This window comes from Coregonus clupeaformis, chromosome 1 (assembly GCF_020615455.1).
Source record: "Coregonus clupeaformis isolate EN_2021a chromosome 1, ASM2061545v1, whole genome shotgun sequence".
In the NCBI taxonomy this organism is placed as follows: Eukaryota; Metazoa; Chordata; class Actinopteri; order Salmoniformes; family Salmonidae; genus Coregonus; species Coregonus clupeaformis.
The window spans coordinates 54,520,428-54,641,153 of NC_059192.1; the positions used below are offsets into that span (position 1 = coordinate 54,520,428).

Here is a 120,726-nt window from a genome sequence, read left to right on the forward strand (position 1 = left end):
CAGCTCTAGGAAGAGTCTTGGTGGTTCCAAACTTCTTCCATTTAAGAATGATGGAGGTCACTGTGTTCTTGGGGACCTTCAATGCTGTATAAATGTTTTGGTACCCTTCCCCAGATCTGTGCCTTGACACAATCCTGTCTCGGAGCTCTACGGACAATTTCTTCGACCTCATGGCTTGGTTTTTGCTCTGACATGCACTGTCAACTGTGGGAACTTATATAAACAGGTGTGTGCCTTTCCAAATCATGTCCAATCAATTGAATTTAACACAGGTGGACTCCAATCAAGTTGTAGAAACATCAAGGATAATCAATGGAAACAGGATGCACCTGAGCTCAATTTCAAGTCTCATAGCAAAGGGTCTGAATGCTTATGTAAATAAGGTATATATTTATTATTTCTAATAAATGTGCAAACATTTCTAAAAACCTGTTTTCGCTTTGTTATTATGGGGTATTGTGTGTAGAGTGATGAGGGGGGAAAAAAACAATTTAATCCATTTTAGAATAAGGCTGTAATGTAACAAAATTTGGAAAAGTCAAGGGGTCTGAATACTTTCCGAATGCACTGTACCACACCCCTTTGGGCATTATTGCTTAAATATATCCCCTTTGCGCATGTGCATACCTATAGATAAATCAGAAAGGAGAGTTTTAGTCATGAAAGTTGGACAGCGGATCTCGAACTCTCTGAGCAAGAAACACCTGAACGAACATAAAAAAAACGAATGTTCGGCTATTTTCTGGCAATTGTGCTGTTATGTGCCAGATGTTAAGACTACAAACCGTTTTAAATGGCCCATTTGCGAGATTGACTTGCCATTTCAATAGGCATAGGCTACAGACTAAAATCTGGGTTTATTATTGTAATTCAATTTTGCCATGGTTTGCTGGATAAAGGCAGGTAGCCTATAGCCCCTGATAGGCCTATATCTAATTTCAAATAGTCTAATGTAGCCTAGACAAGATGCAGGCAAGATGTAAACTGAACGATTTAGCAGGTTGCTTAGTTCAAATTAACAGACATTTATTCAACAAGAATAGCAAGGCAATTTAGAGGTAAGAAGTGCTTGTGTTTCCCAATAACCTGCCGGAATAGGCTATTGAGAATGGGGTCATAATTTCAATCACTGAATTAAAAATGAATAATATGTACAGTACCAGTCAAAAGTTTGGACACACCTACTCATTCAAGGTTTTTTCTTTACATTGTAGAATAATAGTGAAGACATCAAAATGATGAAATAACACATTTGGAATCATGTAGTCCCAAACAACAGTTAAACAAATCAAAATATATTTTATATTTGAGATTCTTCAAATAGCCACCCTTTGCCTTGATGACAGCTTTGCACACTCCTGGCATTCTCTCAACCAGCTTCACCTGGAATGCTTTTCCAACAGTCTTGAAGGAGTTCCCACATATGCTGAGGACTTGTTGGCTGCTTTTCCTTCACTCTGCCGTCCAACTAATCCCAAACCATCTCAATTGGGTTGAGGTCGGGGGATTGTGGAGGTCAGGTCATCTGATGCAGCACTCCATCACTCTCCTTCTTGGTAAAATAGCCCCTACGCAGCCTGGAGGTGTGTTGGGTCATTGTCCTGTTGAAAAACAAATGATAGTCCCACTAAGCCCAAACCAGATGGGATGGCATATCGCTGCAGAATTATGTGGTAGCCATGTTGGTTAAATGTGTCTTGAATACTAAATAAATCACAGACAGTGTCACCAGCAAAGCACCCCCACATCATAACACCTCCATGCTTTATGGTGGGAACTACACATGCAGAGATCATCCGTTCGCCCACACCGCGTCTCACAAAGACACGACGGTTGAAACCAAACATCTCCAATTTGGACTCCAGACCAAAGGACAAATTCCTGTGGCAGTCCTCATGAGAGCCAGTTTCATCATAGCGCTTGATGGTTTTTGCGACTGCACTTGAAGAAACTTTCAAAGTTCTTGATATTTTCTGTATTGACTGACCTTCATGTCTTAAAGTAATGATGGACTGTCGTTTCTCTTTGCTTATTTGAGCTGTCCCTGCCATAAAATTGACTTGGTCTTTTACCAAATAGGGCTATCTTCTGTATATCCCCCCTACATTGTCACAACACAACTTATTGGCTCAAATGCATTAAGAAGGAAAGAAATTCCACAAATTAACTTTTAAGAAGGCACACCTGTTAATTGAAATTCATTCCAGGTGACTACCTCATGAAGCTGGTTGAGAAACTGCCAAGAGTGTGCAAAGCTGTCATCAAGGCAAAGGGTGGCTATTTGAAGAATCTCAAATATAAAATATATTTTGATTTGTTTAACACTTTTTTGGTTACTACATGATTCCATATGTGTTATGTCTTCACTATTATTCTACAATGTAAAAAATAGTAAAAAATAAAGAAAAACCCTTGAATGAGTAGGTGTGTCCAAACTTTGGACTGGTAGTGTATATGAAGTGAATATGCTTGTCAACAACAGCCAGTGTTTATTTGTTGTATTTTTACCTGTAGCCTAATCTGACTACTGTTACTGTCAATCTAATGCTTTCTAACAACTGATCAGCAATTGCGAAAGAGCTTTGATAACTTCAAATGTAATTAACTAAACATGTCCATTAATAATTGCATACTAACATAAGGCTACAACAACAATAAACTGAAGTTATAAGCTATTTATTAAATTGGTTTGCCAGCTTCAGGTAAGCTACAGAAGCGGCACAAATTGATTTGTAATGACTCCAGTGATATCGTTATTTCAACATATTTATTGTATCAAATGGTAGCCTACAATGACATATACATTAATAGGCTACTTGATGACCAACAGAGGCTAAATGTATCATTCTCCACATTTAATGTCAGTTTCATTGAGGACATTTCCCCATAAAAAGAACCACGTGAGGGAGTTCCATAACTTCCATTTCAAATTTCCACTCGGTCAGCCCCCGAGACCCAAGAACTGAGCATCCATAAACACTTCGCTTGATACCGTTTTCTTTAAGCAAAGTCAACATTCGGATACAGTTTAAACCACCTCTAAGATAATTTTTGTAATGCGCTCTAGTGCGCCCAAAGTTGTTTTCCAGTGCTTTGTCTCCATTAGTTATTGATGTGCATCAGTTCTAGCGTATTAATAATTTGTTTAATGGAAAAAGGGTTGGAAATAGGTTTCTCCATTATGACAATTTAAATAGCCTACCTACAAATGGTAAAACGTTGTCACTACCTGCGCGCGTGCTGCTTCCTCTCCTTTCGCTCACGTGACTCAGCCACTGGCTGTAGTGCTGTCTCAACACACACACCTCCGGACCTCTCAACCACTCACTCAGCAACAGCCTGCCTTACAGTTAGCAGCAGGCCACAGTGAAATATATATTTATTCAGAGAAATGACATGGCAGCCGCGATGCAACTCAGAAATAGCCCAAAAACGCGAACATGGCAACACTGCCCGTGACGTCTTCTTTCTTCGTCTATGGGTATTATGGCGGTCCGCAAACAAGCGTTAGAGGTGCATGCTGTCTCCTACTGTATGGGTGGTAAACGATTAGTTACCGGAGTGTAACTCCAGTTCTATGAGTGGAGCGGAGCCCCATAGGTGAGCTCTGCTCCTAGTGGTTTACCCTCTGCCCTAAGGCAGCAACAGCCTGAAGCAAAATTATGCACACACCTGCAGCCAATGGGAGCACAGGTGTCCCTATAAGAGGGGACGCTTCCTGTTAGAAATTGCGTAATTCAAATCTGGTATTGGAATAAGAATCAAGAGATCTTCAATCCAAGCTTAATTTATTATATGCAAAATGTATGTATGATAAGTATGAAGGTTCGTATATACGGGTCCACTGAAATACCACGCAGGGCACTCAGTTAACTAAAATTATTGTTTACAGATTCTTTCTCAAATACTCTGACAGAAAGCCTCCACCTCTTCTGTTGGCCAACCAGAGCAAAGGACTGAGTGTGGTCCAGACTCCATTTCAGCCAATCCGTTGGCGCGGGGGTTGGTCTCAACTCCTTGGCACTCCATTTGTTGCCAGGCATAGTTGCCATGATAACAACCTGCGGAGTCAGCACCCATAGACACTGTTCCACTGTACTCTATGTACCTACGTTCAAGGACGGTTCACAGATCACAAAGAGGCAGTGTAGTCTAGTATTTTGAGACACAAGTTCTTATCTCCCCCTACTCCCTAAAACAGCTCCTCACATTAATCACAGCTTGTTAGGTGAAACAATTTATATCAGTACAGTACAAACCCTTCATGCTTAATCATCAATGCATTCCTTCCAAGGCAGTAATCTCATCCAGCTATGAGAAAACAAATCCCCACAATCCCCCTTTTCACACCCACTGGGTGTGAACCCAAAATAAGAAAACACAGGGTGTTACTCATTAAAATACAATACAAACAAAAATAATCACACTTTTATTAATAGGCAATAATGATAATACAAAATAAAAACCCTCAGTCCTTCCATCTACACCCAACTTGTAAACGGTTGGCTACCAGTCACCCAGGAACTTCAAACCTTCACATAAGGAAAGACAAACATTCACAATGGTTAACTTGATTAATAAAGCATAAAACACGGGATTAATAGAACACAAAACACAAGATTATTAAAACATAAAACACAAACAGGGAAGTAAATTTTGGCCCCCTTTAGACACCCTCTAGAGCAGGGTTCTTCAATCCTGGTCCTGGAGGGCCGAAACACCTCTGTTTTTCATCCTCTCCTTCTAATCAGGGGCTAATTCAGACCTGGGAAAACCAGGTGAGTGCAATTAACTACCAGGTAGAAATAAAAAACAGAAGTGTTTCGGCCCTCCAGGACCAGGATTGAAGAACCCTGCTCTAGAGTGTCACTCCACCAAGCCTGGTAGGTCATATCCTTCATTCCTTAGGTCGGAGTCCGGGATTGGGCCGTATCTCACCATCTGTTTGGAAACCACCTTCTCCTTTTCTCACCAAACCTCAGACACAGGAAATAAGACAACATCCACAAAGAACAAGTATACCCATAGAAGCTATAACTTCACCCAGAATAGTCACAACAATAGTTTTCCATTTTACCAAATATGTTATCAAACCAACCGTTTATGGAGCTATCAATACCAGAGTTCTCAACCAGTTCGTTCGCCAGCGTGGTGATGGTCACTCAAGCGCTTTGGTCACGGGCCCGTCCGGTGCTATATTGTTGGAGATGAAAGTACAGCACATATATCCAAACAGAACACAAACCCCGTCCCGCTCAGCCAAAAGCATATCTAAAGCTATTCTATTCTGCCATGTCATTAAGCTAGTTGCCGCTGTCTGCTCAGCTAATCCCTTTATTGCATCACGAGTGTGGTTTATAAATCTTTTGCTGGTTATATGAAATATAATTTATCCAATCTACATTTTTATTAATTGTTGACCACCAGAAAATACTTGATTCAAACCCAGCTGCGATCTGATTGTGGATCCCATCAATATATATCCTTTCATCAAAGGATCCCGGGAGGAGGTCCTACTTTCTACGTGACAACTCACCAGTCTCTGACACGTTTGATTGTTTACATATGTAGGTGAGTTCACAATCAGTTATCACCACACAACCATCAGATGTCAGCACGGGTCTGGTTTTGGTTCCTAAAATCCTCAGGCTGCAACAAAGAGGAGAGATTAGTCATGGTCTCTTTTAGTTGTGATATTCTCTGTGTGGGAGCAGGAGCTAAGAGGCCCTACCCTGTATCCTATCTTATTAGTCCTAGAAAAACAATAAGAATCCCCTGTGACTTCAAACTGAGGCAACCCAGGTTGGGATGACTTTGTTATCGGGGGAAACAGATAGTGCAAGTTACCATAAGACTCTTTCACCACATCCCCAGGTGGCTTGCATGGAGGATAAACCTGACAGAGAGTCAAAGCCTGTCAAGGGGAACGGAGTAGTTGTTAACCTTGGTTTGGCTGTCCTACAGGCATAACAGTCCTCTTTAGACCGTATACTGAATCCATTCCAACCACAGGTTAAAATCTATTTTCTCCGTCTCCATCTGTACTACTTCCTTCAGGTCTATAGTTTGCACTGTCTCACTACCTCCCTCAGAGAGGTTTACTCTATAGGGTGCCCCAGTTGAAGAGGATATCTCACCTGTCAGGTCTGTAATCTGTTTTAGCATAATTCAGACTTTCAGACAGTACCTACCCTCATATGGGTCGCACTGCCATTTCTGATAATTCCCTACTTTCACAACCCTAAACTGTGTATGGAGATTGGTGATGTCCTTCCCTAAAGTCCCTAGTATTTCCCCTTTCCCTACGTCTAGCTGTCTCCTATGCCTTTTCAACTTGTGTTAGGTTAACTACCACTTCTGGCTGAAACAGGAGGGTTTGAGTGTGTTAGGAATATGGCCCCCACAATCAGACAGCTACCTACCGTCGGGAGACCTGTGAATCCCCACCCTCGCCCTGAAAACATGTCAGACGCCAGAGGCCAACCCATTGCTTTACCTTCTATCGAACTCACACAGGGATGATCAGACAGGGTAAGGGAATCTTCGTTAAGGAGCCAACCCCCGAGCCCTAGTGGTGATCGGATCTTTCTCCTAACTCTGTGTTTGTTCGTCAGGTGTAGCTGGGTTTACCTTTTTGCAGTGAGTGACATGCACCCAGATGGATCTCTCAGCTATTCTGCTGGCAAAGGCAGTACTTGGTAGGGCCCTTCCCGCCAGGCCTGCTTCAGTCTCCTGGTTAGATAGAGTGGGTCACCTTCTCCTTTAGTTCACCTGTGGGGCACAAAACCTCTGACATACAGGTGTGGTTAATAAACTATCATACATGTTTTTTTTTTGTTTTTTTTAAGTATTTTGTCCTCTCCTTCGTATATATTTAATATTTAATCCAACCATCCCCTTTTTTGACACATGATTTGGCCATGTGTCAATATTACCACCTACCTAAACAATCACTTTAGTTAATATTGGTAATTCATTATCCAATTGCCATTCCTCCACTCTCTCTTCTGTTATTTTATGGTTCAAATCAAATATACTATTACTAAACTATAATCTTCTTCACAATTTGCACAGTATTACAAATTACCCTCAACTTAGTAAAATAAACTATCTTAAAGTCCTCCTCTCATGCCTTTAGAATTTACTAGTGTGGATGATTAAAATAACACCAGAATGTTAAAACAGAGTTCAGAGGCAATTGAAATAATTTAACGAACTGTTTAATCCCATAGTATACTAAACATTACCATTATTCTAAATATTTCATAAATGTTAGTTATCCCAAGTGTTTATTAAGTCCTCATGACATTCATTCTCATAAGAAATCATATATACCCCAAACTCAGCCAAAAGCTAAAAAAAACTCCATAAAATTCACTGTGTGCTCCTCTAAGACCTATCACCCTTGACCTGCTGACCCCCCAAAATTGAAACAACAAGGCTTTATAAACATCATACTAGGTGTGTTGTTTTTTGTTTGAAAAACCCAATTTGAAAAACTACCACAAATAGCCAGGCCTTAATTTGGTAGCTCACTTTTATGACCTAAATACTGTCTAACTCCACTACTGCTCCCCTAGCCCTTGGCAACATTCCAACGAGATGAGCTAATCTCTTTCTCCTGGTTATCCCCAGTCTTAACCCATCAATAATTGTTTGTATCAATCTAATTCCTCATTTCCCGCTAAACCATTTCAGTTCGCTATTCAATTTATTTAACTGTTCTCTCTGATTATGCCCTAATTAATAAAACAACTACTTGCTATCGTTGATTAGCATACATTTAATGATGTTTCTACCATCTGAACTGTACTGTCTCTCACCCTCCCCTTGCTCCTTCGGGGAGAGCGCATGGTAACCTTATAACATATTTTCATAGACTTTTCTAGAATACTTCTATTTAAGCTATCTAATTCAACCTTTCACATTTCTCAATCCACATAGTAATTTAGGTATATAGCCCCACTGCGAAAGCTTTGTCTACTGTCCCTACCTGTGTTCGAACCAGGGACATCGCCAGTCATTCCACACCATCTACGATTCTCTCAAAGTAAATACTTTCACGTCGCACATCCAGCCACGTCATCACCCCCGTCTAGCCAGCCCTTCCGTCTCAAACACCCTAGTAGCCATAATAAAACACACTCTAACAGCGTTCTGCATTTTCCTCTATCATCGGGTTTAAGAACTAACGTAACAACATTAACTATTCTCTATTGCTGTAGTAACGTCTTGTTTGGTTCAGTTTATTTATTACGGAGTGTCCATAATACTATAATAATACATAATCGAATTCCCCTCATGCATACAGATTTCACCTTATGCCATTGAAATGCCAAATAAACCATAATAGTTCAATGGAGCCCCCTATTGGCTCTCCCCTACCGATTAGCAATTAAACCTTATCACATGATCAAACAACGCCACAACCTTAAACTCATATGGGGCGGCAGGCAGCTTAGTGATCAGTAGCGCCGCGCCAACAACCGAGAGGTCGCCGGTTCCAATCCCCGAGCCGACCAGGCGAAAAATCTGCCGATGTGCCCTCGAGCAAGGCACTCAACCCCAATCGCTCCTGCAAGTCGCTCTGGACAAGAGCATCTGCCAAATCACCAAAAATGCAAATGTAAATATTCTCTACTTTCTCACCCATCTCATCCCTCGTCAGAAACCCACAGGCACCTCTCAAATAATCACCCCGTGGTGTTCCCAGCCAACTCCCAGTCTTTCCTCGCTCCAAAAGCCACAGTTTCGCTCTCTCCAGCCCCTCCCCTCGCAACTCTCTCTTCAGCTTTTGAGGAGAACAGGCTCTTTTGAAGAGCTGTTTTTCGTTTTAGTGTTCCAAATATTCTGCCGTTATTTTAAGTATTTTAATCTATTTATTTAAATCAAATCATTCCCACCTAATTAGTTAAAGTTGGTGCATGTTTATATTGAAACGATAAACCAAATTATTTCAGTCTAATTGTTTAACCAGTATTTTGCAGGGTCAAACATCAAACGTTAAATCAAATAATAAACCGAATTGCTTCAACACAACTATTCAAAACCAGTATTATGCTATGTCAAACATCAATAACAGGTTATACGGTTTTAAGCAACCACAAACCCAACAGTTATCCCCAAATTTATACAGTTTGGACAGGCACAGACGTCTTTGATTCCCAATTAGTTTTCTATCAAGGTATACAGGTTTATCATTCACACTCTCATGCATACGACAATACCCGCACTGTCTAACTTTTAAAGTACCAACAATAGGTACGTTGCCACGCCCTTACCCCTTTCGTTTAACCTACTCTATTTCTTATGTTCCCATTTACACCCTATTGGTGCAAAGACAATAAGTTTATACTCTCTACTAATTTGCAGTATCTCACTTATGTTCCCATTTGTACCCTATTGGTGCAAAGACAATAAGTTTATACTCTCTACTAATTTACAGTATCTCACTTATGTTCCCATTTGTACCCTATTGGTGCAAAGACAATAAGTTTATACTCTCTACTAATTTGCAGTATCTACCCATGTTCCCAGTTGTCCCGGCCAATACCTAAGTACAACGACAAATGGCGATTTATACTGTCTTCTAAGTTTTTAGGAGTGCTGTCCTATGATCCCAACTATATTCAAACTATGTTCCCAATTATATCCATCCCAGACCGATACAATGACAATAGATTTTTATAGAATATAGTGACAAATAGCGTACACACTCGAGTGCTGTCCTATGATCCTAACTATATCCAGACTATGTTCCCAATTATATCCAGCCCAGACTGATACAATGACAATAGATTCATTAGTCTATGTTCCCAATTATATTCAGCCTAGACTGATACAATGACAATAGCTTTTTATGGAATATAGTGACAAATAGCGTACACACTTTAATCCAATAATTCCCTATATCCCCAGCCCACCCCTGGTGGTACCTAGTCTGGGGATTTCAGTATTTTTCCAGAACCGCTCTTCTGTGGAACAATACTCAATATACCATGGCTTTTAACCCTCACATTTATCAAACATTTGCATAGTATATTATGAAATCGAAATAGTATACTGTAATCGTTATTTATAGTAGAATAGGGTTCACTTACATCAAACAGGTGCTTCACAAAATTAATTTGGATAAAGCCAATGTGCAAAACTTCAGTTATATTACAATAGGTGTTTTGCTTACCTTTATAGAAGCCCGGGCAATTTGTGAAACACGGTTCGATGACAGTGATGTCCAATAGGCTGGGTGAATTCCAGCGAAGTTCCGCCACCAGATCACAGTCGGAGGTCACCAATTGTTAGAAATTGCGTAATTCAAATCTGGTATTGGAATAAGAATCAAGAGATCTTCAATCCAAGCTTAATTTATTATATGCAAAATGTATGTATGATAAGTATGAAGGTTCGTATATACGGGTCCACTGAAATACCACGCAGGGCACTCAGTTAACTAGAATTATTGTTTACAGATTCTTTCTCAAATACTCTGACAGAAAGCCTCCACCTCTTCTGTTGGCCAACCAGAGCAAAGGACTGAGTGTGGTCCAGACTCCATTTCAGCCAATCCGTTGGCGCGGGGGTTGGTCTCAACTCCTTGGCACTCCATTTGTTGCCAGGCATAGTTGCCATGATAACAACCTGCGGAGTCAGCACCCATAGACACTGTTCCACTGTACTCTATGTACCTACGTTCAAGGACGGTTCACAGATCACAAAGAGGCAGTGTAGTCTAGTATTTTGAGACACAAGTTCTTATCTCCCCCTACTCCCTAAAACAGCTCCTCACATTAATCACAGCTTGTTAGGTGAAACAATTTATATCAGTACAGTACAAACCCTTCATGCTTAATCATCAATGCATTCCTTCCAAGGTAGTCATCTCATCCAGCTATGAGAAAACAAATCCCCACATTCCCCTCAATCAGCCTCCCGAGATATTATCTTCAGCGAGACTAGAGAGGGTCGGCAGGGCCTTAAGTCCTATGGGGCTCCGCTCCACTCATAGAACTGGAGTTACACTCCGGTAACTATCTAAATCGTTCTATATCGTGGAGCTCCGCCCCATAGGGGAGCTCTGCTCCTAGTGGTTTAAGGCGGAGCGTAGCGCTCCAAAATGTACTCCCTGCCGAGCCTAACACTTCCCATTAAAAAATGAAAAGGTCAAGCCTAGCAATGGCCGCAACCAATTCCCGCAGTACTGCAACTAAAAATCCCTCCGGGCGTCACAATATACCGCGTCATCGGTTAAAGACCCGCCCCACCTAGTTCAATGGCAATGCCAATGACTAGTGGGCAGATCACCAGAATAGAAGCTACACTAATCTGTACTAGCAGATAGATGTACCTCAATATCCTGTGAAAACACTACCGACCACTAATGGAATGACACCAAGTGTCACTCTACATTATGTACACAGTAGACCACCTCACTCACTCAATGGAATCCCAGAGATTAGTAGGCAGGAACAAAATATAAGTCATACTAAACTGAACACTCAGATAGATGACCTCACATTCTGTCAATTCAATACATGTCTCTACTATACTGACCCTGTCAATCAAGAGACATGCCACAAGATATGCTTTCCATCCAAAGCGGACCTGATAGAAACCTGTGTCCATCGTCCTGCTCTTCTCTCTTCTAGCTCAAGATTCCCCTTCAGCTATGCTGAGTACAATCGAGCCATAGAGATAGAAAGCCTATCTATCAAAAAACATGTTTTCCTAACCAAAGCGGACCTGATGGGAACCTGCCCATAGTCCTGCTTTATCCTCTCTTCCTGGCTCAAAATCCCCTTTCAGCTTTGCTGAGTACAGACCGAGCCAAAGAGTTAGAAAACATATCTATCCAGAATATGTCTTCCTAACCAAAGCGGACCTGATGAACACCCATGTCCACAGTCCTGCTTCTTTCCTCTCTTTCTTGCTCAAGATCTCCTTTCAGCCACGCTGAGTACAGATCGAGCCAAAGAGTTAGAAGGCATATCTCATAGATAGAAACAGAATATGTCTTCCTGACCAAAGCGGACCTGATGGACACCCATGTCCACAGTCCTGCTTTTTTTTCCCTCTTTCTTGCTCAAGATCTCCCTTCAGCCACGCTGAGTACAGATCGAGCCAAAGAGTTAGAAGACATATCTAATAGATAGAAACGGATAAATGGAGATGGTGTCGACCATGACGCTGCTCTACAAATATCCTCTACCCCTGTTCCTCTGAAGAGGGCAGTAGAAGCTGCTACTCCACGAGTGGAGTGAGCTCTGATACCCTCAGGCAGTTGTCGCCCCGCTGCCTCGTAAGCTGTCTCAATACCTTCACAAAGCCAATGAGACAATCGCTGTTTTGAAAGTGGTCTACCTAATGCAGCCGCACCGTGACACACAAACAGCTGAGTCGATGACCTAATCGCTGCTGTGCGCTCAACGTAACACGCCAAAGCGCGCACTGGGCACAGACAATGAAGCTTTTCCTCACTCCTCTCCCCATGAGGAGGGGGAGAAAAAGCCCACAACTCCATGGTCTGTGATCTATATGCACTGTTAATAACCTTCGGCACAAACGCCGGGTTAGGACGTAACACCGCTCTGCTCAGATCGCCATTAATGGTAAGGCAGTCGGGTCTCGTCGACAGGTCACACAAATCACTGACACGCTTAGCGGTAGTCAAGGCGAGCAACAGCGCCGTCTTGATAGACAGCATCTTGAGGGGTATTTGATTCAATGGCTCGAACGGCGACTTACATAGCGCTTCGAGTACCAAGGCCAAATCCCACTGGGGCAGCGTGGCTCTAGGCATTGGCCTAAGCCGCCGCGTTCCCAGTAAGAAACGTTTCACTAAAGGATGGCTGAACACGTTCGTTCCGCCAAACCCCTCATGACCAGCTGAAATTGCCGCTGCAAACACTTTAATGGTGGAGGGCGATTTCTGCTTATCAAACATAAACTGCAGAAAAGAGAGCACACTCTCAACCTGACAGTTCATGGGGTCCACACCTTGTGTGTCACACCATCGTGAAAAAACGTTCCATCTGCTGGTATACATCCTAGAAGTGGAACCGGCTCGTGTACCTTGTATGGTTCTGATCACTGCATCAGATAACCCACGGCGCCTCAACCTGTCCCATTCAGGAACCAAGCCTTCAGTGGTTGGCCGATTATGGGCCACTGCCCTATCGAGCCTCCCGCCTGGGTCAACGCGTCCCGTCGATTTGGAATTGGCCAAGGTGGCGCAATCAACATCTGACTCATCTCCGCAAACCACGGAGCCCCTGGGCGATCGGGCGCTATCAGTATCAATGACAGCCCCTCTGACCTCACCCTGGCTAGCAGTGGGAGAATGCAAGACAGCGGAGGGAATGCATACAGGAGAACTTTCGGCCATGGGTAGTGCGCAAATGCGTCTCTTCCCAGTGGTGGCTCGTCCTGTTCCCTCAGAGAAAACCATAGGGGACATTGCGCGTTCACGCGTGACGCGAACAGATCCACCTCGGCTCTCCCGAACTGTTCCCAAATTTGGAGAACAATGTCCGGATGCAGACACCACTCGTCGTCTCGAGGACCCCCTCTTGACATGAGGTCTGCTCCTACGTTCAAGTAGCCCGGAATGTGTGCTGCTCTCAACGAGCGAAGGTGCTTGTGAGCCCACAGCCACAATTCCTCTGCCGCCCTGTGGAGGGCAGGTGACCTGACCCCCCCCTGGCGATTTATGTGAGCTACTGTGGTCCGGTTGTCTGACCAGACCAGCACATCGCGACCCCGAAGGGTAGGCGCGAAGTGGGTCAGAACCAGTCGAACCGTTTCCAACTCCAAGAGGTTTATGTGACGACCTGATTGAGGCCATGCACCTCCTATCGCTTGAGTCTGACATGTCCCTCCCCATCCAGTCAGAGAAGCATCTGTAAATACTGGAATGTAGGATGACACCTTGCCCATTGGGACTCCGTGCGTGAGGACGCTCAGATTCCTCCAATAGTCCAGGTCTGCTCTTAGCGAGAGAGGAACCACCACCAACCGATGATGTTGACGCACTGGGTCTAGTCTTAGTTGGGCGAACCATCGCTGTATTCTGCGCATGTGCAGAAGTCCCAGCGGGACCACAGAGTGGGCTGACGACATGAGACCCAAAAGTGACATGATCGACAGCGCCGTCACTGTGTGATTCGGACGACACTTCCTCAGGGCTAGCAACAATGCTACCCTTCGAGGGTCCAAAATTCGAGCCCTCATCATTACAGTGTCTAGCTGTAGCCCCAGGTAGACAATCTGATGACTGGGCCAGGGTGCGCTCTTTTTCCAATTCACAGCGAACCCCAGACGCGTGAGATGAATCACTGTCTGTGTTGTGTGAGTGAACGCCAGCTCTGCTGATGGGGCGAGAACCAGCAGGTCGTCTAGGTAGGCTAATAGCCTTATCCCTTGACGACGCAGCGGCTCCAATGCCGCCTCCACACATTTGGAAAACGTTCGAGGTGCCAGGGCGTACCCGAATGGCATCCTCGTGAACTCGTACGCCACCCCTTGAAAGGCGAACCGCAGAAACTTCCTGTGACGCGATTGTATCGGCACATGGAAGTACGCGTCCTTTAGGTCTATGCTTGTACAAAAGTCTCCTTTCTGGACACATTCCAGTAGACGTTTTGTCGTCAGCATTCGGAAGGGTCGTTTGGTTATGCTCTCGTTGAGAGTGCGTAAATCCAAAATCGGCCTCACTCCTCCCGTCTTTTTGGGCACTTGGAAATAAGGCGAATATAGCCCTTTGTTCCTTTGCTCCCGGGGAACTACTGTGACCGCCTCCTTCGCCAAAAGTTCCGTAATCTCTGACATCAGAGCGGCCACTTTGTCCGGCGTTTTCATCACCGTCTCCACCACTCCCCTGAACGGGGGTGGGGTTCGATGGAATTGGAGGGCATAACCCTTCTGCAACGTCTGTTCTAGCCAGCGTGAGAGGGTACAGCTTCGTTGCCACTGCCAGCAATGCAGAGAAAGCGGGCGCGCATGAAGCTGTGGTGCATCCAGTAGGAAGGACCTGTATTCCTCTATGGCCCTCGCCGCCGCTATTCCCCAGCACTGGGTTGGTGGAATAGCCCAAGGCGGGCCCCCCTCGAAAGGGAGAGGAAACATCAGCTCGTTCTGAGAGAATCGGAGGCCTTGTTACGTCAGTTACGTCTGTAACTCTAGTATTCCGGCCCTCCGTGAACGCAGCACGGTTTTGAGCTGCACTGACTGAGGTATTAACCTGAGACAGAGCGCCCTCCCCGGATAGCAATTGCGTCATCATGTCATTGTCTGACTGAGACTGCTGCTTGCCATGAGATCCGTCCACTGCAGTACTCAACAGAGTCTGGAAAGTGTGGTCTCTAACTGGTACCACAAGGTGGCGCCACAATACCTCTTTTTTACTGGTCTCATGAGGCTGCTCAACAGCACACTCTGGGTGTGGTGAGCTGCACTCAGAGTAGTGGGCATTGTTACGCTCTGAATTAACCGGGGGCGCCCATACATTGGTTACACCTGTAACTCTAGTATTCCGGCCCTCCGTGAACGTCGCACGGGTCTGAACTGCGCTGGCTGAGGCGTTAGCCTGAAGCAAGGCATCATTCCCAGTTAGCGGCTGCGTCTTCATGTCATATTTAGACTGAGACAGCTGCCTGCTATGTGAGACCTTTACTACAGAGCTCCTAGGAGTCTGTAGTAAAAGATCTTTATTAGGTGAGCTAAGGCAACGCCTTGCTACCTTTTTCTCTTTCCTCTCCTGAGTGTATTCAACTACGCACCCTTGGTGGGTTGAGCTACACTCATGATGGTGAGAGAAATTCATAGGACGTGAAGTACTCTGCAATGTGTCATGGAAGACAGGCCCTTTTGTGACAATGTCAGTGAGAGCCAGCTCTTTATTCACACAACAACAATAAACATTTCCCTCCATGCCCTGAACAGTAGGGTGGGGGGGAACAGTGGGCTCTGTCGCGTCTTGCGCCGAGCCGTCATCCGTCCTCTCCCCCTCGTCCCGTCATTGACGCCGTCGTTTCTGGCTGACCTTCTGGTGTTGCCAGGACGGTTTTGTGACGACCTCTCTCGCCGGCGGAATCGTCGCCACCACCGTCGTCGCTGGAGGGGCCGAGCCCGCTCGCCTGCTGTCGGTGGTAGGCGCCTGTCGCCTGGCCCGTCGCCTCCCTGTAGTTCTACTGGGGGCGTTGGAGGTTGACGGGTTAGTTGAGGCCCTGCTAAACTTGCCTGCCAATGGCAGGTGTTTAGCCAGGTGCTTTCTCTCCTCGTCCAGCTTACCAAAGCGTTCCGTCGCCTCCTTAACGGCGACCCCAAAGAGGCCCTCGCTAGAGACGGGAGCGTTTAGTAGCGAGGCTCTGTCCGTCTCCTTCATGGCTGTCATTGACAGCCAGAGGTGACGTTGGACCGGCCTGCGCATATCGCTGACGCCTGTGTCAAATGAAGAATAGCGCCAGAAATCCTGGACGCCTCTTCAATCTCCTCGCTGGTCAACTCAGACCTACCCGTTGTTAGACGGGATAGGGAGGCCGCGAGTAGGGCAATGTTGTTAGCCGCTGACACAGCCTGGGCTCCCAGCGTAAAAGACTTCTCAGCCAGCTGTGCTGTGAGTCTGTCTTTTTGTGCTGGCAAGGTGGCTTTCTTGGAGGCCGCCCAGGGACTCGAACCCGGCACTAGATACGCCGCCATGGCGCTCTCGAGCCTAGGGATTCCCTTAGCAGCCCACTCACGTCCAGCCACTCTCGTGAATGGGGTGTACACCTTGGCCGGCGAACGCGCCGCCAGGGGTGTATCCCACGAGCCCTCGACATATTTCCAGAGGGAAGGCATAGCAGGGGCCATCGGCTCAGCTGCCTTCCTCGGTCTAGAGTAGGGGCCGCCCTCCATCATGTCGACCTCCACAGGGGGGGGGAGCAGGGGGCAGCGCTATCTCTAGTCGGTTGGCGGCTCTCTCAATGAGTTCGGGGAAGTCCGAACGCAGAGAGGCCGCTGCGAAGGACAGGGCTGCTGACGTAACAGAGCCCGTGTCGTCATCGCACAAGGAGCCTTCAGATCTCACACTCTCCATAGGGAAGGGGGTCTTGAAGGTTGGCGCCAGAGGGTCGGATTGTTCCATTGGAACATCCATCTCTGCGTCTCTCTCCTTGTCCTCCCCTGAGTCAGCACTGTCCGTCGACACCTCTGAAGCAGAGGCGAGAAGAGACAGTACATCCTCTAGGGGGATATCCTCCCTAAAAAACGCCCAACGCTGCTTCCTCTCCTTCATAGGAAGGAGGGCGCAGGAGGCGCAATTAGGGGGATTGCCGGTCCCTTCCTTGGCATGCTGCGGCCCCAAACACACGAAACAAAGGTCGTGGGGGTCCACAGATGCCATGGAGGAGCATCGGCACTGAGCCCTGAAAAGGGCTTTTGGGGGTGGAAAATTTCCTGGCGTGCTCATTTAGAAGATGTCGATGGCTGGCTCATCGACGGCGATTTCTTCCTGAGTCTTCTTACTTCTTGGCTTCTTCAGTCTAGTCGTCCAGTCGCTGAAGATAATGGGAGGCTGATTGAGGGGAAGCGTCCCCTCTTATAGGGACACCTGTGCTCCCATTGGCTGCAGGTGTGTGCATAATTTTGCTTCAGGCTGTTGCTGCCTTAGGGCAGAGGGTAAACCACTAGGAGCAGAGCTCCCCTATGGGGCGGAGCTCCACGATATAGAACTATAGAAAAAAGATCCATTGTAGAAAAAAAGGGGGAAACCGATATCATACAAAATACAAAGACACGTTAAAAAAATAAGCATCCCACTCCTTCAGTCACATTCCAATTCAAGTCACATCCCTACACAGGCTCAGGGGCCTGTGAGGGCAGAACATCCTTTGACCGGATTTCTTGCAATGCCTCGGCTGTAAACTACCAACAAATGTTCTCTGATTTCTTCTTTGTTGGTGCTGTGCAGTTTATGACCATTGCAATAAATGCTTCAAAGTCCATACTTTGGTCATCGCTCAGCGTTCGCTGCAGGTGATTTACATAAAGTTAGTGATTTCTTAATTTTTTCTCCGCCTTCTACGCCACACGCCGCCCAATGGTCCCCCACACACTCTGCTTCTACAGGAAGCTGTGTTGCCCCCTAGTGTAGAAGTTAACATATTTTGTCTTTTATCTATTATTTAGATACCAGTTTTGGTTAGTGCTGATTTGTAGGGTCCCACTGGGCAAAAACTGGTTGAAACAACGTTGTTTCCAAATAATGTAAAAAAAAATATATATATATATATCTATGTGATGACGTCAATGTGGAAAACTGATTGGATTTGCAAAAAGTCATCAACGTAAGGGCATTTGGTATTGTTTTCACCCAACCTTTAACCTAAATCCAATGACATGGTGACTTTTTTTGTTGATTTCACATTGAATTCACAGTAGTTGACTACTCAATTTGTACCTAGATGTTTCAAATGAAACAGGCCCCAGGAAGCCCATATTCACTGATTCAATGTCCCTTAAGAGCATTTTGTCAAATGGTAGGTCTACTGAGAGCACTCTCTCTGAGGTGAATTACCTCAGACCGCTGAAGTGACCTCAAAACGAGAGCTCTCAGTCTATAAACCAAAATATATTGTAAGGTTTTTCATTATATTCAGTCCAATGTGATGACAGGTCATAAATCCTAGACCAGGGTTTCCCAAACTCGGTCCTGCCCCCCCCCCTGGGTGCACGTTTTGGTTTTTGCCCTAGCACTACACAGCTGATTAAAATAACCAACTCATCATCAAGCTTTGACTATTTTAATCAGCTCTATAGTACTAGGGAAAAAACCAAAACATGCACCCAGGGGGGGCCCCAGGACCGAGTTTGGGAAACCCTGTCCTAGACAATCACATTTTCTAACTATTCCAACTATTTTCAACTGTCACTGAAACTTCACCCACCTCTCGCTCCAGTAAGTTTCTTCTCACACAAGTCTTGCGGAAGAGCGGAAGACACAGGGGCAGCTGATTGGCAGATAATATGTAATTCATGGGTAACACGTTTTTTCAGTGCGTTTAGAAAGTATTCATAACCCTTGACTTATTCCACATTCTGTTTGATTCAAAATTGATTACATTGATTAGTGCCTTGTTGCAAACAGGATGCATGTTTTGGAAATATTTTTATTCTTTACAGGCTTTCTTCTTTTCATTCTGTCAATTAGGTTAGTATTGTGGAGTAACTACAATGTTGTTGATCCATCCTCAGTTTTCTGCTATCACAGCCATTAAACTGTAACTGTTTTAAAGTCACCATTGGCCTCATGGTGAAATCCCTGAGCGGTTTCATTCCTCTCCCGGCAACTGAGTTAGGAATGACAGTTTTACTGTCACTTCCGTTTTGAATGCGTCACTTGTCTCCGTGCTGCGCTGTTTGTTGCTGCTTGGCTACCTGCTAAACTTGACGGTTTTTACTTTTAAAAAAATAATTTGTTTAATCAATCTTCATGTAACACATTTTACCAATGTCTTAGGCATTTTTTACATATTTTCTTTACTCGCTCGACTTTTTTCATTCTACTTTTTCACCCTGGACGCTTTATCTGGACATGGTTCTATAGGACCTCCACCAGCCGAAGCTAAGTAGTAATATTAACACTATGCCATTTAATTGCAGTCGATGTACTCATAATATACTGGAAAACTATCACCTTATGGTGAGGATAGCCGTGCTGTAAGCCCAGCTTCAGATGCAATCGTTAGGCAAGGGCAATTTAAGTGTAGGAAAGGATGAAACAGCATCTGTGCCACCAGTAAGTACAGATAGTAGTATAAATCCCCTCGCACAGTCCCCGCAGCCGGACAATTTTCTCAAAGCTTCTGGAAAGAAATGCTGTTGGCATGCTCAACTGGTGTCGCTCATTCAGCCGACAGAAACTTTCAACCGGTTCTCCCCATTAAGCAACGAGTCAGAGTCAGAGGCCGAGACTTCTCAGGTCTCTCCTCCACCCGTTATGGGGTCTGAGCCACCGAAGCCTCCCACCATTACCTCTGACAAATTGAAAATCCTAGTCATTGGCGACTCCATTACCCACAATATTAGACTTAAAAATAATAATCCAGCGATCATACACTGTTTTACCAGGGGCAGGGCTACCGACGTAAAGGCTAATCTGAAGATGGTGCTGGCTAAGGCTAAAACTGGCGAGTGTAGAAAGTATAGGGATATTGTTATCCACGTTGGCACCAACGATGTTAGGATGAAACAGTCAGAGGTCACCAAGAGCAATATAGCTTCAGCGTGTAAATTAGCTAGAAAGATGTGTCGGCATCGAGTAATTGTCGCTGGCCCCCTACCAGTTAGGGCGAGTGATGAGCTCTACAGCAGAGTCTCACAACTCAATCACTGGTTGAAAACGGTTTTCTGCCCCTCCCAAAATATAGAATTTTAAGATAATTGGCCCTCTTTCTGGGACTCACCCACAAACAAGACCAAGCCTGGCCTGCTGAGGAGTGACAGACTCCATCCTAGCTGGAGGGGTGCTCTCATCTTATCTACCAACATAGACAGGGCTCTAACTCCTCTAGCTCCACAATGAGATCAGGTGCAGGCCAGGCAGCAGGCTGTTAGCCAGCCTGCCAACTTAGTGGAGTCTGCCATTAGCACAGTCAGTGTAGTCAGCTAAGCTATCCCCATTGAGACCGTGTCTGTGCCTCAATCTAGGTTGAGCAAAACTAAACAAGGCAGTGTTCGCCTTAGCAATCTCACTTGAATAAAGACCTCCTCCATTCCTGTCATTCTTGAAAGAGATTGTGATATCTCACATCTCAAAATAGGACTACTTAATGTTAGACCCCTCACTTCCAAGGCAGTTATGGTCAATTAACTAATCACTGATCATAATCTTGATGTGATTGGCCTGACTGAAACATGGCTTAAGCCTGATGAATTTACTGTGTTAAATGAGGCCTCTCCTCCTGGTTACACTAGTGACCATATTCCCTGCGCATCCCGCAAAGGCGGAGGTGTTGCTAACATTTACGATAGCAAATGTCAATTTACCCCCCAAAAAATTATGACTGCATTTTCGTCTTTTGAGCTTCTAGTCATGAAATCTATGCAGCCTACTCAATCACTTTTTATAGCTGCTGTTTACAGGCCTGCTGGGCCATATACAGAGTTCCTCACTGAGTTCCCTGAATTCCTATCGGACCTTGTAGTCATGGCAGATAATATTCTAATTTTTGGTGACTTTAATATTCACATGGAAAAGTCCACAGACCCACTCCAAAAGTATTTCGGCGCCATCATCAACTCAGTGGGTTTTGTCCAACATGTCTCCGGACCTACTCATTGCCACAGTCATACCCTGGATCTAGTTTTGTCCCATGGAATAAATATTGTGGATCTAAATGTTTTTCCTCATAACCCTGGACTATCGGACCACCATCTTATTACGTTGGCAATCGCAACAAATAATCTGCTCAGACCCCAAACAAGGACCATCAAAAGTTGTGCAAAAAATTCTCGGACAACCCAAAGATTCCTAGAGGCCCTTCCAGACTCCCTCCACCTACACAAGGATGTCGGAGTACAAAAATCAGTTAACAACCTAACTGAGGATCTACATTTAACCTTGCGTAATACCCTAGATGCAGTGGCACCCCTAAAAACAAAAAACATTTGTCACAAGAAACTAGCTCCCTGGTATACAGAAAATACCAGAGCCCTGAAGCAAGCCTCCAGAAAATTGGAACGGAAATGGTGCTCCACCAAACTGGAAGTCTTCCTACTAGCTTGGAAAGAAAGTACAGTGCAATATCGAAGAGCCCTCACTGCTGCTCGATTATTCTATTTATCCAACCTAATTGAGGAGAATAAGAACAATCCAAAATGTCTATTTGATACTGTCGCAAAGCTAACTAAAAAGCAACATTCTCCAAGAGAGGCTCTTTCAAATCAAATCAAATTGTATTTGCCACATGCGCCGAATACAACAGGTGTAGACATTACCGTGAAATGCTTACTTACAGCCCTTAACCAACTGCATTTATTTTTTTATAAAAAAGTAAAATAAAACAACAACAACAAAAAAGTGTTGAGAAAAAAAGAGCAGAAGTAAAATAAAATAACAGTAGGGAGGCTATATACAGGGGGGTACCGGTGCAGAGACAATGTGCAGGGGCACCGGCTAGTTGAGGTAGTTGAGGTAATATGTACATGTGGGTAGAGTTAAAGTGACTATACATAAATAATTAACAGAGTAGCAGCAGCGTAAAAAGATGGGGTGGGGTGGGGGGGGGCAGTGCAAGTAGTCCATGTAGGCATGATTAGCTGTTCAGGAGTCTTATGGCTTGGGGGTAGAAGCAGTTGAGAAGCCTTTTGGACCTAGACTTGGCGCTCCAGTACCGCTTGCCGTGTGGTAGCAAAGAGAACAGTCTATGACTAGGGTGGTTGGAGTCTTTGACAATTTTGAGGGCCTTCCTCTGACACCGCCTGGTATAGAGGTCCTGGATGGCAGGAAGCTTGGCCCCAGTGATGTACTGGGCTGTACGCACTACCCTCTGTAGTTGCCATACCAGGCGGTGATGCAACCAGTCAGGATGCTCTCGATGGTGCAGCTGTATAACTTTTTGAGGATCTGAGGACCCATGCCAAATCTTTTCAGTCTCCTGAGGGGGAATAGGCTTTGTCATGCCCTCTTCACAACTGTCTTGGTATGTTTGGACCATGATAGTTCGTTGGTGATGTGGACACCAAGGAACTTGAAGCTCTCAACCTGTTCCACTACAGCCCCGTCGATGAGAATGGGGTCGTGCTCAGTCCTCTTTTTTTCCCCTGTAGTCCACAATCATCTCCTTTGTCTTGGTCGCGTTGAGAGAGAGGTTGTTATCCTGGCACCACACGGCCAGGTCTCTGACCTCCTCCCTATAGGCTGTCTCATCGTTGTCGGTGATCAGGCCTACCACTGTTGTGTCGTCGGCAAACTTAATGATGGTGTTGGAGTCGTGCCTGGCCATGCAGTCATGGGTAAACAGGGAGTACAGGAGGGGACTGAGCACGCACCCCTGAGGGGCCCCAGTGTTGAGGATCAGCATGGCATATGTGTTGTTACCTACCCTTACCACCTGGGGGCGGACCATCAGGAAGACCTGGATCCAGTTGCAGAGGGAGGTGTTTAGTTCATGAACTTCTTCGATGAAAAGATCATGATCATTAGAAAGCAAATTACGGACTCTTCTTTGAATCTGCATATTTCTCCAAAGCTCAGCTGTCCTGGGACTGCACAAAACTGCCAGGACCTAGGATCAATGGAAACACTCAAGTTTTTTAATCCTATATCTCTTGACACATTCACGAAAATAGTCATGGCCTCTAAACCTTCAAGCTATATACTGGACTCTATTCCAACTAAACTACTGAAAGAGCTACTTCCTGTGGTTGTTTCTCCTATGTTGAATATAATTAATGGCTCCCTATCCACTGGATGTGTACCAAACTCACTAAAAGTGTCAGTAATAAAGCCTCTCTTGAAAAAGCCAAACTATCTGCTTATATCGAATCTCCCATTCCTCTCAAAGATTTGAGAAAAAGCTGTTGTGCAGCAACTCACTGCCTTCCTGAAGACAAAAAATGTATACGAAACGCTTCAGTCTGGGTTTAGACCTCATCATAGCACTGAGACTGCACTCGTGAAGGTGGTAAATTACCTTTTAATAGCGTCAGACCAAGGCTCTGCATCTGTCCTCGTTCTCATAGACCTTAGTGCTGCTTTTGACACCATCAATCACCACATTCTTTTGGAGAGATTGGAAACCTTAATTGGTCTACATGGACAAGTTCTTGCCTGGTTTAGATCTTATCTGTCGGAAAGATATCAGTTTGTCTCTGTGATGGTTTGTCATCTGACAAATCAATTGTAAGTTTCGGTGTTCCTCAAGGTTCTGTTTTAGGACAACTATTGTTTTCACTATATATTTTACCTCTTGGTGATGTCATTCGAAAACACAATGTTAACTTTCATTGCTATGCGGACGACACACAGCTCTACATTTCGATGAAACATGGTGAAGCCCCAAAATTGCCTACCCTGGAGGCCTGTGTTTCAGACATAAGGAAGTGGAGGCTGCAAATGTTTTACTTTTAAACTCGGCCAAAACAGAGATGCTAGTTCTAAGTCCAAAGAAACAAAGAGATCTTCTGTTGGATCTGACAATTAATTTGGAGGTGAAAGAAATGCACACCTATTTAGGCGAGGTGCTGGCTAACGGAGTAAAACACTTGAAAAAGAAAAGGAGCGCTGCGCACTCTAGGAGCTCAGATGCAATAATTTAATAACCGAATAACCAACGTTTCGACAGACAAGCTGTCTTCATCAGGGAATAGTGACAAACACTGCGGGTCACAAGTTTATATAGTGTCAAAGGGCACACACAGGTGTCTGTAATCATGGCCGGGTGTGGCCTGATATCATTGGTTAATTCACAGATAAACAGAACATACAAAAAATACAAAAAACATGAATGGATAGTATAATTTGGCTACATAGGCCTTCAAACATTTACAATAAATAGCAAAATCACAATAATCACAATAATGGCTTCAGATCAAAGTCTACGTTGAGACCGAAGGGAGCAAGGGTATTTAAATTAAAGATCCAGGCAGCCTCTCGTTTTAACAATAAGTTGTCGAGTTCACTCCTTCTCCTAGGGAGGGTGACATGTTCGATGCCGATATAACATAGGGACAAAATCGAGTGGTTCGCTTCTAAAAAGTGGGCTGCTACTGGGTCTGACAATTTATGTTGATGGTTGTACAGTCGTCAAATAAAAAACTGTGAAGATCCTCAGCGTTACTCTGGACCCTGATCTCTCTTTTGACGAACATATCAAGAATATGTCGACAGCTTTTTTCCATCTTCGTAATATTGAAAAAAATCTGAAACGTTTTGTCCAAAAATTATGCAGAAAAACTAATCCATGCTTTTGTCACTTCTAGATTAGACTACTGCAATGCTCTACTCTCCGGCTACCCGGATAAAGCACTAAATAAACTTCAGTTAGTGCTAAACACGGCTGCTAGAATCTTGACTAGAACCCAAAAATATGATCATATTACTCCAGTGCTAGCCTCTCTACACTGGCTTGCTGTTAAGGGTAGGGTTGATATAAAGATTTTACTGCTAACCTACAAAGCATTACATGGGCTTGCTCCTATCTATCTCTCCGATTTGGTCCTTCCGTACATACCTACACGTACGCTACTGTCACAAGACGCAGGCCTCCTTATTGTCCCTAGAATTTCTAAGCAAACAGCTGGAGGCAGGGCTTTCTCCTATAGAGCTCAATTTTTATGGAATGGTCTGCCTATCCATGTCTTTACTGAAGATTCATCTCTTCAGTAGGTCCTATGATTGAGTGTAGTCTGGCCCAGGGGTGCGAAGGTGAACGGAAAGGCACTGGAGCGACAAACTGCCCTTGCTGTCCCTAGGAGGGGTGCATCACTTGAGTGGGTTGAGTCACTGACGTGATCTTCCTGTCCGGTTTGTTGCTCCCTCGGGCTCGTGCAGTGTAGGAGATCTTTGTGGGCTATACTCAGCCTTGTCTCAGGGTAGTAGGTTGGTGGTCTGTTGATATCCCTCTGGTGGTGTGGGTGCTGTGCTTTGGCAAAGTGGGTGGGGTTATATCCTGCCTGGTTGGCCCTGTCCGGGGCTATCGTCGGACGGGGCCACAGATATGAAAAGCCAAGTGACATTTACTCCTGATGTACTGACCTGTTGCAACCTCTACAACCACTGTAATTATTATGTGACCCTGCTGGTCATCTATGAACGTTTGAACATCTTGGAGAAAAATCTGGCCTTAATGGCCATGTACTGTTATAATCTCCACCCGGCACAGCCAGAAGGGGACTGGCCACCCCTCAGAGCCTGGTTCCTCTCTAGGTTTCTTCCTAGGTTTCTGCCTTTCTAGGGAGTTTTTCCTAGCCACCGTGCTTCTACATCTGCATTGCTTGCTGTTTGGGGTTTTAGGCTGGGTTTCTGTATAGCACTTTGTGACATCTGCTGATGCAATTTGATTGATTGATTTACACTTGTAGTGACTGGGTGTATTGATACACCATACAACGTGTAATTCATAATTTCACCATGCTCAAATGAATATTCAATGTCTGCTTTTTTATTTTTACCCATCTACCAATAGGTGCCCTTCTTTGTGAGCCATTGGAAAAATCTAACTTTAATTCATTTTAAATTCAGGCTGTAACAACTAAATCTGGAAAAAGGGGTGTGAATACTTTCTGAAGGCACTGTACAGACAGAGAGAGAGAGGGAGGGAGAGAGATCTAGTCCATCAGCATCATGACTGTAGTTTTTGTATGTGAAAACCTGTAATTCTACTCTTAATCCTATCTAATTCGTTAGCGATATGTAAACCTGAGCAAGTTACCTATCTGTCAATCAATCACAGCTGGCTGAATTTCTTCCTAATCCTGTTATGCTGACGGTACCTAGCTAGCCTAGGTAGCCAATAGTGGCCGCTAGATCTGCACCATCGTCTAGGACTGATGGGCATTCCCGGTAATACACTCGTGTCCCCCGTGGACTGGCTCGTACATACAGTTGTAGTCGGAAGTTTACATACACTTAGGTTGGAGTCATTAAAACTCGTTTTTCAACCACTCCACACATTTCTTGTTAACAAACTATAGTTTTGGCAAGTCGGTTAGGACATCTACTTTGTGCATGACACAAGTAATTTTTTCAACAATTGTTTACAGACAGATTATTTCACTTCTAATTCACTGTATCACAATTCCAGTGGGTCAGAAGTTTACATACACTAAGTTGACTGTAACTTTAAACAGCTTGGAAAATTCCAGAAAATGATGTCATGGTTTTAGAAGCTTCTGATTGTCACGAGTTGCTAAGCCAGAACCAGACCAGGACAAGGTAAGTTGAAACGAAGGTGAGTGTTTATTTACAAGTTCAAGAGTGATGCTGAATAATCCAGGGAACAGAGCGGGCGGCGTTGATTAGTTGTTGGGGGTGCAGTGGTTGATCCCATCCTGGGTCGGCAGCCGCCGACCACCAGGCAGAGGTTGGATGAAGGTTCCGGACGGGTGACTGCAGATGGAACAAAACGGGGGTAAGTAAGCAACAAACCAACAAGGTGCAAAAACAACAAAACTAACGCTAGGCTCTAAGACTGATACTCTGGTAAACCTACTGTTCATGGCTAACGATCCGGCAGGGGATGGATGTTAGGCCAGAGCCTAAGAAGGGTGATGATCAGGACCAGGTGTGCAGATTGCTGATGGGATGCAGGTGCGGAAATCAAGAGAGCTCCCCGGAGCGTTCCAGAACCCTCGGGAAACTGGAGATCACGAACATAACAACTAGTCCACAGACAGGACCCGACTCAGACTGCCGGGATCGTTACAGTACCCCCCTCCGACGAACGCCACCGGGCGGACTCCCCGGAGCGCCAGGATGGAGGCGGTAGAAGTCACTGATGAGGTCAGCATCTAGGACCTGTCGCCGCGGAATCCAACTCCTCTCTTCAGGACCATACCCCTCCCAGTCCACGAGATACTGGAAACCCCGGCCCCGCCGTCTGGAATCCATGATGCGACGCACCGTGTAGGCAGGACCACCTCCGATCATCCGAGGAGGAGGAGGAGGAGGCGGAGGAGGCAACAGAGGACTGAGGAAAACAGGCTTGAGGCAGGAGACATGAAAGGTGGGATGGACTCTGAGCGTCCTCGGGAGTTTGAGTCGAACTGCCACCGGATTGATCACCTTCTCCACCACAAACGGACCAATGAACTTCGGTAACAACTTCCTAGACTCAGTCCGTAAAGGAAGATCCCGTGTGGCCAACCAGACCCTATCTCCGATGGTGTAGGTGGGAGCGGGGATCCGGCGACGATTCGCCTGGAGCTGATACCGGTCCGAAACTCTAAGGAGTGCTTTTCTGGCCCGATGCCAGGTCCGGTGGCAACGACGAATATGGACCTGAACAGGAGGCACTGAGAGCTCCTTCTCCTGAGAAGGGAACAAGGGAGGTTGGTAGCCATACAGGCACTGGAAGGGAGACATCCCAGTGGCAGATGTAGGGAGAGTATTGTGGGCATACTCAACCCAAGGCAACTGAGAGACCCAGGAGGTGGGGTTGGAAGAGGCCAGGCAGCGTAGCGTGGATTCCATCTTCTGGTTGGCTCTCTCCGCCTGACCATTAGATTGGGGGTGAAAACCAGATGTGAGACTGACTGTAGCTCCAATGGCCAAACAGAAGGACTTCCAGACAGCAGAGGTAAACTGAGGGCCACGGTCGGAAACGATATCACTGGGCAACCCGTGGACCCTGAAAACCTCCCCTAACCAGGATCTCGGACGTCTCCGAGGCAGAGGGAAGCTTGGCAATAGGCACAAAGTGGGCGAACTTGCTGAATCTGTCCACGATAGTCAGAACGACCGTGTTCCCCTCAGAAGCGGGCAACCCAGTGACAAAGTCCAGGGCCAGATGCGACCATGGTCGCGGGGAATAGGAAGGGGGTGAAGTAGTCCAGAGCTGGGCCGATTGGTACTCTTATTCTGCGCACACACTGGACAGGCAGCAACATAACCCCGAGTATCCTCGGCCATGGCAGGCCACCAAAAACGTCTGCGAAGAAACGCCATTGTCCGAGCCACGCCAGGGTGACAAGCCATCTTGCTGGCGTGGGACCATTTGAGGACAGCAGGACGAACCGACTCAGGCACAAACAACCGACCGGGTGGACCGTTACCGGGACCGGGCTGAGTCCGAAGGGCCGCCAGCACCTCCTCCTCAATCTTCCACATAACTGCTCCCACGACGCAGTTCCGGGGAGAATTGTCTCGGTCTTGGACCCACTCTCCTCCGTCTTGGAGAACATCCGGGACAAGGCGTCCGCCTTGCCGTTCTTAGATCCAGGTCGGAACGTCAGGGAAAACTTGAATCGTCCGAAAAACAACGCCCACCTGGCCTGACGGGAGTTGAGACGTTTAGCCGATTGCACGTAAGCAAGATTCTTGTGGTCAGTCCAGACAATAAACGGTTGCTCCGCCCTCCAACCAGTGGCGCCACTCCTCCAAGGCAAGTTTCACCGCGAGAAGCTCCCGGTTACCCACATCGTAATTCCTCTCCGCAGGCGAAAGGCGACGAGTAGTAGGCGCAGGGATGGAGTTTACTGTCCGTGGAGCATCGCTGCGACAGGATGGCGCCAACTCCCCACATCAGACGCGTCCACTTCAACGACGAACTGACGGGCCGTGTCCGGTTGAGAGAGAATCGGTGCGTTGGTGAATCGCCTCTTCAAATCCAGAAACGCTCGATCCGCCTCCGGATTCCACTTGAAGGTCCTGATACTGGAAGTCAAGGCAGTTAACGGAGCGGCCACACGGCTGTAATCCCGGATGAATCTGCGGTAGAAATTCGCAAACCCCAAAAATCTCTGGAGCTGCAATCTCGTACCGGGCTGGGCCCATTCCAGAACCGCTCTAACCTTCTCCTGGTCCATCCTAATCTCTCCCCTGGAGATGATGTACCCGAGAAAGGATGTCGTGTGGGCGTGAAACTCGCACTTCTCGGCCTTCACGAACAGGCGATTCTCCAACAATCGCTGCAGAACCTGCCGGACATGCTGGACGTGGTCGGAAGGTTCCTTCGAGAAGATCAGAATGTCATCCAGGTAAACAAACACAAAGAGACCGATCATATCTCTCAGGACGTCGTTCACCATACTCTGGAATACCGCTGGAGCATTGGTCAGTCCAAACGGCATCACCTGATACTCGAAGTGACCCATCGGGTGTATTGAAACCCGTCAACCACTCGTCCCCCTCTCTGATCCGGACCATGTGATACGCATTGCGTAGGTCTAGCTTGGTGAACACCGTAGCACCCTGTAAGGAGTCGAAGGCAGAACTCATCAAGGGCAGGGGATACTTGTTCTTGACCGTGATGTCATTCAACCCCCGATAATCAATACACGGTCGAAGAGAGCCATCCTTCTTACCCACAAAGAAGAATCCTGCCCCCAGGGGTGATGACGAGGGACGAACGAGACCAGCAGCTAGGGACTCCTTGATGTAGGTCTCCAAAGCCTCACGTTCAGGTCGGGAGATACTGTATAACCTTCCCTTGGGGTAGACAGCTCCAGGGAACAGGTTGATGGCACAATCATATGGTCGGTGGGGAGGGAGTGACAGAGCCTTCTGCTTACTGAAAACTTCCCCAAATCGTGATATGTCTCGGGAACCAGGGACAAATCTGGGGGGTTTAGCCTCAATCACCTGACTGGGAACCGAATGGGGGCAGGCAGTCTTGAGACAGTTAGCATGACAATCAAGGCTCCAACTCGTTACCTTGCCCGTCACCCAATCGAACGTGGGATTGTGTTCCTTCAGCCAGGGGTATCCAAGGACCAGAGGAACCTGGGAAGACGGCAGAATGAAGAATGAAATCATCTCAGAATGATTCCCCGACAACCGCATCTTAACCGGTTCAGTCCTCATCGTGATACGTGCCAGACTACTGCCGTCCAGAGTGGTAGCTTCAATGGCTTCCGGCAATTGCTCCTTGGAAAGCCCCAGCTGTTCCACCAACTCGGCATCTAGAAAGCTTCCATCGGCACCTGAATCGATAAAAGCGTTAATCGCTAAGCTCTGATTCCTGTTCATAAGGGTAGCCGGGAAACGGGGTCTGACAGAGGTATTGAGAGGTCGAAACTGGCTCGCTAAAAGTCCTCCCAACTTTAGCGAGCCGCGCAGTTTGACGACCCAACTGGAACCTGAGAAGCTGATCGGTTGGACGGAACCCATTGCTTCTCCCTCCTTCGCTCTCGGACTCGATTATCCACCCGAATAGACAAGGCTACCAAGCTGTCCAGGTCACTAGGCTCCGGATAGGAGATCAACTCATCCTTGAGCTGCTCCGACAGACCCTGGTAAAAGGCCGCTTGCAGAGCCTCCTCATTCCACCCACTCTCCACAGCCAACGTCTTGAACTCGATCACGAAGTCGGCCACGCTGCGAAGTTCCTTGGCGAAGCGAAAACAGGCGCCTAGCTGCGTCCCTCCCTCGGACGGAATGGTCGAAGAGCTTCCTCATCTCGGCCGTGAACCCCTGGTATGAAGCCATGCAGGGATCCTGTCGTTCCCAAACGGCTGAAGCCCACTCCAGCGCTCGACCACGCAGCAACTCAATCATAAAGGCTATCCTAGCCTTGTCTGTGGCATAAGAGTAGGGCTGTAGATCGAACACTAATCCACACTGCATAAGGAAGGAACGGCATCTTCCCAGCTCCCCCTCATATTTATCCGGCGTCGGAACCTTGGGCTCACGGAAGGACACAGCTTCAGAAGCGGCAGGCGAGATGGGTGAAACCGGTAGTGGATCTTCCACCGGACACTTGCGTTGGTTCTGGACCTCCGTCAGACCGGTAGAAAGGTTCCGAACTGACAACGCGATCTCCTGTAGTACCGTGCTATGATGGCCCAACATCTTCTCCTGCTGGGTAATGGCATGGCGAACAGAGTCCAGGTCCGCTGGGTTCATTACTGGCCGGATCGTTCTGTCACGAGTTGCTAAGCCAGAACCCAGAAGCAGACCAGGACAAGGTAAGTTGAAACGAAGGTGAGTGTTTATTTACAAGTTCAAGAGTGATGCTGAATAATCCAGGGAACAGAGCGGGCGGCGTTGATTAGTTGTTGGGGGTGCAGTGGTTGATCCCATCCTGGGTCGGCAGCCGCCGACCACCAGGCAGAGGTTGGATGAAGGTTCCGGACGGGTGACTGCAGATGGAACAAAACGGGGATAAGTAAGCAACAAACCAACAAGGTGCAAAAACAACAAAACTAACGCTAGGCTCTAAGACTGATACTCTGGTAAACCTACTGTTCATGGCTAACGATCCGGCAGGGGATGGATGTTAGGCCAGAGCCTAAGAAGGGTGATGATCAGGACCAGGTGTGCAGATTGCTGATGGGATGCAGGTGCGGAAATCAAGAGAGCTCCCCGGAGCGTTCCAGAACCCTCGGGAAACTGGAGATCACGAACATAACAACTAGTCCACAGACAGGACCCGACTCAGACTGCCGGGATCGTTACACTGATAGGCTAATTGACATCATTTGAGTCAATTGGAGGTGTACCTGTGGATGTATTTCAAGGCCTACCTTCAAACTCAGTGCCACTTTGCTTGACATCATGGGAAAATCAAAAGAAATCAGCCAAGACCTCAGAAAGAAATGGTAGACCTCCACAAGTCTGGTTCATCCTTGGGAGCAATTTCCTAACGCCTGTAGGTACCACGTTCATCTGTACAAACAATAGTACGCAAGTATGAACACCATGGGACCACGCAGCCGTCATACCGCTCAGGAAGGAGACGCGTTCTGTCTCCTAGAGATGAACATACCTTGGTGCGAAAAGTGCAAATCAATCCCAGAACAGCAAAGGACCTTGTGAAGATGCTGGAGGAAACAGGTACAAAGTATCTATATCCACAGTAAAACAAGTCCTATATCAACATAACCTGAAAGGCCGCTCAGCAAGGAAGAAGCCACTGCTCCAAAACCGCCATAAAAAAGCCAGACTACGGTTTGCAACTGCACATGGGGACAAAGATCGTACTTCTTGGAGAAATGTCCTCTCCAAATATCCTCTCCAAGAATAGAACTGTTTGGCCATAATGACCATCATTATGTTTGGAGGAAAAAGGGGGTACTTGCAAGCCGAAGAACAACATCCCAACTGTGAAGCATGGGGGTGGCAGCATCATGCTGTGGGGGTGCTTTGCTGCAGGAGGGACTGGTGCACTTCAGAAAATAGATGGCATCATGAGACTCCTGAGTGGCGCAGTGGTCTAAGGCACTGCATCGCAGTGCTAACTGTGCCACTAGAGATCCTGGTTCGAATCCAGGCTCTGTCGCAGCCGGCCGCGACCGGGAGACTCATGGGCGGCGCGCAATTGGCCCAGCGTCGTCCAGGGTAGGGGAGGGAATGGCCGGCAGGGATGTAGCTCAGTTGATAGAGCATGGCGTTTGCAACGCCAGGGTTGTGGGTTCGATTACCACGGGGGGCCAGTATTAAAAAAAAATGTATTCACTAACTGTAAGTCGCTCTGGATAAGAGCGTCTGCTAAATGACTAAAAATGTAAATGTAAAAAAATGAGGAAGGAAAATTATATGGATATATTGAAGCAACATCTCAAGACATCAGTCAGGAAGTTAAAGTTTGGTCGCAAATGGGTCTTCAAAATGGGGCGGCAGGTAGCTTAGTGGGTAAGAGCGTTGTGCCAGTAACCGAAAGGTCGCTGGTTCTAATCCCCGAGCCGACTAGGTGAAAAATCTGTCGATGTGCCCTTAAGCAAGGCACTTAACCCTAATTGCTCCTGTAAGTTGCTCTGAATAAGAGCGTCTGCTAAATGACTAAAATGTAAAAGTGTAAATGGACAATGACCCCAAGCATACTTCCAAAGTTGTGGCAAAATGGCTTAAGGACAACAAAGTCAAGGTATTGAAGTAGCCATCACAAAGCCCTGACCTCAATCCTATAGAAAATGTGTGGGCAGAACTGAAAAAGCGTGTGTGAGCAAGGAGGCCTACAAACCTGACTCAGTTACACCAGCTCTGTCAGGAGGAATGGGCCAAAATTCACCCAACTTATTGTGGGAAGCTTGTGGAAGGCTACCCGAAACGTTTGACCCAAGTTAAACAATTTAAAGGCAATGCTACCAAATACTAATTGAGTGTATGTAAACTTCTGACCCACTGGGAATGTGATGAAAGTAATAAAAGCTGAAATAACTCATTCTCTCTACTATTATTCTGACATTTCACAATCTTAAAATAAAGTGGTGATCCTAACTGACCTAAGATAGGGAATTTGTACTAGGATTAAATGTCAGGAATTGTGGAAAACTGAGTTTTTAAATGTATTTGGCTAAGGTGTATGTAAACTTCCGACTTCAACTGTAAAGCATCCTCCATTTAGGGTGGCATAATTCTCCTCCTTAACTAGCTTTAAAGTGGCACTGCAGTCTCCTTTTCATCTCATTTAACACCTGATTTACTTAACAAAAGGCAGATCTCAATAGGTGTGTGTGTGGGGGGGGTTCTCTATTGCTCCTCTATTGTTCCTCTAGCAAGGGGGAAGACATCACAACTTCCCATCAAACCAACTATTTTGCTCAAAACATATATTTGTTACCCTTTAGTGTGTGTACTGTACTGTATTTATACTTCTTGAGATATCGCTTTTCAACCGGAAAAGTTAAAAAATAACTGCAGGACGTCTTTAATGGCGAGCAGCAAAAAAAAGGGGGAGAATGTGTACCGTCTCAATAAAACACAATTTGTGTCACCACACTGCTTTACCAACTGATTGGTTTGCTGTCTTTTTGTTTTCTGACAATTTTCTGACACCTTCGGATGTTGTACACCGTGTTCAGCCAAGGGTGTGCAAAATCCTGAATTGTCAGAACATTTTTGGAAAACAAAAAAAAACTGCGAACGAATCAGGTGGTAAAGCAGCGTGGCGACATAAATCCAAGAAGCCATGGCTTCCCCCAGAGGAAAAGACAAGGAGCAACTTGGAGATGGAAACAGGAGTAATGAACAGCCAAAGGATATCCAGGAAAACATAGCTAAAATGCTCTCAATGCTCACCAAAACAAACAAACAAACTGCTAAAAAAGTAGATTCACTCAAAAAGAAAGTAGAGTCTATCATGTCAGACATGCACATACAAGGCGTGCGCATGAATGAACAAGACAACAAAATTTGCCTTCTGGAAACAAAGTTGCTAACTTTATTAAGATGAAGTGGACCAGCAAGAAAACAGAATGAGACAAAACAACATGAGAATATTGTCCTTCACGGAAGACGAGAAAAAGGGGACCTTTCCTGCTACGTGGTCAAGCTGATATCAGAGGAATTTGATGTGAATATATTACCAAAGGATCTGTAATGATGCCATAGGATTGGCGTGAAACAGAAGAATGCTACATTCCAGCAATCTTCAAGCTGTGGAACTATCAGACCAAAGTCAACATTCTGAAGGCACAGGGGGGAAAGGAGATCAAAATCCATGGCCAGTCCATTCGATTCATCCAGGACCTGTCTGCTAGGCTGAGAAAAAAATGCAAGCAATACATTCCGATCAGACGGTCACTGGAGGAAAAAGGAATCAAATCTCAACTCCAGTGACTGCATCCAAATGCTTCCTGTAGTTGTTGATCAGTCTCTCACTTTGCTGTGGGGGAATTTTGGCCCACTCTTGCATGCAGAACTGCTTTAACTCAGTGACATTTGTGGGTTTTCAAGCATGAACTGCTCGTTTCAAGTCCTGCCACAACATCTCAATTGGAATTAGGTCTGGACTTTGACTAGGCTATTACAAAACCTCAAATGCTTTTTAACAATTTTCATGTAGACTTGATTGTGTGTTTTGGACCATTGTCTCGCTGCATAATCCAGCTGCGCTTCAGCTTCAGCTCACAGACGGATGGCCTGACATTCTCCTATAGAATTATCTTATACAGAGCAGAATTCACGGTTCCTTCTATTAGGGCAAGTTGCCCAGGTCCTGAGGCATGGGTCCAATTTAGCCTGGCGAAAACCAAAAACTGCATTCCACAGTAAGAACCTTATACCAACGGTCAAGCATGGTGAAGGTAGTGAGGGTTTAGGGATGCTTTGCTGACTCAGGACCTGGACGACTTACACTATATATACAAAAGTATGTGGACACCCCTTCAAATTAATGGATTCGGCTATTTCAGCCACACACCGTTGCTGACAGGTGTATAAAATCGAGCACACAGCCATGCAATCACCATAGACAAACATTGGCAGTAGAATGGCCTTACTGAAGAGCTCAGTGACTTTCAAAGTGGCACCGTCATAGGATGCCACCTTTCCAACAAGTCAGTTCATCAAATTTTTTCCCTGCTCGAGCTGCCCCGGTCAACTGTAAGTGCTGTTATTGTGAAGTGGAAACGTCTAGGAGCAACAACGGCTCAGCCGCGAATTGGTAAGCCACACAAGCTTACAGAACGGGACCGCCGAGTGCTGAAGCCTTGGAGCGTAAAAATCGTCTGTCCTTGGTTGCAACACTCACTACCGAGTTCCAAACTGCCTCTGGAAGCAACATCAGCACAATAACTGTTCGTCGGGAGCTTCATGAAATGCCTAAGATCACTATGCGCAATGCCAAGCATCAGCTGTAGTGGTGTAAAGCTCGCCGCCATTGGAATCTGGAGCACTGGAAACGCGTTCTCTGGAGTGATGAATCATGCTTCACCATCTGGCAGTCGGATGAATGAATCTGGGTTTGGCGGATACCAGGAAAACGTAAGTAAGTCGCTCTGGATAAGAGCGTCTGCTAAATGACTCAAATGTAAATGTTCGGGCTATCTTAACGCTTCAGAATATAATGACATTCTAGACGATTCTGTGCTTCCAACTTTGTGGCAACAGTTTGGGGAAGGCCCTTTCCTGTTTCAGCATGACAATTCCACCGTGCACAATGCGAGGTCCATACAGAAATGGTTTGTCGAGATCGGTGTGGAAGAAGTTGACTGGCCTGCACAGAGCCCTGACCTCAACCCCATCGAACACCTTTGGGATGAATAGGAATGCCGACTGTGAGCCAGTATATATTTAAACACCGGAATCTGACATTGCTCATCCTAATATTTCTATATTTCTTAATTTCATTCCTTTACTTTTTTTAGATTTGTATGTATTGTTGTGCATTGTTAGATATTACTGCACTGTTGGCGCTAGGAACACAAGCATTTCGCTACACACGCCATAACATCTGATAAATATGTGCATGCCACCAATAAAATTTGATTTTCATGCATTTGATTTGAATTATAAACAACGCTATTAATGACAATTTTAAAGGCTTCTATGAACATCTATATAAATAAGAATTAAACAAGAGTTGGACTAATCCTAAAGCCTTCTTAGACTCAACAACCCTGAAGCAATTATCAGCAGGCGAAAAATAATCACTAAAAATAAATACCAGGAATGGACGGCTTTCCAATTTAATTATATTGAACATTTTGGGACAAAGTAGCGCCTATATTTACACAAATGACAACACATACACTACCAGTCAAAAGTTGGGACACACCTACTCATTCAAGGGTTTTTCTTTATTTTGTTTATGTTTTTACATTGTAGAATAATAGTGAAGATATCAAAACTATGAAATAACACATATGGAATCATGTAGTAACCAAAAAAGTGTTAAACAAATCAAAATATATTTTATATTTGAGATTCTTCAAAAAGCCACCCTTTGCCTTGAAGACAGCTTTGCACTCTATTGGCATTCTCTCAACCAGCAACATGAGGTAGTCACCTGGAATGCATTTCAATTAATAGGTGTGCCTTCTTAAAAGTTACTTTGTGGAATTTATTTATTTCTTAATGCGTTTGAGCCAATCAGTTGTGTTGTGACAAAGTAGGGGGGGTATACAGAAGATAGCCCTATTTGGTAAAAGATCAAGTCCATTTTATGGCAATAACAGCTCAAATAAGCAAAGAGAAACAACAGTCCATCATTACTTTAAGACATGAAGGTCAGTCAATATGGAAAATGTCAAGAACTTTGAAATGTTCTTCAAGTGCAGTCGCAAAAACCATCAAGCGCTATGATGAAACTGGCTCTCACGTGGACCGCCACAGGAATGGAAGACCCAGAGTTACCTCTGCTGCAGAGGATAAGTTCATTAGATTTACCAGCCCCAGAAATTGCAGCCCAAATAAATGCTTCATAGAGTTCAAGTAACAGACACATCTCAACATCAACTGTTCAGATGAGACTGTGTGAATCAGGCCTTCATGGTCGAATTTCTGCAAAGAAACCACTACTAAAGGCCACCAATAATAAGAAGAGACTTGATTGGGCCAAGAAACACGAGCAATGGACATTAGACCGGTGGAAATGTGTCCTTTGGTCTGGTGTCCAAATTGGAGATTTTTGGTTCCAACCGCCGTGTCTTTGTGAGACGCGGTGTGTGTGAACGGATGACCTCTGCATATGTATTTCCCACCGTACAGCATGGAGGAGGAGGTGTTATGGTGTGGGGGTGCTTTGCTGGTGACACTGTCTGTGATTTATTTCGAATTCAAGGCACACTTAACCAGCATGGCTACGATAACATTCTGCAGAGATACGCCATCCATCTGGTTTGGGCTTAATGGAACTATCATTCGTTTTTCAACAGGACAATGACCCAACACAACTCCAGGCTGTGTAAGGGCTATTTGACCAAGAAGGAGAGTGATGGAATGCTGCATCAGATGACCTGGCCTCCACAATTGTCACGGATTCTGCCGAGGCTGCTCCTCCTCCTTGCTCGGGCAGGCTTCGGCGTTCGTCGTCCCCGGAGTACTAGCTGCTGCCGATCGATGTTTCGGTGTTTGTCTTGTTTAGTCTTGAGTGTTTACACCTGTTTGCTATTATGTTTGATTGTAGTCCCTATATTTACCCCTGTCTCTCGTTTGGTAAATTGTGTGTTATTGTTTTGTTTCCCGTGAGGTCGGCATTGCTGTTTCGTATGCTTGTCTTTGTTTCCTCCCTGTTAGGAGGTTTTGTTTTGTATGTTATTTTACTGGTTAGTAAAGTACGTCTGCCAGTAGCTCTGTGTCCTGCGCTTGACTTCGCTCACCGCAAACACGTCGTCTTTGACAGAATAACACACCACACATGGAGTCAGCAGGATCAGCGGTGCCAACGGGATCACTGGAGGAGCGCGTTATCCAACAAGCGGCCATGATCCAGAATCTTGGCACCGCCATGGAAGGGGTGATGGACACCTTGAGGCGATGGGAAGAGGAGGTTTGCACACACCTCCTCCAACGATACCACCACCATCAGCCATACCCGTCGTTTCACCTCCGGAGTCCAGTGGGATTCGGCTCTCGCTCCCGAGGGCTTATGATGGCACCGCGGCCGGGTGTCAGGGTTTCCTGCTCCAAGTGGAACTCTACCTGGCAACCATCCACCCGGCGCCCTCGGGATACGAGAGCGTTTCCGCCCTCATCTTCTGTCTGTCCGGCAAGGCACTGGAGTGGGCCAACACCGAGTGGAGGGGAATAGACGCCGCTACAGTCAGCTATGCGGAGTTCTCCCGCCGCTTCAGGGCGGTTTTCGATCATCCCCCAGAGGGGAAAGCGGCGAGTGAGCGTCTGCTCTACCTCAGACAGGGGAAGAGGAGCGCGCAGGAGTTCGCACTGGACTTCCGGACTCTGGCTGCCAATGCGGGATGGAATGAGAGGGCCCTCATCGACCACTACAGGTGCAGCCTAAGGGAGGACGTTCGCCGAGAGTTGGCCTGCAGGGACACCAACCTAAGTTTCGATCAGCTGGTGGACATGTCAATTCGTCTAGATACCCTGTTGGCTACCCGCGGACATCCGGAGTTGGGGCCGTCCATTCCATCCTCCAGCACCTCCGAGCCGAGCCCTATGGAGCTCGGGGTTGCTGGTGCTAGAGAGAAGAGGAGAGAGACCAGGAGAGAGGCCGTCCCCTGCACCAACTGTGGCCGCAGAGGACACACTGCGGTTCAGTGCTGGGGAGGGTCTCCTAGGGATCGAGGCGGTAGGCCACGCACTGATGAGTCATTCCAGGTGAGTAAGCATCCAACTCACCCAGAGCTCTCTGTTGTACATATGTGTATTAAAGTTGTGTTTCCCGAGGTTTCTTCTCACTCCCAGCATAAGGCGCTAGTCGATTCAGGTGCAGCTGGGAATTTTATCGATCGCTGTTTCTCGTATAAGTTAGGGATTCCTCTTATACCAGTTGATGTGCCCTTCCCCATCCATGCCCTAGACAGCCGCCCTTTGGGGTCGGGATTGATTAGGGAGGTCACAGCGCCACTTAAGATGAAGACACAGGGGGGTCATGAGGAGATTATACAGTTGTATTTGATTGACTCTCCTGCGTTTCCCGTGGTGTTGGGGCTTCCCTGGTTAATATCTCATGACCCCAACATTTCATGGCAACAGAGGGCTCTCAAGGGATGGTCTGATCAGTGTGTCGGGCGGTGTATAGGGGTTTCCGTAGGGGCAACGACGGTGGAAAGTCCGAACCAAATGCCCGCAATGCACATTCCTCCTGAGTATGCAGAGGCGACTCAATTACCACCTCATAGACAGGGGGATTGTGCGATAGACCTCCAGGTAGGCGCTGCACTTCCTCGTAGTCATGTGTATCCTCTGTCTCAGGAGGAGACGGCAGCTATGGAGACATACGTCACCGAATCTCTGAGACAGGGATACATACGGCCGTCCACTTCCCCTGCGTCCTCAAGTTTCTTTTTTGTTAAGAAGAAGGATGGGGGTTTACGCCCGTGTATTGATTACCGTGGTCTCAATCAGATTACCATTAAATACAGCTATCCTCTCCCTCTGATTGCTAGTATGACGGAGTCATTACACGGGGCGCGATTCTTCACAAAATTGGATCTCATGAGCGCTTACAACCTGGTGTGCATTAGGGAAGGAGATGAATGGAAGACAGCATTCAGTACCACCTCAGGTCACTATGAGTATCTCGTCATGACATACGGTTTAATGAATGCTCCTTCAGTCTTCCAATCATTTGTGGACGAGATTTTCCGGGATTTGTATGGCCAGGGTGTAGTGGTGTATATTGATGACATTCTAATATACTCCGCTACATGAGCCGAGCATGTGTCCCTGGTGCATCGGGTGCTGGGTAGACTGTTGGAGCATGACCTGTATGTGAAGGCGGAGAAATTGCTGTTTTTCCAGGAGTCCATCTCCTTCCTGGGACATCGGTTGTCCGCGTCAGGGGTGGAGATGGAGATTGACCGCATTTCAGCCGTGTGTAATTGGCAGACTCCCACCACGTTTAAGGAGGTGCAGCGGTTTTGGGGTTTTGCCAATTACTACCGGAGGTTTATCCGGGGTTTTGGACAGGTAGCAGCTCCCATCACCTCCCTGCTAAAGGGGGGCCTGGTGCGTTTGCAGTGGTCGGCTGAGGCGGACAGGGCGTTTAGACATCTGAAGGACCTGTTCACCTCGGTTCCGGTGCTGGCACATCCGGACCCCTCTTTGGCGTTCCAAGTTGAGGTGGATGCATCCGAGGCGGGGATCGGTGCTGTACTGTCTCAACGCTCGGGCACGCCTCCAAAACTCCGCCCCTGTACTTTTTATTCCAAGAAGCTCAGTCCGGCGGAACGCAATTATGACGTGGGGGACAGGGAGCTGCTAGCGGTGGTTCAAGCCCTGAAGGTGTGGAGGCATTGGCTTGAGGGGGCTAAACACCCTATCCTCATTCTGACTGACCATCGTAACCTGGAGTACATCCGGGCAGCGAGGAGACTGAACCCTCGTCAGGCTAGATGGGCCATGTTTCTTGCCCGGTTTGTATTTAAGCTCACGTATATACCAGGGTCACAGAACGCTAAGGCAGACGCCCTGTCCCGGCGATATGACACAGAGGAGAGGTCCATTGAGCCCACTCCCATACTTCCGGAGTCTTGTCTTGTGGCACCGGTGGTGTGGGAGGTCGATGCGGAAATCGAGCGGGCGTTACGTACCGACCCTACTCCCCCAGAGTGTCCAGAGAGGCGGAGGTACGTGCCGCTCGAGGTCCGTGATCGACTGATATATTGGGCTCACACGTCACCCTCCTCTGGTCATCCGGGTATTGGTCGAAGGTGCACTGCCTTAGCGAGAAGTACTGGTGGCCCACCTTGGCTAAGGACGTGAGGGTTTACGTTTCTTCCTGCTCGGTGGGCGCTCAGTGTAAGGCACCTAGACACCTGCCCAGAGGAAAGTTACAACTTCTACCCGTTCCACAACGGCCGTGGTCTCACCTATCGGTGGATTTTGTCGCGGACCTTCCCCCCTCCCAGGGGAATACCACGATCTTGGTCGTTGTGGATCGGTTTTCTAAGGCCTGCCGTCTCATTCCGATGCCAGGTCTCCCTACAGCCCTACAAACGGCCAACGCCCTGTTTACTCACGTCTTCCGGCACTACGGGGTGCCTGAGGATATAGTGTCTGATCGGGGTCCCCAGTTCACCTCTAGAGTCTGGAGGGCGTTTATGGAACGTTTGGGGGTCTCGATTAGCCTTACCTCGGGTTTTCACCCTGAGAGTAATGGGCAGGTGGAGAGAGTAAACCAGGATGTGGGTAGGTTTCTGAGGTCCTAATGCCAGGACCGGCAGGAGGAGTGGTCGGGTTATATCCCCTGGGCAGAGACAGCCCAAAACTCACTTCGCCACTCCTCCACTAATCTTACGCCTTTTCAGTGTGTGTTGGGTTATCAGCCGGTCCTGGCACCCTGGCATCAGAGCCAGATCGAAGCTCCTGCGGTGGATGAGTGGTTTCGGCGCTCGGAGGAAACATGGAACGCTGTGCATGTCCATCTGCAGCGGGCTATCAGAAGGCAAAAGGCGAGCGCCGATCGCCACCGCAGTGAGGGTCCGGTTTATGCACCGGGAGATCGGGTCTGGCTCTCGACCCGAAACCTGCCCCTTCGCCTGCCCTGCCGGAAGCTGGGTCGGCGGTTTGTGGGGCCATTTAAAGTCCTGAGGAGATTGAACGAGCTATGTTATAGGTTACAACTGCCCATAAATTACCGCATTAACCCCTCGTTCCATGTGTCTCTCCTCAGGCCGATGGTAGCTGGTCCACTCCAGGAGAATGAGATACGAGAGGCGCCTCCGCACCCACTAGACATCGAAGGGGCTCCGGCGTACTCAGTCCGTTCCATCGTGGATTCGAGGCGTCGGATGGGAGGTCTGCAGTATCTCGTGGAGTGGGAGGGGTACGGTCCGGAGGAACAGTGCTGGGTCCCTAGGAGGGACATCCTAGATCCCTCCCTATTGAGGGATTTCCACCGGAGTCATCCGACTCGCCCTGCTCCGTGTCCTCCTGGCCATCCCAGAGGCCAGGGTCGGCGCACGGCTGGAGCCGCGCGTCAAGGGGGGGGGTACTGTCACGGATTCTGCCGAGGTTGCTCCTCCTCCTTGCTCGGGCAGGCTTCGGCGTTCGTCGTCCCCGGACTACTAGCTGCTGCCGATCCATGTTTCGGTGTTTGTCTTGTTTAGTCTTGAGTGTTTACACCTGTTCGCTATTATGTTTGATTGTAGTCCCTATATTTACCCCTGTCTCTCGTTTGGTAAATTGTGTGTTATTGTTTTGTTTCCCGTGAGGTCGGCATTGCTGTGTCGTATGCGTGTCTTTGTTTCCTCCCTTTTAGGAGGTTTTGTTTTGTATGTTATTTTACTGGTTAGTAAAGTACGTCTGCCAGTAGCTCTGTATCCTGCGCTTGACTTCGCTCACTGCATACACGTCGTCTTTGACAACAATCCCCTGACTTCAACCCAATTGAGATGGTTTGGGATGAGTTGGACCGCAGAGTGAAGGAAAAGCATCCAACAAGTGCTCAGCATATGTGGGAACTCCTTCAAGACTGTTGGAAAAGCATTCCAGGTGAAGCTGGTTGAGAGAATGTCAAGAGTGTGCAAAGCTGTGATCATGTCAAAGGGTGGCTATTTGAAGATCTCAAATATACAATATATTTAGATTTGTTTAACACTTTTTTGGTTACTACATGATTCCATAAGTGTTATTTCATAGTTTTGATGTCTTCACTATTATTCTACAATGTAGAAAATAGTAAAACAAATAAAGAATAACCCTTGAATGAGTAGGTGTGTCCAAACTTTTGACTGGTACTGTACATTAGAAAAAACATTGTTAATCATAATATTGAACAAAATAGGACTGATAGCACTGCCTTAAGGAATACCATTGTCAAGTCCAAAGGCATCAGATAAAATGGATCCTATTTTAACTCAACAAGAGCGATTAAATAAGAAGGCCAAAATCCAGTTATAAAATCTCCCACCAATACCAAATCTTTCCATCTTAATCAGTAGGCCTTCTCTCAACATAGTGTCGCATGCCTTTTCAATGTAAAAAAAAAAAAGACAGTAGCCATTACTTCTTTCATGACCAATGTTTTTCCAACTTCATTGATCACCTTTACTAATGCATCAAGATCTACCTTTACGGAATCCACTTTGACATTGACTCAAACTTCCATGTTCCAGGAAATATGACAATCTGTTGACTATCATCTATTCCATCAGTTTACACAAGTTAGAGGTCAATGCTATTGGTCTATAACTATCAGCACATGAAGGGTCCTTACCAGGCTTTACAAAAGGTAATATTACCGCACGTTTTCCAACCAGAAGGTATAACCCCCACACTCCAAATCTTATTAAATAATCCCAGGAGAACATGTATGACCTCATCAGGTAGATGCTTAAACATTACATAGCACAACTGATCATGACCTGGGGCTGTATATCCACAGCCTATTAAGGCTGAATGTATCTCATGTATGGTAAAAACAGCATCCAAAGAAGAGTCAACAGTATCCCTTTTCTTATACACATTAAGAGGAGCATTTAAAAATCTCACACCTGCGTTGCTTATATACTTAAATCAAAATAACCCCACTATGTACCCTACCAAATGTCTTCCCCAACAAGTCTGCTTTTTCTTGATCAGTTATGGACATTTTTTGACCCACAACCAAAACTTTTGAGTGGACTTGCTTCTTCCAGGCATATTCTTCAATATAGACCACACATCCCCCAGCGCAGTACCACTGCCTGTTGTAGAGCAAAACTGTCTCCATGCATTTCTCTTGATAGACTTAATGACCCTACGTACTAAAGTTCTCTTCCTTTGGAAATCAAGTAGCTTCGTAGGAGTCATATTCCTACACAACACTCTGTAAGTACTATTTTTTTTTTGAATAGAAACCACCTTCCTTTTCTCACACACACTTCACTCACTCAATATCATAGAGGTCACAGAGGCAGCACATACATCAACCAGCCTATCTAAAGATAACTCTCCAACAGACTTTAAGCAATGATCACCAAACTTTTCCCAGTCTGTTTTATGAAAGCATCATCTTCTGAATGGTACCCTATCTGGAATAGTAACATCAAAGTTCATGGTATACATGATCACTTCCAACAGTAGAATCATTCATTACATTCATAAACAGATACAACAGAGTTAGAAGCCAGTGTGAGGTCCAGGCAGGATGTAACCCCTCTAACAACATAAACTATTGTACATTTTACATCTGTATGTGTGCTTCCCATAAACTATTATGTGCATTAAAGGCGCCGCACCATATTGCTCTATAGCCCAATTCTCCTGATATTTCATCAAACATCACTACAGATAGTTGATGACAAGGGTTGTAAAAATGTTGTAACTTAATATTACTACCTGCACTGTAGATTTCCAACATCACACATTCATATTCAGATGGGACAGGTATATTATGATATACAAGACATTCCCTTATGAGCGTAGCACAACCAACACCCTGTCCAATTGGTCTATCAGATCTGATTGAACAATAACCAGGAATAATCAGGTTATACTAATAATCAGGTTTGATCTCTAAGTCAATTACATATATCTGAACGATAACAAAAACCATAACTCTAATTATCATCATACTGAGACAATCCATCATTAGTATTGTTAGGAGTCAACATATCAACAATCATGGCGACAGTAACATCTGTTACTCACAAAAACTCTGTTGCTGCTTAGCAGTACTTGGCAGTTCTTCTTTCCACAAATGCAGTCAGGTTGATAACCTTTCCAATGAAGGCTATAAAGTCAATCTGATTAACTATCAAGGTGTCATTTGACACAACACATGTGAGAGCAAGATTTCTGAACAGGTCTCGTAACCGTGTCAGGACTAGTGTAAGCAACATTTCCTACAGTAGGTCTACCTATTCCAGGAGTAACCCTATTATCTCCATCATTCTGCCTATTAGTTCCACCAATCTGCCTTGCAGCCTCTGCATAAGAGACATTATGGGTGATTTTACTTATTTGGGCCTCTCTAGTCTCTTTCTGCACCTGGCATCCACCAAATGCTGCACTGTATCCCCACCCCCACCCACCCACACATTTACAACAGTTAACCTTGACATTGTTCCCACATCCACCATAATCATGTTCCCCTCCACACATATTTTATACCCTTTGGACAGAGCCCATTCTTTGGCATTTAAAATACCTTAATGGAGGTGGGACAAACTCTCTAACAGTGAAAGCCAGGAAGCCCATCTGTACTTTCTTAAGCAAAACCTTCTCAAACATGAATAGCACTGACAGGCTTTCACATTTTCTTTTAAATCATCTATGGACAAAGATAGTAGAACCTCAGAAATGCCCCCCTCAGCTTAGCCAAAGCTCCAGGGACATGACTTGTGATTTTCAGAATCTTCCCTTGCTGAACATGGTCAAATAATATTAACAGTCTACATTTACGAATGAACCGGGCTAATGTGACTTCACCTATTTCTTTCTTAAAGACATTGGTTAATCAAATAGAATGTAGATGAGACCCCGTGGTCACATCAAACACGATTACAACTTTCCACTTGTTTTTCACTACCTTCACCCTCTCAACACTAGAAGAGCCACTGCTGTCAGCAGCGCTTATAACAGGGCCATTATTTTTCCTTTTCACCACAGACCATCCAGGTCCTTCACTTTCATCATCCCCACCCATACCATCAGAACTATCATCTACGTCGACTACAGTCCAGCACAGCTGTTGCTATAGAAGGTTATACAATGGGTGGGTCAAATCCTGAATGCTGACAAGGAAAACAATCGCCCTCGTGTGGGCATGGCCACTGGCAGGAGATCGATAGCACAGTCATATGGCCTCTGAGGAGGTAGGCCCTTAGCACGCCTCTTACTAAACACCTTCCCCAGATCTCAATACTCCCGGGGAACGCCTGACAGGTCTGGGCCGGTGACAGACTCTGTATCACTGTCCTCCCGGTTTCAACCGCCGCTAGGGCGGTTTGGAGTGCGGGACCTGGGGAAGAGGTGAGAACTGGTAGGTGGTCTGGGACGGTGGTTTTGGCTGATGAGTGGTAGGTGGAGACCGGAACAGGATGGAGGTGGAGCCTCCCTCCAGGATGAGCCGCCCCATGGACCAGTCTATCCGGGGTTTGTTGGCGACCAGCCAGGGGTGCCTGAGGATGAGGAGACACTCCAGAGAGTCCACAATGAAAAACTGGATATCCTCCCATAGCACCCCAACCACCTGGACACGCACGGGGACAGTGCGCCGGGTGATGAAGCCCGACCCCAACGGCCGGCCGTCCAGGCCCATGACCGGAACGGAGAGGGAGAGTAACGGAACGCTCCACCCTTGGGCCAGACCCGCGTCCATCAGGTTTCCCGCGGCCCCCGAATCCACCAGTGCATGCGCCCGACACGCAGTGCGGGCCCACTGAACCCTGACGGGGAGAAAAGTCTGTGAGTCTCTGGAGTTGGAGTTTCGGTTCCGGCTCGCTGGCACTCCTCCCGATATTAGCGAGCCCTCCCGTTTCCCGGCTTCTCCGGGCATGAGTCGCAGTGGTGACATTCCTGGCCGCAGTACAGGCAACGTCCCTGGTGCAGACGCCTCTGCTTCTCCATCCTGGACAAGCTCGCCGCACCCAGCTGCATAGCCTCCTCCTGAGGCGTCTCCTCCCTGAAACGGCGGAAAGTCTCCGGGCTGATAGGGGGATGCGGAGGCGTGCCTTGCGTCATCCCTCTCTCGTGCGCCCTCTCATGACGACGATTGTCTACCCGCACCGAGAGGTCGACGAGGCCGTCCAGTCGCTCAGACAGCTCCCTGAAGGAGAGTTCGTCCTTCATCCCCTCCGATAGCCCCTGCGCGTAGGGCGACCAGGGCAGCCTCCTCCCATCCTGCCCCTCGAGCCCGGGTCTGGAACTCCACGGAGTAGTCCGCCACCAAACGGTCACCCTGCCGACAGGCCGTGAGCCGCCTCCCGGCCTCGTGCCCTGACACCACCTGAGAGGTGTCGAACACCTTGCGTAGCTCCCAGGTGAATTGGTAGGAGTCGGAGTTTGGCTCTCCCATTCCACGGTAGCTCAGGAAAGGGCCCGATCCGTCAACAGAGTGATAATGTAGGCCACCAAGACCTGCTCCGTCGGGAAGGAGGAGGGTTGTAGGCTGAATACCAGGGAACACTGGGTGAGGAATTCCCTGCAGCCCTCTGGATGTCCGTTGTACCTCTCCGGATGTGGTAGGCAGGGTTCCCGCGATGTCGCAGGTGAGACTGGAGACGCTGCTGCTGCGGCTTCCGCTCTGCCGGCTGCCGGGGCTGGTCGGGTGTCCACCCAGCTCTGCACGGCGATCGTAAGCTGGCGGAGATTCTCGGTGATCTGCTGCAGGCTGCAGTCATGCTGGTTCAGCATAGCTCCCTGCGTTGCCAATGCGCTACGATACTGTTCTGCATCCGTGTGACCCAGGTGCGGTGCAGGATAGACAGTAGGCAGTAGGCAGAGATGGTGAAAAAATGATTTTTACTGGTGGTCCCAAAGCCAGGATTCAAAATAACGGACTTGTCACGATAAAATAAAGGAGGAGCAAATTGGTCTCCTAAAACAGGCTGACAGCAAAAACACGAAATACTAACTATGACTGAAACAACAATGAAACAGGGAGACAACTTCTCAAGTACCTGTACATACGTCTCACGATCAGACACTGATTCGTACTGCTTGGATCGACAAACTAGCCGAGAAAACTGAGCAAGGGAACACAGGGAAGTGAGGGCATAAATACACAGGTGAACAGGTAGACACAGGTGACACCAATAGGATCATGATTAGTCCAGGCTGTGAGTGAAGAGGTGCCTAAGGTTGTCGGAGAAGGACACCTAGTGGGTCGCTCCGGAACTGCGACCCCCTCCTGTAACAATTATAGACTGGTTTTATGCACAACTTTCTATCCAAGCTATGTCATGCAGGTTCAGGAAGCCTATACAGGACAGTTGTATATATATATATATAAAAATATCAATTGGTAGCTAATTAGTATGTCATTGCATCAAATATTTATTTTACAATCTGCAATGTTTGAATTTCCAACTTTAATTACTGAACATGTAATTACATTATTCCCACCAGCCAGCAGTCTAAAAATGGCAGCATTGCTACACCGTGTATAGCAGGGGTGTCAAACTCATTTTAGCTCAGGGGCCACATGGAGGAAAATCTATTCCCAAGTGGGCCGGACTGGAAAAATCATGGTATATATAACTTAAAAACAACAACTTTAGATTGTTTTCTTTGTTTTAATACGATCAACATACAACATAAAGCTGGAGCCTGAGGACAGTGTGTCCAAAATAGTACAAGCACAACATCACTATTAATCATAAAACATGTCAAGTTTATTTGAAAATTCTAAAGAAAAAGAACACACAAACACACAATGCCTCAGTGATTAACAGAACTGTTTCACAGATCACAGAACTATATCAGGGTGTCATTTCTCAGGCAGAAATGTAGATAAAAATAATGAAATCCTGTTCCCCAAACAAGTGCAAGAACCACAGAGTCAAGAATAGGTTAAATATACAAATAAAATCAATTAAAAACAATAGCACATCAACATAAAAACATAAACATAAATCTGAAAGCGTTGCTCAAACTCCCGTAACAGTCCCGTTATTTTATCTTTGAACCGCTTCATGTCTGCCACATGTTGGGTCGCGCACACATTTTCAGACAGGGGAAGTGAGCTGCATCACCACCCGGCAAGTTGCGTCTCCCACAATGACAGCTTCAACTTGAAAGAACGTATGCTGTCATAATACTGCATGACAACTTTGTTGCGCCCTTGCAGCTGTTTGTTCAAGTTATTCAGGTGCTCTGTAACATCCACCATAAATGCAAGGTCCTCCATCCATTCTGCGGAATGAAATTCTAACACTGGTTTGCCATTTTCTTCCATGAACTGTTCAATTTCTTCTCGTAAATCAAAGAAACGCCTCAGCACAGCACCTCGGCTTAACCATCTTACCTCAGTGTGGTATGGCAGGCCATAGATGTGGTCTTTCTCTCTGAGAAGGCTGTCAAACTGACGGTGATTCAGGCTTCTGGATCGGATGAAATTAACAGTTTGGATGACCACCTTCATGACGTTATCCATCTTTAATGACTTGCAACACAAAGCCTCCTGGTGCAAAATACAGTGAAAAGTAAAAAAATCACATCCTCCATTTGCAGATTGCACTTTTCTCTGAACTTTGTCACAACGCCTGCTTTTTTCCCGATCATTGAGGGCGCACCATCTGTAGCCAGGCTGACAGCGCGGGACCAGTCCACTCCGACCCTGTCCAGCGCGCCGACGAGTGCGGTAAAAATATCAGCTGCTGTCGTTGTATCTGTCATCGGCACCAACTCCACGAACTCCTCGGTGACGGTCAATGTGTCATCAACTCCGCGGATGAAAATGGCCAGTTGTGCAACATCTGTAATGTCCGTGCTTTCATCAATTGCAACCGAAAACGCAATAAATGACTTTACTTTTTGCTTCAACTGGCTGTCCAAATCCACTGAAAGATTGGAAATCCTGTCTGCAACTGTGTTTCTTGTCAGGCTGATATTTGCAAAAGCCTGCCGCTTTCCAGGGCACACAATCTCCGCTGCCTTCATCATGCATGTTTTTACAAATTCACCCTCACTAAATGGTTTTGAAGCCACTGCGATTTCATTAGCAATGAGGTAGCTAGCTTTCACTGCAGCGTCATTGATGTCTCGGCTGTGAGTAAACACAGACTGCTGTTTCTTCAGACCCGCCAACAGTTCATTCACCTTCTCTCATCTCCGCTGTCCTTGAAAGTTGTCATATTTGTCGGCATGAAGACTCACATAGTGGCGACCGAAGGTTATATTCTTTCAGCACTGCAACATGCTCTGAACACACCAAACATACAGCTTTCCCATTCAATTCCGTGAATAAATAGGATGACCATTTTTCTTGGAACACTCTGCACTCTGCGTCCACTTTTCTCTTTTTTGACAGAGACATATTGGGGCAATGAGGGTGCCAAAGCACATAATGTTAAAAGTAGAAGCCGTAATAAATATCGCGGGCAAAACAAAGTAGCTCATTGGCTGCACATGCTTGACCTACTTGCTCTGCCCCGGTATAAACAATTTGCTTGCTTAACACAATTGCTATTGCGCCATCCAGTGGACGCAATTGGAACAGCAGTTTATTTTATTGAAAAATTGCAGCGCATTTTTATACTTTACAAAAAAATAAAAAATAAAAATAATATTATTATTATTATTATTTATTTTTTTAATCATCTCGCGGGCCGGATTAAACCCGTTTGCGGGCCTGATCCGGCCCGCGGGCCGTACGTTTGACACCCCTGGTGTATAGCTTTGTGAAATGTTAGGCTTAATATGAGAAAATGACGACCAAATAGGCCTACAAATAAACATTTATCCATTAGCTAAAGCAAAGCTCCACAGAAAGCCTATCATAGATATGTCGCGATTTCAATACCATGGACAGCGATCGGTAGTCTATACTTCAATGTATTCATTTTTTTAGGGAGGGGAGGGCGAATCCCGGAGTCGAATCCGACTCTCGGTGGTCAAAGAATCGACTCTTTTGGAGTCGGCTCTCCACCACTAACGCCAGGATATACAGTGCATTTGGAAAGTATTCAGACCCCTTCCCTTTTTCCACATTTTGCTACATTACAGCCTTATTCTAAAACAGAATTTTGTAAAAATTTCCTCATCAATCTACACACAATACCCCATAACGACAAAGCAAAAAAAATAATAAGAAAAAAGAAATACCTTATTTACATAAGTATTCAAACCCTTTGCTATGAGACTCGAAATTGAGCTCAGGTGCATCCTGTTTTCATTGATCATCCTTGAGATGTTGCTACAACTTGATTCGAGTCCACCTGTGGTAAATGCAATTGATTGGACATGATTAGGAAAGGCACACACCTGTCTATATAAGGCCCCACAGCTGACAGTGAATGTCAGAGCAAAAACCAAGCCATGAGGTTTAAGGAATTTTCCGTAAAGCTCAGAGACAGGATTGTGTCGAGAAACAGATCTTGGGAAGGGTACTCAAACATTTCTGCAGCATTGAAGGTCCCGAGAACACAGTGTACTCCATCATTCTTAGATGGAAGAAGTTTGGAACCACCAAGACTCTTCCTAGAGCTGGCCGCCCGGCCAAACTGAACAATCGGGGGAGAAGGGTCATGGTCAGGGAGGTGACCAAGAACCCGATGGTCACTCTGACAGAGCTCCAGAGTTCCTCTGTGGAGATAGGAGAACCTTCCAGAAGGACAATCATCTCTGCAGCACTCCACCAATCAGGCCTTTATGGTAGAGTGGCCAGGCGGAAGTCACTCCTCAGTAAAAGGCACATGACAGCCCGCTTGGAGTTTGCCAAAAGGCACCTAAAGGACTCAGACCAGGAGAAACAAGATTCTCTGGTCTGATGAAACCAAGATTGAACTCTTTGGCCTGATTGCCAAGCGACACGTCTGGAGGAAACCTGACACCATCCATTTGGTGAAGCATGGTTCTGACAGCATCATGCTATGGGAACTGGGAGACTAGTCAGGATCGAGGGAAAGATGAACGGAGCAAAGTACAGAGAGATCCTTGATGAGAACCTGCTCCAGAGCGCTCAAGACATCTGACTGGGGAAAAGGTTCACCTTCCAATAGGACAACGACCCTAAGCACACAGCCAAGACAACGTGGAAGTGGCTTCGGGACAAGTCTCTGAATGTCCTTGAGTGGCCCAGCCAGAGCCCAGACTTGAACCCGATCGAACATCTCTGGAGAGACCTGAAAATAGCTGTGCAGCGACGCTCCCCATCCAACCTGACAGAGCTTGAGAGAATCTCTGGAGAATAATGGGAGAAACTCCCCAAATACAGGTTTGCCAAGCTTGTAGCGTCCTACCCAAGAAGACTTGAGGCTCTAATCGCTGCCAAAGGTGCTTCAACAAAATACTGAGTAAAGGGTCTGAATACTTATGTAAATAGCAATGGATTTATCTGTAGTGCTCAAAGAATGACACATGCAGTTAAACACACACACACGCACACGCACCTGCACACACACACACACACAGAAAATGCACAAAGCCAGTTTGAAAAGTATTATTTAATCACAGAGGGTATACATTGAAACTGACACTCTATATACTACATATTCAATTCATGTTTTAAAATAATAATGTATTTTTTTGTACACTTTGCAAAATTCATTTCTTGTGGTATTAACAAAAACACCTTCTCAGTCAAAAAGACACAGTTTACATGTGGACAGTATTCTGGATAGTAGCTCATATCCCGCTTAAGGTCTTATTTGGGACAAGCTGTTTACCTGCACCTTTTGATATCCAGTTCACGAGTATCCCTGTATCCATGAATAAACAAAATATTCCTAATTGAAGTTCATGTGGGTTAAATGGAATAGTAACTGAAATATGGACGCTGACTGTAGGCCTATAAACGCTCACATGTAGCGTAATATAATATCCTGCAGAATTATGCATTTCTTGCAGTAAAATGATACAATAAATTTACATTTTGTCTCGGGAACAGGAGTGGAGAAATATGATTTATTTCTTTCAACATCTCTTGAGAAAATGTGAAGGCGCATGTAATGTGTTATCTTTGACACTGTTATGCAAGCAGACAGTATTTCAACCACATACAATATGTGCCCAAGATGATTTTAAGTCTTATTTAATCGTTTTCTCAGCTTTTCATTTCCTTAATTAAAACCGGTCAAATTGATGACATTGGACATTTTGCACAGGACCAATCTTTCCATTGTTTTGGAGTTATTGCGTTTTCTCCCGGTCCCTAAACGAAACAGACAAGTTTATATATGTTAACTAGATTAATGCATTCATTCTATTGATGTAAGACATTCTGGTGAGCACTACTTTATTTAGTCTTCGGGGGCAACAAGTTATGTCAGAAGATAAGCTGCATGTATCTAACTATAGTTGACAAACAAATGGCCTACCAAATGTCCAAAATTATAATATGGCCTACCAAATGTCAGGAATTATAAGCAGAAACTTGTCTAAATTAGGGGTGAAAGTAGCCAGTATGCTATATGGTCCAGTACGGATTATCAGCAAATAAATTACACTTAGGCCAATGTTCTCTCTGCTTTCCCTCTCACTTGACAATTGTTTATTAGTTTTGAAATGGATTTAGAGGACCTCAGAGTCTCAATAGAAGGGAGAACTGGCCCCGAAAAGAAAGGAGGCAGAAAACGAGTGTGCTAAAGAGAGAGAGAGACAGAATACTGTTTATGGCTTTTTATCAGGGTTTATATAATAGAGTATGCTTTGTGGAGAGGTATGGTGATGTGAAAGGAATGGGAGAGGGAGAAAGGCAAGGGAGAGAAAAGAGGGAAAGAGAGACCACCCAGGTGTCCAGCTCCTCATTCTGCTTAGATTTATGGTAGGTGGCTGGTCCACTGGTCCAGTCTGAGAGACAAGTCTTCATAGCCCTAGAACTTTGATCCTCTGACTCAGCAGACCAGAACAGAGAAATGTAATAAATTATTATGGAATTATTATGGTGGATCGAACTGCACAGGTAGCCTACTTTTTGAATTGATTTGTTTGACAATCAGATGAAAACAACATCACACAACATCATAGACTGCACAACACCCATTATATGCACAAGAGGATAAGATGTTTACATGCCACAGTATCCCCACGAAGATCAGCATATTCCAGACATCTTCTCCTGGTTTCTCATAACAGCGATACAAGCTTTTTCGGGTTATTGTAAATGAGACATGATGTTTATATGCGTCAACTCAAAAACAGAATATTTGAGTATCTCGAATAATTAAGTGATAATGCCCGAGAAGCAGGTGTTTGGAGGATATTTTGGCATGGGTGTTGTTAGGCCCGAGAGGAAATCGAGGGCCGGCAAACTGTGCCAATTGATCCTCCAAACACCGGCTTCGAGGGCATTATCACTTTTATACAACCGGTTACCAACATATTCAAATAATGATTGACATACACAACCGGTCAAAAGTTTTAAAACACCTACTCATTCAAGGGAATTTCTTTATTTTTACTATTTTCTACATTGTAGAATAATAGTGAAGACATCAAAACTATGAAATAACACATATGGAATCATGTAGAAACCAAAATAAGTGTTAAACAAATCAAAATATATTTTATATTTGAGATTCTTCAAATAGCCACCCTTTGCCTTGATGACAGCTTTGCACACTGTTGGCATTCTCTCAACCAGCCTCACCTGGAATGCTTTTCCAACAGTCTTGAAGGAGTTCACACATATGCTGAGCAGTTGTTGGCTGCTTTTCCTTCACTCTGCAGTCCGACTCATCCCAAACCATCTCAATTTGGTTGAGGTCGGGGGATTGTGGAGGCCAGGTCATCTGATGCAGCACTCCATCACTCTCCTTCTTGGTAAAATAGCCCTTACACAGCCTGGATGTGTGTTGGGTCATTGTCCTATTGAAGAACAAATTATAGTCCCACTTAGCCCAAACCAGATGGGATGGCGTATCGCTGCAGAATGCTGTAGTAGCCATGCTGGTTATGTGTGCCTTGAATTCTAAATAAATCACAGGCAGTGTCACCAGCAAAGCTGCAAACTCCTACACCATAACACCTCCTCCTCCATGCTTTACGGTGGGAAATACACATGCAGAGATCATCCATTCACTCACACCGCATCTCACAAAGACACGGCGGTTGGAACCAAAAATCTCCAATTTGGACTCCAGACTAAAGGACAAATTTCCACCGGTCTAATGTCCATTGCTCGTGTTTCTTGGCCCAAGCAAGTCTCTTCTTCTTATTGGTGTCCTTTAGTAGTGGTTTCTTTGCAGCAATTCTACCATGAAGGCCTGATTCACACAGTCTCCTCTGAACAGTTGATGTTGATATGTGTCTGTTACTTGAACTCTGTGAAGCATTTATTTGGGCTGCAATTTCTGAGGCTGGTCACTCGAACCTATCCTCTGCAGCAGAGGTAACTCTGGGTCTTCCATTCCTGTGGCGGTCCTCATGAGAGCCAGTTTCATCATAGCGCTTGATGGTTTTTGCGACTGCACTTGAAGAAACTTTCAAAGTTCTTGAAAAGGACTTGGTCTTTTACCAAATAAGTACTGAGTAAAGGGTCTGAATACTTATAAACGTTTCTAAAAACCTGTTCTTGCTTTGTCATTATGGGGTATTGTGTGTAGATTCATGAGTAAAAAAAAAACTGATTTAATCCATTTTAGAATAAGGCTGTAACATAACAAAATGTGGAAAAAATGGAGTCTGAATACTTTCCGAATGCATTGTATTTGGATACATCCTTAACAATCTTGCTAATGAGGCGCGATTTCGCCTGGCATAGAAAATGTGCTCACTCGTCAGGACACTGTTGTTCAGAAATGATGCCAGCTGATTCATGATTTTGAGTGGCTGAGAAACGCTGCCTGGCTGTCTGTCTCGTCCCGACCCCTACACGTTCATTACTATGGGACAGCTGGAGATCCAATTAGAATATTTAAACAATGTTGCAAATGTCGGAGAGACAGACAGCAAGGTTTATACAAATCTCCGCTGTTGAAAACAAAATGTTAGTCTAAAGGAAATGTGAGATAATGTCTAGATGCTTTTTATAGTGGAGATGAAGTTTATAAATTGCTTTGCTGGGCTGATGAGACAGTGGATTGCGCAGTCAGATGGAACAGAGTAAATAGGCATTTTAACGTCATAGATTTAGCCGGTGGTAACTTGTGGACTAGATATCGGTTTGAATGCGGTTTTAACCAATCAGCATTCAGGATTAGAACCACCTGTTGAATAATAACGGGATATTGGCGTGCATGTAAACGGGGTCACTGTGTTCTCTCATGTGATGTAATATATTTAGCTACACACTGGGAGCAGTGGTAAGGCATTTTCCCGGTGTGCATTACCTCTTGATCTTTTCAGGTGCCCTAACTGGGTAAAGATCATTCCACACTGGGAGCATTGATAACGTTTCTCTCAGGTGTGTATTCTTTCATGGTCTTTCAGTTGCCTTAACCAGGTAAATTTCAGTCCACAGTGGGAACAGTGGTACGGCTTCTCCCCTGTGTGCGTCCTCTCATGTGATTTCAGGTTTCCTGGATGGGTAAAACTATTTCCACACTTGGAGCAGTGATGAGGTTTCTCTCCTGTGTGTGTCCTCTTATGTCTTTTCAGGTCCCCTAACTGGGTAAAACACTTTCCACACAGGGAACAGTGGAAAGGCTTATCTCCTGTATGTGTCCTCTCATGTGTTTTCAGGTTCCCTAACTGGGTAAAACTCTTTCCACAATGGGCGCAGTGGTGAGGTTTCTCTCCTTTGTGTATTCTCTTATGACTTTTCAGGTTCCCTAACTTGGTAAAACTCTTTCCACACATGTAGCAGTGGAAAGGCTTCTCTCCTGTGTGTGTCCTCTCATGTGTTTTCAGGTTTCCTAGATGGGTAAAACTCTTTCCACACTGGGAGCAGTGGTGAGGCTTATTTCCTGTGTGTATTCTCTCATGCATTTTCAAGCTCTGTAAGTGGCTAAAACTATTTTCACACTGGGAGCATCGGTAAGGCTTAACTCCTGTGTGTGTCTTCTCATGTCTTTTCAGGTCCCCTAACTGAGTAAAACTCTTTCCACACTGGGAGCAGTGATGATTCTTCTTTCCTGTGTGTATTCTCTCATGTGATTTTAGGTTTTCTAGATTGGCAAAACTCTTTTCGCACAGGGAGCAGTGGTGAGGCTTCTCTCCTGTGTGTATTCTGTCATGCATTTTCAGGCTCCGTAAGTGGCTGAAACTCTTTTCACACTGGGAGCATTTGTAAGGCTTCTCTCCAGAATGTATTCTCTCGTGTATTTTTAGGTTCCCTAACTGGGTAAAACTCTTCCCACACTGGCAGCAGTGGTAAGGCTTCTCTCCAGAGTGTATTCTCTTATGAATTTTTAGGTTCCCTAACTGGGTAAAACTCTTGCCACACTGGGAGCAGTGGTAAGGTTTCTCTTCAGAGTGTATTTTCTTATGAATTTTTAGGTTCCCTAACTTGGTAAAACTCTTTCCGCAGTGTGAGCAGTGGTGTCGTCTTGCTGGTTTGGACGTCTCTGGCTCTGGTTCCTCCATGTCTCGTCTTTCTCCTGCCAAAAACAAACATTGTTTATTTAAACAGAGAGACCTGAATGAAACCTCCACATGATAAAACTGTCTTCCTGTGAGGTTTAATCTAGACTAGATCCCTCAATAAAAGAGCAGAGTGCATCATCACGGAGTAGCTGTAGTGCTTTGTAGGCTAATAAAAACACTTGGCTGCTATGCATTTATTAGACCTAATAGATAAATAACCTAGGATACATTTTAAAGGCTAAGTGATTTTCCTGTGTTTTATGTATATTTCCACAAGATGAGGTTGGAATAATACTGTAAAATTGTGAAAATTATGATAATGCCCTTTTAGTGTAAGAGCTGTTTGAAATGACCGCCTGAAATTTCAGCCTGTTTTGGTGGGATGGGGTTTTGGCCTGCCTGGTGACATCACCAGGTGGTAAATCAGTTAATAGATCAATAAGAAAGAGTTCCTAACCTCTCTCCCAATAACAGTTATCCCATCCCCAGTCAGACCACTCCCAGACAGTCCTATCAACATTCTTGCTTGAGAAATTGCGCTTTGCTTAGAAGCTAATTATTTGATATTGAGATAAAAACGGTTGCATTGAATCTTTAAGTTTGGCTCAGTTGGTAGAGCATGGCGCTTAAAACGCCAGGGTTGTGGGTTCGATTCCCACTGGAGACCAGTACGAAAATGTATGCACTCACTACTTACTGTAAGTCGCTCTGGATAAGAGTGTCTGGTAAATGTAATGTGTACATTGTTACTTTGTAGGCTATAAGACATTAAAGCCCTTTACCATTTAAACTAACAGCACATATACGGTATGAAAATGGCACATTTAGTTACAGATAAGTGCCTAAATTGGAACACAGTGGCTGTACAGTAACATGCTATACATTACATCTCACGGTGCCCGCTTTACAGCGATGTATAGGATTTAACTGACAGAAGTTCTAAAGTGATCATAATGCGCAACAAGAAGATGCCATCATCCCACCCGATAAATTGACTACTTTTGCATATTTTTGGTTGTCTGAGAGAGGGGAATGCTGTAAATCAAGAGGATTCTTTGTTTTGAAAGATTAGACGTTGAGGATTATAATAAATACTGCTTTGATGTCAAGCAAGCAAACCACAAACCCGTGAGTCCAAATGTGCACTTCACATTTCCATATTATAAAACTCAAGTAATTTACAGTATCAATGTTATTCTGAACAGAATAAGCCCGTTTGCCATAGTGTGAAGAAAATTTGCAGCATAAGACGCACCTGAATGCAGTCATGACTCCATTCCAACATTACAATGTGTTTCTCTAGAGTGCCATGTGAAAGCCTATACTGTAAGGTCACATTTTATAAATTAGCTAGTCAAGTTGGCAATAGAATGAGCTTTCAAATGATGCCCACCTGATCCAGTTTGTGATTTGTAATGGGCCATTTTTTGGATTGCGTAAATAGTAATGGTGGGGAAGCAGGGCAGTGTTCAAAACAAAAAACTATAAGTGTGATTGCTTCAGTTCCTCCAAAGGCACAGCTAGGAGAGTTCCAAAAAGCAAAGGCTCTTTCCCTGGGTCATACAAGTTTATTAAAATTACTTTCATTAGCGGTTCAGCAGCAAAGCTGTCATCTCTACAAATAATTTACAGGACACCTGGAGATTAGTTTTCCAACTACAAAAGACGACTCCTATTTTTCTCAAAGTAAGAAAAGCTATTCAAGAATAACACACTCAACAATATACTTCGTTCAAAAATCCATGACATAAACCAGGTTTCATTCAACATTTTTATGAAAGTAAAGTTCATGTCACAACGGGCCTGATGGAAACAGCAAATTTGTCGGTAAACTTTCCAAATGTCGATAAAACCAAATATGCTAGACAAGGTGCAATCTTTTTGTGTTGTAAAAATTAATTATGTAAGAAATGAGTGTGGAAATGCTTTTATGCGCAAATATTGATATAATAACCATCATATCAAAGTAAACTTAGTCACGCAATGATACACTACATGACCAAAAGTATGTGGACACCAGCTCATCGAACATCTCATTCCAAAATCATGGGCATTAATATGGAGTTGGTCACCCCTTTGCTGCTCTAACAGCCTCCACTCTTCTGGGAAAGATTTCCACTAGATGTTGGAACATTGCTGCGGGGACTTGCTTCCATTCAGCCACAAGAGCATTAGTGAGGTCGGGTACTGATGTTGGGAGATTAGGCCTGGCTCGCAGTCTGCGTTCCAATTCACCCCAAAGGTGTTCGATGGGGTTGAGGTCAGGGCTCTGTGCAGACCAGTCAAGTTCTTCCACAACGATCTCAACAAACCATTTCTGCATGGACCTCACTTTGTGCATGGGGGCATTGTCATGCTGAAACAGAAAAGGGCCTTCCCCAAACTGTTGCCACAAAGTTGGAAGCACAGAATCGTCTAGAATGTCATTGTATGCTGTAGCGTTAAGATTTCCCTTCACTGGAACTAAGGGGCCTAGCCCGAACCATGAACAACAGCCCCAGACCATTATTCCTCCTCCACCAAACAGTTGGCACTATGCATTGGGGCAGGTAGCGTTCTCCAGGCATCCGCCAAACCCAGATTTGTCCGTCGGACTGCCAGGTGGTGAAGCGTGATTCATCACTCCAGAGAACGCATTTCCAAGTTTACACCACTCCAGCCAACGATTGGCATTGCGCATGGTGATCTTAGGCTTGTGTGCGGCTGCTCAGCCATGGAAACCCATTTCATGAAGCTTCCGACGAACAGTTATTGTGCTGACGTTGCTTCCAGGGGCAGTTTACTCGGTAGTGAGTGTTGCAACCGAGGACAGATGATTTTTACGCGCTACACGCTTCAGCACTCTGCGGTCCCGTTCTGTGAGCTTGTGTGGCCTACCACTTCGCGGCTGAGCCGTTGTTGCTCCTAGACGTTTCCACTTCACAATAACAGCACTTACAGTTGACCGGGGAAGCTCTAGCAGGGCAGAAATGCGCACATGCCAAGACCAGAGTGGGCACATGCACTATGTCATCACGCACAGCCTTTTATCCGCAACAAGTGAATTTGATGGAAACATCTCTGGTGGGAAAATGTGCATTTTAGAATATTTGCATGAAAATCTGTCACCGATTGGATGAAAACCTAGCTATTGTGATATCGGATCATTCTCCTGTATCATGCTTAACTACACCAACAGAAAATACACTTAGCAGAATATGGAGAATGAACAGAGCACATCTTCAAGACCTGAAATATATTAAATACGTAAACAAAAAAAACTAACCTTTACCATTACAAATTTAGACAGAGGCGTACATGAGGGGAATGATAATCTCATATTTGGCTAAAGTCAAATCTGAGCTAGACATTTTAGAAAAATAAATCACTATCTTAGAAAAAGCCCATAAAAAAGGTAAAGGTAAAGAGGAAAATCAAATGTCAGAATATTATATTTTACATTTGAATAGAGCCTACAACTACAGGTTAAATTCAAAATAAAGTACACTATTTAATGGCAAATAAAACTGGTAAACAACTCGCAGCCCTCACAAAATGAATACACACCAAACCAATTAAATTTTTTAAATATAAGGATACAAATGTTTTTATTAGAAACAACAACGCCAGTAATGAGAATTTTAAAAGCATCTATGAAAATCTACAGTGCATTCGGAAAGTATTCAGACCCCTTGACTTTTTCCACATTTTGTTACATTATTACAATTACAATTACATTATTACGTTACAGCCTTATTCTAAAATTTATTAAATTGTTGTTGTTTTTCTCATCAATCTACACACAATACCCCATAATGACAAAGCAAAAACTGTTTTTTAGAAATGTTTGGCAATTTCTTAAAAATATTAACATTTACATAAGTATTCAGACCCTTTACTCAGTACTTTGTTGAAGCACCTTTGGCAGCGATTACAGCCTCAAATCTTCTTTGGTATGGCGCTACAAGATTGGCACACTTGTATTTGGGGAGTTTCTCCCATTCTTCTCTGCAGATCCTCTCATGTTCAGTCAGATTGGATGGGGAGCGTCTCTGCACAGCTATTTTCAGGTCTCTCCAGAGATGTTCGATCGGGTTCAAGTCTGGGCTCTAGCCGGGCCACTCAAGGACTTGTCCCGAAGCCACTCCTGCTTTGTCTTGGCTGTGTGCTTAGGGTTGTTGTCCTGTTGGAAGGTGAACCTTCGCCGCAGTCTGAGGTCCTGAGTGCTCTGGAGCAGGTTTTCATCAAGAATCTCTGTACTTTGCTGCTTTCATCTTTTCCTCAATCCTGACTAGTCTCCCAGTCCCTGCCGCTGAAAAACATCCTCAAAGCATGATACTGCCACCACCATGCTTCACCGTAGGGATGGTGCCAGGTTTCCTCCAGACGTGACGCTTGGCATTCAGGCCAATCTTGGTTTCATCAGACCAGAGAATCTTGTTTCTCATGGTCTGAGTCCTTTAGGTGCCTTTTGGCAAACTCCAAGCGGGCTTTCATGTGCCTTTTACTGAGGAGTGGCTTCCGTCTGGCCACTCTACCATAAAGGCCTGATTTCTGGACTGCTGCAGAGATGGTTGTCCTTCTGGAAGATTCTCCCATCTCCACAGAGGAACTCTGGAGCTCTGTCAGAGTGACCATTGGGTTTTTGTTTGGTCATCTCCCTGACCAAGGCCCTTCTCCGCCGATAGTTCAGTTTGGCCGAGCAGCCAGCTCTAGGAAGAGTCTTGGTGGTTCCAAACTTCTTCCATTCAAGAATGATGGAGGCCACTGTGTTCTTGGGGACCTTCAATGCTGCAGACATTTTTTGGTAACCTTCCCCAGATCTGTGCCCTGACACAATCCTGTCTCAGAGCTCTATGGAGAATTCCTTCGACCTCACGGCTTGGATTTTGCTCTGACATGCACTGTCACCTGTGGGACCTTATATAGATAGGTGTGTGCCTTTCCAAATCATGTACAATCAATTGAATTGACCACAGGTGGACTCCAATCAAGTTGTAGAAACAGCTCAAGGATGATCAATGGAAACAGGGTGCACCTGAGCTCAATTTCGAGTCTCAAAGTAAAAGGTCTGAATACTTATGTCAATAAGGTATCTGTTGTTTTTTAATACATTTGCAAAAATTTATAAAAACCTGTTTTCGTTTTGTCATTATGGGGTATTGTGTGTAGAGTGATGAGGATTCTTAAAAAAAAATCAATTTTAGAATAAGGCTGTAAAGTAACAATGTGGTCTGAAAACTTTCTGAATGCACTGTATAAATCAGAATTAAACAACAGTTGAATTGATCCTACAGCCTACTTGGACTGAAAAATCCTGAAGTAAAAATATATTAGACACTTAAAACATTCGCGTGGAGAAAAGCACCAGGTATGGACGGCTTTCCCATATAATGTTTTTCAACATTCTGGAACAAAGTAGCACCCCTATTTACTCAAATGACAACACACATGTCACTCAATTCAGTGCTTCCTAGTTCCATGTTTCAAACAGTTCTCAGTTATATTAAAACCAGGAAAATCTGGAGAGTCCCCCGCAGATTACAGACATATATGTTTATTAAATTGTAACATTAAAATAATAACAAAACTGATAAGCAACAGCATGGCAAAAGTCTTACCAGACTTGATACATATTAATCAAACAGGGTTTATTAAAAATAGACATTTAAAAACAAACATGTTTCAGTATAATACAATATGCTAAAAAATCAAGATTTAGATTTACCAAAATGGCTGTTGATGCTGAAACATTCCAGCACAGCTGTTGCTTCACCAACTTTTTCTAAATTTCCTTCATTTCGTCCGCACTACTCGCTGCCATTTCCGACCTCCAAGGAACCCTAGATGAAGTTGCTAAGAGAAAACATTTAATGTAGCCAAAGATTACAAGGTGCCTAGGAAACACTGACCAACACTTTGATTCCTACCCTGTCACAATAACTCCTCCCTGGCTTTTTCATTAATTGTCATGTCATTGTCAAACAACACTGTATTCAAAGTGCCCACTATTATATTCTAACTATAGAATTAGAATAATCATTTAATTCCATGATTCCAACAGTTCACCCAAGTGTTTGGATCTAAATCGCAAGTCAAAATGCAATTGCAATATTTGGTAAAGAATAAGGCCTCGATTATTTTGCCCATATCGTACAGCCCTACGTGACAGTGTGGAAAGGATGTCAAACGAGTGCAGGAAATGCAGAACTTTATGAATTTTTTTGAGGGGTTGAAGTTTAATTGAACAGTATAAATCAATCAGAATGGAGAAAGCCCAACTGAAAGCGTGGTAAAAGGTACAGAAGTAATTTGTCCAAGGACAAGGTATCAATTCTTCCTGATGGTGGCACATTGGGCCCATAGCTGAACTCCGGCATTGCTGCTTACTGCTACAGTTAAAGTTGGAAGTTTACATGCACTTAGGTTGGAGTCATTAAAACTAGTTTTTCAACCACTCCACAAATTTCTTGTTAACAAACTATAGTTTTGGCAAGTCGGTTAGGACATATATTTTTTGCATGAAACAAGTAGTTTTTCCAGCAATTGTTTAGAGACAGATTATTTCACTTATAATTCACTGTACCACAATTCCAGTGGGTCAGAAGTTTACATACACTAAGTTGACTGTGCCTTTAAACAGCTTGGAAAATTCCAGAAAATGATGTCATGGCTTTAGAAGCTTCTGATAGGCTAATTGACATCATTTGAGTCAATTGGAGGTGTACCTGTGGATGTATTTCAAGGACTACCTTCAAACTCAGTGCCTCTTTGCTTGACATCATGGGAAAATCAATAGAAATCATCCAAGACCTCACCTCAGAAAAAAAAAGTTTGGTTCATCCTTGGGAGCAATTTCCAAATGCCTGAAGGTACCACGTTCATCTGTACAAACAATAGTACGCAAGTATAAACACCATGGGACCACGCAGCCGTCATACCGCTCAGGAATGAGATGTGTTCTGTCTCCTAGAGATGAACGTACTTTGGTGCGAAAAGTGCAAATCAATCCCAGAACAACAGCAAAGGACCTTGTGAAGATGCTGGAGGAAACAGGTACAAAAGTATCTATATCCACAGTAAAACGAGTCCTATATCGACATAACCTGAATGGCCGCTCAGCAAGGAAGAAGCCACTGCTCTAAAACCGCCATAAAAAAGCCAGACTACGGTTTGCAACTGCACATGGTGACAAAGATCGTACTTTTTGGAAAAATGTCCTCTGGTCTGATGAAACAAAAATAGAACTGTTTGGCCATAATGACCATCGTTATGTTTGGAGGAAAAAGGGGATGCTTGCAAGCCGAAGAACACCATCCCAACCGTGAAGCACGGGGGTGGCAGCATCATGCTGTGGGGGTGCTTTGCTGCAGGAGGGACTGGTGCACCTCACAAAATAGATGGCATCATGAGGAAGGAAAATTATGTGGATATATTAAAGCAACATCTCAAGACATCAGTCAGGAAGTTAAAGCTTGGTTGCAAATGGGTCTTCCAAATGGACAATGACCCCAAGCATACTTCAAAAGTTGTGCCAAAATGGCTTAAGGACAACAAAGTCAAGGTATTGGAGTGGCCATCACAAAGCCCTGACCTCAATCCTATAGAAAATGTGTGGGCAGAATTGAAAAAGTGTGTGCGAGCAAGGAGGCCTACAAACCTGACTCAGTTACACCAGCTCTGTCAGGAGGAATGGGCCAAAATTCACCCAACTTATTGTGGGAAGCTTGTAGAACGCTACCCGAAATGTTTGACCCAAGTTAAACAATTTAAATGTAATGCTACCAAATACTAATTGAGTGTATGTAAACTTCTGACCCACTGGGAATGTGATGAAAGAAATAAGTGATGAAAGAAATAAAAGCTGAAATAAATCATTCTCTCTACTATTATTCTGACATTTCACATTCTTAAAATAAAGTGGTGATCCTAACTTACCTAAGACAGGGACTTTTTACTAGGATTAAATGTCAGGATTGTGGAAAACTGAGTTTAAATGTATTTGGCTAAGGTGTATGTAAACTTCCGACTTAAACTGTATATTTATGTTTGGTTTAGATTTGGAGGGGGGTGGTAGCATCTAACAATTGGATATAATTCTTTCCTGGGCACTGCTCGGTGATGTAAGGGACGACCTTTAAGAACTGTCTACTGACTATGGATATACACTACATGACCAAAGTATGTGGACACCTGCTCATTGAACATCTCATTCCAAAATCATGGGCATTAATATGGAGTTGGTCCCCCCTTTGCTGCTATAGAGGGCTTGCAGTTGACGTAAGACACCTCCTGGCGGCCATGTTGGAAGAACACCACATTCATTCTTTCAACAACAACAGCCGAGTGGCTGCCCTAAACTGCATGATAACAGTGCCTAAAACTAGTTCAATCATCACCACGGTCATTTTCTGTGGAGTATTTGGCTGCTCTAACAAGGCATGAGGGACAACAGGAAAAAATATGTTTACAGATTCCCAACAATCACAAAACACCATTGATGATGCCAATGAGATAAGACTCAAGAACTGTCAGAAAGGCGAATAAACCTTTTTGTCGGTCAAGACCTGAACCCAGACAGCTGTCAGTACAGGGTCTGCTACATTTCATCACTGGTAAATCAAGTCTGAATGATTTCGAGTCTAGTTTACAGTTGAAGTCGGAAGTTTACATACACCTTAGCCAAATACATTTAAACTCTGTTTTTCACAATAACTGACATTTAAGCCTAGTAAACATTCCCTGTCTTAGGTCAGTTAGGACCACCACTTTATTTTAAGAATGTGAAATGTCAGAATAATAGTAGTGAGAATGATTTATTTCAGTTTTTATTTATTTCATCACATTACCAGTGGGTCAGACGTTTACATACACTCAATTAGTATTTGGTAGCATTGCCTTTAAATTGTTTAACTTGGGTCAAATGTTTCGGGTAGCCTTCCATAAGCTTCCCACAATAAGTTTGGTGAATGTTAGCCCATTCCTCCTGACAGAGCTGGTGTAACTGAGTCAGGTTTGTAGGCCTCCTTGATCGCACATGCTTTTTCAGTTCTGCCCACAAATGTTCTATAGGTTTGAGGTCAGGGCTTTGTGATGGCCACTCCAATACCTTGACTTTGTTGTCCTTAAGCCATTTTGCCACAACTTTTGAAGTAGGCTTGGGGTCATTGTCCATTTAGAAGACCCAATTGCGACCACGCTTTAACTTCCTGACTGATGTCTTGAGATGTTGCTTCAATATATCCACATAATTTTCCTTCCTCATGATGCCATCTATTTTGTGAAGTGCACCAGTCCCTCCTGCAGCAAAGCACCCCCACAGCATGATGCTGCCACCACCGTGCTTCACGTCGGGATGGTGTTCTTCGTCTTGCAAGCATCCCGCTTTTTCCTCCAAACATAACGATGGTCATTATGGCCAAACAGTTCTATTTTTGTTTCATCAGACCAGAGGACATTTCTCCAAAAAGTACGATCTTTGTCCCCATGTGCAGTTGCAAACCATAGTCTGGTTTTTTTATGGCGGTTTTGGAGCAGTGGCTTCTTCCTTGCTGAGCGGCCTTTCAGGCTATGTCGATATAGGACTTGTTTTACTGTGGATATAGATACTTTTGTACCTGTTTCCTCCAGCATCTTCACAAGGTCCTTTGCTGTTGTTCTGGAATTGATTTGCACTTTTCGCACCAAAGTACGTTCATCTCTAGGAGACAGAACGCATCTCCTTCCTGAGCGGTATGACGGCTGCGTGGTCCCATGGTGTTTATACTTGCATACTATTGTTTGTACAGATGAACGTGGTACCTTCAGGCATTTTTAAATTGCTCCCAAGGATGAACCAGACTTGTGGAGGTCTACCATTTTTTTCCGAGGTCTTGGCTGATTTATTTTGATTTTCCCATGATGTCAAGCGAAGAGGCACTGAGTTTGAAGGTAGGCCTTGAAATACATCCACAGGTACACCTCCAATTGACTCAAATGATGTCAATTAGCCTATCAGAAGCTTCTAAAACCATGACATCATTTTCTGGAATTTTCCAAGCTGTTTAAAGGCACAGTCAAGTTAGTGTATGTAAACTTCTGACCCACTGGAATTGTGATACAGTGAATTATAAGTGAAATAATCTGTCTGTAAACAATTGTTGGAAAAATTACTTGTGTCACGCACAAGTAATGCACCGACTTGCCAAAACTATAGTTTGTTAACAAGAAATTTGTGGAGTGGTTGAAAAATGAGTTTTAATGACTCCAACCTAAGTGTATGTAAACTTCCGACTTCAACTGTAGCTGTTTTGCTAACCAGGTGTTAACAACACTGTCTACAGTAAGTTAGCCAAAATTAGCTAGCTACAGTGCCTTGCAAAAGTATTCATCCCCCATGGCGTTTTTCCTATTTTGTTGCATTACAACCTGTAATTTAAATTGATTTTTATTTGGATTTCATGTAATGGACATACACAAAATAGTCCAAATTGGTGAAGTGAAATTAAAAAAATAACTTGTTACAAAAAAAAAAAAAATGGAAAAGTGGTGCGTGCATATGTATTCACCCCCTTCGCTATGAAGCCCCTAAATAAGATCTGGTGCAACCAATTACCTTCAGAAGTCACATAATTAGTTAAATAAAGTCCACCTGTGTGAAATCTAAGTCTCACATGATCTGTCACATGATCTCAGTATATATGCACCTGTTCTGAAAGGCCCCAGAGTCTGCAACACCACTAAGCAAGGGGCACCACCAAGCAAGTGACACCATGAAGATCAAGGAGCTCTCCAAACAGGTCAGGGACAAAGTTGTGGAGAAGTACAGATCAGGGTTGGGTTTTTTTAAAAATCTGAAACTTTGAACATTGCACGGAGCACCATTAAATCCATTATTAAAAAATTGAAAGAATATGGCACCACAACAAACCTGCCAAGATAGGGCCGCCCACCAAAACTCACGGACCAGGCAAGGAGGGCATTAATAGGAGAGTGTCACGTTCGTTTACAGACGGGACGGACCAAGGCGCAGCGTGATATGCGTACATGTTTATTTTTCTGAATAAACACAATGACAAAACAACAAACGAAACGTGAAGTCCAAGGTACACAAAACAAACATACCTAACACGGAACAAGATCCCACAACCCACTAGTGCCAATAGGTTACCTAAGTATGGTCCCCAATCAGAGACAACGAGCGACAGCTGCCTCTGATTGGGAACCACACCGGCCAACATAGATCTAGACATACTAGAAAATCACAACATAGAAAACGCACAACCAAGAATATACACACCCTGACTCAACATTTAAGCGTCCCCTGAGTCAGGGCGTGACAGAGAGGCAACAAAGAGACCAAAGATAACACTGAAGGAGCTGCAAAGCTCCACAGCAGAGATTGGATTATCTGTCCATAGGACCATTTTAAGCCGTACACTCCACAGAGCTGGGCTTTACGGAACAATCGCCAGAAAAAAGCCATTGCTTAAAGAGAAAAATTAAGCAAACACGTTTGGAATTAATTTGAGACTGGGACGGAGGTTCACCTTCCAGCAGTACAATGACCCTAAGCATACTGCTAAAGCAACACTTGAGTGGTTTACGGGGAAACATTTAAATGTCTTGGAATGGCCTAGTCAAAGCCCAGACCTCAATCCAATTGAGAATCTGTGGTATGACTTAAAGATTGCTGTACACCAGCGGAACCCATCCAACTTGAAGGAGCTGGGGCAGTTTTGCCTTGAAGAATGGGCAAAAATCCCAGTGGCTAGATGTGCCAAGCTTATAGAGACATACAGCTGTAATTGCTGTTAAAGGTGGCTCTACAAAGTATTGACGCTCTTATCCAGAGCGACTTACAGTTAGTGAGTGCATACATTTTTATTTATTTTTTCATACTGGAATCGAACCCACAACCCTGGCGTTGCAAATGCCATGCCCTACCAACTGAGCTACATCCCTGTTATAATAATGTTAATAATCAAATGATACAAACCCCCAAAAAATCTATTTTAATTCCAGGTTGTAAGGCAACAAAATAGGAAAAATACCAAGGGGGGTGAATACTTTCGCAAGCCACTGTAGCTTGTAGTCTAGCTATTAGCATGTGTCACTTGAAACTATTTAAAACCGCAGCTTTACAACAAAGGACTGCATCTATTAGGCAGGACACATGACATTTTTAACAACGCTTTTTTTCTGAGAAAAACTAGTTCATTGCATCCGCCGTGGAGCCCAGTTTCATAATATTACCATATGTCCCAACTGCTTGCCGTAATTTTGAAGTAATCGCGAAAACCAGGCCTTATTTTAGGGCATTTTTCACCCTGCCAGCTCCTATTAGTTCTATTGAGCACTGTGGCACCAACTCGCCTTCCGAATGTTCTATTCCCAGCCCATTGTTCTACGTCACAATGCCTGCTTCGCTATTGTTGGCAATGAGACCTGCCCACGTTGAACTCGGAGGCTTACCTCAGGTAATTTATTATTAACAAGGTTACGGCTACTTCGTGAGCAAATTCACTGTCGCCTGGGTACACTTGTTGTGAACCACAGTACTAACGATGGCTGGCGCATTGCCATCAAACGTTAAACATTTTCTGGTCATGGTTAACCATATTTCTAAATACCCTAAACCTAACCCTGACTTGTAACACAATGCACCTATAACTGTAATGGTCACGGTCATTCTAACCCTAACACTAACTGTAACCCTGACTGGTAACACAATGCACTTACAGCTGTAATGGTCACCATTTTTCTAACCCTAATCCTAACCCTGACTTGTAATACAATGCACCTATAGCTGTAATGGTCATGGTATTTCTAACCCTAACACTAACTGTAACCCTGACTGGTAACAGCATGCACCTACAGCCGTAATGGTAACCTTAACCCTAACTGTAACCCTAACCCTGACTTGTAATACAATGCACCTATAGTTGTAATGGTAACCTTAACCCTATTTATTTATTTTTATTTCACCTTTATTTAACCAGGTAAACCAGTTGAGAACAAGTTCTCATTTACAACTGCGACCTGGCCAAGATAAAGCATAGCAGTGCGATAAAAACAACAACACAGAGTTACATATGGGGTAAAACAAAAACAAAAATCAAAAAAATACAACAGAAATACAATTAATATACAGTGTGCAAATTTAGCAAGTTATGGAGGTAAGGCAATAAAATAGGCTATAGTGCAAAATAATTACAATTTAGTATTAACACTGGAATGATGTGCAAGAGATGATGTGCAAATAGAGATACTGGGGTACAGATGAGCAAAATAAATAACAATATAGGGATGAGGTAGTTGGGCGGGCTAATTTCAGATGGGCTGTGTACAGGTGCAGTGATCGGTAAGGTGCTCTGACAACTGATGCCTAAAGTTAGTGAGGGAGATAAGCGTCTCCAGCTTCAGAGATTTTTGCAGTTTGTTCCAGTCATTGGCAGCAGAGAACTGGAAGGAATTGCGGCCAAAGGAGGTGTTGGCTTTGGGGATGACCAGTGAGATATACCCGCTGGAGCGCAGACTACGGGTGGGTGTTGCTATGGTGACCAATGAGCTAAGATAAGGCGGGGATTTGCCTAGCAGTGATTTATAGATGGCCTGGAGCCAGTGGGTTTGGCGGCGAATATGTAGTGAGGACCAGCCAACAAGAGCGTACAGGTCACAGTGGTGGGTATTATATGGGGCTTTGGAGACAAAACGGATGGCACTGTGATAGACAACATCCAATTTGCTGAGTAGAGTGTTGGAGGCTATTTTGTAAATGACATCGCCGAAGTCAAGGATCGGTAGGATAGTCAGTTTTACAAGGGCATGTTTGGCAGCATGAGTGAAGGAGGCTTTGTTGCGAAATAGGAAACCGATTCTAGATTTAACTTTGGATTGGAGATTCTTAATGTGAGTCTGGAAGGAGAGTTTACAGTCTAACCAGACACCTAGATATTTGTAGTTGTCCACGTACTCTAGGTCAGACCCGTCTAGAGTAGTGATTCTAGTCGGGTGGGCGGGTGCAAGCAGCGTTCGGTTGAAGAGCATGCATTTTGTTTTACTAGTGTTTAAGAGCAGTTGGAGGCTACTGAAGGAGTGTTGTATGGAATTGAAGCTCGTTTGGAGGTTTGTTAACACAGTGTCCAATGAAGGGCCAGATGTATACAAAATGGTGTCGTCTGCGTAGAGGTGGATCTGAGAGTCACCAGCAGCAAGAGCGACGTCATTGATATACACAGAGAAAAGAGTTGGCCCAAGAATTGAACCCTGTGGCACCCCCATAGAGACTGCCATAGGTCCAGACAACAGGCCCTCCGATTTGACACATTGAACTCTATCTGAGAAGTAGTTGGTGAACCAGGCGAGGCAGTCATTAGAGAAACCAAGGCTATTTAGTCTGCCAATAAGAATGCGGTGGTTGACAGAGTCGAAAGCCTTGGCCAGGTCAATGAAAACGGCTGCACAGTACTGTCTATTATCGATCGCGGTTATAATATCATTTAGGACCTTGAGCGTGGCTGAAGTGCACCCATGACCAGCTCGGAAACCGGATTGCATAGCAGAGAAGGTACAGTGGGATTCGAAATGGTTGGTGATCTGTTTGTTGACTTGGCTTTCAAAAACTTTTGAAAGGCAGGGCAGGATGGATATGGGTCTGTAACAGTTTGGATCTAGAGTGTCACCCCCTTTGAAGAGGGGGATGACCGCGGCAGCTTTCCAATCTCTGGGGATCTCAGGCGTTACGAAAGAGAGGTTGAACAGGCTAGTAATAGGGGGTTGCGACAATTTCGGCGGCTAGTTTTAGAAAGAAAGGGTCCAGATTGTCTAGTCCAGATGATTTGTAGGGGTCCAGATTTTGCAGCTCTTTTAGAACATCAGCTGTCTGGATTTGTGTGAAGGAGAAGCGGGGGGGCATGGGCAAGTTGCAGCGGAGGGTGCAGAGCTGGTGGCCGGGGTAGTGGTAGCCAGGTGGAAAGCATGGCCAGCCGTAGCAAAATGCTTGTTGAAATTCTCGATTATTGTAGATTTATCGGTGGTGATAGTGTTTCCTAGCCTCAGTGCAGTGGGCAGCTGGGAGGAAGTGCTCTTATTTTCCATGGACTTTACAGTGTCCCAAAACTTTTTGGAGTTAGTGCTACAGGATGCAAATTTCTGTTTGAAAAAGTTAGCCTTTGCTTTTCTAACTGCTTGTGTATATTGGTTCCTAACTTCCCTGAAAAGTTGCATATCACGGGGGCTATTTGATGCTAATGCAGTACGCCACAGGATGTTTTTGTGCTGGTCAAGGGCAGTCAAGTCTGAGGAGAACCAGGGGCTATATCTGTTCTTAGTTCTGTATTTTTGAATGGGGCATGTCTATTTAAGATTGAGAGGAAATTACTTTTAAAGAACAACCAGGCATCCTCTACTGACGGAATGAGATCTATATCCATCCAGGATACCTGGGCCAGGTCAATTAGGAAGGCCTGCTCGCTGAAGTGTTTTTGGGAGCGTTTGACAGTGATGAGGGGTGGTCGTTTGACCGCGGACCCGTTACGGACGCAGGCAATAAGGCAGTGATCGCTGAGATCCTGGTTGAAGACAGCGGAGGTGTATTTAGAGGGTAAGTTAGTCAGGATGATATCTATGAGGGTACCCATGTTTACGGATTTAGGGTTGTACCTGGTAGGTTCGTTGATAATTTGCGTGAGGTTGAGGGCATCTAGCTTGGATTGTAGGATGGCTGGGGTATTAAGCATATCCCAATTTAGGTCACCAAGCAGTACGAACTCTGAGGATAGATGGGGGGCAATCAGTTCACATATGGTGTCCAGGGCACAGCTGGGGGCTGAGGGGGGTCTGTAGCAAGCGGCAACAGTGAGAGATTTATTTCTGGAAAGGTGGATTTTTAGAACTAAAAGCTCAAACTGTTTGGGCACAGACCTGGATAGTATGATGGAGCTCTGCAGGCTATCTCTACAGTAGATTGCAACTCCACCCCCTTTGGCAGTTCTATCTAGACGGAAAATGTTATAGTTGGGGATGGAAATTTCAGAATTTTTGGTGGCCTTCCTAAGCCAGGATTCAGACACTGCTAGAACATCAGGGTTGGCGGAGTGTGCTAACGCAGTGAATAACTCAAACTTAGGAAGGAGGCTTCTGATATTTATGTGCAGAAAACCAAGACTTTACGGTTACAGAAGTCAATAAATGATAGCTCCTGGGGAGTAGGAGTGATACTGGGGGCTGCAGGGCCTGGGTTAGCCTCTACATCACCAGAGGAACAGAGGAGGAGTAGAATAAGGATACGACTAAAGGCTTTAAGAACTGGTCTTCTAGTGCGTTGGGTACATAGAATAAAGGGGGCAGTTCTCCGGGCGTTGTAGAAAAGATTCAGGGCATTATGTACAGAAAAGGATATGGAAGGATATGAGTACAGTTCAGGTAATCCTAAGTGTTGGGTAACAATGAAAGAGATAGCATCATTGGAGGCATCGATTGAGCCGGTCTCGGCGTGTATGGGGGGAACAAAGGAACTATATGAGACAGTTTGAGAGGGACTAGGGGTTCTACATTGAAATTGTATAATAAGAACTAACCCAAACAGCAATAGGCAAGGCATAATTGACATAGGAGAGAGGCATAAAGCAGTCACGTGTTATTAGAGAGAGCTAAGACACAACTGGAAATAGCGATAACGTTTGGGCTAAGACTAAACAGAAAAAACAGGACAGAGTACCGTGTAAAGGAACAGTCCAGCAGGCATCAGCTGTGCAGCTGAGTGATCATAAGGTCCAGTGAACAGCAATATGTGAGTCCGAGAGCAGTTCAAATTGGTGCTTCAGCACAGCTAGCAGGGAGCTAGCAGGCTAGCTCAAGGCTAACTGGTGCTTGCTATATGGCAATGGTATCAGCCAGCAACAGGTTGCAGCTAGCTAGCTGGTTGTGATGATCCGGCGCTAGGGTCCAGTGATTCCGGCAGAAAGTCCAATAAGCTATGGGTCGATAGCACGCTGGGTCGATAGCACGCTGTGCAGACTGGCCGACGAATTGTCCAGGCTAGCTAGAGCTGGCTGGTGGATAGTGTAGGCCACGGACAAAGATGAAGACGCTAACAGTGACTAATAACACGTAGCCATTTAGTTGCAGCTAGCTAGCTGGTTGTGATGATCCGGCGCTAGGGTCCAGTGATTCCGGCAGAAAGTCCAATAAGCTATGGGTCGATAGCACGCTGGGTCGATAGCACGCTGTGCAGACTGGCCGACGAATTGTCCAGGCTAGCTAGAGCTGGCTGGTGGATAGTGTAGGCCACGGACAGTGGTGGAGACGCTAACGGTAACTAATAGCAGGTAGCCAATTCAGATTGCGGCTACACACGTTTCAGCTTACGGTTCTTGATGAAAGTTATAAAGAAATAATAGAATCCTTTCCACGTTGGGTGAGGCGGGTTGCAGGAGAGTATATTTAGTTAAAGAGTGAAAGTAAAAAATTTAGAAATATAGACAAAAAAAACAAGAAACGGGATATTTACACAGGACGAAAAATAAAAGCGACCGTACTGCTACGCCATCTTGGAGAATGGGTCCTAACTGTAACCCTAACCCTAACCTTGACTGGTAACACCATGCACCTACAGCCGTAATGGTAACCCTAACAGTAACCTTAAACCTGACTGGTAAAACAAGTCCAGCAATTGGATAACTTTTAATTGCCAAATATTTCCAATAGACGGCAGCATAAGACCACGAAGCATCAGTTAAGCGTCACTGCGCCACTCGTGGTCTAAGGCACTGCATCTCAATGCTTGAGGCGTCACTACAGACCCCCTGATTCGATTCCAGGCTGTATCACAACCGGCCATGATTGGGAGTCCCATATGGCGGCGCACAATTGACACAGCGTCGTCCGGGTTTGGCCGGTGTAGGCCGTCATTGTAAATAAGAATTTGTTCTTAACTGACTTGCCTAGTTAAATAAAGGTAAAATACAAACAAATAAAAAATAGGCTATAGCAGGAATATGATTGACATAAAATAGCATGCAACCAAAGACTATATGTCCCATGATTTTCTAAAATGGTTACTCATTACTCTACATATATATAAATCGTATTAGGCCTGTGTTGCTTTTGGGAGAGCAAAAAATAAAAAAATAACCATAGCAGGTATTGAACCACGGCCAAATAAAATAATCGCTAGTCAGATGCGCTGACCTCAACTCCAGTATACATACATTATAAAGTAATCTTAATATCTCATATAACAGTAATAGAAAACACAAAAGACTGCAAAAGACTGCATCTAAAACAACCTGCGAATAAATTACATCATGCAACCCTCCCAGTTAACAAATTTACCTCAACATGCCCTTCGCTTGCGAGAGAAGACAGAGTGATCGCTGCAGCTTACAGCACGAGCTTTTGGCCGGGCTTGTTGAGTTGGCTACTTGTGCGAGAAGGCAGAGCGGCTCGATGCTGGTTGATGAATTTGACAATGAGTGTACTAGGAAAATACGTTTTTGTCGACCAGAGGTTACTGAATTAATGTTCAGGCTTATTGATAATTGTTATAGTACATTTTACATTTTAGTCATTTAGCAGACGCTCTTATCCAGACGACTTACAGTTAGTGAGTGCATATATATATATTTTTTCATACTTCATAGTAATTAAGTATCATTTGAAAACATGAGTATAAAAACAGGTAATAATAAACATGAATCATCATTATATTACTTCAAAGTAATCTGTTAAAAGCTTTTTCAGTCCTTCCTCTAGCGTTAGCAGTGTGGAAAGGGACAGAAAAAAGCACGCACGGGACTTTTCCTGTGAGGGTGAAGAGAAGGGGTGGGGTGGGAGGGAGTGGTGTATCCAGGGAGAAAACTAATCTTCTGAAATGTCATTTGTGGTTTTATGCTGCATTCTATTGGAATTATTTAGTAATTACAGTTCATTCATTTTCTTTAACAATCTGATCAGACCATCAAAGTTTCTATGCCTAAGGTCACTGAATAAAGTGTATATCCTTACTTAAGTAGTAATTACTCAGAATTGCTAAATATTGCTAATTAATTTGATCACTTACAACCATAAAATAAACATTTACAGTGTAACAATAAAACTGATGGGCCATTCGCATATACAAAAAACACCATAGATTTAGTTAATTATTTAAAAAAACACCTTCTTTACATGGGTAACATTATATGCCAAAGTAACACTCCCTTAACATATAAACACAGACACTGGACACAGAAAATGTGCTTTTTTAAATAAATCTGGTAGCTTTTAAAAGAGCCTTTGATTTGCTGAAATTCGGGTGTGCTGCCTGTCTGCCTGCCATGTCATCAGATAACTAAATGTGTGAATAATGAGAAGTTAATAAGTTATTGCCACGCTTTCACATAGAGGCCTAGTTCAAACCACAACATTTCTAACACACAAAAGGCAAATAGCAGCAGATAAATGGTAAGCTGGTTAAATAAAAGACTGCCCTTAGATCTTTCTGACTGCCATTGTTTTGGGAAAATAGGGACATGTCTGTCTATTTCGCCAAATATCTAAAAATGTATTTTAATGGTTTGAAGTTCAACACCATTTTAAATCAGGATAAATTATTATTTATAATTATGTATGTTTGGGCAGTTTATAATGCTGTTACCAATTGCTGGTAGTTAAAACGTCAAAAAATAAATAAAATACTCATGGAACTCTGAGATCATCCCATTGTTTCCTATAGAGGAAATATAGGTATGTCTGTTTATTTCACGAAATATCTCGCAATGTGTATATTTTGATTTTTTCAAGTCAGACACCATTTTAATCAGGATAATCTCCTCTTTCTAATTATGTAAGGCTGGGTAGCGTACTCCGTTGTCATCAGAAGCTAGCATTTAAAATGTAAAAAATTATAAATTATTGTTGGAACTCTGAGGCTGCCCGATTGTTTCCCTATGGGAAAATTCTACACAGACATGTCTGTCTATTTCACCAAATATCTCGCAATGTGTATATTTAGATTTTTTCAAGTCGGGCGCCATTTTAATCATCAGAATCCCCTCTTTCTAATTATGTAAGGCTGGGGAGTGTACTCCGTTGTCATCAAACGCTAGCACTGAAGTACTTTTTGACCTTGGAACGCTGAGCTCCCCCCATTGTTTTCCTATGGAGAGGCAAGCTGGTATATTTCGCAATGTGTATATTTTGATTTTTTCAAGTAGGACATCATTTTAATCAGGATAATCTCTTCTTTCTAATTATGTAAGGCTGGGCAGCGTACTCCGTTCCGTTGCCATCGATCGCTAGACCAGAAATAGTCAGAAGTTGCCATTTTTTCCGACTTCCTCGTTATGCAGACATATTCACACTTTGGCACCATCGCGGTGCGGATGTTTACTTTCTACACGAGTTGTTATTTTTCAGTTTCAGATTGTAGTAGTAAAATGAAAAGGTATAACATGTTTGGTGCCATTTAGGGAAAATTTAATTCTAAAGAGCATTCCAGTCAAAAGAGGCTCAGCGAAGGTTCGTTTCAATTAATTTGCTATGGCCTCGCACTAGTGTTCCAGCTCAACCAACGTTCTTTGGCCGTTTTTCAGCCTTGGGTGAAATTTGACTCGTTCTATTGTCCAACCTACCTCTATCATCTCATTTGCAGACTAATGTAAGCCTACTGTTCCTAATGTGATGAGTAGATTGGATAGTGATAATTTAGGCTATTAATAAGCGCGTAGTAGCATAGGGTATATCAGATACATGTTTTGCTTTGCACTGGAAAAATGTGGCCTTTGATAAACATTGCAATTCTACTACACTTTAATGACTGGAGACATTAGCAGAATATTTTCTAATACAATGATAGCCTAGGCCTACTCTACTGACAACATATCAATAAAACGACCTTGTCTTGAATGACATGTAATCTAGGCGAAAAGGGGTCCTTGCTAAAAGGTATCCAGTTTTTGTCAAATTAATGTCATAAGTATTTTTTTTGCATTTTAGCTAACCCTAACCCTTTTCCTAACCTTAACCTAATTTTCCTAACCTGCTACGTAAAGTATCCTAGTCTGCTACGAAATGTTAAATATAACATTAATTTGACAAAAGCTTAATCCCTTCTAGCCATGACCATGAAAAGGGGAGACGCAAATTGTATGACATGAGGTATACCCTGGAGGACATTATTGTCCAAAAAACTCCAGTGGTTATCATAAACTCAGCAAAAAAAGAAACGTCCTCTCACTGTCAACTGCGTTTATTTTCAGCAACATTAACGTGTAAATATTTGTATGAACATAACAAGATTCAACAACTGAGACATAAACTGAACAAGTTCCACAGACATGTGACTAACAGAAATGGAATAATGTGTCCCTGAACAATGGGGGGGTCAAAATCTAAAGTAACAGTCAGTAACTGCTGCATTAAGTACTGCAGTGCATCTCCTCCTCATGGACTGCACCAGATTTGCCAGTTCTTGCTGTGAGATGTTACCCCACTCTTCCATCAAGGCACCTGCAAGTTCCCAGACATTTCTGGGGGGAATGGCCCTAGCCTTCACCCTCCGATCCAACAGGTCCCAGACGTGCTCAATGGGATTGAGATCCGGGCTCTTCGCTGGCCATGGCAGGAAATCACGCACAGAGCGGGCAGTATGGCTGGTGGCATTGTCATGCTGGAGGGTCATGTCAGGATGAGCCTGCAGGAAGGGTACCACATGAGGGAGGAGGATGTCTTCCCTGTAACGCACAGCGTTGAGATTGCCTGCAATGACAACAACCTCAGTCCGATGATGCTGTGACACACTGCCCCAGACCATGACGGACCCTCCACCTCCAAATCGATCCTGTGCTAGAGTACAGGCCTCGGTGTAACGCTCATTCCTTCGAGGATAAACGCAAATCCGACCATCACCCCTGGTGAGACAAAACCGCGACTCGTCAGTGAAAAGCACTTTTTGCCAGTCCTGTCTGATCCAGCGACGGTGGGTTTGTGCCCATAGGCGACGTTGTTGCCGGTGATGTCTGGTGAGGACCTGCCTTACAACAGGCCTACAAGCCCTCAGTCTCTCTCAGCCTATTGCAGACTGTCTGAGCACTGATGGAGGGATTGTGCGTTCCTGGTGTAACTTGGGCAGTTGTTGTTGCCATCCTGTACCTGTCCCGCAAGTGTGATGTTCGGATGTACCGAACCTGTGCAGGTGTTGTTACACGTGGTCTGCCACTGCGAGGACAATCGGCTGTCCGTCCTGTCTCCCTGTAGCGCTGTCTTAGGCGTCTCACAGTACGGACATTGCAATTTATTGCCATGGCCACATCTGCAGTCCTCATGCCTCCTTGCAGCATGCCTAAGGCACGTTCACGCAGATGAGCAGGGACCCTGGGCATATTTCTTTTGGTGTTTTTCAGAGTCAGTAGAAAGGCCTCTTTAGTGTCCTAAGTTTTCATAACTGTGACCTTAATTGCCTACCGTCTGTAAGCTGTTAGTGTCTTAATGACCGTTCCACAGGTGCATGTTCATTAATTGTTTATGGTTCATTGAACAAGCATGGGAAACAGTGTTTAAACCCTTTACAATGAAGATCTGTGAAGTTATTTGGATTTTTACGAATTATCTTTGAAAGACAGGGTCCTGAAAAAGGGACATTTCTTTTTTTGCTGAGTTTATATTCATATAATAACCAAATTATAATTTGTTGAGAACTTTATTCATAAGGAGGGAAAATGTATGTACATGGCCTCAATGATAGGACAACCTGCCATGTTGACTATTGGTTGTCTCAGCCCAACAATAGATTTAATCTGTATATGACACAAAAACACCTGAATGAATTAAACACAACTAAACACATAAGTGCCCTGATGGTATAGGTGACTTGAAGAAGTGATATTCTAACATCAGGAGTGCTTTTCATTTATTTATGTACTACTGTAGGTTCACCAGCTGACCTCTATCAAGACACCCATGTCAACTGGATTCCTACTGTGAAAATGAGCAATGTTGCAGCAGCATCAGTTTCTACTTCTACTTCAACCTTTTCCAGATATGAAAGGAGACATCCCTCAGTTATACGAGATGGGTGTCAAATGCTGTCCTTTGGACTATCTGAATGATTCTGTTTTGCCATTTGAGTAGAGCACCTTCACCTTGTCGTCATGACAAAAGTGCCCCCTTAAACCATATTAACATATCAAATGTGATTTGAAAAGTGTAAAAGACTATTGTTTATATTGTAAACATACTCTACTTGAATAATAGGCTAAAGTGGGGAAAAAAAGTATTTAGTCAGCCACCAATTGTGCAAGTTCTCCCACTTAAAAAGATGAGAGAGGCCTGTAATTTTCATCATAGGTACACGTCAACTATGACAGACAAAATGAGAGAAAAAAATCCAGAAAATCACATTGTATGATTTTTAATGAATTTATTTGCAAATTATGGTGGAAAATAAGTATTTGGTCACCTACAAACAAGCATGATTTCTGGCTCTCACAGACCTGTAACTTCTTCTTTAAGAGGCTCCTCTGTCCTCCACTCGTTACCTGTATTAATGGCACCTGTTTGAACTTGTTATCAGTATAAAAGACACCTGTCCACAACCTCAAACAGTCACATTCCAAACTCCACTATGGCCAAGACCAAAGAGCTGTCAAAGGACACAAGAAACAAAATTGTAGACCTGCACCAGGCTGGGAAGACTGAATCTGCAATAGCTAAGCAGCTTGGTTTGAAGAAATCAACTGTGGGAGCAATTATTAGGAAATGGAAGACATACAAGACCACTGATAAGCTCCCTCGATCTGGGGCTCCACGCAAGATCTCACCCCGTGGGGTCAAAATGATCACAAGAACGGTGAGCAAAAATCCCAGAACCACACGGGGGGATCTAGTGAATGACCTGCAGAGAGCTGGGACCAAAGTAACAAAGCCTACCATCAGTAACACACTACGCCGCCAGGGACTCAAATCCTGCAGTGCCAGACGTGTCCCCCTGCTTAAGCCAGTACATGTCCAGGCCCGTCTGAAGTTTGCTAGAGTGCATTTGGATGATCCAGAAGAGGATTGGGAGAATGTCATATGGTCAGATGAAACTAAAATAGAACTTTTTGGTAAAAACTCAACTCGTCGTGTTTGGAGGACAAAGAATGCTGAGTTGCATCCAAAGAACACCATACCTACTGTGAAGCATGGGGGTGGAAACATCATGCTTTGGGGCTGTTTTTCTGCAAAGGGACCAGGACGACTGATCCGTGTAAAGGAAAGAATGAATGGGGCCATGTATCGTGAGATTTTGAGTGAAAACCTCCTTCCATCAGCAAGGGCATTGAAGATGAAACGTGGCTGGGTCTTTCAGCATGACAATGATCCCAAACACACCGCCCGGGCAGCGAAGGAGTGGCTTCGTAAGAAGCATTTCAAGGTCCTGGAGTGGCCTAGCCAGTCTCCAGATCTCAACCCCATAGAAAATCTTTGGAGGGAGTTGAAAGTCGGTGTTGTCCAGCGACAGCCCCAAAACATCACTGCTCTAGAGGAGATCTGCATGGAGGAATGGGCCAAAATACCAGCAACAGTGTGTGAAAACCTTGTGAAGACTTACAGAAAACGTTTGACCTGTGTCATTGCCAACAAAGGGTATATAACAAAGTATTGAGAAACTTTTGTTATTGACCAAATACTTATTTTCCACCATAATTTGCAAATAAATTCATTAAAAATCCTACAATGTGATTTTCTGGATTTTTTTTTCTCATTTTGTCTGTCATAGTTGATGTGTACCTATGATGAAAATTACAGGCCTCTCTCATCTTTTTAAGTGGGAGAACTTGCACAATTGGTGGCTGACTAAATACTTTTTTCCCCCACTGTATATTGTTATGGGTGAAATTAAGTTTTGTCATCTCTGCTTTGCCTAACCACATTGAATAAAACATATGTCTTATAGCCCAACTATTTTCTTTCTTTTTTTACAATTTAAACACATTTAGCATAGACAATGTAATTGTTGTGGTAGTCTTAGGAAAACCATCTTCATTATCACAGTCGCACCTCCAAGTGCCACTCAGACCTTCTGGGAGAAAAGTATCTGGCATTGAACTTGGTGGTAGTAGTTATGTGTATCTTTTAAGCTAAGGATCCCATCATCTCCTGCTTCCATACATTTCACCACCTAGATTACAAGGGTTGGATTTGCTTTAAACAATTTCATGTCAGCACAAGGCATGTACAAAATCTAATATAATGATTAGCCTCATATACATTTTCTACTGGTATCGTTTTTAAATTGAGCACATGTAGCAGAACAATATGTAAACAATGTGTGCGTTAAGCTATTCTCTGCTTCAGATGCACAATGTCAAGTGCTGCATTGCAAATGCCCATAAGGCTAATGCCATCATACTGTAGGCCAGTGGTTCCCAACTTCAGTCCTCGAGTACCCCCAACAGTACAGTTTTGTTGTAGCCCTGGACAAACACACCTGATTCAACTTGTCAACTAATCATCAGGCCCTCTGAGTTGAATCAGGTATGTTTGTCCGGGGCTACAACAGAAATGTGCTGTTGGGGGTATTTGTATTTGTGGTCCTCTGTAGCTCAATTGGTAGAGCATGGCGCTTGTAACGCCAGGGTAGTGGGTTCGATCCCCGGGACCACCCATACGTAAACATTTATGCACACATGACTGTAAGTCGCTTTGGATAAAAGCGTCTGCTAAATGGCATATTATTATTATTGTATTTATTAGGGATCCCCATTAGCTGCTGTCAAGGCAGCAGTTACTCTTCCTGGGGTCCAAACATATTAAAGCACTTACATTACATATAAAACAAAATATAAAACAGTACATCATATGACATTATTACACCACTACCTATCTACAATACAAAATGTTTAATACCACCATACAGCAATATCACAATGTGTGCGTATGCATGTGTCTATACCCTTGTGTGTGTCTCTTCACAGTCCCCATTGTTCCATAAGGTGGGGGGCCTAGACAGCTGCCCTGGGGAATTCCTGATTCTACCTGGATTATGTTTGAGAGGCTTCCATTAAAGAACACCCTCTGTGTTCTGTTAGACAAGTAACTCTATCCACATTATAGCAGGGGGTGTAAAGCCATAACACATACGTTTTTCCATCAGCAGACTATGATCGATAATGTCAAAAGCCGCACTGAAGTCTAACAAAACAGCCCCCACAATCTATTTATCATCAATTTCTCTCAGCCAATCATCAGTCATTTGTGAAAACTGCTGTGCTTGTTGAATGTCCTTCTCTATAAGCATGCTGAAAGTTTGTTGTCAATTTGTTTACAGTAAAATAGAATTGTTTCTGGTCAAACACAATTTTTTCCAATAGTTTACTAAGGGTTGGTAACAGGCTAATTGGTCGGCTATTTGAGCCAGTAAAGGGGGCTTTACTACTCTTAGGTAGCGGAATGACTTTTGCTTCCCTCCAAGCCTGGGGACACACACATTCTAGTAGGCTTAAATTGAAAATATGGCAAATAGGAGTGGCAATATCGTCCGTTATTATCCTCAGCAATTTTCCATTCAAGTTGTCAGACCCCGGTGGCTTGTCATTGTTAACAGACAGCGATACTTTTTTCACCTCTTCCACACTCACTTTACGGAATTCAAAATTACAATGCTTCGTAATTTGGTCAGATATACTTGGATGTGTAGTGTCAGCAATTGTTGCTGGCATGTCATGCCTAAGTTTGCTAATCTTGCCAATTAAAAAAATATTAAAGTAGTTGGCAATATCAGTTGGTTTTGTGATGAATGAGCCATCTGATGCAATGAATGATGGAGCTGTTTGCCTTTTTTCCCAAAATTTCATTTAAGGTGCTCCAAAGCTTTTTACTAGCATTCTTTATATAATTTATCTTTTGTTTCATAGTGTAGTTTCTTCTTCTTTTTATTCAGTTTAGTCACAATATTTCTCAATTTGCAATATGTTTGCCAATCGGTTGTGCAGCCAGACTTATTTGCCATTCCTTTTGCCTCATCCCTCTCAACCATACAATTTTTCAATTCCTCATCAATCCATGGGGATTTAACAGTTTTTACAGTCATTTTCTTAATGGGTGCATGCTTATTAGTAACTGGAATAAGCAATTTCATAAATGTGTCAAGTGCAGTTTCTGTTTGCTCCTCATTACACACCACGGACCAACATATATTCTTTACATCAACAACATAAGAATCACTACAAAACTTATTGTATGACCTCTTATACACAATATTAGGCCCAGCCTAGCTATGGCTACTATATTGTGATTACTACATCCAATGGATTTGGATACTGCTTTCAAACAAATCTCTGCAGCATTAGTAAAGATATGATCAATACATGTTGATGATTTAATTCCTGTACTGTTTGTAAGCACCCTGGTAGGTTGACTGATAACCTGAACCAGGTTGCAGGCACTGGTTACAGTTTGAAGCTTTCTCTTGAGTGGGCAGCCTGATGAAAGCCAGTCAATATTTAAATCACCCAGAAAGTATACCTCTCTATTGATATCACATTATCAAGCATTTCACACGTTATCCAGATACTGACTGTTAGCACTTGGTGGTCTATAGCAGCTTCCCACCAGAATTGGCTTTAGGTGGGGCAGATGAAACTGTAGCCATATTACTTCAACATTATTTAACATGAGATCCTCTCTAATCTTCACAGGAATGTGGTTCTGAATATAAACAGCAACACCTCCACCATTGGCATTTCTATCTCTTCTGTAAATGTTATAACCTTATATTGCTACCACTGTATCATCAAAGGTATTATCTAAGTGAGTTTCAGAGATAGTCAGAATATGAATGTCATCTGTTACTAGCAAATTATTGATTTCATGAACCTTGTTTCTTAAGCTACATATGTTAACGTGGGCTATTTTGAGCACTTTTCTTCTGGGATGCTTACTTGTTTCTATTGCTTTACTGGGAAGCTTAGCAGCAGTAGATGTGCTCATTCATGTTCTTTATGTTAGTGCAGGGTGAGCTGCACACAGTGGACTGCCTCCTCGGGAACACCCGCTCAGTGCTAACAGTATAAATCTGGTTCTTAGGCACATGATTACTGCACACAATAGCTGTAGGATCAGCAGAGGTATTCAGGGCAGTTAGAGGGACATAAATTAGGTTACTTATATTGTGTCTACGACGCCCCTGATGTAATGTACATTTGCTGAAGCATTTTGACAACTCTGCGTCACAATGGTAGGGATTAGCTGAGCTGGGCTTGGGTCATTGCTAAGTCATTGTCTCAACGCAGCCTTATAATGCTGTGAAAGGATCCAGGAACCCAAATTATTTGGGTGGATCCCATCCTCCTTATAAAACGGGCCTCTTGTTGGGAGTGTAGACTGGGCAGAAGACTGCCTTTCGAAGGAAGTGAGAGATCCGAACAGTTGAGTCGGGCGATGGAAGACGCAGGCCAAGACGGCGACACAAGTCCAGAGGATAGAATAGATGCCGGAAGGGAAAGGAGGGGGAAAATGGAGTCCTTTGAGAAGGCAAGAAACCGATGGTGGTTAGGAGAAATGCAGTATTATCATAAGGAGACGTATACTTGGATGAATGAGGAGGAATGGAGGGAAAAAGAGAGGCAGAGGAGGACTAAGAGAGAGAGGGAGGAAGACTGAGTTTGAGTCTGGAAAAAATGGCGGGAAAAGGGGGGAAGGTTTGTTAAAGAAGAGTGGTAGGAAATGTAAGCAAAGTGAGCTGAAGAAAGGAGGAGAAATGGAAATGAATGAGGGTGAAGTATCGGAGGTGGTAGGTGTGGTGAAGTGCTCGGAGTCAGAGGCTTGCACAGTGGGTCAGGATAAAGATTAGTCTGTGACAGTAGGAGTGAAGTTTGTGGAAAAAGTGGATCCTTGCCTTTTGGCTGATCCATTTGTGGTTTCAAGATGGGTGAAAAAAGCGTTGGGTATAGTGGAATCGGTGAGGGTAACCAGAAGTGGTCTAGTGATAATTGTTTGTGTTTCTGTTGGGCTGAGGGAGAAGGCGCTCAGAGTTAGACAAATGAGGGAAAGAATTGTGAAATGTTTCGCTCTCAAGAAAAGGGCGCCATTGAAAGGAGTGATTACTGGGTTAGCAGTAAATGTTAAAGTGGACCAACTGAAGGAGAAGATTCCCGGTGTGTGTGAGGCTCGTCGTTTGGTGCGACGCAAACAGGGTGGCGAGAGTGGGGAAACAGAAGAGTAATTGTCTGTTCTTTTGAGTTTTGAAGTTGAGTCTTTGCCTGATAAAGTGAAATTAGGATATATAAGTTATCCTGTGCGAGCTTATGTGCCGAGTACATTACGATGTTATATGTGTCAAACTTATGGGCATGTGGCAGCAGTATGTAGGAGGGAGATTCCAAGGTGTGAGAAGTGTGCAGAAGGGCATGAGACAAAGTAGTGTGAAGCAGTGGGGAAAGTGGTGGTATGTGCTAATTGTAGGGGTGGCCATGGGGCTGGGGATCAGACATGTCCAGTGTGAGAGAAGCAGGTTGAGGTTTCCAGGGTAAGAGTAGAGAAGAAATTGTCATATGCGGAGGCAGTGAAGAAAGTAGAGGAAGATGGGTCAAGGGGGGGGAGTGGTGAGAGTAAGAGATATGTACCAGTACAGTGGGATAGGCAAGCAAGTGATATATGTTTCAGTAAGATTGGATTTTTAGCGTTTATAGCAATGGTTATTAATTGTACTGCAGGGATGGAACGTAAGTCGAAGAAAATTGAGGTTGTGGTGGCAGCTGCAGAGAAATATTTGGGTGTGCGAGACTTGACAGCAGAAGAGTTACAGGGAGTGTTAAGTGGTGATGTCCCATCATTTCAGGTTGAGGGCATGAGGTAGGAGTGAGTATATTTAAATAGTGGAGAAGGGTGGGGTTAATTATTAGTAATAGTTTTGAATTTTGAGTGTAGTGTTAGATGGTAGGGTATTTCTTTGCTTTGTTTTATTTTATTTTTCAAGGAAAAGAAAAGGGAGTTGTACTCCAGTCTAGTAGGTGGCGGTAATGCAACAAATTGGATGCCAACCGCCGTTAAACCTCATTGAAGAAGAAGAAGAAGAAGAAGAAGGAGTGTAGACCCGTGGTCCTGTGTAGCTCAGTTGGTAGAGCATGGCGCTTGCAACGCCAGGGTTGTGGGTTTGATTCCCACGGGGGGCCAGTATGAAAGAAATGTATGCACTCACTAACTGTAAGTCGCTCTGGATAAGAGCGTCTGCTAAATGACTAAAATGTAAATGTAGACTGCACAGGGATATGTAGTGGTTCATAGGGACCGTGATATAGGGGGAGGGAGGGGGGGTGCCACCTTCATAAAGCAAGGAATTCCCTACAAGATGATAGGCAAAGGTATTGAATAGGAGTATGTGGAGGTGTGGCTGAGAGGAGGGGTGCTAGTGGTAGTGAATTACTATCATCCGTGTCAGATATTGGACGTGAGAGGGTGGAGGGCCAGGAAAGAAGTAAGGTAATGTAATGTAATGTAATGTGGTGTGGGGATTTTAACGCCCACAACATGCTTTGGGGGGGAAACAGATGGATGGAAATGGACAAGTGATGGAAAATTTGATAGAAAAGAAAGATCTGGTGTGCCTGAATGATGGCAGAGGGACCAGGATTGATGTAGCCACAGGGAAAGAGTCTGCCTTGGACCTCACTCTGGTATCTAGTGCGGTGGGAGGTATGGGATGAGTCGACAGTAGGGAGTGATCATTACCCCATTCTATGCACAGTAGGCCGAAGGGAGGAGGAGGTGTTAGTGGAGGGAGTAGGCAGGTGAGTGTTTGGAAGGGCAAAGTGGGATCAATTTCAGGAGCTGAGTGAGCAGCTGATGGCTCGGGTGGATATGAGAGGGGATATAGATAGTATGAATAACTGGGTGAGAACATCGTTAGTGGGGGCAGCTACTGAGGCTATACCTAAGAGTTCAGGGAGGAGGAGGAAAGCAGTTCCATGGAGGAATGTGGGGCAATGGTGAGGATTAGGAACAGGGCATTTAGAGTACTGAAAAGGACACATCATTTCCAACATCTGATTCAATATAAGCAGGCGCAGGCCATGGTAAGGAGAACTATCTGTCAGGCAAAGAGGTCATGTTGGCATCGGTTCTGTGACACCATTGGAAGGGCGACACCTGTGGGAGAAGTGTGGGGGATGATTAAGAGGATGAGTGGGATTAGAAGGGAGTGGGATTATCCAGTGTTGAGGATGTGGCAGTAACATATGAGGAGAAAGCAGAGATGATGGTCAAAGCATTTGTTCAAGTGCATAGCTCAGCAAATCTGTCAGAGGAGGGGCAGAGGGGGAGAGAGAACACGAGAGAGGAGCATCCTGGAGTGCTGGAAAGGAGGGAGGATGTAAATGATGCGTTGAGTGCACCATTTACCAGGGCAGAGGTGAAAAGAGCAATAGGTAAGGGAGGGTTAACTTCACCTGGGAAAGATGAGGTGTGCTATGTTATGTTGGCCCATCTTAGTGATGAGGCACTGGATAAGGTATTGGTGTTGTGCGAGGAGGGGAAACTACCAGGCAGTTGGAAGGAGGCAGTAGTGGTACCAATCCGGAAGCCCAGGAAGGATCCAACGAAGCCAACAAGCTATCGGCCAATAGCTTTAACATCACATGTATGTAAGATTATGGAACGTATGATCACGGAGAGGCTAACTTACTTCCTGGAGAGCAGAGGGCTAGTACCGCCACATCAGAGTGGGTTCAGGAAGGGTAGGGGAACTATGGATCCAGTGCTCTGCTTAGAAGCAGAGGTTAGGAAGGCTCAGGTGAACAAGGAGACTGTTGTAGCTGTCTTTTTTGATGTGGAGAAGGTGTATGATATGATGTGGAAGGAGGGGTTGTTAATCAAGCTAGATATTATGGGGGTAGGAGGAAGAATGTACTACTGGATAAAGGATTTCCTGTTTGGAAGGTCTATCCAGGTGAGGGTGGGGAAGTCTTTATCAGGCAGCTACTTGGTGGATAATGGTACACCGCAGGGGAGCGTGATTAGTCCTCTGTTGTTCTCAATCATGATCAATGATGTTTACTCTCAGGTACAGCCGGATATAGGGAGGTCGATATTTGCAGATGATGGTGCCTTATGGAAGAGGGGAAGAAATGTGCCATACATAGTCAGGAAGGTGCAGGAAGCAATTGATGAGGTAGAGCGGTGGGCACTAATGTGGGGATTCAGGTTCTCTGTAGAGAAAACTCAAACAGTGTTCTTTACCAGGAGGAAGGTGGGAGATGAGGTATGCTTGAGGTTATATTGGAAAAATCTGGAGAGGGTGGGGGCCTTCAGGTTCCTTGGGGTATACTTTCATACTAGACTGACCTGGGCAGAACACATTGAGAGAGTGGTGGGAAAGTGTAAGAAGGTGCTAAATGTGATGCGCTGTCTGATGGGGAAGGAGTGGGGGGCTGGGCGTTCCTCATTGAAGACCATGTATGTTGCATTGATCCGATCTGTAATAGATTATGGAAGTATAGCATATGGTTCGGCAGCCCGGACCTCACTGGAAAGGCTAGATGTCATACAGGGGCAAGGACTCAGAATATGTAGTGGGGCGTTTCGAACGTCCCCAGTGGCTGCATTACAGGTGGAGATGGGGGATATGCCATTGTAGATTAGGAGACAGCAGCTGGAAATGAATTATTGGGTCAACCTACAGGGACATGGGGTGTCTCATCCTGCGAAAGGGATTTTACAGGAATGCTGGGAACATGAGCGAAGACAGAACACGAGCTTTGGGTGGATGGGTAATACCCAGGCGAAGGAGATGGGGCTGTATGGAAGGGAGTTTAGTCCAACCGTAGTTATTCCTGTAAATCCACCATGGCTACTCCCGCCTCCAGTAGTTGAACTAGAAGTGTTGGAGAGACTACAGAAAGATAGGGAGGGTGTTGATCCAGCTGATTTCTTTAAGAGACGTCTGGAAACTGTATCAGGATTTTGTGGCCATTTACACAGATGGTTCAAAAGATCCAAGGACAGGACGTACTGGGTCAGCATTTGTAGTGCAGAAATGTGGGGTGGAAGTCAGGAAACGTATTACAGATCATCTGGCTGTATATACGGCGGAGCTGATGGCCATACTGTTGGCCTTGCAGTGGGTGGAGGAAGCTAAGCCAGACAGAGTAGTTATTTGCTCTGACTCATGCACAGTGTTAATGAGTCTCCAGTCCTTTAGCTCACGTAGCAGACAAGATCTGCTTTATGAGGTGCTACAAACCCATGGCAGGATTAAACAGATGGGTATTCAGATAAGATTTACTTGGGTTCCAGCCCATGTGGGGGTGGAGGGGAACGAGGCTGTAGATGCACAGGCTAAACAAGCACTTAGTAGTGGGGATGTTTATGTTGAAGTGTCAATAAGCAAGGCAGAGGCAAAAATACTGATATATACAGTGATGATGCAGAGGTGGCAGGAACAGTGGAATATAAATATTAAGGGAAAGCATTTATTTCAAGTACAGAGGAAAGTTGGGGAGGGGAGGACGGCAGGAAGGGACAGAAGAGAGGAGGCTATATTTACAAGATTAAGGGTGGGACACAGCCAGTTGAATAAGACATTAAGCGTGATAGGAAAGCATCCTTCTGGAAAATGTGATTATTGTCAGGAAATAGAGACTGTGGAGCATGTATTGCTACAGTGTGGGCAGTATCAGAGGGAAAGAGAGAGGATGAGATTAAGTATGAGGGAGAAGGGGATACAGGAAATTAGTTTAAAGAGTATATTGAGTAGAACGTCATTAGATATAGTATCAACCGCCCATAAACCCCACTGAAGAAGAAGAAGAAGAAGCGTGTAGACTGCTTTGCGGGAGGTCGCTGTCTTCGGCTTCCACGGCTCGTGACCATCGTTGATTGCCTGTCTCCTCATGCTGTCCTCCTTCGACGGCGCTATCAGATGGGGGAGCTCCGGGTAACACCGGCCAGTCGGATAACGACAAACGACAAGGCGGAGATGCATCCAACAAGCGCGAACGCCGTCCAGCCACCGGCGTAGAAAATGTAAACATTCCACTCTGCGTTTTCCCCAGTTTCTTACGTAGGCTGGCGACCTGCGTGATCAAGGAAGCCACCTCAAGCCTATATTCCTCGGCAAGTAAACAATTGCCACATTGGAACTCTGAGTAATCCGGTTTGCCCCGAAACAAAGAGTAATAGATACAGCTCCTACAGCGCTGGAACCGTTAATTTAGTTCTCCAGACAAAGAGGGCTCCATTGCAAAACTCATCTGGTACCAACTTCGTTAGCTTGATGGCTAGCAGTTTAGCGTCGCTGTCAAGTAGGCTTCAACCTGTCTCTTAAGCGGGATTCCGGGACAAGAAATAGCGGTCCTAGCTGTTAAAAGCTAACCGCGTCATGGAATCCACGCAAACATAAGTTCTGTATTCGTATTTATGAATAGCGTTTTTGTTTTAATCAAAAATAACAGAGTGTTTTCCAGCATACAATGTTCAGCTGCGCACTCTGATGACGCAGGATGGATTGAAAAGACTGGAGTTGGGAATCACTGCTGTAGGCCTATGGCTGCATTGGTGTTGCATGCCATTATCAGCTGCAAAATGTGTTCACATAGCTGATATCCTGCAAAAAATAGTGACAATCAGATAAAACTAATTGGAGCGCTTACGTTCATTTGAGAATGCAACACAGAAACAGACAAATTAGAGACATATTTCCTTCCCCTCTTTATTGCAGGATTGTGAACTGTGATCAATCAACATTGACACTAGTTATTCTTGAATAATAGTTAAGTTAACAATGAAAACAAGTTTAAACACTTAACTTCAAAGAATCAACACTATTTCATATGATTTCAAAGTGTACAAGTAAGCTAACTCCTATGTAAAGGTTAGACATTTTAGTAAGAAGTAGGCTATTATTACTAAAGCATAATCTCAGGTGAACAAAAAAAAGTCAATACCATAGGGGGCCAACCTCGCGCCACTGATCCCTGATCTACAGGTGGAGCAGACTTCTGTTCCAGCCCAGTAATAGCACACTTGATTATTAACTAATTAGGTTTAATACATTGAATCAGGTGTGTTAGTGCTGGGCTGGAACAGAAGCGTGCACACCCAGCAGGGTTGGTCTTCTCCAGTTCTAATAGGTTTATTCGAATACAGCCACCTCCACAGGTAAACACATGTTAAATTATGTAAAACAATGACTGTTTGTTATGTGTTTTATTAAACCGCAATGTTGAAACTTTTTTTTCTCTCTTTACATATCTACAGTTCATAGCACCTGCCCTCAAGGCATGTCCACCTCCTCCAAGACTTCTGCAGCTTCCTCCAGAGGTATTAATGCAGCACTCCATCACTCTCCTTCTTGGTAAAATATGTTAGCACATTGTGTGTGACTTAAGAAAAAAAAGTTTCAAATTGCGGTTTAATAAAACACATAACAAACAGTCATTGTTTTTCATAATTTAACATGTGTTTACCTGTGGAGGTGGCTGTATTCGAAATGCAGGCTGCTATGGTGGTGTGACCAGGGGAGATAGAGGAGGCAGTTGGTCCACAGGAGGCTGCGTTGGTGGAGACAGACAGACGGGGTGGACGAAACTGCCGACGATGGCTTGGAGGAGCTGGTGTTTGTAATGGTGGGGTTGAGGGGCCGACGATGGTGTGGCCGGGAGAGTAGGCACGTGGCCTTCTTCTGCAGCTGGGGACTCCGGCGGCTCCTACAGGTGTTGCACACTGGGAGGCACTGGCAGTGGTGATGCAGCTGTCAGGAGTGGTTCCAGCGGGGGGGTCCAGTAGAGGCGATGGCGTCAATGGTCTCATCCATGGCAGCCCTCTCCTGTGCCCTCTGTGTTCTGAGGGCTGCCCAACGCTCTTTCTCCTCTGCCTCGGCCCTCTCCTGCTCACCCCTCTCCTGCCACTGGTGCGTGTATTCCTCCCCGGTGAGGCTTGTGGCGACCACAGGGAGTCTTCTGTATCGGTCTAGCCGATACTTAAGGATGTGCCCCAGGTCCTTCGCTATAAGCCCCCCCTCTAGGGGGTGCTCTTCTAAAGCTGGGACTGGAGCAGGGGCTGGGACTGGGACTGGAGCAGGGGCTGAGGGTCCTCCTGTGGTTGCTGGGGAGGAGGTGCTGATGGACGGCACAGTGCTGCTGGTTCCAGGAGAGGCGGTGGTGGGACCCGGTAGGGAACGAGACAGCATTAAACGGGACCCTTCAACGGCTGAAGGGTCAAAAGGGAAGAGGCCACACTTCTTAAACCCTTCCACCACATAGCGCATGTCCTTGCAGTGCTGGTACGGGTAGCGGAATACTCTGGCAAATTCTGATTTGTTGACCATATAGGTGTGGTCAAAATAGCTAATGTCTCCAGCTACCTTGGAGAACTCAGCCTTTAAAGGGCCAAAGTATGCCATGTCCAGCGGCTGCAGCACATGGGTGCAGTGTGGTGGAAGACAAAGAAGTATAACCCCTTCCCTTAGTGCCGCCGCGAGCACCTCCGGGTCCATGTGGCTCTTGTGCCCATCGAAGAGGAGAAGGAGAGGTCGCTCCTTCACTGCATGCTTAATGAAGTGCTGAAACCACTTCCTGAACAGGTCCCCGTCAATGTAGCCACTGTTTGACCATCCATACAAAGCTTGGGGGGGGCCTCTCAGTGTGTAGTGGCCACTGGGGAAACACTTGGGGTAGATGATAAACGGGGGGACGTCCTCCCCAGCGGCGTTGAAGCAGGCCAGCACTGTGATGTGCTCCTTAGTCCCCGGAGCCTGCTGGTACACGAGTTTTGCACCCCGGGGAGCCAGCACTTTGTGCCTCCTCTGGTCGCTACGAAACCCAGACTCATTGCAGTTATATATTTGTCTGGGTTTCTCCCTCAACCCATTCTCCTCCAAGTGCTTCTCATAAGAAGTGAAGAAGGTGTCCATCGTCGGACATGTGGCACACTCAGCTCTCCCCCTGTCCAGGGTGTCCGGCCTCCTCATGCTCAGGTTCTTGTGCCTCCTCATGCTCAGGTTCTTGTGCCTCCTCCTGAACATTTCCCACCACCTCTTCCCCAGTGGTGGGATTGTTTCCCCTGGGTGCCGAAACCTACAATAGAATAGAATATATAATTGTCCATCCAGGATGAAAATGTTTTTTTTGGCATCACCATTCACATCCACATTTACATCACACACATTGATAACAGTCAGTCCAGCATTCTACATACATAAACACATAGAACACCAAATACCTGCGTATTTTGTCAGCGTATTTCATCAGCCTCTGTCTGGTGAAGGGGAACCCATGGCTGGCGCAGTAGATACAGTACTGCACCAGAGAATTTTCATCCTCTGGTGCAAGCAATGTGGGTGGTCCACTACGACAACCATGGGTCACCCGGCCGCTCAGCCTGTCCGCCAGGGTCTGCCGAGGTACACCACGCACCTTGGTAGATAAGAAAATAAAACTGATACTAGCAGATAAAAATCACATACACGTGGTAATCTCCTAAAAACAAAAGATGCCTAACCTTGGCAGCCTGGCGGATAGCCATCCCTGCCCCGCAGTCCTCCATGGCATGGAACATGTCCACCTCGCTCCACTGCTTCCTCTTGACTTTCTCCATTCTGTGGTGGTAAATACATGTAGCTAAATAACTTGGCATACTATAAACATTTTAGAAAAAAAACTCAATCTGAATATGTATAAACATTTACATTTCAAAGCTAAGGGATTGAAAGGTGATGAAAGTTTTCACAATAACTGAAAGTGTACTCACATTTTTTGTTTGTTATCTGTAATGAAAATTAGTGTCCCAATTAGTTTAATATTGATGCATACATTGTAACATTGGCTAAATACTGCCTCTATGTAGCTGTTGTAAGATGAAACATAGCCAACAGTGATAGGTGTCAAAAAGTTCATGGTTCAAAGTTTGCAGATTGTGCAAAACGCCCCCATCAGAGGACTCCAATTTTGATACAGTAAAGCTTGACAACATTCAGCTGTTTTCGTGATATGTATTATCTAACACTTAAAATGAATTTCATTTTTGCTTACTTAGCAGTTCTATCAGCATTTAGCAACTAAGCTAGCAACATTAGAAAATTTGTTAGCTATATTTCAGAGGTAAAAAGTTGGATATTAAATGATGTGTGGTCTGTCGCGCAGTTGAATATTACAATATACAGCTTGTCCCACAAAATGTGTATATACAGTGGGGAGAACAAGTATTTGATACACTGCCGATTTTGCAGGTTTTCCTACTTACAAAGCATGTAGAGGTCTGTAATTTTTATCATAGGTACACTTCAACTGTGAGAGACGGAATCTAAAACAAAAATCCAGAAAATCACATTGTATGATTTTTAAGTAATTAATTTGCATTTTATTGCATGACATAAGTATTTGATACATCAGAAAAGCAGAACTTCATATTTGGTACAGAAACCTTTGTTTGCAATTACAGAGATCATACGTTTCCTGTAGGTCTTGACCAGGTTTGCACACACTGCAGCAGGGATTTTGGCCCACTCCTCCATTCAGACCTTCTCCAGATCCTTCAGGTTTCGGAGCTGTCGCTGGGCAATACGGACTTTCAGCTCCCTCCAAAGATTTTCTATTGGGTTCAGGTCTGGAGACTGGCTAGGCCACTCCAGGACCTTGAGATGCTTCTTATGGAGCCACTCCTTAGTTGCCCTGGCTGTGTGTTTGGGGTCGTTGTCATGCTGGAAGACCCAGCCACGACCCATCTTCAATGCTCTTACTGAGGGAAGGAGGTTGTTGGCCAAGATCTCGCGATACATGGCCCCATCCATCCTCCCCTCAATACGGTGCAGTCGTCCTGTCCCCTTTGCAGAAAAGCATCCCCAAAGAATGATGTTTCCACCTCCATGCTTCACGGTTGGGATGGTGTTCTTGGGGTTGTACTCATCCTTCATCTTCCTCCAAACACGGCGAGTGGAGTTCAGACCAAAAAGCTCTATTTTTGACAACATGACCTTCTCCCATTCCTCCTCTGGATCATCCAGATGGTCATTGGCAAACTTCAGACGGGCCTGGACATGCGCTGGCTTGAGCAGGGGGACCTTGCGTGCGCTGCAGGATTTTAATCCATGACGGCGTAGTGTGTTACTAATGGTTTTCTTTGAGACTGTGGTCCCAGCCCTCTTCAGGTCATTGACCAGGTCCTGCCGTGTAGTTCTGGGCTGATCCCTCACCTTCCTCATGATCATTGATGCCCCACGAGGTGAGATCTTGCATGGAGCCCCAGACCGAGGGTGATTGACCGTCATCTTGAACTTCTTCCATTTTCTAATAATTGCACCAACAGTTGTTGCCTTCTCACCAAGCTGCTTGCCTATTGTCCTGTAGCCCATCCCAGCCTTGTGCAGGTCTACAAATTATCCATGATGTCCTTACACAGCTCTCTGGTCTTGGCCATTGTGGAGAGGTTGGAGTCTGTTTGATTGAGTGTGTGGACAGGTGTATTTTATACAGGTAATGAGTTCAAACAGGTGCAGTTAATACAGGTAATGAGTGGAGAACAGGAGGAATTCTTAAAGAAAAACGAACAGGTCTGTGAGAGCCGGAATTCTTACTGGTTGGTTGGTGATCAAATACTTATGTCATGCAATAAAATGCAAATTAATTACTTAAAAATCATACAATGTGATTTTCTGGATTTTTGTTTTAGATTCCGTCTCTCACAGTTGAAGTGTACCTATGATACAAATTACAGTCCTCTACATGCTTTGTAAGTAGGAAAACCTGCAAAATCGGCAGTGTATCAAATACTTGTTCTCCCCACTGTATATATATATAACTTTTTTGAAAACTCTCAAAATCTAACTTAACTTACATAAATTGCAATGAAAATCGGTGGTCAGCTAGCTAGAAGGGTGTCTTTAGTCGCAAAACGTACCGTTATTTTCCAGTCCATTTAAATGTTGAGCTCGAGGTGATTTAGTCCTCCAACCGCTAGAGAGTGTCCGATGTTGGGGGAAAATTAGCTAAGATTTTCCTTTACTGAATCTAAGGGGCCTAGCCCAAACCATGAAAAACAGCCCCAGACCATTATTCCTCCTCCACCAAACTTTACAGTTGGCACTATGCATTCGGGCAGGTAGCATTCTCCTGGCATCCACCAAACCCAGATTTGTCCGTCAGACTGCCAGATGGTGAAGCGTGATTCATCACTCCAGAGAACGCGTTTCCACTGCTCCAGAGTCCAATGGTGGAGAGCTTTACACCACTCCAGCCAACGCTTGGCATTGCACATGGTGATCTTAGGCTTGTGTGCGGCTGCTCGGTCTTGGAAACCCATTTCATGAAGCTCCCGGCAAACAGTTATTGTGCTGACGTTGCTTCCAGAGGCAGTTTACTCGGTAGTGAGTGTTGCAACAGAGGACAGACGATTTTTACGCACTACAGCACTCGCCAGTGCTGTTCTGTGAGCTTGTGTGGCCTACCATTTCGCGGCTGAGCAGTTGTTGCTCCTAGACGTTTCCACTTCACAATAACAGCACTTACAGTTGACCGGGGCGGCTCTAGCAGGGCAGAAATTGGATGAACTGACTTGTTAGAAAGGTGGCATCCTATGACGGTGCCATGTTGAAAGTCACTGAGCTCTTAAGTAAGGCCATTCTACTGCCAATGTTTGTCTATGGAGATTGCATGGCTGTGTGCTCAATTTTATACACCTGTCAGCAACGGGTGTGACTGAAATAGCCGAATCCACTAATTTGAAGGGGTGTCCATATACTTTTGCATATATAGTGTACATTCCGACATGGAACACGTGCTGGTACACAAATACAGATTTGGTTGTGAGTTATCTCAAACACATTCGCTAGACCCTGTCTTATTAAAAAATGTAATAATTAATAAAAGGGGTCTAAGTTTGGGCTAGGCCTATATATCAAAAGTCCAAAAATGCATGTACCAATCACAGATTGTCCCTTTCAAAACTCCTACAGTACTGAACAACATATTAAAGTGTAGAACTTCAGTAGAATGCCCCTTTAAAAAACACACATTAGTTAGCCAAGTGTAGAGTTTGTGCCCCTGTTTTTAAGACAATACTCACTTTTATTAATCAGATCTTCTGTCTCTTCCTCTTCCTCCATCCCCAAAATGTCTTCCTCGTTCTCTTTAATTGAGATAGTCTCCTCTTCCACATCAACATATTTTTCCTCTTCTTTCACTATAACATCCCCATCTTCGTCTTTCAATGCAAAAGCCTCCTCTTCCTCCTTTTTCATTCTAAAAGCTTCTACCTCCTCTTCCACTGTGAAAGCCTCTATCCCCTCTTTCACTCCAAATGGTTCTTTCTCTTCTTTCACTGTAACATCCTCCTCTTCATCTTTCAATGTGATACTGATAGCCTCCTCTTCCTCCTTTTTTATTCTGAAAGCTTCTTCCTCTTCTTCTTTTATGACAATATTCAGCCCGAGAGGTTCTTTCTCCGTCCAGCAGTTCTCCTCTTCTTTAGCTGGGGGGAGGTAGTTTATTGAGCTCATGGCCAGGGATGTTACTGTAGCTAGCTAACATTAGCGACTAGCCTATTATTGCTTGGCTCAGTATCAATCTTAACAAAGTTCACCAGTAGATACGGAAAACCTAATTGTGTTTAAAACACAGACTAATATACCCACAAAATGGTCTAAAGAGCTCCAATATTTCGGTTTCATATTTGCTAGCAATTTACAGAGGCGCTTGAATCAGTAGCCGTATTGTTGTTGTTGAAGAAGCATCCCGTCCACTTGTTTATACGTCACGCAAGAAGCGTAATCTGAAAGACTCATATCGCCATCTGCTGACTGGGTTGGGTAACTACATTGTTTATTCTGGCAAACAATGTCATAAGTCATTTAAAAAATAACCAGATATGTTTTCTCTTACTTCTTACAGCTAATACTTTCCTCTACGCAGACTTAAACCAGAGGGGTGTACAACAAAGCAGGATCAATGAGGTAGCCAGCTAATTTAACAACCCAAAAATGCATATCTAAGTTTAGACTTCTTAGTGAACCAAAAAACCCATAGTTATTTATCAAAGTTAGCTGGCTAACTTATTGATCCTGCTTTGCGGTGTAACCCTCTGAATACGAATATGTACATTATGAATAATACTGTCAGAATAGCAATTGTAAATGTTTGTTATTTCATCTAGATGTGACCATACTATTCCCTTAAAGCCACACTAAGATATGTATGCAACGCAAATGTAAACAATAGAACAACTACATCACATGCAAATATCAATCATCATCAAATAAAACACACACACACAGAGAAAGCCAGAGTTCGAAAATTATCATTTAATCACAGAGCATATACATTAAAACTGACCTAATCTATATTGAAACTGACTAACTCCATGTTGAATTCATGTTTTTTTTCCGTAGTCCTCCTGGGGGCTAAAGGTCCCTAAGCTTCTGCGCATGTGCGGGATGCTCTACCTTACACACAGTCTCTGCTCTACTCATAGAGAACAGGCTACTCTGGCGAGTGGTGCTTGTTTAATTAATTTAGATCAAAGCTGAACCAATGTCTGCAAGATCACATAATGATAGTATTTTACATAACAGAATCAAATATAATAGCATAGTATAATGTTACTGTAAGACAAAAAACACCACCTAAGATATTATGAGATTTTAAAGATGATTGTGCTCATTTTTCTCTCGTGATTTTTAGAGCAGATCGTGTTAACTGTAGCATACCTAGGTTTTGTTTCAATCAAAGCATATATTTTGCCTAGTGGCGCACACTGTTGAGTTCTGGCCGCATGAGATAAAAAATTGACAATTTGCACAAACATCCTAAAATCTCATAAGAAACGTTATACTCTGCATTATATTTGGTTGTGTTATGTAGAATGAATAAGCCTACTATCATTATGTGATCTTGCAGACATGATTCAGCTTTGACCTAACTTTATTAAATGAGCACCATTCTCTATTCATCACTGAAATTCGTCAGAGTAGCCTGTTCTCTGGGCAGCCAAACGAGTAGAGCAGAGACTGCGTTAAATACAGAATCCCGCACATGCCTAGAAGTTTCGGACCTTTAGCTGTCGAAGAGGGTTTCAGAGAATTAGGATCCACAGCTACATCGAAATAAAAAACATACAAATGTATTTTGGAGTACACTTTGTAGAATTTGATTTCATGTGGCATAAACAAAAACATATTATCAGTCAAAAATATGAGACAATTGTGGGAGCACTGATATGATATATCTCTTTCCACACTGGGAGCAGTGGTAAGGCATCTCGCCTGTGTATATTACCTCATGGTTTCTCAGGTTCCCTAACTCTGTAAAACTCTTTCCACACAGGGATCAGTGAGAAGACTTCTCTCCTGTGTGTGTTTTCAGAAATGCTGTTGGGAAAGGTATGTAAAAAGTGTTTTAGACAATAAGTGTGAATTCAGTATTTGCTCACTAATGTGAAATTATCTTACAGCCATGAAGTAAAACCCTGAAGTGTGGTATTTTAATGGTTTCGATTTTCTATGCAGGGGTGTGGTGTCGAGACAACGATGCTGATATGCTGTGTTGACAAGGAATCCGCTGACACTGTACTTTGATTATAAAGGTTTATTATATCAAAAGATTTCAGCGTCAATTTACAGATTTCTGCAGAATCTGGAGAACAACTAACCCAATCTCAAATATGATTATTCTCCCTGTCCTTTGATCAAAACCTGGTATATATCCTATAAGATGGGTGTTTTGGATAGACCAATCCCTGGCTTCCACATATCCAAGTGTCCTCTGTTTCAGGGGGCCCCTATAGTAATGCTTTCCAGATGTTTCAGCAAAGCAGAGTAAAGTTCATCTAACACACCATTTGCAAACCTCAGCCAAAATTATAAATTGTTCAGATACTACAGGGGCATTGGCCGAGGTGCAATAAAGGTGTGGCTTGCATGATTCCACGTCATTCGGTTTGACTGTGTCTGCCATAACACCTCCACACCTGTACCACAGCGCAATGCGCCTTGTTGTAGTCTTATTGAATTGTCACTGGTCTGCATTGCACTGTGGTACAGGTGTGGGGGTGTTATGACAAACACAATAGAGCTGAGTGACGTTTATCATGCAAGCCACATCTTAATGCATCTTGGCCATTGAGCAAGTAGACAACTGTCGTTGGGAAATTGGTAAGCCTACTTGATTTATTCCAAGTACCATTTTTTAATACCTATGTATAATTATTGGTGCAAAGAGCGGCCTGGGGATACAACTCAGTCACGGGTACCTCTGTTACGTGAAGAGAAAATAATTACTGTGTCAATGCATTTGGAATATTTAAGAAGTCTGAAAAAATAGCGCTTAAATCCAAGCATAAACCACTATTATCTAGGGCCATTTTCAAGACAAGACATGCTACGTTACCTTGTGGTCTCATGTAGTCATTGGGGCCCAGTGTGTTGTAAACCACACTGATCTCTCCCTCATCCCTCTGAAATGAAACACACAACTGTTTAATAGGCCTGTATTACATGCTTCCATAGTTGATACATTAATGAATCTACTAGTCAATAAGTGTGAATAGCAGTGATGCCAGTACACTTACTCTGTGGATAATGTATTGGGCAGTGTAAGATATGAGGATGCGGTCACACCAGGAGGGGCAGCGATTGTTCATTTACTGGGTTGGTTTAGTGTAGTCCTCACTATAAGGGTAACTGACAGACAAACAGACAGACAGACCCACAGAGACAGTCAGCAGTAACAGCAGTAACACTCCTCAAGCGGTTGTAATAGTGACAGGGCTGTTAGGGATGATGCTTACCTGGGTGGAAACAGGTTGTCATGCTCAGGCATGAAACATCTCTCCCTGATGAGACCATTCATCTTCACTGCCAGAGTGATCCTCATTTAATGCGATGGAGCTGTCCCCACGTCCAGCCCAGTTGCCAGCGATTAGGGACGGACGGGGAGGAAGGGGGGTTAGCTGGGGGTTAAAGGAGGACGAGGGGGTAAGGACTAAACTGAGGGTTTCGCAAGTTAGATAGGCTGACCTCAACTGAATCCCTGACCTGAGTTATTGCAGTTATTAAATCAAATCAAATGATTTGCTTCCTCAATGTATTAGCTCAGCTCAGAAGGAAACATGGTTTAGGAGTGATACCAACAAAATAATAAACATTGTCTATAGTGGAAGTATCAAATAGCATTGGAACATTTTGGAGAGATTCTTAAAACCATAAAACTGCTGTGCCTTTTAACAAGAACCACACACACACACACACACACACACACATTCACAGAAAGGTTACCCTCCACATACTCTACCAAGCACCTATCTTCATCATTCAGGCTTGTGCACAGTTCAATAAAAAACGATTGACTTACATGACAGAATACTACATTGAAAATCAGAGGACAAATCAGGCACTAATGTCTGGCATACACAAAGATAAGACAAGCGTGTTGTTAGAATTGGGTGTAATTGGCAAATCTCTTCCCATTCTCTGCAACTGCACACGTGTGTGAGTTTGAGTGAGCAACAGGGAAAGCGAGCGAGAAAGAAAGGGTGAAACTTCACATGACTCACCAAGGGAGGTGTCTGTTGCATCGGGACACAAGGTTTTGCACCTGAAAAAAGGGGGGTAAAAGGACAAGTTAAAATAGGATTTTATTTACTTTACAAACATATATTATTAGAAGTGGTGCTATTTCAATTGGATCTACTTACACTAATGTCAGGCAATCATGGGCAGCTATATAGCATGTCTCTTTGGGAATCCAGTCTCAGTGAGACCTGATGCGGAGAAAAAAAAACGTGAAAGGTCAGCCAGATAGTACAGACCTAGCTCTTACCAAGCTGGATAGTAGGAATTAATACACATTGAAGATCAGAGTATCTAAGAGAAAAAACAAAACACAGAAGCATACACAACTTACTGTCAAAGACTTTGGATATAAGGAGGGGTGGTTCTGCTCCCTCATTTCCCTGGGATGTGGCTTAATAGGTCACTGGTAACTGAGTGTAGGGTCCTTGACATGTTTCAGAAACTGTAAAGACAGACACAAATCATTATTAACTATTTAGTTCAATAATCTAGATACTACAAAATACCTTCACTAAGTTAGACAGCCTAGCTAGTACATTCACTATGTTGCCCCTCAGCAATTTGGCAGAACGATGGAGAGAGAGAGAGCGATATTGTAGACAGCAAAACATAGACTATGCATTTCCTAGTCAGCAGGCTAGATGGCTACCTAGATGATTCCTGCAAAAAAAGAGAATCAAGAATAGAAAAAGGCAAGTTGAGAATTAGAATTAGACTACCTACTGTAACAATCTCTCTTCCTCACAAATACATTCAACTATTTTCCTCAATGACATACAGTACCAGTCAAAGAAACCACTACTAAAGGACACCAATAAGAAGAAAAGACTTCCTTTGGCCAAGAAACATGAGCAATGGACATTAGACCGGTGGAAATCTGTCCTTTGGTCTGGAGTCCAAATTTGAGATTTTTGGTTCCAACCGCCGTGTCTATGTGAGATGCTGTGTGGGTGAACAGATGATCTCCACATGTGTATTTCCCACCGTAAAGCATGGAGTAGGAGCTGTTTTGGTGTGGGGGTGATTTTCTGGTGACACTGTCTGTGATTTATTTAGAATTCAAGGCACACTTAACCAGCATGGCTACCACAGCATTCTGCAGAGATACGCCATCCCATCGGTTTTGCGCTTAGTGGGACTATTTGTTTTTCAACCAGACAATGACCCAACACACCAGGCTGTGTAAGGGCTATTTGACCAAGAAGGAGAGTGATAGAGTGCTGCATCAGATGACCTGGCCTCCACAATTACCCGACCTCAACCCAATTGAGATGGTTTGGGATGAGTTGGACCGCAAAGTGAAGGAAAAGCAGCCAACAAGTGCTCAGCATATGTGGGAACTCCTTCAAGACTGTTGGAAAAGCATTCCAGGTGAAGCTGGTTGAGAGAATGCCAAGAGTGTGCAAAGCTGTCATCATGGCTAAGGGTGGCTACTTTAAAGAATCTAAAATCTAAAATATATTTTGATTTGTTTAACACTTTTGTAGTTACTCCATGATTCCATGTGTTATTTCATAGTTTTGATGTCTTCACTATTATTCTACAATGTAGAAAATAGTAAAAATAAAGAAAAACCATTGAAACTGCAAATAAATTCATTAAAAATCCTACAATGTGATTTTCTGGAGAAAAAAAAATCTCAATTTGTCTGTCATAGTTGACGTGTACCTATGATGAAAATTACAGGCCTCTCTCATCTTTTCAAGTGGGAGAACTTGCACAATTGGTGGCTGACTAAATACTTTTTCCCCCCACTGTAGGTAGTGATGACATGACACTAAAATATGGTGGTGTGCAAAACCACTCAAATAACACCCTTGTATTACATAGGCTACAACAGTACATTCAATTCTCCCTTCACACAGGCTAACAGTAAAATGAATTATAAAAGAGGCATGTGTATATTCAATGTAACAAAAACACATTGACAGCTAATAACAGAAGCTAAAAATAGCTTGCGTGAAATATCAGGCTAACTAAGTTAGTTAGATGTTAGCATTCGACAGTTAACGAACAAATCCCATAAAATATAACTATATAATGTCTCAAATGTACACATAAAATACAAATAATGTGAGCTTTCGTTCCTGCAAACAAAACCATTAGATGCTAAAAACATTCATATTGAAACCAAAATCATTGTGCCACCATTTTGTCTCATAAACATAAAAAACTATCCAGCTAGGCTGACTTCATTCACTTTGAATTAAAACAATAATTTGCTCGGTCATAACACTTGAACAACATGTCTAAATGACACAAACTCATTACAGTTATGTTGAACATGTTATCTGAAGATTTCCAATATGAAAATATGCTTACATACTGAACAAAAACAAACAAAAAGTGTAAAGTGTTGGTCCCATGTTTCATGAGCTGAAATAAAAGATCCCAGAAATGTTCCATATGCACAAAAAGCTTATTTCTTTCAGATTTTGTGGACAAATATGTTTACATCCATGTTAGTGAGTATTTCTCAATTGCCAATATAATCCATCCACCTGACAGGTGTGGCATATCAAGAAGCTGATTAAACAGAATGATCATTACACAGGTGCACCTAGTGCTGGAGACAATAAAAGGCCACTCTACAATGTGCAGTTATGTCACACAACACAATGCCACAGATGTCTCAAGTTTTCAGAGTGCATGCAATTGGCCTGCTGACTGCAGGAACGTCCACCAGAGCTGTTGCCAGATAATTTAATGTTCATTTCTCTACCATAAGCTGCCTCCAACATTGTTTTAGAGAATTTAGGAGTACGTCCAACCGGCCTCACAACCGCAGATCATGTGTAGTCACGCTAGCCCAGGACCTCCACATCCGGCTTCTTCACCTGCGGGATCATCTGAGACCAGCCACCCGGACAGCTGAAGAAACTGTGGGTTTGACAACCAAAGAAATTCTGCACAAACTGTTAGAAACCGTCTCAGGGAAGATCATCTGTGTGCTCGTCGTCCTCACCAGGGTCTTGACCTGACTGCAGTTTGGCATCGTAACCAACTTCAGTGGGCAAATGCTCACCTTCGATGGCCACTGGCACGCTAGAGAAGTGTGCTCTTCACGGATGAATCCCGGTTTCAACTGTACCGGGCAGATGGCTGACAGCGTGTATTGCGTGACAGCGTGTTGTGAATAGAGTGCCCCATGGTGGCAGTGAGGTTATGGTATGGGCAGGCATAAGCTATGGACAATGAACACAATTGCATTTTATCGATGGCAATTTGAATGCACAGAGATACCGTGACAAGATCCTGAGGCCCATTGTCGTTCCATTCATCCGCCGCCAATACCTTATGTTTCAGCAAGATAATGCACAGCCCCATGTCGCAAAGACCTGTACACAATTTCTGGAAGCTGAAAATATCCCAGTTCTTCCATGGCTGCATACTCACCAGACATGCCACCCATTGAGCATGTTTGGGATGCTCTGGATCGACGTGTACGACAGCGTGTTACAGTTCCCGCCAATATCCAGCAGCTTCGCACAGCCATTGAAGAGGAGTGGGACAACATTCCACAGGCCACAATCAACAGCCTGATCAACTCTATGCGAAGCAGATGTGTCGCGCTGCATGATGCAAATGGTGGTCACACCAGATACTGACTGGTTTTCTGATCCAAGCCCCTACTTTATTTTTTTAAGGTATCTGACCAACAGATGCATATCTGTATTCCCAGTCATGTGAAATCCATAGATTAGGGCCTAATTAATTTATTTCAATTGACTGATTTCCTTATATGAACTGTAACTCAGTCAAATCTTTGATATTTTTGCGTTTTTTTTGCCCTAAGCTCTAAGACATGAGACGACAGCAGTCTGTTTAAACGCAGTGGCTAATATTCACTGAAAGCGTTGAAAGAGCTTCAGTGTTTTAGCTATGCAAGCTACCAAGGTGGCTGCAGCATCGTTTTATCTCATTAAAGAATATAATTATATGGAAATTTGAATTAGATTTTAAATGAGTGAGAATTTAAAACATCCTATACCACTGCACATCTGCATTTAGGAATTCAGTCAAAATAAGCAGCTAGAGGTCTATACTGCTCCTACATGGTGTAAAAATACATAGATGTACAGTGGGGAAAAAAAGTATTTAGTCAGCCACCAATTGTGCAAGTTCTCCCACTTAAAAAGATGAGAGAGGCCTGTAATTTTCATCATAGGTACACATCAACTATGACAGACAAATTGAGAAAAATAATTCCAGAAAATCACATTGTAGGATTTTTAATGAATGTATTTGCAAATTATGGTGGAAAATAAGTATTTGGTCACCTACAAACAAGCAAGTTTTCTGGCTCTCACAGACCTGTAACTTCTTCTTTAAGAGGCTCCTCTGTCCTCCACTCGTTACCTGTATTAATGGCACCTGTTTGAACTTGTTATCAGTATAAAAGACACCTGTCCACAACCTCAAACAGTCACACTCCAAACTCCACTATGGCCAAGACCAAAGAGCTGTCAAAGGACACCAGAAACAAAATTGTAGACCTGCACCAGGCTGGGAAGACTGAATCTGCAATAGGTAAGCAGCTTGGTTTGAAGAAATTAACTGTGGGAGCAATTATTAGGAAATGGAAGACATACAAGACCACTGATAATCTCCCTCGATCTGGGGCTCCATGCAAGATCTCACCCCGTGGGGTCAAAATGATCACAAGAACGGTGAGCAAAAATCCCAGAACCACACGGGGGATCTAGTGAATGACCTGCAGAGAGCTGGGACCAAAGTAACAAAGCCTACCATCAGTAACACACTACGCCGCCAGGGACTCAAATCCTGCAGTGCCAGACGTGTCCCCCTGCTTAAGCCAGTACATGTCCAGGCCCGTCTGAAGTTTGCTAGAGTGCATTTGGATGATCCAGAAGAGGATTGGGAGAATGTCATATGGTCAGATGAAACCAAAATATAACTTTTTGGTAAAAACTCAACTCGTCGTGTTTGGAGGACAAAGAATGCTGAGTTGCATCCAAAGAACACCATACCTACTGTGAAGCATGGGGGTGGAAACATCATGCTTTGGGGCTGTTTTTCTGCAAAGGGACCAGGACGACTGATCCGTGTAAAGGAAAGAATGAATGGGGCCATGTATCGTGAGATTTTGAGTGAAAACCTCCTTCCATCAGCAAGGGCATTGAAGATGAAACGTGGATGGGTCTTTCAGCATGACAATGATCCCAAACACACCGCCCGGGCAACGAAGGAGTGGCTTCGTAAGAAGCAATTCAAGGTCCTGGAGTGGCCTAGCCAGTCTCCAGATCTCATTCCCATAGAAAATCTTTGGAGGGAGTTGAAAGTCCGTGTTGCCCAGCGACAGCCCCAAAACATCACTGCTCTAGAGGAGATCTGCATGGAGGAATGGGCCAAAATACCAGCAACAGTGTGTGAAAACCTTGTGAAGACTTACAGAAAACGTTTGACCTGTGTCATTGCCAACAAAGGGTATATAACAAAGTATTGAGAAACTTTTGTTATTGACCAAATACTTATTTTCCACCATAATTTGCAAATAAATTTATAAAAAATCCTACAATGTGATTTTCTGGATTTTTTTTCCTCATTTTGTCTGTCATAGTTGACGTGTACCTATGATGAAAATTACAGGCCTCTCTCATCTTTTTAAGTGGGAGAACTTGCACAATTGGTGGCTGACTAAATACTTTTTTCCCCCACTGTATATAATGAACGTCCACTAGTGATTATTTGATAGATTAATTATTAATGACTAATTATTACACCCTGAAACTGTGTGGAATGTGTTAGAATGTGTGAGTGTAGGACCAGTAAAGACTATGACATTGAGCTACTATTCAGCAATGTGAGTAAGAGTTAGGCCAGACAAAGGACAAGGAGAACTGTCTACAGACAACTGAGAAACCAAGATAAAGAGGCCTCCCAATTTAGGGAGGAGAGAAACTGTTATGAAACATGGTGCAGAATATTGTGAGAACGGCGATAACTGAGGAATGCAGGGAGTAGGCTATTATATGAAAGTGTGTGTGTGTATGTATGTGTGTATGCATGTGTGTATATGTGTGTGTGTGTGAACTGATGGTCAGGAGAGCAGTTTTAGAGTGGAAAACTACAGCCCGCCTACAGAGGGGAAGGATCTTTGTATGACGTATGAGTATAAAAGATGGACTCTGAAATTGTGATGGCAGAATTCTCAATGAATAAATATCTCTGACTATGCAGACTGGGACTCTGTCCGTTACTTAAATCCCAAAAGACTTACAACCTTTTGGGAGACGCACAGAGACACTGAAATAGTTTGTTAAATAATTCACATAACAGCTTGGTCCTTCTGAGCCGGCTCCAATACCTGCTTCTGTCATTCCAGGTAACTCTGAAAACCGTCGACGGCCGAATAATACATTCGTAAATAGAAAGTCCTGCCCTTTGACATTAAGGGTTAAGACAGGCCAGAGGACACCTGATTAATGACAGAGATGGTGACGGAATCCAAACCTACATTGAATCTCGGCTGCAAGGATAAGGTCAGTAGTCTTTATTCATTAATTGGGGCAGTCTGGGATTGCTCAGGGTGGATCCGTAACGATTCACGGTAATAGGCCATTACCAAAATAAACTACCCTGTATTCAGAGAACCTGGGGTTAAAGAAATACAGGGAAGAGAAGGGATTTTTGAGTTGTACACCAGAAGGAATTAAAATAGCATGTGTGAGAAATATAATATTAGTAAAGTCAAAAGTCACAAACAACTGTAGATTTTGCTGTAACTCTATCCGTTCTGGAGCCTTACAAACTCCAGGTTACCGATGGTGTTGACCAATAATCATGTAAGGTTGTATACGTGTAAGACCTAATATTTGCTCAAAAGTCACATCTATGAATAATTCCAGGTGGTTGTATAGAGGAGGGAGAACCCATTTCTGTTGTATGAGACTGTCAGGAATGATCAAGATTACATTGTGGGTATAAATTCCTCCGTAGAGTATGAGATAATTCTGGGGGACTAGTCAAGACTACATATACAGGAAGGGGTGGTTCCAGGTGGTTGTATGGAGAAGAAGGAGAACCCATTCCTGTTGTATGAGACTGTCAGCAATTGTCAAGATTACATTGTGGGGATAAATTCCTCCGTAGAGTAGGAGATAATTCTGGGGGACTAGTCAAGAATACCTATACAGGGAGGGGTGATTCCAGGTGTTGTGGTGTGAAGTTTTGAATTACTTGTTATATTGACTTGTTATATAGAAGAGGTGGCTAGTAGAAGCTAGAAAGCGGGAAGAAGGTAGGAAGAAAAGAGAAGTGAGTGAGAGTGAAAGAGAAGTGAATGTTGAGGTCTCAGTGCCTCCCCCAGAGCAGAGGGCAGAAAGGTTATATCCAAACTTGGCAGACCAGGCATGGAGAGAAAATCCAGATGATGAGTACGTAGTGAGGAGAAGGAGAGTGCAGGGGAATAATCTCGCCCCGCCCCCCTCCCGAAGATTAGAAAGAGAACCACAGAAAAACAGATACAAAATAAGGGGATGTTACATAGGGGAATATACAGTGGCAGCAAACATAAGAATAATAACATATGAGGTACACATATGGAAGGAAAGAGAGAACAGATACAAAAGTTCAGATACGGGAAAAATAGAGTACGTTAACACAACTGGATGATTTTTGAAAAGTAGAGTAATAAGGATATTGATCGGGGAAAGTAGGGTGTGGTCTAGTGACCCGAGGCTGAACAAACCACTGGGAATATACCTAAACACAGGAAAGCGAGAGTGGTTTTATAAATTTGAGGTAACTTACAGGAAAGTAATGAGAAAGATAGATGGAAAGTCAGCAATAGAGGTAGAGGAGACAGACAGAGAAGAGTCAGATGGGGCTGGCAGTGGTAAGGGTAAGATGGAGCAATCCTATCCCTTAATAGCCCTGCCAAACCCCAGAGCAGGAGAAGACAACCAGCCTGATACCTTATAAGTATACAGAGCATGGACTCAGAGAGATGTAGTGAGAGCAGTGTCCGGGAAATGACAGTCTATTATTTTTTGGTTCCACGGGTAAAACGTTTGAAGAAGTGATTTGTGTCGATTAAGAATTGGCTAAAAACAACACGAAGGGATTATTTGGAAGGTACCTATAAATTCCTAACGTTATATATGTATGAACTTGCTCACCCAAACGTAGACGTACGTCATGGGTGAGAAAGTAGAGAATATGAGTTTTCTAAGGTTGTACAGTTGTTGGATAATGTGATAAGGTTTAATGGGTAATCGGACAATAACTAATGTGGTTATAGACGTAATGTATAATATAGTAGAAAGCAAATATAGGGTTCCATTGAACTATTATGGTTTATTTGTCATTTCAATGGCATAAGGTGAAATCTGTATTTATGAGTGTAATTCAACAGCTGGTATGGGTGGTAACCGGATACTACTGAGTATTTGGTTTGGTGATGTTGAATGGAAGATTTGTAGCATGGTTTAGGTTAAATAGAAAGGCTCACTTATTCAACAGGAATAGGTGCAGGGAGAGAGTTTTTGTGTTGCCGAATGAGGTGAGTTAAAAACTACTGAGAATAGAGAAGTATTATGGACATACCATCGTAATAAATAAACTGAACCAAACATGACGTTACTACAGCAATAGAGGATGGTTAATGTTGTTACGTTAGTTTTTAAACCCGATGATAGAGGTAAATGCAGAACGCTGTTTGAGAGTGTGTTTTATTTTTGCTACTAGGGGATTTAGTGTTTGGGATGAAAGGGCTGGCTAGTCGGGAGTGATGACGTGGCTGGCTGTGCGACATGGAAGTAGTTGTTTGGCGTGCTTTGAAAGGATCGCAGATTTTGTGGAGGTCCCTGGTTCGAACCTAGGTAGGGACAGTGGGTAAAGCTTTCGCATTGGGCCTATGGACCTAGGTTACTAGGTGGATTGAGAAATGTGAAAGGTTGAATTAGATAGCTTAAGTAGATGAATATTCTAGTTATGTCTATGAAAATATGTTTTTAAGTAGTAATGGGTTGTGGTTACAAGTACTAATGACATGATTTCGTAAGAAGGAAGATGATTAGGGCGGGGGGTGAGAGACAGTACATAATTCAAATGATAAGAATACAATTAAATGTATGCTTATCAACGATAGCAAGTATTTGTTTTATTAATTAGGGCCTAATCAGAGAGAACAGTTAAAGAAATTGAATAGCGAACTGAAAATTGCTATAAAGTTGGGACAATTATTTGAATTGAGAAAAAAATAAAATAATTTATGGTTCTAGTTCGCGGGTAAAAGAGTTGTACTTGCTTGACTGTATCGAGCAGAAGTTTGAATAGCTGAATGAAAAGCATTTCTTTGACAAATTCGAATGGTTATTACTTTATTGTATAGGTTGGGTAACACCAGTGGTGTATGAAAATAATTGGTGATTTCTAAAACGATAATCTGTTTATGGTACATTGAACAATGGGATATAGTTGTGACTATTAGGATGATGAATTGAATAAACATTGGTTATAAGTATGAAGTTATTAAACAATAGGTTTATATTTTAAAAACATCAATGCAACAGGTTGCGATTATTAAATTAATAAAAAGGGGTTATAGGTTTATATTAGAAGGTGTAGTGAACTTAATGAAATGTGGTATTATATAGTGTCTTCCAGAATTGATGGAAGTCTCCTATAGCATTATGTTAAGGGGATGCCTGGGATAAAATATAATGTCTTACTTACACGGAGAATGTGATTGTATTGGCTAATTAATGAAATATGACATTTACAGGGGCGACAGGAACAATAGAAGGGGAGACAGATTTTCCTATGGTGTTGATCAAATAATTGATAATGGATCATTTGAGATGAGATCACATGGAGCAGATTTAGGGGTTCAATAATCATTGTGAGATTTAAAGAGGATATGATCTGAAGGGTAATCAATTAAACATTATCATTGTATACTCAAGGAATTTTGAGTGGTTTTATGGATTAGTTATGAGGAATTAGATTGATACAAATGATTATTGATGAGTTAGGACTGGGGATATCTGTATCATGTTTTGTGTGTACTTACCATCTTTAGATTACTGATGGTAATTGAAGGTTAACAAAATGAATAATTTCTCTTCCAGGAGAAAGAGATTCGCTTATCATTGGAATGTTGCCCAGTGATAGGGGGAGCAGTTTAATGGAGGTAGGCAGTATTTACGTCGTAAAAGTGAGCTACCAAATTAAGTGGGGCCTGGCTATTTGTCACGATCGTCGTAAGAAGCGGACCAAGGCGCAGCGTGATAGGCGTACATCTTTTAATGAGTACTTTACACAATAACAAAACAACAAAACGATACGTGAAGTCTAAAGGTTCACCAACACAAACCTATACAGAACAAGATCCCACCATAAACAGTGCCAAACAGGCTGCCTAAGTATGGTCCCCAATCAGAGACAACAAGCAACAGCTGCCTCTGATTGGGAACCACCCTGGCCAACATAGAAATACATGAACTAGAACAAAACATAGAAAATAACACATATAAAATCCACACCCTGGCTCAACATATAAGAGTCCCCAGAGCCAGGGCGTGACACTATTTTTGGTTGTTGTTTTTCAATTGGGTTTTTCAAATAAAAAACAACACACCTAGTATGATATTTATAAAGGGTTGTTATTTCAATTTTAGGGGTTTTTCAACAGGTCAAAGGTGATAAGTCTTAAAGGAGCACACACACAGTGAATTTTTGACTGAGTTTAGGGTATATATGATTTCTTATGAGAATAAATGTCATGAGGACTTAATGAACACTTGGGATAAGTAACATTTATTAAATATTTAGAATGATGGTAATGTTTAGTATACTATGGGATGGGATAGTTCGTTGAATGATTTCAATTGCCTCTGAACTCTGTTTTGACTTTCTGGTGTTAATTAATCATCCAAACTGGTAATTCTAAAGGCATGAGAAAATGACTTTAAGATAGTTTATTTTACAAAGTTGAGGGTAATTTATAATACTGTGAAAAGTGTAAAGAAGATTATAATTTGGTAATAATATATATGATTTGAACCATAAAATAACAGAAGAGAGAGAGAGCTTTCCCTGAATGAGGGATACCTGTTGCTAGTCAATTGTACTAATCTTGGATTACTTTTACGGGATAGAAGTAAATTGAGGTATTATCAAATGTTGTCATTTAAATTTCATTTTTATTATGCTTTAATAAACAATAAGTTGGTATTTGAAACTAAATTAATGCAATGAGCTGCAGTAATCAGAGGAAGGCACAATCTAATGCGAAACAGCTATTACCTAGATCATTTATTTAGTAATGAGACCAGGAAGATAGGAGCAATAAAGAAGCAAGGGACAGTCTCAAAAATAAATAAAGGATGGCAATTGGATGATAAATTACCAATATTACCTAAGTGATTGTTTAGGTAGGTGGTAATATTGACACATGGGCAGTGACATGTGTCAAGAGGAGGGGTGGATGGTAGAGCAGATTAGACAACACTTTGTTGCATATGGGATTACTAATTATTTTAAAAAAAAACTTTTGTTCAAGATGTGTTATCTGTGCTCAAAATAATCACCAGGGCAGACAAAGGGCACCTCAGGGTGAGTATCCTCCGGCTAAGTACCCCTTCCAGCAATTGGAAATTGATTTTATAGAGTTATCACGAAGTGAAGGGAAGACATTTAGAGCAACCCCAGATAAAGATGGGTTATCCCCCTTTGAGAAAGTGTTTGGAAGACCTTACAGAATGCCACAGTTGGCAGGACCAGACAGACATAGAACTAGAGAATACACTAACAGAACACATGAGAAAATTGTTCGTTAACCATACCCGTATGTCTAAGAATTTGTGTCCTACAGGAGAATTAAAGGAGAAGGTGATTCATAGTATATAACCTGGAGACTGGGTGTGGATCCAATCGTTGAGGAAAAAGGATTGAAAGCAGTCACGCTGGGAGGGACCATACCAAGTCCTATTGGTAACTGCCTTCGCTATAAGAATAGCTGAGAGAGCCACTTGGGTCCACGTTACCCACTGCAAAAAGGTAGGCCCACATACCAACACCGTTGAACACACACAGAGTTAAAGAGAATAACTGACCCATTAGGGTTCAGGGGTAAACTCTGTTAACGAAGAAACCCTACCCCGACCTTTCATCACTGTGGGGTGTTTATAGAGGTGTGGGTATGGGGAAGTACCAGGCAGGTGAGTCAGGGACAGGATTGGGATGGCGGTTTTGGGGATTTTGGAGGACTCTGAGCTGCATCATCATGTTAACCATATTATGGATTAATCCAGGTCAACCTAAACAGAGAAATTATGCACTGATTCGATCTCGTAGAAATACTGAAACCAAGAAAGACTATTGGGGGAATGATTATTTTAATAGTTAAAGTCAGTTTAGGACAAGATGGGGGATTCAAGATACCATTCAACTTCTCCCATGAAGAGATAGGAGGTTTTGGGGGCTTTGGTAAGAAGGGGGCGTGTACAAGAAAGTTAGGTCCTAAAAGGTATGGTAAATACATTTGCACTGGGGAACGCTCATGTCCTTGGGCAATGGTGTTTAAACATACCTGGGGAACATACTATGAGAATGGAATGGACGCAGTACACCGATGGGGAATTAAACAAACCCATGATAAATGTAAAACGGAACTGGTGATAACGGTAAAGTCAATTATGCAAGATGACATAGCAAGGAACTATTGGGCCTGTGTTGATGATTTCGGGGTAGATATATGTTTGAGGTTCATTTTTCAGGAGAGAAATGAATCTTCCACCCCCGAGACAGAACAGCAGGTAGATCTAATGTTATCACCAGAGGTACCAAAAAACTAGTCTAATAACCTTTGGAAGGCCCTCAGAAGGAATCCTAAATAGCACTAAACCACCAAGGGTAGAATATTTTCTCTTGCAGGAAATGAACCAAGGAGAAGTAGAAGGAATTTCAAATGAGAACTTCTGGGTAAGGTGGATGAACAACACAGCTAGGGTGTTGGGTCAAACTAATTGTTATGCCTGTTCAACAGGTAGGCCAACCCTTGTAACTGCACCTATGCCTCAGACCATGTTCTCTTATGTGATAGATTTGGGATCAAACCAAACCTCACCTAATTGTTCTGATATTAAAATAACCACTCTTAAAAAGGATAATACTAAGGCACCCCAATTCACCATGAACCTCGGAGATTATCAATGTTATAGACACCAAAGTAATGTGAATCACAGATCAAATTGGAGAAGGGTTTACAACAACGTTTTTCTGGTGGGTTACAATTGATAAAAATGTTTACTGGATTAATTACATCTACAAAGGTTTGTTAATTAGACAGGGGATGCAGTGAAGAGCATCTCAGGCCAACTATCCGCCACCCCACTCATCACCTGCAGAATAGTTTGGTTCTCGAAATGCTTTTAGCAGAGAAGGGCGGATTTGCAAGATGGTGGGAGGTCATTGTTGTATGTTTATCCCCAACAATACAGCCCCAGATGTTACAGTAACTAGAGCACTGGCAGGTCTCACTGCATAAAGTAAAGAATGGGCTGAGAACTGGGGGGTGAATACATCAATGACTGGTTGTTTTGATAAAATGTTTGGTAAATGGAAAACTATTGTTGTAACTATTTTAGGCGCGGCAATCGCGTCTATGGGTATGCTTGTTCTTTGTGGATGTTGTCTTATTCCCTGTGTCCGAGGATTGGTGAGCAAGGCGTTGGAGCAGTATCACAGCAGATGGTGAGATACGGCCCAATCCCGGACTCCGACCTAAGGAATGAAGAATATGACCCACCAGGCTTGGTGGAGGACGACGATGATTCAGATAGTTTGAGACTGGATGTTTTCCTAGAACTATAAATCTCTAGTTTAAAAGTTATTGTAATGATCTTTTGTGTATTATAGTCTCATTTTAAGTATGATGTACTAGTTACCATTGCTAAAAAGTAACGTTACACTTTTAATCATGGGGTAACCCTGATGAACCTGTATTGAATGAGACATTTTTTTATGTTTTTATATGCAAACCAACTTATATGCTTCAATGTGTGTGATTCATTTCTATAACAACATATATTTTGTATGTGTGTAATATTTAGTCAAAGGGTGGATTGATAGATTAATTATTAATGACTAATTATTACACCCTGAAACTGTGTGGAATGTGTTAGAATGTGTGAGTGTAGGACCAGTAAAGACTATGACATTGAGCTACTATTCAGCAACGTGAGTAAGAGTTAGGCCAGACAAAGGACAAGGAGAACTGTCTACAGACAACTGAGAAACCAAGATAAAGAGGCCTCCCAATTTAGAGAGGAGAGAAACTGTTATGAAACATGGTGCAGAATATTGTGAGAATGGCGATAACTGAGGAATGCAGGGAGTAGGCTATGATAAGAAAGTGTGTGTGTGTATGTATGTGTGTATGCATGTGTGTGTGTGTGAACTGATGGTCAGGAGAGCAGTTTTAGAGTGGAAAACTACAGCCCGCCTACAGAGGGGAAGGATCTTTGTATGACGTATGAGTATAAAAGACGGACTCTGAAATTGTGATGGCAGAATTCTCAATGAATAAATATCTCTGACTATGCAGACCGGGACTCTGTCCGTTACTTAAATCCCAAAAGACTTACAACCTTTTGATAGACACACAGAGACACTGAAATAGTTTGTTAAATAATTCACATAACACTATTGAATAACACAGTTAAAAAATACGAATATAATTTTTATTAGGATAAAATATTTTTCGTTAATCAAATCCTTTTTTACAATCAGAACCTGTGTTTTCTGACATGGTGGAATAATGCTGATGGGAACATTCATGAGGTAGTGAAGGTTTTTCATGTCAACAACTTACTATGTTGTTATCAGAACAATGACATCACGTTCATACACCTTTATCTTGATGACTAGTACACAAATGAACTCAATGCAACAAAACAACTAATTTCAAGAGGTTTCATTCAAGGTTAGAATCAATAAATGCACATTCTATTAATCTATTGAATAATTTACATTTTAAAATATCCAACTCATATAATGAACATCTAATGGTTCATACTTATATTCAGTATATCATAGTTCAAAACAAAACATTCAAAAGATTTAATCTGTTTTAGACATGATCAAATAACTGCTGTATTTGAAGCACAACTTCCTTCTGCCCAATTTCCCTGATGTTGCTACGGTAATCAAGCTGTTTTTACCATCCCTGCAACTGTGGCTTCCGCGGAGAGATTGTTTTCTAAACTAAAACTCATAAAGAACTACCTTAATAAGCATTAGGTTCTCGGTCTGATATGCGCTTTAAAACACCTGAGTAAGCTCCACTCTTTGCACAGGTGCCGTCTTAGCCTTGACCACGGCATTTGTTCACTGATATCCCATTATACTTTCTTTTTTCTTTTTAACTTTTTCAGTCATATTCCTGAAGCCCAAATACATGTGGAAATTAAAAACGTTTATGAATAACGTTTTGGAGGACTACTGTCATTGATTTATTAAAAAATAAATAAATAAATAGACATCGATGACAGGAGCATGGCCCCAGAGCTCGTGGACCCCCCTTCTTGCGGCGGCTGCAGGGGTGTCGGGTACACCAGTGCAGCAGACCTATTTTTCAGTAAGCTTTCATACATACAATTTGATTTCATGTGGCATAAACAAAAACACAAATTCTCAGTCAAAAACATAAGTCAGAACACAGCCTCTCTATTCTCTCATGTGATTGCAGGTCCTCTGACTTGTTAAATATGTTGTGTATTTTTTTATGTTGGTAGGGCTTTTCTTTTGTGTGTCCTCTCGTGCATTTTTAGGGACCCTAACCACCTAAAACTATTTTTACAATGGGAACAGTGGTAAGGCGTCACTCCGCTGTGTATTCTCTCGTGCTCATTTAGGCCCCCTAACCAGGTAAAACTCTTTCAACAGTGGGAACAATGTACAGTGAGGGAAAAAAGTATTTGATCCCCTGCTGATTTTGTACGTTTGCCCACTGACAAAGAAATGATCAGTCTATAATTTTAATGATAGGTTTATTTGAACAGTGAGAGACAGAATAACAACAAAAAAATCCAGAAAAACGCATGTCAAAAATTTTATACATTGATTTGCATTTTAATGAGGGAAATAAGTATTTGACCCCCTCTCAATCAGAAAGATTTCTGGATCCCAGGTGTCTTTTATACAGGTAACGAGCTGAGATTAGGAGCACACTCTTAAAGGGAGTGCTCCTAATCTCAGCTTGTTACCTGTATAAAAGACACCTGTCCACAGAAGCAATCAATCAGATTCCAAACTATCCACCATGGACAAGACCAAAGAGCTCTCCAAGGATGTCAGGGACAAGATTGTAGACCTACACAAGGCTGGAATGGGCTACAAGACCATCGCCAAGCAGCTTGGTGCGAAGGTGACAACAGTTGGTGCGATTATTCGCAAATGGAAGAAACACAAAAGACTGTCAATCTCCCTCGGCCTGGGGCTCCATGCAAGATCTCACCTCGTGGAGTTGCAATGATCATGAGAACGGTGAGGAATCAGCCCAGAACTACACAGGAGGATCTTGTCAATGATCTCAAGGCAGCTGGGACCATAGTCACCAAGAAAACAATTGGTAACACACTACGCCGTGAAGGACTGAAATCCTGCAGTGCCCGCAAGGTCTCCCTGCTCAAGAAAGCACATATAAATGCCCGTTTGAAGTTTGCCAATGAACATCTGAATGATTCAGAGGAGAACTGGGTGAAAGTGTTGTGGTCAGATGAGACCAAAATCAAGCTCTTTGGCATCAACTCAATTCGCCGTGTTTGGAGGAGGAGGAATGCTGCCTATGACCCCAAGAACACCATCCCCACCGTCAAACATGGAAGTGGAAACATTATGCTTTGGGGGTGTTTTTCTGCTAAGGGGACAGGACAACTTCACCGCATCAAAGGGATGATGGACGGGGCCATGTACCATCAAATCTTGGGTGAGAACCTCCTTCCCTCAGCCAGGGCATTGAAAATGGGTCGTGGATGGGTATTCCAGCATGACAATGACCCAAAACACACGGCCAAGGCAACAAAGGAGTGGCTCAAGAAGAAGCACATTAAGGTCCTGGAGTGGCCTAGCCAGTCTCCAGACCTTAATCCCATAGAAAATCTGTGGAGGGAGCTGAAGGTTCGAGTTGCCA

At 43.9% G+C, this 120,726-nt stretch overlaps 1 protein-coding gene and 1 long non-coding RNA gene across 3 annotated transcripts; both read right to left on the bottom strand.

Annotated features, from left to right (window-relative positions):
• Positions 1–56,708: 56,708 nt before the first annotated feature.
• Positions 56,709–99,290, bottom strand: LOC121570672 (zinc finger protein 501-like). Of its 2 annotated transcripts, XR_006001502.1 has the most exons (3): positions 99,068–99,142; positions 95,759–95,774; positions 95,585–95,606 (listed from the first exon to the last, which is right to left on the bottom strand). XR_006001502.1 is itself a non-coding variant. In XM_041882149.2 (2 exons), the coding sequence occupies exons 1-2, from the start codon at positions 99,240–99,242 to the stop codon at positions 56,969–56,971; spliced, it is 1,314 nt and encodes a 437-aa protein (XP_041738083.2). In that variant the 5' UTR covers positions 99,243–99,290; the 3' UTR covers positions 56,709–56,968. The 2 variants fall into 2 exon arrangements, 1 of the variants encoding a protein (XP_041738083.2); XM_041882149.2 differs by lacking the exons at positions 95,585–95,606; positions 95,759–95,774 and adding an exon at positions 56,709–58,107 and having other exon boundaries at positions 99,068–99,290.
• A 2,602-nt stretch (positions 99,291–101,892) lies between these two features.
• Positions 101,893–103,932, bottom strand: LOC123491370. The gene is made up of 5 exons (XR_006661305.1): positions 103,900–103,932; positions 103,691–103,756; positions 103,550–103,590; positions 102,566–102,946; positions 101,893–102,451 (listed from the first exon to the last, which is right to left on the bottom strand). It is a non-coding gene; the product is annotated as an uncharacterized LOC123491370 (long non-coding RNA).
• Between the last annotated feature and the right edge of the window lie 16,794 nt (positions 103,933–120,726).

What these genes read in the sequence shown, in the direction of transcription:
- LOC121570672 (XM_041882149.2), bottom strand. Translation starts at nt 99,242, where the DNA reads ATGAAAAAGGAGGAAGAGGAGGCTTTTGCATTGAAAGACGAAGATGGG. An exon ending in AGAAGATCTGATTAATAAAA is followed by an intron (nt 58,108 to 99,067) that starts GTGAGTATTGTC and finishes TGTTTTTGGCAG; the next exon opens with GAGAAAGACGAGACATGGAG.